At 42.1% G+C, this 135815-nt stretch overlaps 2 protein-coding genes across 4 annotated transcripts in view; both read right to left on the reverse strand.

Moving 5' to 3' along the window:
• RAB39B (RAB39B, member RAS oncogene family) overlaps positions 1-127 on the reverse strand; it is an 8100-nt gene extending 7973 nt beyond the window's left edge. Inside the window, exon 1 of the mRNA XM_075835796.1 lies at positions 1-127. This exon is cut by the window's left edge and continues 178 nt beyond it. Within this exon, the coding sequence (XP_075691911.1) occupies positions 1-37 (37 nt within the window). The 5' untranslated portion in view covers positions 38-127.
• A 28319-nt stretch (positions 128-28446) lies between these two features.
• Positions 28447-97348, reverse strand: LOC142659550 (synaptotagmin-like protein 2). 3 transcript variants are annotated; one of them, XM_075835799.1, is made up of 17 exons: positions 97291-97348; positions 72389-72806; positions 69862-70028; positions 55435-55522; positions 54972-55071; positions 54285-54372; positions 50547-51581; positions 47150-47248; positions 45706-45797; positions 45426-45527; positions 42072-42241; positions 39265-39367; positions 38233-38394; positions 36228-36306; positions 34950-35049; positions 29926-30131; positions 28447-29390 (listed from the first exon to the last, which is right to left on the reverse strand). In XM_075835799.1, the coding sequence occupies exons 2-17, from the start codon at positions 72508-72510 to the stop codon at positions 29245-29247; spliced, it is 2859 nt and encodes a 952-aa protein (XP_075691914.1). In that variant the 5' UTR covers positions 72511-72806; positions 97291-97348; the 3' UTR covers positions 28447-29244. The 3 variants fall into 3 exon arrangements, with proteins under 3 accessions (XP_075691914.1, XP_075691912.1, XP_075691913.1); XM_075835797.1 differs by lacking the exon at positions 97291-97348 and adding an exon at positions 72912-73005; XM_075835798.1 differs by lacking the exon at positions 97291-97348 and having other exon boundaries at positions 72389-72851.
• Between the last annotated feature and the right edge of the window lie 38467 nt (positions 97349-135815).

Consider the following 135815-nt stretch of genomic DNA (forward strand, 5'->3'; position numbering starts at 1 on the left):
CGATAAGACGGAATTGGTACAACCAGATTGCTTCCATTATTTCAGGTCAGTTTAAGCTTATCCTTAGGACGGTTTATCCTTAAAAGTTAACTATTTGCTTTCTTCAGCAGATATTTGCTTCTTAAAGAGTTAACGGAAAGATCCACAGATCGCACGAGGTACAGAGTCCCGGGCTTAATTACGTCTCCGCACGGTACAAACTTTATTCCAAGAGTCTTCTACGTCTCGGAGAAGTCCAGTTACCAGCGCTACACGAAGGTGGCCGGATATGCAGAACTTTTATGGGTATCCGAGTATCGTTACTACAAGAGGGAGCCTCTTAAACCAGATGACAAAGCCAATTATTTAGAACTGTTAATGCTGAGCTCAATCAGTGCATGTCCCAGCTTGTTGACTCAAATTCAGCTGAATGCAGTTGTAACCTGAACCTCCAGGGGGCGTTCTAGACAGGTGAGTGGAAGTCTAGGGCAGATCCAGGAATCAGTGGAGCGGCAGGAGGTGTGTGTTGGGCAGAGCCATGTTCTTCATTACAATAGGGGAGGTCTGCTTCCTGATCACCGGCAGGGGAGGGGTGCGATGCAAAGGTCACACAGCCTCCATTTTGCAGCAGAGGATGGTGATGGTTTGTTATGCACAGGCCTTGGGTAACTGAGATGAAATAAACGACATATAAGGGGTTAACGCAATAGATGTGGGCACGCACATTGCAGTGTAATATCTACAGGGACACAAGGCCGCAGTGGTCGGTGCCAGGCCTGCTCCGTGCACCGGACAATGCAGATTATGCCCGGTTGCTGTACAGGGATAGATCCTCCGTTGCACCGTCAAGACTGGGCACCTACCTCTCCGGGAAAGCGCTGCCTGTAGCGCCCCTTTCCTATATAGAGGAGGCGATGGCACAATGCAGGCAGCAGCGGTCATGCAGCATCAGATAGGAGTGATGGATGCCAGGGATCAGCGTCAGCCGCCGGGCACATGCATGGGTCCACTCAGCCTATCCTGGAGCGCAGCCACGTAATATCAGCTGATGTGCAACGCAGCAACAAAACGCCTAGGCTGGCGATGCCCGGACAGATGGCAGTGCCCAGGAGACAATGGATGTAGCGATAGGAGGAGGCCCCGGCTGCTGTAAGATGGAGAGCTGGGCTACATAGGAAGCTGCCCGCACAGATCTGATGAAATGGCAGCAACATCAGCACCAAACACTCTGACTCATCATTGGCATCAGCAGCTCCCGTAATCACCGCAGTATACAGGCTAGCCCGGCCTCTACCGTACAGCTCAGAATAGAGGCGCACATCTGAGGCGTTTACAATGTGAATGGAAATAGTTTATGAAGGAGGCAAATCTTCCAGCAAGTAATAAGATTGTCACCCTGAATATGAAAACAAAAGATCATCTATTTAATTTATAATTCTACATCACATGTAAAGGGTATTCCTATCTGAGGCTGGATATGTCATAAATGTCTGGAAGGTGGGCGTCCTACCTCTGGGATCCCCACCTGACTGAGGTGACCAATAGAATGAATGGGTGGGCACATATGTCAACGCAGTTTGCTCGGCTCTGTCGTTAAGGCCTCATTCAGATTGCTGTAATTTGGCCATAAGTCCTGGACCCGGCCCCCATAGTCCAAGTGAACCGAACATAGATCACCATAGAACGCTATGGTTTTGTAATTTGGTAACTGCGATGGGTCTTGGGGGCTGACTGAATGAGGCCCATCACCCACAGACTGTAGATATGCGAGAGTGTCAGATTGGGATACCCCTTTAAATTAAAGTTCCGTCCAGCTTTACTCTCGAGCAAATATTTTTAACTGCATAAATAACAATTCCACGATGATAACAAAAAAAAGTCACATTTTCTGTTGTTGACCTGCAGACTGGTTGTCACACAGCAGCAATATTACCACTTCCCGGCCATTGACATAATACTGGCTGCCATAAACAGTGGCACGCTGTCTGCTCACACACCTGTAGAGACGCCACATCGCATATTACTGGAACATTCCTGTGGGTAAAAGGGGGATCTTCAATACCAGCAGTAACGTGGAGAATTGTAGGGCTGGATTCCCACACAGCGTTTACTTGTGATTTTGGTGGCATTTTTAATTGTTGCAGCCAGATGTTACTTTAGCCTGAGTTCACACAGGACGAATAAGCTGCGTAAAAGCATGCAGCGTATCCTTCCTGTGTGCCGCAGGGAATTCTGGGCGAAAAAACTGGTGCAGTTTTTCGCCCAGAATGTCCGTTGCGGAAAACTGCAGCGAAAACTGCAGCACCAGCCAGCAGCAGGTCGGCCTCCTGGGATTACATTTCATCCCATGTGACTGCCGCTACAGCCTGTGATTGGCTGCGGCGGTCACATGGGATGAATCGTCATCCCAGGAGGCCGCGCTAGAGGGAGGAAACAGACTTCTGGGTAAGTATCTGGCTTTTTTTTTTCTGAGTTGCGTTTTTTGTGAGCGATCGTTGCAAACCCGATGCAAAAAACGCAACAACTGCTATTTGTTGCGCGATTTAGCTCTCTATTGAATTCAATGGGAAGTTCCCGCAACAAATAAGCCGCTTTTACCCAAATACAATTGACACGCTGCAGAATAAATTTCCGCAGCGCAGGTCAATGTCTGAGCGTTTTTTTCCGCTCAGTTTTTACGCAGCGTGTGGATTAGATCTATTCAATGTTGCAAACCGAATAATACCCCAAAATATACTATTGGTCCTAGTGACTAGATAACAAGCCCAGAAAAAGAAACAAGTCACGACCAAATAATTGAAAAAAATATATAAACAGTCTTTATTGAAGTTAATTTAGACACAGAGACAACATACAAACAATTAAATATATTAAAATACCAGGAACCCTCGAACAGGGATGGAATCAGAACAAAAAAGCAGAGCGACCCCCAGATAGTGAAATATGGTCACAATCAACTCCCAAGTGTAGCTAAAGTGCACATATATAAACTATTTAAGCAAGTGCTAGGCATAATACATTTGCACAGATGGACACGTATTCATAGTGTGAATAGTCAGCAATCTAGAATGCAGTCCTAAGTACATATAGCACACTGAGCAATGTACCTACACCTACATGATATGAGATGAGTGGGAGATCCGGACCAGGACAGGGGACCTCTGCTTGACCCAACGCGCGTTTCGCTCGTGCTTCGTCACCTTGCTGCTCCTGTATTCTGCTGCGTTTTTTCCGTTTGCAATTCTGGACAGAAAAAACTCAGCAATTGCGCAATGTGTGAACAAGCCCATAGAGTCTATAGTACAATATGAGAAAACCTACGTACACAGCATTTTGGTTTGTGGCTTTTTTTCATTTAAATACAGCATGCTCTAGGTATGGCGTTTATTCTATAGGCTTCTCTATAGGACTTCAAAAAGCCTGGAAAATATACGTCCACAAGTTAACATAAAATAAAACGCATATTAAAAATGCCTCTAACTCATTAAAGACTGATACTATTTGGCATTTAGGACCGTAGGAATTTTTGTGTCTTTGTATCAGTGCATTTCGAGACCCATAACGTTTTTATTGTCCCATAATGCAAGTGTATAAGGGCTTGTTTTTTTGCGAGTTGTAGTTTTCAATAGAACCATTTCAATGTATATATAACGTACTGATTCATTTTTTTTGGGGGGGGGGGGATTTCGTTGTTTTTTTTATTAGGGTATGTGCACACACACTAATTACGTCCGTAATTGACGGACGTATTTCGGCCTCAAGTACCGGACCGAACACAGTGCAGGGAGCCGGGCTCCTAGCATCATAGTTATGTACGATGCTAGGAGTCCCTGCCTCGCTGCCAGACAACTGTCCCGTACTGTAATCATGTTTTCAGTACGGGACAGTAGTTCCACGGAGAGGCAGGGACTCCTAGCATCGTACATAACTACGATGCTAGGAGCCCGGCTCCCTGCACTGTGTTCGGTCCGGTACTTGCGGCCGAAATACGTCCGTCCATTACGGACGTAATTAGTGTGTGTGCACATACCCTCATTATTATTTACATCATTCACCTTTCAGTATAAATAACATGTTTCAATAACACTATTCATTTTTCGACATAGCCGTGTGAGGGCTTGTTTTTGTGGGACAAGTTGTAGTTTTTCATGGCACCATTTATTGTACCGCATAATGTACTGGGAATCTGGGCAAAAAAATTTTGTGGGGTGAAATGGGCAAAAAGCAGCGATTACACCATTTTTGGGGGGGGGGGTTTGTTTTAACGCCATCCATCAGGCGATAAAAACGACATATTCACCTTATTCTACAGGTTGATACGATTATGGCGATACCAAATTTATATGTTTTGTTTTATGTTATACCGCTTTTAAAATAAAAATTATTTGCTAAAAAAGAAAAATGTTTTGAGTCGCCATATTCTGAGAGCCATAACTTTTTTATTTTTCCATCAATTTCGAGGTTAAATTTTGAGGGGCGAGCTCTAGTTTTTACTGATACCATTTTGAGGTACATGCGACTTTTCGATGACTTTTTATTCCTTTTTTTTTAGAGCGAAGGTGACCAAAAAACAGCAATTTGCATGTTTTATATATATTTATACATGTCATTCACCGAGCGGGTTAAAAACGCTATATGTCCGGACGTGGCGATACCAGTTATGTGAACGCTTATTTTTTTTAACATTGCCTTAGGGGGAAAAATGGGTAAAGGGTGAGTTTTTTGAACTTTTTTTTTTTTTTGGAACATTATAAAAAATCTTTGTTTATCAGTTTTTTTTACAGTTTCTTATTAGTCCCCCTAGGAGACTTGAAGCAGCGGTCGTTGGATCGCTTGCATGATATAGTGCAAGCAATACTAATGTAGGAGGCAGGGCTTCAAAGGAGTACAAAGATAGCAGACCTGGGGGTGCGATGTCTTGTTTGATGGGGCTCCCCCTGATTCTAACACTTTAAAGGAACAGTGTCATCACAAATTATTTTTTTATATGTTAAAGATGTTAGTGCTTTATTAAAAACGTTTATATTTATTTGTGTGTTTGTGTTTTACTTTTTCTTATTTTTACACTTTTTCTTCCCTATGGGGGCTGCCATTTTTTGTTCCATTTCTGTATGTGTCGATTAACGACACATACAGACATGGAATACGGCAGCCACAGTCCCATAGGGACTGCGAACGGCTCCCGTCCCATTCACTTGTGTGTACGGCGTCTGTGTGGGAACTGCGCATGCGCCGCTCCCACACAGTCCAATTTGAAATTGGCGCCGTCCGGCGCCATTTTCCTGTGGACCGGAAGTCGCGGCCGGACAGTAATATTACTACTTCCGGTCGCGGCTTCCGGACTTGTGCACTTGGACCAGCGGCAGCAGACGGAGCGGACGGGCCGGAGGGAGCCGCGGCGGCAGGAGCAGGTAAGAGATTTCAATGTATGTTCGTGTTTGTGTGTGTTTACTACTGTATGTAAACCTACTACACTGTGTGTTAGCTCAAAAAATGGCGACACACAGTGTAGGAGGTTACACCGTTCGAACCCCTCGTTTATCCCGGCACTAGCCAGGATAAAGGAGGGGTGGGATGCTGAGAGCTCACTAGAGCGAGGGCTTTTTACCCAATTTTGCAATGCTGCAATTTTGGGAATAGCTCCATCTAGTGACCAGAAATGGGTAATACTATAAATTTGAATTAATTTATAATATTTCCTGACTCGTGAAAAAAATAAAAAAAATTTGAACAATGTTTAATCACCCACACACTAAATGTTTAATTTAAAAAAAACAAACATGTTTTTCTGGCAACACATTCCCTTTAAATGCCGCGGTCGCAGAGCTGGAGATTCTGCTCCTAGAGGGAGTCCCAATGGCGCTATCTACGGGGGATGGGGGGGGGTAGCGCTATCAACAAGGGGGGCTGTGTGGCACTCCCTAAAAGGGGGGCGGTGTGGCACTCTACAAGGGGAGCTGTGTGTGGCACTATCTACAAGAGGGGGTGTTTGGCACGTTCTACAGGGGATTGAGTGTGTTGGACTATCTACAGGGGCTCCCCTTTGTACAGAGTGTACAAGGGGGGGCTGTGTGGCACTCTGTACAAGGGGGGCTGTTTGTGGCACTTTACAAGGGGGGGCTGTGTGTGACACTGTACAAGGGGGGGCTGTGTGGCACTATCTACAAGAGGGGGTGTTTTGCGCTTTCTACAGGGGGTTGTGTGTGTTGGGCAATCTACACAGGGGTCAACTGGGGCATTATTACTGTGTGGGGGCACTGTTACTGAGGGGGCACTTTTATTGTGTCGAGCACTGAGGGATGATTATTACCATCTGGGGCACTGTGGATTAATATAAATGTAACTACTCTTTAACAGTTATGCGAGTTGTTACATTTATAAAGTCTTACAATTACAATTGGCCCTTTGAAAGCAACCAGAAGGCTGATGTGGCCCTTGGTGAACATGAGTTTGACACCCCTGCAGTAGGGGATTTTACAATGCATTATTGCCTGTCAGTGGTAAACTGATAGGCAAGCTAACAGGCAAATAGTCATGGAAGGCCTGGGGGCCTTTGTTAGGTTCCCTGCTGATATGGCAACCCATTTGCTTCCCGCAATTGTGTTGCAGTGCAGTTATGCGGTAAAAGAGGGATCCTGCTCACTCTGTAGTCGCTAAGACGCCACGGTTGCCATTGACTGTGGCATCTGAGAAAGAGCGTGCGCTCAGTAACTGTGGACAGATATGGTGTGGGGGGGGGTCCATGGCTTCATGGTCTGGTTGTAACTGTGACCACTGCAACTCGTATAGCTACGCCACTGCCCTAGCCCAAACCGAATTGGAGTTATGTGAGAGTTTGACAGGCAACACAATTCTTGAATTATCAGTAGAGAAAAAATGTGTACCTAGTTAAGCTTCCCTGGACTCACCCAGGCGCGGAAGTTCTGTCTGTTGTCGCCTAGAATAGGTGATGATTTGGTGTCTGGTCTCACAGTAGTAGAAGGAGAGACGTAGATTTCTGCAATGAGCTCGTTCAGTTGTAGGTATCGTTGCCCCGATCTGCATGGGTTTCCCAGCAGATTATTGCACAGCCCGCCATCCCTACCAACCCCGACAAAAGTCTCATTGAAGCAGCTGGAGAGACGGCCCTGGGGCACACAGACGTAAGCACATTACATCAGGACTTCCCTTTCCAGAGGAACTGCATTGTTAGCAAAGGGGAAAATTGACCCGTGGGTCCTGGAAAAGGCATCAAGGAAAAAAACCAAACAGCAGGCCCTTCTTTTCTGAGTGGCAGAATCCAAAGCCATATTCGGGGGGCCCTTGTTGATCTGTGTTATGGTGCCCCCTCTCTTCTAAGTACGCCACAGATAACAAAGATTTATCTGTAATATGGAAATATTTACTAGAAGAGGAGGTTTTACCCTTGTTTAGATGGTCTAAGTTTTATTCCAAGTGCCATTAAAGTAGTAAGTATGATATTAATAATAACTTAGAGGTTCCCTAACGAAATTTAGTTCAAAATCAGAGTTACCTTGTAAAACAATAGACACTAAGGGTATGTTCACACGGTCTATTTTCAGATGTTTTTCGGGCCGTAAACGCCTGAAAAACGGCAGAAAAATCGTAAGCAGAACGCCTTCAAACATCTGCCCATTGATTGTAATGGGAAAAACGCGTTCTGTTCTGATGGGCCATTTTTGTACCTGGCCGTTTTGAAAAATAAGTGCAGGGCACTTCTTGGGCCGTTTTTCATTGACTCTATTGAAAACCGTTCCAAAAACGGCCGTAAAAAACGCTGCAAAAATCGCGAGTGGCTTAAAAACTTATTTTCAGACTTTTTTAGTCTAGCATGTGAATATACCCTAAGGCCTTATTCACACGAACGTGTTATATGTCCGTGCTACGCGCGTGATTTTCACGTGCATCGCACGGACCTATGTAAGTGAATGGGGCAGTTTAGACTGTCAGTGAATTTCACGCAGCGTATGTGCGCTGCGTAAAACTCACGGCATGTCCTATTCTTGCCCGTGTTTCGTGCAGCACGCACACATTGAAGTCAATGGGTGCGTGCAAATCGCGCTCGGCACACGGAAGCACAACAGTAGTAAAAAGAATGAATGAGAACAGAAAAGCACCTGGTGCTTTTCTGTTTGTAAATATAAAAACAGAGTGTCATAATGATACGGGCTGCACGAAAATCACGCAGCCACGCACCATATGCTGATCTCACACGTACCTTTTGCGCGCACAAAACATGTGCTCGTACCTGGGGGTGAATCAATTCCCCAACATCCAATAGAGAAAGGTATAGAACACAGTAACGGCACCAGGACTTCAGAGTAGATGAAAGCAAAAGTGGATTTATTCACCTCAATACAGTAACGTTTCGAGGTGCCATCTCTTGAGAAAGGTTCCTGTTGAACCGAAACGTTGCTGTATTGAGGTGAATAAATCCACTTTTGCTTTCATCTACTCTGAAGTCCTGGTGCCGTTACTGTGTTCTATACCTTTCTCTATATATATATATTTAGCCCAAAGCCCTTCAGAAAACGTATTTTTTTCTCTTCTATGAACATGGATAGTTGAAGACAGAAGACACCTATACCAGAATGCTTAAACAGGGGGTTCCTCTGTCCCTAAGCTGCGACCCATGAGGACATGGGGGGCTGTATACTGGGGATTTCCTCGGTCCCTCAGCCTGGCTTCTAAAATTCTAAGGGTATGTTCACACGGCAGCGTCCGTTACGGCTGAAATTACGGTGCTCTTTTCAGGAGAAAACAGCACCGTAATTTCAGCCATAATGGCAAGTGCAGGCGTCTTTCGCTGCGTCAATTACGGACGTAATTGGAGCTGTTTTTCCATGGAGTCAATTGAAAACGGCTCCATTTACGTCTGAAGAAGTGACAGGCACTTCTTTGACGCGGGCTAATTTTTTACGCGCCGCATTTTGACAGCGGCGCGTAAAAAAAATGACCATCGCCACAGAACATCATAAGACCCATTCAAATGAATGGGCAGATGTTTGCCGACGCTTTTGAGCCGCATTTTCTGACGTAATTCGGTGCTAAAACGCCCGAATTACATCCGTAAATAGTGTGTGTGAACCCATCCTTACCTGGAGGTAATGAGAAGCCACGCTTTCAGTCTGGAGCGGCATACAGGTCTTACCTGTCCCTCGGCTCCTAGACGTGGATCCCATACACCTTCGGACGGTGTACGCTGGATTCCGGTGCATGCGCGGTGCACTTTCCCGGACTTCGGTGCAGACCGCATGTACGAGAACGGAAGTCTCGCAGGATCCCGGCGGTTCAATAAAGGAACGCGAATCCGGGGCTACGGCGCTGGTGCAGCTGCTCGACCCAGGAGATTAAGGTATCCCAAGCTTTCATTGTGTTAATGTGAGAAGGGTTTGTTTGCTTCCTTAAGGCCTCTTACAGATAACAGTGTAATTGCATGCCCTTTTTCCCAGATGGCAAGTCCTGCATCTCAAGGGAAACGTAAACGGAAGTCTAAGCACAATATGTGTAAAGGTTGTCCGCAACCATTGCCAGGGGATTGGGACCAGAGTTCCTGCTCATCTTGCAGACCTCATGAACAATCCTTCCATACTGAAGCCGTGTGGTTTCTGTCCTGGTTTAAAGATCAGCTTGCAGATACCTTTCAGGAGATTAAGTCGGCTGCTATGCCGAAAAAATCTAAAGGTAAATAGCGGTCGCCCTCTCCGCAATCCCCTTCCGAATATGATCTATAGGAGGAGGAACTGGATACAGAGGACTCTGATGGGGAACCTTCAGATAATATTTATCTGTTCGATAAAGACAAGGTCCCGCACTGGCTGAAAGCCTGGACGTCATGTGTATTCAGAATCCTGACACTTCTGAATCTTTTCTGTGAGATTTACAGAACGGGAAACGAAATCTCGTTTACCTCCGTAATCTCGCGAGATTTCGTTTCCGTTGCTGGAATCTCACAGAAAAGATTCAGAAGTGTCAGGATTCGGATGTACACATGACGTCCAGGCTGGATGGTCATGTGTATTCATTATCAGGACACTGGATTAATGTTAATCAAGCAGAATCGCTGTGTATGTGGCTGCAGATCATGTTCTAGTAAGAACGCGATTCTGCTGTCTAAATGAATGGAGAGGAGTGCATGATGCCAATTGGTCAGCGTCATACACTCCTCTGTACAACGCCCACTTGGTCGAAAGTAAAAATACGCCCACTTGGGCATTAAGAAACTCATTAGCATAAACCAAAATCGCTCCTAACGTTGTGAAAATAGATAGTTTTTTTAAAATAAAAAGCATTACTGTCACCTACATTACAGCGCCCATCTCCTCATGTAGGAGATAGGGCACTTATAATGTGGTGACAGAGCCTCTTTAAGGGTCCCCGTTCTAGAGATAGGTGCAGGTCCCAGATGTGGGACCTGCATCTATCTGACATTTATGATATATAATGTGGAGATGTCATAAATGTCACTGCTGGGAAAACACTTTTAACCGTTTATCGGTTCATCAATGACTTCAAGAAGAGAGGTTCGATTGCTGTGAAGAAAGCATCAGGGTACCCAAGAAAGTCCAGCAAGTGCCAGGACCGTCTCCTAAAGAGGATTAAACTACAGGATCGGTTCTACAGCAATGCAGAGCTTGCTCAGGAATGACAGCAGGCAGATGTCAGTGCATCTGCACGCACAGTGAGGTGAAGGCTTATGGAGGCTGGCCTGGTGTTAAGGAGGGCAGCAAAAAAGCCACTTCTCTCTAAGAAAAACATTGAGGACAGTTCTCTGCAGGAAGTACCGGGATTGGACTGCAGAGGACTGGGGTAAAGTTATTTTATCTGATGAAGCCCCCTTCAGACTTTTTGGGACATCTGGAAGAATGATTGTCCAGAGAAGAAAGGGTGGGCGCTACCATGTGTTCTGCGTCATGCTAACAGTAAAGCATCCTAAAAACCATTCATGTGTGGGGTTGCTTTTCATCCAAGGGAGTGGGTTCAAAACATTGCCTAAGAACACTACCGTGAATAAAGAATGGTATCTAAACATCCTCCAAGAGCAACCATCCAGGAGCAACTTCTCCCAACCATCCAGGAGCAATTTGGTGATGAACAATGCTTTTTCCAGCATGATGGACCATGTCACAAGGCAAAAGTGGGAACTAAGGCCTCATTCACACGACAGGGTCCGAGTGTCGGCCGATAAAATCGGCCGTTTTGGGCTGTTTTTCCCGGCCGGCTTGCATCCGTTTTGCGTCCGTTCTGGGCCGTGTTGCCGTTTTTAACGCCCGATTTTGACCCATTTTGCATCCGTTTTTTTCACCTGTCCGTTTTAAAATCGGATGAATTTTATTTCAATTTGTTGCCACACAGCCCCCTGTAGGTAATGCCACCCAGCCCCCTGTTTGTGATGCCACCCAGCCCCCTGCATGTAATGCCACCCAGCCCCCTGCATGTAATGCCACCCAGCCCCCTGCATTAAATGCCACCCAGCCCCCTGCATTAAATGCCACCCAGCCCCCTGCAGGTAATGCCACCCAGCCCCCTGCAGGTAATGCCACCCAGCCCCCTGTAGGTGATGCCACCAAGTCCCCTGTAGGTAATGCCACACAGCCCCCTGTAGGTTGCACCCATCCCCCCTCCCCCTTCCAGGAGAAGTCACTGACTTCAATGTCCATATATGGACAGTTTAGTCACTGACTTCTCCTGGAGAGGAATCCCCGGCCACAGGGTCGGGGATTCCGCTTCTGAAGTGAGTGACGTCACTGTGTCCATATATGGACAGTGTAGTCACTCACTTCTCCTGTAGCGGAATTCCCTGCCACAGGGTCGGGGATTCCGCTTCTGAAGTGAGTGAATTGTGCTCGGAATTGTGCCTAAAATGATCATCTTGCCTCCTGTTGTTTGGCTTTCTTTCCATGTAAAAATAATAAAAATGTTCTTGCTTTATATTTGCTCTGTCATGATCGTCTTTAAAAAGAAAAAAAAATATCACGTCTTTGTCATTTGTGTCATTTATTTTCCTACTTGATTTATATTGAGGTTCCTACACCCCTTAAAGGACAAGTGTCACGAAAAAAAATGTTTTTATATCAATTTGCATTTAGTGTTTTATTATAAAATCTTTTATTTATGTGTGTGTTTGTGTTTTACTTTTTCATATTTTTTAACTTTTTCTTCTCTATGGGGGCTGCCATTTTTTTTGCCATGTCTGTATGTGTCGATTAACGACACATACAGTGATGGAATACGGCACACACATCCCCATAGTGAATGCGAACGGGAGCCGTTCTATCCACTATAGCGTACGCGGTCTGTGTGGGAGCGGCGCATGCGCCGCTCCCACACAGACCAAAAGTCAGGTCTTCGCTAGAGCGAAATCCGGCGCCATGTTCATGTCGACCGGAAGCCGCGGCCAGACTGTGAGATGACGACTTCCGGTCGCGGCTTCCGGACTTGTGTTCTGAAGCAAGCACGAGGGGCGGAGGGAGCAGACCGGAGAGGACGGACCAGAGGGAGCGGCGGCGGCAGGAGCAGGTAAGTTATTTCTGTGTATGTACGTGTTTTAGTGTGTGATTACTACTGTATGTAAACCTACTACACTGTGTGTTAGCTCAAAAAATGGCGACACACAGTGTAGGAGGTTTGACCGTTCAATCCCCTCCTTTCTCCTGGCACTAGCCAGGAGAAAGGAGGGGGGATTCTGTGAGCTCACTAGAGCGAGTGTGTTTACACCAAATTTGCAGCATAAAGCAATGTGGTTGCTTTACCACATGCAATGCTGCAATTTTGGGAATTGCTCCATCTAGTGACCAGCACTGGGAAATGTTATAAATTAGAATCGAATTTATAATATTTCCTGACTCGTGAAAAAATTTGGACAGTGTTTAAGCATTCATACACTAACTGTTTAACCCCAAAAAAAAATATTTTCTAGCGACACATTCCCTTTAAAGAAGCGTTCCTGTGGAGACATGATGTCTCCTTCTGTCATTCTTTAACAAGAAATATACATTTAAAAAAAGCCCGTCAGTCCTGTGAATATCTTTCTCAGCTGCCGGCGATAAAGCGTTTTACCAATAAGGTGCTAGTGGCATTTACTGTTGTGTCTGACCACATAAGCTGCAGGACGACGGCTCCACCAGATCACATTTTTCACCTCATAAAAAAAAGTGCGGTAATCTTACTTTCAACAGAAGTCACTTTTGACCACATCATCTCATGAGAGCGCTGTGACTTGGGGCTAAAGCGCTGAGTTCAGGAACACTACGGTGTTAGCCCATGTACCTGGGTTTGCTGCATGCAACTTGCGTGGTTGATGGCGGTCTCTTTACTTATACGAGTGAGCTGCTTGTGCTTAAAGGTGATAACGTTTTCCCGACAATTTTGGCAAGCGGCTGGTGCTCAACAGAGCATTGCATTTCTCTTTTAAATGAATGCCTCACTTTGTGAACCTGCACTGGTGAAGGGCTTTCTAGGAGGAGAACCTGCATGTTCCTAACTCATCTAATTCATCAGCAGAGAACTTTACTTCTGCTGTTGAGAGCCAGCCACAAACTCTTCCAAAGATGAAATGTTCTTATTCCTGCTGAAAGTAATGATTACATTTGGTCTTATGGGAACAATAAGAAGGTCTTGTGGTCAACCTGAGCTGGTGGTCTGGTGCTTAAGCTGCACCCTGAAGTGTAAGTGTCCTCTGTGCAGCCCCTGGTTCAAATCCTGATGTGTGTCCTTATCTAAAATGGCAATTTTGAGGTAGAAAAAAGAGGGATATAACCACGGCGCTGCTACTCAATAAGAATGCAGAAATTAATGATAGTATTTATTAGTAGGCTACGCGTTTCAATGCCGCACCGGCATCTTCCTCAGGCCATAATGGAAGATGCCGATGCGGCATTGAAACGTGTAGCCTACTAATAAATACTATCATTAATTTCTGCATTCTTATTGAGTAGCAGCGCCGTGGTTATATCCCTCTTTTTTTCTACCTCAAAATTGCCAATATTGTACGGTTACACTTGGTGTGACCGTTTGGGATTTCGGCAGCAGCACTCTTCACGATCTACATCCATTTCGAAGTGATTGACCTATCCATCTGTGGTAAGCATCCATTCGTCATTCCCTGACTGTCTGATTGGGCTTACTCACACTATGTGGCGCCGTGTTTGTTTCTTTGTTTTATCCTTATCTAAAAGGGATCTCTGCTGGGTGGTGTTGAGGCAGTGCAGTGAGATTGTTGCTGCATAAGAAAGTTATGTATATGAAGAAAGTTACTTATGCAGCTGTCTCTTTTGAGACAGCTGTATTTATATAGTAAATTATTGTAGATTTCAGCAATATACTCATCACTCAAACAGGTATCATAATCCATCACCCCATAGGTAGCACTTTGGGAAAGAGGGAGCAGCCAAAGGTCACCAGGAGGACAACATGGGGGTTAGAACCCATGTTGTATAGAAGTGATTCCTGCGCTCAACTCGGATCACGCTAGCTGCACGGCCACTTTACAGGGATGCCTTTTTCACATCTTTTAAAAATGGGTAATCGGACTTTCAACAGGAAAAACTTTAGCTCACATTGGGAAGGGGGGGGGGCAGGGTGACAGTGTGGTAGCTTGGGGATTTAAATGCCTACACCTGGTTTGCTATGGAGTTAGCCTCTGTCTCTAGGTTCAAATCATCCTGCTTGTGTGGTAGATGGCAGTCTCCTCACTTATAAAGCTGGGTTCGCACGAGCATGTTTGGTCCGTAATGGACGGAACGTATTTCGGCTGCAAGTCCTGGACCGAACACACTGCAGGGAGCTGGGCATCATAGTTATGTACGATGCTAGGAGTCCCTGCCTAGCGTAGTACATAACTATGATGCTAGGAGCCCGGCTCCCTGCCGTGTGTTTGGTCTGAGACCTGCGGCCGAAATACGCTCCATCCATTACGGACTGAACATGCTCGTGTGAATCCAGCATTAGGCTGGGTTCACACGACCTACTTTCAGATGTAAACGAGGGGTATTATTCCTCGATTTATGCCTGAAAATACGGCTATATTATACGTCGGCAAACATCTGCCCATTCATTTGAATGAGTTTGCCGACGTACTGTGCCGACGACCTGTCATTTACGCGTCGTCGTTTGACAGCTGTCAAACGACGACGCGTAAAATGACTGCCTCGTCAAAGAAGTGCCGGACACTTCTTTGAAACGTAATTTGAGCCGTTCTTCATTGAATTCAATGAAGAACAGCTCAAATGATCGGCCGTCAAAGACGCCTCGCATAATGCGAGGAGGAGCTTTTACGTCTGAAATGACGCAGCTGTTTTCTCCTGAAAACAGTCTGGCTTTTCAGACGTAAAAGCCAGTTCTCATGTGCACATACCCTAAGAGTTTGTTGCTTATGCTTGGTGGCGTTTTTCCAAAAATTTTGGCAAGCAGCTGACGCTCAACAGGGCAATGCATTTCTCCTTTAAAAGGATGCCTCGCCTTGCGAACCTGCACTGGTGAAAGACTTTCAAAACTGAGACACAAGGAGGAGATCCTGGGGATAGAACCAACACATTCCTGACACTTCTAGTTTATTAGCAGAGAACATTACCAGAGAACATTACCAGAGAACATTACCAGTGTGCTACTTCTGCTGCTGAGAGCTGGCCACAAACTCTTCCAAAGATGTCATGTTCCTATTCCTGCTGGAAGTAATTATTTAATTTGGTCTTATGGGGACAATAAGAAATCTAAGATGCCAATGTGAGCTGGTGGTGTTGTGTGTTGATTAAGTAGTGTCTATGCACTGAGTGTCTTCTGTGCAGTCCTTGGTTCAAATTCTGATGTGTGGATTGTCCAAAATGGAACTTTGCTTAGAGGTGTATATAGTGGTGTGGAGGCAGTGCAGTGAGATTGTTGCTGCATAAGAATGTTAATTATGTAAAGAAAGTTACTTATGCAGCTGTCTCCTTTGAGACAGCTGTATTTATATAGTAGATTATTACAGATTTCAGCAATATACTCATCACTCAAACAGGTACCATAATCCATCACTCCATAGGCAGCACTTTGGGAAAGGGGGAGCTGCCCAAGTCCACCAGGAGGACAACATGGGGGTTTGAACCCACATTGTACAGAAGTGATTCCTGCACTCAACTCAGATCACACTAGCTGCACTGCAGCCTTACAAGGATGTGTTTTTCACCTCTTTTAAAAACGGGTAGTCAGACCTTCAACAAGAAAAACTTTGGATGACATTGGCACACAACAGCACATCGGATTGGGGGTTAACTGCTTTTAAGGTTGGAGATCCTGGAGATAGAACTCACATGGTCCTCACACCTCAAATTTATTAGCAGAGATCTTTACCAGTGCACTACCTCTGCTTTCAACTGTTGGCGACAAATTCTTCCAAAGAGGACATATTCCCATTCCTGCTGGAAGTGACGTCTACATTTGGTCTTATGGGGACAATAAGAAAGTTCACAGATCAGCCTGAGCTGGTGGTCTGGTGCTTAAGCATTGTCTTCTGTGTGAACCCTGGTTCAAATCCTGAAGTGTGGCCTTGTCTGAGAGGATATCTTGCTGGATGGAGGTGGTGCAGTGAGGAGGTTGCTGCATAAGAAAGTTACTTATGCGACTGAACCAGTTCTCCTTTACGGAACATTATTGCAGATTTCAGCAATATACTTATCACTCAATCAAATATTACGTTCCGTCACCCCGTAGGTGTTGCTCTATGGGGAAGGCTGAATATTGAGCACATAAGCTGTGAGCTAGCTGTTCCACCGAAACGCATTTTCACCTCATAAAAAAGTGCGGTAAACTGACATTCAACAGAAATCACTTTGGACCGACGTACGCTGTGTGCTGTGACTGGGGGGCTTCGGGCCAGGGCTGGTTTTAGACAGTGTGTTAGCTGCTGGATCTTGTGTGCCAGGGCTGCTTTTTTGTCTCAGTCCGGCCCTGTTACCTGCAGTCCTATGTAACACCACTGATAACACAGTGATAACTCTCTGAGTACAGATAATGTAGTAGATGTTACATGCAGTCATATGTAACAACACAGATATCACACTGTTCACTATACACACACAGAAAAATGTACACATAGACACACACATACTGGAACATATACACACACAGAGACATATGTACAGAGACATATACATACACAGCTACTTACCATCTCCCCTTACTGGCAGGCTCACAGGCCGCTTCTTGCAGGATGGGCTGTTGCACACCCCTAAGGCTGGCCCTGCGCATAGTTTCAGCCAACAACCTACCTAACAAGTCCTAAAATGACTAATCACGTTTTTGTTAGACGAGCCATTTGGACGACTGACATCTAAGGCCTCATGCACACGAACGTAGTGGTGTGCACGGCCTGTGATTTGTGGCTGGAACGGCCGTGGAATGTCATCCGCGGGCCACCCGCAAATCGCGGGCCGTACACATGGCCATGTGCCTTTATTTCAATGAGCCTGGACTGCAAAATACGGCCGTAATAAGACATGTCCTACCTTTTTGCGGTCCAGGCTCCCAGGCAACCCACGGACAGTGGAATTCACGGTCGTGTGCGCGGGCCCATAGAAATGAATGGGACCGCAATTCACCTGCCGATTTGCGGGTAAATTGCGGTCGCAAAAACACGTTCGTGTGCATGGGGCCTTATGTGTATAGCCAGCTCAAAGAGGTATTCCAGCCATATGAAGTTGCTCTGCATTAACAGTGCTTTGTAATACAATATTTCTTTCTATATAAACTATTTAAACATTTTCAACAGTTTATGAGTTGTTGCCATTCAAGTCTTTGCTTATTCAGTGTTGCCAAAGGATTCATGCTGTAGTCCATTATATAAACCTGGCCGAGCATGTGCACTTGTTCAGCAATTATTCAAAATGACCACCGTGCTATATTCTTAGCAGACTCAAGATGTCTTTCGTCCTCCAATCGCGCACAGGGACCGCATGCCATACGGTCTGCTTTTCCAGCACTTTGTTTGGATTTAATGATTACTGTACCGCTGTGTCCTCGAATAATAGAGGAATGTCAATGTATTAGCTTCACTTAAGGGAACACAGACAGTAGTACAGCTAGCTGGAGCAGTAAGAGAAGATGGGAAAGTAGTCTGGGTGGCAGTACTGGTCATGTGGGCTGTATTAGACAGCCCACCCACTAGAAGTGCACCAATGAAGAACACGGGGGACCAACAAGGACCAGTAATAAGTTAAACTAAAAATGGCGCAGGCATGCATCTCCTGATTAACACTAATACGAAAATAAGCCGTGTGAACATACCCTAAGTTTACATGAAGCGGATTTGCTGGAGAAATTTTCAGTATATATACACAGGGAAATGTGCAGTGGCAAATCCCCACCAAGTTGTGTGGATTTTGGTGCGGATTTGCAAAACTAGCTCAACAAAATTCACAACACTAGGATTTGATTGCGAATTTTAACTTCCCCATTGAATTCAACAAATCCGAGCTCATTCTGCACCGCAGGTTAATTTTGTGCGGAAAATTTCTGCAGCGTGTGGATGATATTTATTAAAATAAACTTCTGTCCACAAATCCAGATGGAAAGTCCACAGCAAATCCTCAACGTGTGAACTTACCCATAGAGGGGTTTCGCGTTTCGGACTGTCTTTTGTTATTGTCATTATTGTGTTGCCAGAAGTGGATTTCTAGAAATAAAATATTTGTCACAGTACATTTTTTACTACATATGTGCTTCTCCTTCTGTAGCCTAACGTCTAATTTATTCATTTGGAGGTAAAGGGAATCAATTCACTCCCTGGCTCAGGTACCAACAGATAATACCCCTAGCTGCCAGAGGATCAAACACCAGAGGACTAGATCCGCCAACTGAAAAATAATGGAGGACAAAGACTTGTCATGCACTTACACAGAGGTTCCCCGACAGAAGACCCAATACATTCAAAATATGAGATATATTCCACATACAAAAGATAGAGAACTTGAAAAGTGAAAATAGGTCCATCCCCAATCCATGGCAGAGCATTGACAGGAATTTTTGCCAAGTTTTCTAATTCTAGTACCATCGTCATATAGAACTCACAGTGCATAATTTGTGCATTACAAGTAAGCCAAAGATGCCCCTCTTAAATGCATTGCTTTTTGTTTCCCCTTGTCCTCTGACCGCAGATGTCAGGGACAGCAAGCATGCTACATTTAGATGGTTGACAAATCTGTGTATGGCCAGTTTAAGCCAATGAATGGGTTAAGTCACAGACACCAGCATGTACAGTATGACTTCTCAGAAGTTTTGGCAAACACTACTGTTCCACATAAACAGGCGTTACTAGAATAACCCGTCTATCTGGGTGTGATCAAGAAGACAAATAACTGAAATGATTGTATGAATAGGGTGAAGACCTGAGAAACCTGCAATGCCGATTTGACAGCAGACATGTTTAAATTGTAGTATTTTATTCTTTATATTTCTAATTGTAGAATATTACATTTGGTAAAATTGGCTAAACTATTGCGGTCTAAATATTTCTACTGTATTGTGAGGGACCTAAAAATCATAAAAAGTAGAAAGATTCATTTAATTTTTGTTCTATACAATATAAGGCCTGATTTACATGAGCGTGTGCGTTTTGCGCGCGCAAAAAACGCTGCGTTTTGCGCGCGCAAAAGGCATTTGACAGCTCCGTGTGTCATCCGTGTATGATGCGCGGCTGCGTGATTTTCGCACAGCCGCCATCATAGAGATGAGGCTAGTCGACGCCCGTCACTGTCCAAGGTGCTGAAAGAGCTAACTGTTCGGCAGTAACTCTTTCAGCACCCGCGACAGTGAGTTCCGATCACAATATACACCAACCTGTGAATCAAAAAAAGACGTTCATACTTACCATGAACTTCCTGCTTCCTCCAGTCTGGTCTCCCGGCCGTTGCCTTGGTGACGCGTCCCTCTCTTGTCATCCGGCCCCACCTCCCAGGATGACGCGGCAGTCCATGAGACCGCTGCAGCCTGTGATTGGCTGCAGGCTGTGCTTGGCCTGTGATTGGCTGCAGCTGTCACTTGGACAGAATTGTCATCCCGGGAGGTCAGACTGGAGGAAGAAGCCGGGAGTTCTCGGTAAGTCAGAACTTCTTTTTTTTTTACATGTATATTGTGATCGGAAGTCACTGTCCATGGTGCTGAACCAGTTTAACTCTTTCAGCACCGTGGACAGTGACTGTCTCCTGCCGTCGCGTACCCGAACATTTTTTGCCGGGTTCGGTCAAAACGAGTTCGGCTGAACCCGGTGAAGTTCGGTGCGCTCATCTCTAATTTGACACTCCGTTTGGATGTTTGTAAACAGAAAAGCACGTGGTGCTTTTCTGTTTACATTCATCCTTTTGACAGCTCTTGCGCGAATCACGCAGTTCGCACGGAAGTGCTTCCGTGCGGCATGCGTGGTTTTCACGCACCCATTGACTTCAATGGGTGCGTGATGCGTGAAAAACGCACGATTATAGAACGTCGTGAGTTTTACGCAACGCACTCACGCTGCGCAAAATTCACGCATCGCCTAAACTGCCCCATAGAGTAATATAGGTGCGTACGACACGCGTGAAAAGCACGTGCGTCGCACGCGCGTATATTACGCTCGTGTAAATGAGGCCTCACAGTAATTTTATCAGTCATCTAGAAAAATTCATTAAAGGAAAAAGAAGCAACACTTAACTCTAAATCTATGTACAATAGCTTAAACTATGAAAACAGAATATTACAGAACACAAATAGTCCCTGGCTACATTCATGTACAGCGCACATTTCTATTGAAGTGTAACAGTGTTTTTTCCTCCATAAATCAATAGAACAAGCAGTGATAACAAACTCAAATAGAAATAAAGTCTGCAGCGGGGAAAACTGGTAATAAATACAGCTTATTCTGAAAAATCACCTGAAACGACAGTTAAACTTTAACTTTATGTACAAAAAAATAGAGATTCCTTTTAATTCCTCACTGGGAATATACTCTGCTATCTGTTCTGTGATATTCTTTGATTTTATAGATTGAAATACTGTTAGTATATCAGTTTAGTGCAACTTCTTTTTTCTGTAGCAGAACTACTATCACTATTCCCAAAGTTGAGAACAGAGGACTTGTTCAGTCTGCAGGTATAAAGGTCAACGAAAGACCTTGTTCGTAAAATATGTAGCAAGTGGACTATTTGCAGAGGTTCCAGTAAAATGTCACTGATATTTACATGGTGATGTTTTTTCAGAAAACCATTATTCATTGTGACTACAGGAGCAATTTTGCACCATGAGTCAAAGCTAAGTTTAGACAAATCACTGTCTCAGTCTGACATAATGTACACAGTTCCTAGTATAGAAGACAAGTTTGGAGCATAGAAGTCAATACTCTGCAATAACAGAAATGGAATTATGCAAAGACCAAAAATGTTAAACAAATGAAAACATGGATCTATTTTAGATTCTCTGAAGTAGTCACCCTTACCTTGGTAACAACTGCTTTGCACACTCTTGGTATTCTCTCAACCAATTTCATAAAGTTGCAACTTCAGATGATTTTCCAACAGTCCTAAAAGTTTTCCCAATGTATACTGAGCAACTGTTGGCTGCTTTAACTGGTTGCCGACACAGGACGAGTATGCTCGTCCTGAGCGGCGAGCACTTCGCGCATTAGGACGAGCATACTCGTCCTGTGTGACAGCCGTCTCTGCCGTCTCTGTGTGTGCGATCGAGAGCGGGGCAACGGCTGTAATACACAGCCACGGCCCCGCTCTGACAGCGGAGAGGAGAGAAACATCTTCTCTCCGCTGTTAACCCTTTGAACGCCGCGATGACAGCTGATCGCGGCGTTCAAAGAGAGGGGACTGCACATTGATCGCGTCACAGAATATAACTGTGACGCGATCAAAGCCCACAACTCGTATGGCCAGACAGCCCAGGGTCCAGTGAAGGACCCCAGGGCTGTCTGAACATATTTCCTGTTGTTAGGGCATACTGAGGTATGTCCTAACAACTGCCTGTGTACGATCAGTAACAGGCTAATGTACTGGCATATAGATCTATGCCAGTACATTGCAGTTACAAAATAAAAATCAAAATAATAAATCCCTTTATGGGATTAACAAAAAAAGTTAAATGATTGTAAAAAAAAAATAATGGTAAATAAATAAATAAAAAGTTAAAAAAATACACAGAAACACACATTTTTTATAATAAATAAACTTTTTAAAATATAAGTCCAAAAACATGAAATAATATAGACATATTTGGTATCGCCACGACCGTAACAACGTGTACAACAAATGTATACCATTATTTATGATGATCGGTGTATGGTGTAAAAAAATAAATATTAAAACTGCTGCGCAACTGCTTTTTTTCTGCATTTTAATCTAATTAAAAATTTATAGAAATTAAACGATAATGTATTTGTACCAAAAAATGGTACGTACATAAAGTACAACTCGTCCCGCAAAAAACAAAGTCTCATACAACTACGTCGTACAAAAAATAAAAGCGTTATGAGCGTCGGGATGCAAAGAGGGAAATGTAAAAAAAATTGCTCTGTCCTCAAGGCTAAAATTGGCCGTGTCCTTAAGGGGTTAAAGAGGCTCTGTCACCACATTATAAGTGCCCTATCTCCTATATAAGGAGATGGGCGCTATAATGTAGGTGACAGCAGTGCTTTTTATTTAGAAAAACGATCCATTTTAAACCACTTTATGAGCGATTTTTAGCTTTATGCTAATGAGTTTCTTAATGCCCAAGTGGGCGTGTTTTACTTTAGACCAAGTGGGCGTTGTATAGAGGAGTGTATGACGCTGACCAATCAGCGTCATACACTTCTCTCCATTTATTTACACTGCACTAGCGATATAGTTATATCTTTATGTGCAGCCACATACACAAACACTAACATTACTGTAGTGTCCTGATAATGAATATACATCACTACCAGCCAGGATGTGATGTTTATTCAGAATCCTGACACTTCTGAATCTTTTCTGTGAGATTCCAGCAAGATTCCACCTACGCCGATCTCCTTATGTAGGAGATAGGGCACTTATAATGTGGTGACAGAGCCTCTTTAACTCATCCCAAACCATCTCTATTGGGTTTAGGTCAGGTGACGGCGGAGGCCAGCTCATCTCCTGTTAAAATCAAAATGCCAGCAGAGTGCAAACCAGATGCTAAAGAATGCGGTTATCTCCATGCTGGTTAGGTGTGCCTTCAATTCTAAATAGATTGCCAGCAGACTCACCAGCAAATAGCTCAGCCATTTTTCTTTTTTCTCCTTATACACCAATTATTTTTTTTCTTTCTAGTTGACATGGCCCACAAAAAAACAAGCTCTCATATACAGGAGTTTTTAAGGGCACCATTTATTGCACCATAAAATGTACAGAAAAAAAAATTCTTTGTGGGGTGGAAAAAGAAAAAACAAATAGCGATTCCTCCATTGTTTTTTGGTTTCACCTTGCAGTAAAATCGGCATGTTAACTTTATTCTGCGGGTCAATAGGATTCCGGTGATATGAATATTTTTTATTTTTTTTAACGATTTACTACTTTTAAAAAAAAAAAAAAAAAAAAATAACGTTTTGTGTTATCATATTCTCAAAGCCGTAAAAAAAAATTCTACCGTCGATTGAGCGGTGTGAGGGCTTGTTTTTTGTGGGGCGAGCTGTACTTTTTATTGGTACCATTTGGGGTACATGTCTACTTGATCACTTTTTATTCAATTTTTTTGGGGGAGCTAAGGTGAACAGCAAATCTGGCATTTTTTATTTCTTTTTTCTCATGGAGTTCACGCTTTGGAATAAACAATGGCATATTCTTATCGTTTGGACTTTTACAGATGTGGCGGTATCAATTATCTTTTTTTACATTATTTTAGGCGAAAAATGGGGAAAGAGTTTTTAACTTTTTATATTTTTTTTATACATTACTAAAAGCTTTATTGAAAGGGATTATCCGTGTTGTTAAAAATTTTTACAAACGACTGCAAATTTCGTTAAATAAAAATAAATAAATTTGTACTCACCTATTCTTTTCCCCCGGTAATCCAGCACTGATACTCCGGTGTTTGTTTACATGCAGGCAAGATGTGACCGCTGAAGCCAATCAAAGGGCTCAGCAGTGACGTGTCTTATTTACTGGCATCATTCTGCCCGCATGTAAACAAACACCAGGAGGACCGCCAGCAATGGATCGCCAGGGTTAAGGATAGGTGAATACCAATTGTCTTTTTAAATTAGCACATTTGCAACCATTTGTAAAAAATTGTAACAACTCTGATAATCCATTTAACTTTATTATTTTTAAATTTAGTCCCCTTTGGGGTTGTAAACAAGCGATGTATTGCAATGTATTGTGATTTTTACCACCTTCGATTAAGTTGTGTGTAAAGATCAGAAAGCATTCAAAACAACAAATCTGGAATAAAAGGGAACATCACTATATTGTGGCATTCATGGGGTACTGAGGCTCTAAAGGGTAAAATATGGAGGCAGTACAATTGTGGCATGGTTAGAATATGGTGGTGGCACAAGGAATGTTTTGTTGTAGTTAGGAAATGGAGTATGTACAAAGGATGTGCTCTGGCATGGTTAAAATATTGAGACATGCAAGGGCTGTATGGTGGCATGGTAAGGGTATTGAGGCAGTACAAAGGATGTATTGTGACATGGTAAGGGAAATAAGGCAGGACAAGTGATTATAGTGTGGCATGGTGATGCTATTAAGGCAGTACAAGGGATGTAAGGGTACTGTGACAGTACTAGGAATGTATTGTGACATGGTAAGGGAACGAAGGCAGGACAAGTGATATAGTGTGGCATGGTGATGCTATTAAGGCAGTACAAGGGATGTAAGGGTACTGTGACAGTACTAGGAATGTATTGTGACATGGTAAGGGAACGAAGGCAGGACAAGTGATATAGCGTGGCATGGTGATGCTATTAAGGCAGTACAAGGGATGTAAGGGTACTGTGACAGTACTAGGAATGTATTGTGACATGGTAAGGGAACTAAGGCAGGACAAGTGATATAGCGTGGCATAGTGATGCTATTAAGGCAGCACAAGGGATGTAAGGGTACTGTGACAGTACTAGGAATGTATTGTGACGTGGTTTAGAAACGGAGCTATAGGAAACCACTGACATTGTGAAGTTATCCGCAGCCTTTAGTAAGTAACTGTAAATTGAAGATGATAAAAAAACAGAATTGTAACACTTGGGACAAACATGTTATTCTACACATGGGCTTGTGTTCAATTATTACATTTAATTATTTAAGATTGGTGATTGATGTTGAATCTTCAAGACAAAGACTTACTGTCTACATGACATTTCAGAGGGGATAATAAGGATCACACAACCAAAACTTTAAAGTTTAATTGCAAATGCACATTTACCCCGGCAACACACAATGAAACTTTTACAGTATTTATGGTTTTTAGGGTATGTTCACACGTAGCATAAACAGTGCGGATTTTCTGCAACGGATTTCTGCAGCATGTCAATTTATGCTTCTGAAATGCTGCTTTTCTGTTGCAGATTTTTCCCCATTGAATATAATGGGGAGGAAAAATCTGCAACAAATAGCAAATGTTGCAATTTTTTGCTGAAAAAAAGCTGCTATTCCGCCGCAAAAATCGCAACTCAGAAAAAAAAAAGCCTTTATTTACCCAGATCTTTATTACTTCTCCGTCCATGCCGGCATCCTGGGATGACGTTCCATTCCATGTTACTGCTGCAGCCAATGACAGGCTGCAATGGTCACATGGGAAGAAACGTCATCCCAGAAGGCAGGGCTGCACAGACAAAAGATGGACACCGTGACTACGGAGACTGGGGTAAGTATAGGCTTTTTTTTTGTTATGTTTTTTTTAAATCACTGTTTTCTATAGTGGTCATTCTGGCCGAAAAACTGCACCACAATTTGGTGCGTTTTTTTTTTTGGGCCGGAATACCCTTCTTGCTCCAAGGCAGTTACGCTGTGTGAACACGGCCTTACTGTTGAAAATTCCGTGTCAATACGGTAACGTTTGTGGACCAATTAAGCATGCGCGAACCCTAGCTGTGGGTTATTGGAAACATATCGCAATTATTTATAAAGGGCTTTTGCTGAGAAGTTGGTGAATATACCCTGCAATTCTCCATTGATAGGCTGGGTTCACGCTATGTGTTTTTGTTTTGTTTTTAGCAGGCAGTTTTTCATTTTGGTAAATAAACTCCCATGTATCTCATTGTAAATTCATCAACTGAAAAACAAAACACTGTGTGAACCCATAGCCTTGTGAGGAATGGGACATGCACTTTAATTTACAAACTGCTATAGCACTGCCTTTGCTTTTTATCAGCACTAATGCGAACAAGAACCACTAATAACCTGTCTAAATTGTATGATTTGTTGAAATCTAAATTACCAAAATTTTGATTTACAGAAGAGTACAAAAGGGGAACATTTCAATATATGTGGTGATTCTAAAAGGAGATGGAAACGTTTTTATTTTTTTATTACTTTCAAAGCTTCAAGTGTGGAAAATGGAGATTTTTGGCTTGTTATATTGTTTCTTTGCAGCTTGTTGCTTTGTTACACTGTTGCCTTGCAGCTTGTTGCTTTGTTACTTTGCCGTTCTAGGGCCCTAGGTTCAAATCCGACCAAGAGTTTGTGTGTTCTCTCCTGGTTTACGTTATCCACGGGTTGTCTGGTTTCCTCCAACACTCTAACAACATACTGATGAAATTGCCTTAGTTAATATCTAGAAAAATTATATTGCGAGTCCCATTAGGGACAGGGACTAATGTGAATGGTGACAACCTCTGTACAGTTATTCACTGTGCAATAGTAAATATACGTGGTTTTTCCCTTGAGTAATATATGTGTTTCACTGGATGAATGCCAATGGGAATTTTTTTTGGGTTAGAGCCTAACCTTTAATGTGAGATTTATTTCACTTTTTAGCAATTTAAGATAGTGATACAATTGTATCCATAAACCTCTGTACAGTGCTGCAAAATATGCTGGCGCTATATAGGCAACGTAATAAAAGAGAATTAAATAAAACCAAACTTAGAGTTCTGCCTCTCATGGAAATTACTGTTTTAGAATATGTACTCTTTTTGGTGTTGTGAAAAAAGTTATACTTGTTCTACTACTTTCTATCACACTACTTATGTCCCAAGGTCTTTATCAACAGTAATGCAGCATTGTTCTTATACTGTATGTAAAGGAAATAAATTTTTTACAATAAACCTTAACATAAAAGTATCAATACATTAAATATACACCATATTCAGTATCGTCGCGGCCGTAATAATCTGAACAACAAATTTATAGCTTCATTTATGATGTGTACGCTGTAAAAAAAAACAAAAAAACAGCTTTCTTTTACTGATCAATGTGAGGCACCAGGTATTCTGAATTTTGAAGCTCCATGTGACTCACATTAATAGTAATTAACCCCATCATATATCTCACATTAACCCAATGTTGTCCACTATGACTGAGTAACACGGATTACTATTAACGTGAGGCACATGGTTCAAAATTTATCACATCAGAAAATGGAAGAACTTTTTTTTTTTTATTATTAAGTATCGTTTTGGTATTGAGAATCGCAATCGCAAAGTATCTGTATCGAAGTCCAAATTCTGCTATCGTGACAACCCTACTGCATACATTGATCATGTGGGGAATTAAATCAAATGGAATAGGAGATGATGGAATGGAATAATGAAAGAGGAGATACAGTTCCTATGGACAATGACAAATGTAAACGTCTCTATAACGTACTGGAAAGTGTATTCAGGAGGTGGGAATAACAGTGTGTCCGGGCAGTCCAGAAGTCAGGAAGATACAAATGCGGTACCAGGGGGAAGAGTAGAACATAATCAAATAAATCAGGGTTTGGTAACAGTAGTCAAGCGGAACCAGGAATGTGGTACAGTAGTGGGTAGTTTTGGAGGGTAATGAAATGTGCCAAGGATAGGCAGTACAATAGGGAGTGTCGCGGAAGAGGAGTTAAACAAGTCGGGTCAATAACAGGAGTTTAAAATAACAGAAGTAACAGGATGCCAATAGACAAAACAGGAAGATGGAAACCTGTGTCACTGAGGCGCCTTCCACTCTGATTGCCCGGGTGGCCCTGTGCTCTACGTAGCCTGGCATCCCGGCAAGCCCTGTCACATCTCTCACTGTTACGGCAGCTGGCTGGACAAGGCAGCACTGGAGCGTGTCGGGGTAAGTGTGTTACCGCATGCTATCCTATTGTTAATGTTAATTTAGTTTTTGGAATTCATTATGGGAATCCACTGAAGTATTTGGCATTTAACTCTATACAGGGTATGACATGGCAATATGTTCTAGAGTTTGGATGAAATGTTGAGGGTGTCAAGGATTGCATTGATTAATAGCTTAATAATTCTAGTGTACGTAACCCCCCACAATTTTAGCACTTCATGAAAAAGTACTTACTTACAAATTATATACAAAAACAAGAGCTGCATAACATAAAAAACACAAGTACCATGACTTTATTTTCCACCCTATTTTACAATGTAAAGTGCAACACTGAAGCACTCTAGAACCATGGGTTTGATTTCCAGAAAACAGAACAAAGCAAATTTATTTTCAACCCACAACATCAAGTAATCTCTTCAGACATCAGTGGCAGTGATTGGGAAATCATGCTAATTATTTGCTTGCTCCATGTATAATTTTTTTTGTATATTTTATGGTTTGCTACATTTTTTTTGTTCCCTGTGAATCCTCTGCCAAAGTACCATGACTTCACTGACTGAATCCAAGTCCATCAGGAGATGATTCAAGACCCTAACCAAGGCCTTCATGTCTGTCAAGTTCTTGATTCTTTCCTCACACGGCTTGAATTGGAAAGTTCATAAAGTTCAGCCAGACACTACCTGTAACCAAACGGCATAAATGGCTGTATCCTCTGAGAAAGTATAAGTGTAAAAAAGTAAAGGTTCTTGCAAATATTTCCCTCTTAGAGAGATTCATGGTAGTCATTGAAGTTCATCCAAAATAAAGTGCTTTGGCATTAAGAAGTAACCGATGTGCAGGTCATTATATTTAATATTACATTCTCAGAAAAATAAAAATAAAAACTTTTCAGCAACTGAGAAAACAAACTTGTACCAGGAAAAAAATCCAACATTTTTAGTATTCTCTACATTGAATTAATGTAGATTTGACAAAATAAAAAATAAATCTTTTCACCCAAAAAAAAGGTACATGGTTCTATATTTTATGATAGAGTACCATGACTTTTCTGAAAACAGCTACTTTATTTGAACTTTCTTCTCCCAGCCAAGGATCTTAAGGGAAGAGATCCTTCAATCCATTCATTTGGAGTCATCATCATTTCTTGCCATAAGGCCACCTCTTCCTGTGTAGAGTCCATCCAGTCCACAGCAATCCCATAACTGTAACCTTAACGAAGAAGATAATAAAAGACTGGTTAAATAATAGATTATTACCAATACTCCATATCATAGCTCCTACATCAAACAGCAGTGGAAAAAAGTGGATTGAGTAAGCAATCTACAAATAATCTGGAAGTAAGGCAAGGCATTTTGGTGGCCAAAGCAAAATTGCAGAGAACTGTGGGAAACTTTTTTCAGCTTTGGTTATTTAGAAGAACAAGGGCGCATGTCTGCAATAAATAAAGCTCTGCATTACTGACCATGCTGGATTTATCTTAAGCATAATGGAAAGCCTAAATCTTTCCATCTCTACAGCAGGGGTCCTTCTAAGAGTACGTGAGGCTTCTCGGACCTGCAGTTCTACAGTAAGTAGAGCTCTGCATTAACGAGAGGGTTGGACTCACTATAATCATAATGCAGAGCACGGATCTCAGGTGTGTAACTATAGCACCCCTTATTCCAGCTACTTGCATTGCACCTTGGACAGGTGTCTACGTTGCCTAGCCTAGTGCTGTTTATCATTTATTTTATGGATGCTTTACCTGTGCCAAGTCCAAGCCTTATTCCACCAAGGAAGTGATTGCTGAGTTTTTCATGATCCCAGACGGTCAACTCAACACATGCATCTTTTAAGTCTTCAGTGTAGAAGCCATCATAGACAATGGTGTGATTGAATACTGGATTTGAATCCTTTTTAATGACACGTGTCTTTTGGTAGCTTTTCTTGCTGGTATCCGGTAGTACATAGCTTCAAAGCAAGTAAAAACATTTAGTTTTGAAATGTAGTAACTGAATGTAAATTGGTATTATTAATATTTACCCCCCCCGCCCCCCAAAAGAGCGTCATGCCAATTTCACCGATCCTGTCTACAGATCACTTTTTACTGAGCTCACAAGTATGATTTCTTGTGAATATAGGATATGTATTTAAAACTGACCATGTACTGTTCACACTTTATATATTGTAACATATTTTAGCAAAAATTGTTGTGAATACAAAGTTAAATGTTTGGACTTATGCATACAGTCGGTAGCACACGGATTGCCTACGAGTCCATTATACCATGATTAGGCCGTATTTACATAAAACCAGAATAACCCTTTTAGGCTGGTATTACACATGCAGTTTTTTGGTACAGTTTGCCATGTAGTTTTTTGAGCCAAAGCCAGAAGTGGAACCAACAGGAAGAAACATATAAGTGCTTCAGTTCCCAATGGAGCTCACAATCTAATTGCCCTGTCTTAGGCACGCACACACGCACATTATTTTAATAGGACAGCAATTAACCTATCCGTATGTTTTTGGAGTGTGGGTGGAAACAGGAGAGCCCACAGGGAACCCACACAAATACTTCCTCTGCCATTTGGCTCAACTTCGGGTTTTGGCTACAAAAAATGAATTGAAAACTGCAAGTGTCATTCCAGCCTTAGGATATGTTCACACGGCAGCGTCCGTAACGGCCGAAATTACGGGGCTGTTTTCAGGAGAAAACAGCCCCGTCATTTCAGCCGTAACGGCATGTGCAGGCGCTTGAACGCCGCGTCCATTACGGACGTAACTGGAGCTGGTTTTCCATGGAGTCCATGGAAAACGGCTCCATTTACGTCTGAAGAAGTGACATGACACTTCTTTGGCGCGGGCGTCTATTTACGCGCCGTCTTTTGACAGCGATGCGTAAATATACGCCTCGTGTGAACAGACAAACGTCAGCCCATTGCTTTCAATGGGCAGATGTTTGTCAACGCTTTCAAGCCGTAATTTCGGACGTAATTCCAGGCGTAAAACGCCCGAATTACGTCCGTAATTTGGCCGTGTGAACATACCCTTAGACTAAAGAGAAATTGGGAGGAATGCTGGGTATTGAGCCATGCTTAACAATTTGTTCTATCTGGCCAGAGAAACCTTTAAGTCAAACTTCTGTGACCTGTACCACTGTATATATAGTTTGTTATTATTATGTTAAATATAGACATCTCAAAACACACACCAAAAAAAAAGAGAACAGATCTCGTATGGAGCAAAAAAACAGTTGTTCATAGAAGCCAATCACATTACAGCATCTATTTTTGCAGTGCAGTTTATAAAATAAGGGGTGATCTATACCAGAGTTTTCAAATTTTGCAAGAGCGCAGGGTAGGGCATAAAATAACCTAACAGGTACTTACCCTTCGAAAGGCCCCCGCTCCATTACAGACACCCTGTTAGTCGACGCTCCAATCCAGGAAGCTCCAGCAGCAGTCATGTGCCATTCATCAGTCATGTGCTGCTGCAGCCAATCGCTGGCCTCAGTGGTCACGTGCCATTCATAGCAGCCTTACCACTGAGGCCAGCGATTGGCAGCAGTGACATGGGACCAGTGAGCAGCATGTGACCACAGTCGGAGCTCCTGGGTCCCGGAGCGGCGGAGAACTGGGTGTCAGCGTTGAAGAGGGGGGCTTTTCAAAGGATGAGTACCTGTCCGTTTATTATTTATACCCGCCTGCAAAATTTGAAAACTCCTGGATAACCCCCTTAAAGACTTCATTTGATTGGTTGCCAAAGGCAGCACCTCCAGTTTTTGTCTGTTCTAGTTTTTATAGACATACAATTAAAATAATATTTAAGATACAAAGTGAAAAATATGTATGTAACCTGGAATGACTGATAAACTACATTCTACTAAAACATTCTCTATATCTGTATGAAATGGCATATAATTTGTATAATCAGTGATCTGTATAATTTGCCCACAGGAAGACAAATATTTACTCAGTTAAAATCTGCATTTATTGATATTAAAACATAAAAAAGGATTTGACTAAATATAGGCCATGTTAGAGATTTTACCATAAATGAATTCACAAATATCTGCTATGGCCAGAGGCATGAAATATGGAAATATAACTCAGGCAGTAAATTCCTGCAGCTGCTGAGCAGAAATTAAGATAGAAATAATAGGAGAAAAAAAAAGGTACCGTATTTTCCGGACTATAAGGCGCACCGGATTATAAGGCGCACTTTCTATGAGCGCCTTGTAAGCAATCATGTTTCATATATAAGGCGCACTGGATTATAAGGCGCAGCACATTACCGTTAAATAAACCATTGCTCAGACTGCAAGTCAAAATTTATTACACTTTTTAACAATAACTTGCAACTGGTTCAGCTGTAATTGCAAATCAAAACGTTAAGGGTATGTGCACAAACACTAATTACGTCCGTAATTGACGGACGTATTTCGGCCGCAAGTCCCGGACCGAACAGTGCAAGGAGCCGGGCTCCTAGCATCATACTTATGTACGACGCTAGGAGTCCCTGCCTCGCTGCAGGACAACTGTCCCGTACTGTAAACATGATTATACTACGGGACAGTTGTCCTGCAGCAAGGCAGGGACTCCTAGCGTCGTACATAAGTATGATGCTAGGAGCCCGGCTCCTTGCACTGTGTTCGGTCCGGGACTTGCGGCCGAAATACGTCCGTCAATTACGGACGTAATTAGTGTGTGTGCACATACCCTTACCGTACTTTTTCAGTTCATTCCTCCACCAGAAATCCATCAAATCCGTCATCTTCAGTGTCGGAGTTGAACAGTTGGGCGATTTCGGCATCAAGCATGGGGTCCTCCTCTTCATTATCCGAGTCGGTTTCGTTGCTGCTGCTAGGCTCTTCAGTGGTGATTCCAGCCTTCCTGAAAGCTCGGATGACACTGGAGACTGATACATTCTTCCAGGCATCCACGATCCACTGGCACATAGTGGCATAACTCGCACGGCGTTGCCTCCCTGTTTTGGTGAATGTGTGGTCACCTTCTGTCATCCAATGCTCCCATGCAGCTCGCAATTTAACTTTAAATGACCTGTTGATGCTGATATCTAGCGGCTGGAGCTCTTTGGTTAATCCACCAGGGATGACAGCAAGCTCCGAATTAGTTTTCTTCACTTGGGCTTTGACAGTATCGGTCAAGTGGGCGCGCATCGAGTCACAGACCAATAGGGATGGGGATTTGTGAAAAAAGCCACCCGGTCTCTTGACGTAGACCTCCCTCAGCCACTCACTCATCTTCTCCTCATCCATCCAGCCCTTTGGGTTAGCCTTAATGATGACACCAGCAGGAAAATTTTCTTTAGGCAAAGTCTTCCTCTTGAAAATTACCATGGGTGGTAGTTTCTGGCCATTAGCCTGACAAGCGAGAACTACAGTGAAAGATGACTTCTCATTTCCTGTGGTACGTATAGATATCGTACTGGTCCCTGTTTTCTCAACAGTACGGTTTACGGGGATATCGAAAGTGAGGGGAACCTCATCCATGTTAATAATGTGTTCTGGCTGGATATTCTTTTCATTTATCTTGGTTATGCAGTAGGTGCGGAAAATGGCCAGCTTCTCTTCATAATCCTTTGGTAATTGCTGGCACACAGTAGTTCTGGTGCGAATGGAGAGATGACGCCTTTGCATGAAACGAAAGCACCATGAAGGACCTCCTCGAAAGTCCTTGATCTCCATGTCACGTGCTAAAGCAGTGGCTTTGAGTCTAATAGAGACAGTGGAGACGCTTCTACATGCGTTTCTCTGTTCCATAACCCACTGTTCTATTTTGTCCTCCAACTGTGGCCACCTTGCTTTGTTTCCTCGGAAACTCAGTTTGGTCTTCTTTACTTGGCGGAGGTCATCTTCTTGTTTTCTCCACTTACGCACCATGGATTCATTAATGTTGAATTCTCTTGCAGCTGCCCTATTTCCATGCTCTACTGCATAACTTATAGCTTTAAGCTTGAAACCTGCATCATAAGCATGTCTCTTAACAGGAGGCATTTTTTGGGGTAGTGGGTATAGTTAACGCTAAAGCAAAGATATATTGCAAGGATCCTACAGAGCTGTAAGTATCACTCAGTGTGGCTCCTGATTACGGTGGCCGTAATGCTCAATCCATTTATGGATACTGTAAAAACCCAAGTGAAGAATAAATTCATAGGCGCACGGGGGGGAGGAGCATGGTGTGTGCTGTGGTATGCCGCCGCCGACCCCTGCCGCCCACGATAGAGGTAAAGGATCCTGTATGAACCCCTCTCTTTACTGTCGGGTTCATATATAAGGCGCACCGGATTATAAGGCGCACTTTCTATTTCTGAGAAATTCTCAACATTTTATGTGCGCCTTATAGTCCGGAAAATACGGTAGGTTTTCTTTATCATAAGGCACATGCTGGAGCCGCCCCAGAGAATTGATGGTCACCACGTGCCAAGCTGTACTCATCCCAGTGTTCAGCTGTTATTGCTGGGGGAAGCTCTGAGTGGCACTGCAGGAAGACTGTAGTACTACAGATGCAGCCATCTTTATCTTGACTCTTAATGCATTCAATACACTAATAAGCAAGAAACTTTAACGTGACTTTTTCAATGAATTTGCAATGGCTTTTGTTGTGCAGCAAGTTATCAGTCAATATAAGCTTGGCTACATCTGTACACAGTGCCCATTCAAATGAATGGTCGACCATGTTATACATGGTCGCATTAAGTCCACTAGAGCAGGAACTCATCTGCCTCACAGAGGGGACTCTCTAGTCTTGACCCGAAGCCTATACTCACCACTTTACAAATGAGTCAACCCCAGAAGGTCTAAGCTGCGGTAAATCTTTAGTATCTTTCACCCAAATATGGACCTCTCCTGAGGTTGAATGCTTTAAACCTGCAAATTAAAGAAAAGTTCAGCATCTTATTAATGATACTAATGTCTGAACATCAGCCTTATGGTGATAATAACTAACATTACAAAAATTATATTAAAATCTGTACAAATATTTTATTTATATAGTTAAAATGACCTTCTGATTTATTATACGTAAAAAGATTTCATTGGTGAAGCCTGTAATCTCGGACCACCATGGATTTACAGAATGAATGAACTCTTTAAAGAGTTCAAACCCCTTTGGCACTGCTCAGAGATTCCGGTTACTGGAAATCCGAGGCAAATTTAGTTATTAAACACCTTACAAATCAACGACAGTTTGCTCAGAAATCTTGGTAAATAGAGACATGGAAGTAACAAATTAAGTGTGAAGACATGGAGTGAAGACATTGAGTTAAAGCATAATATATTTAATTTTATAACAATACACATGATCACAGCTTATTGTGGACTAAGAGAAGATAGTCATGGGCACATATATACGTTTTATTAAGTTTTAACACTAGGGGTGTTTTAATTTATTCAATACGCAACCAGGACCAGTATTGATCAAATATTCGCATATTCAATACAGTTAGGCTCTGTTCGCATCTGAATCATGACTTCCATTTATAATGGAAGCCAAGGCGCGGTGCCGAATCAGCCGTACAACGGATATCAGCAATGCCCAGTGGACTACATTGACATACAGTGGGGTCCATTGGGGCTCCATGGTAGTGTCTGTCATTTTCCCAGCATGAATAGCGCTGCATGCAAGTATTGTTCCTCCCATCAAATCTGATGGAATTGAAAATTTAACTACCGAATGGAGTGTGAACAAACCTTAAAGGCTGTGTACACTTTTGAAAACGTGTTTTTATTTTTTTTATTTTTTATAAAAATGTGTATCAGTGTGATTGGTGCAACTTTGTAATTACATTTTATTAATAATTATTTTTACTTTTTGAGATACAGCTGCTCTCTATCCTGTATACAGAGCAGCTGTATCTTGCGCTGAGAACTGAATTCGTCAGGTCAGCGGGACTGACGGGTTCAGTGACAGCAGGTCCTGCGTGTTATTGATCACATCTAATTTCAGAACTTTAAATAGGAATGTACTGGATGAAGACGTTCATGTATCAAGACTAAACCAAGACCCCTAATCCAAGTCAGTAAATACTACCCATATAGCGTCTTACCATGACTACCGGGAGGGATATACTTAATTGCCAAATTCATAACGCCAAGATGATCCACACCATTCATTGCAGAAAGACTCTGTGGGGAGATTAAAAACAAAACACTGTCAATGTCATAAATGTATTACACATTGGGCATCGCTGGTACAACGCACATTGCTTTGTGATGCCTCTTGAAATAGTGGCACTGACTTAATATTTTTAGCGTGATGAAATATTGTTGTAGCCTGAAAGAGGAATGCCTGTATAATAAGTCCAGCAGGCGCAATGTAAAAAGAGAAAACTGTCAGAAAGGTTGATAGTTGGGCACAATATGATGAGCTTTTTGCAATATTTTATGATTTACTTCATATTTATGCCATTGATAGATTGTTACACTATGTGATCTTATATATACTGAACGGATTGTTTTGGTCAGCCTCCACTAGAGGGCGCATCTATGACATCAAACCTCTTTGTTTCATGTTAGTTTTTTGTATTATTATTATTAAAAGGGTATCTCAGTCCTGTAAACAGACTAAAAACAAAACCCCATTCTCCGATGAGAGAATAATATGTTTTGAGCAGTTTTTTCTTTTCCAAAGCAGAGAGGCAAAAACATGCAGGGATCAAGCTGTCCAGCAGCAAAAGTATCTGTAAATGATTTTCAATTCCCATCTCAAGACAGGACTCCCACGTCCTGGTCAAGCGGCTTGGTCCTTGATCTGACAGGCATCCACTTGCTTGAGCGTCTCTGCCTGCCTAGGAGAGAGAAAAATGCTGAATACCTATTGTTCTCTCCCAGGAGATTGGGACCCCATAGGAACTAATCTATTTATATATTTTTTGCTTGTAGAAAGGGCATAATGTCCTACATACAAAGCAAATAAAATAAATCGAAAGGGCTGCTGATAGGTACCCATTAAAGCCATTACCGCATTAACATATTTTAGGTCTGTTTCTGCTAAATGCAAAGACCTAACCTTGAGCAGTTAGGCCGGATTCACACGAGCGTGTGCGTTTTGCGCATGCAAAAAACACGGCGTTTTGCGCACGCAAAAGGTCCATAAAAGCTCCGTGTGTCAGCAGCATATGATGCGTGGCTGCGTGATTTTCGTGCAGCGCCAGCATTATGACACTCTGTTTGTATGTTTGTAAACAGAAAAGCACGTGGTGCTTTTCTGTTTTCATTCATAGTTTTTACTGCTGTTGCGCCAATCACGTGCGTCACATGGAAGTGCTTCCGTGGGCTGCGCGTGATTTTCACGCACCCATTGGCTTCAATGGGTGCGTGATGTGCGAAAAACGGCCAAAGATAGGACATGTCGTGAGTTTTACGCAGCGGCCATACGCTGCGTGAAAATCACTGACTGTCTGCACGGCCCCATAGACTAACATAGGTCCGTGCGACGCGCGTCAAAATCACGCGCGTAGCACGGATGTATTACATGTTTGTCTGAATAAGCCCTAAGTTTGTGATGCACTTCATTGAAGGGGTTTCCTACAATTAACATTTATCACCTATCCACAGGCTAGGTAATAAAAATATGATCGCTGGGAGCCCCATCATTGGGGGTCCCAACCCATTTCTCCTCACGGCATAATCGCAGTGAGGAGGATTTTGAATGGAGCAGGTGTGCTCCATTCAATATTTGTGGAGCTAACGGAGAAAGCCGAGTGCAGTGCTCTAAAGCTCAGTGGGGGTCCCGGTGGTGGGACCCCCTCGATCACACATGTATCACCTATACTGTGGATAGGTGATAAATGTTAATTGTGGGAAAACCCCTTTAAGCTCGGACGTTTAATTCCTTCTATAGAGATCATCACACAACGCAGTACCTGTCACAAGGAGCATTCCAGCTGGATACTGAGAAATAAGCGGTTACGTAAGAGACATGTGAAGATTGCAGGACAAGGACCAGAGGGATGTGGTAATCTCTATTGAAGAGATAGCACTAATGATACATATTGTAGACGGATTGCTCCGGATTCAATCTGCCTGATATTTAGTAGAGTGCTTACATACCCGTGGTTTTAAGGCATACCAGTTAGGCTTTGTATTACTCCAATCCCAACTGGTGAGATCAATCTCCAACTCTCCAAGGAAACTGTTCCTGCCAAGTGGGTCGTTGTGCCACACAGAGAGATTAAGTTTCTGAATCAGCAACACCATTTTTTCAATTTTGTACTAGAATGGAAAAACAAACCATTCAATGTATTAGCCATCAAGGGTTACAGAATGAAGGTAAATCAGTGTCATAGCTAGACAGGGGGGGCTGGCATGACAAATGCCTCAGATGGTGGGTGCCTTGGGGGGCACTAGCAAGCCACTCTGCCTTGAACATGGTATTTAGATACAGGGCTAGGGCAACAAAACGTAATATTTTCCCTAGGTAAAGGAAAGCCTAGCTAGAGTAAATGACAGATAAATAATGTATTACATTATTTATTTGAAAAATAAAAGGGTAAATTACTAAAATAATATATAATATTTAGGGCTCTGTTCACATCTGTATTTTGGTTTCCATTTCTAACGGAATCCATAACACCCTACCAGATCCGTTCTATGACGGATACCACAGGCCTTGGATGAACCCTATATACTTATATTCGGGTCCATTAGGTTCAGTCATGGGGTTTGTCATCTTGACAGGAAGAATAGCCCTGCACACAGTTCTATTCTTCGTGTCAAATTTCACATTATCTGCAAAGGAGGCTCAGTACGTAGCCTCCGACGCAGATGTGAACAGAGCCTTAAGATCACTCCCCCATCTTAAAGTCTTTATAAAATTGAAATGCTGTTCATTGGTTAGTGGTTTGGATGTTTAAACAATGCAACATTAAGCTAACGGTTTAAAGTGATCCTGTAAGTAAAACCGGACAACGAAAATAATTGTACACTCCTGTTATATATCGCAGGGCACTGGGGTAGATCTCAACACAACTCCATTCAGAACATATGGGTCTTATGGAAAATTGGACGCAGTTGAGGAAAAAAAAACTTTCTGATTTCTGCATTGCCTGACTGCTACAATTTAACACATATGGTAGGATATACCTTTAAGACTTCATTGTAAATTGGATTGGTTGTCTTTCTTTTGACCGATGTTTTCCTCTTTCCCATCCTTGCCTTATCTGGTAGTAAATAAGTCTTAACATACCTAGAAAATATTTAATACATTACACTGAGAACTGTGTTTGGCAGTATTCCTGAGGATTGTAAATGTATTTTAAAATAACATGAGAACATATTTCTAATAGAAGAGAATTAAATGGAATACAATATTACCAAATTCCAGTAGTAATCACTGGCAGATATTCAACCTACTGCCGTTAGGCTCTGTTCCCATCACATTATTAGTTGAGGTTTGGAATATACCTTGAGCAAATCTCCAGACTTGTGCACCAAACATAAACCTCCAATGTATGCAACTGTAGGCCATAGAGTTGCATACGTCACTCATAGGCTCCCCCATTTATTTGCGGGATGCCTTTGTAGTTAAAACGAAAGTCGACTACTGTTAGATATGCGGTGTTAGAATATAAATGCTAGTCAATAGCAACTAAGGATACAATATACTGACATTGACAGATGAACAAACGTATCAGCTATTTTGGTAACCTAAGGGGTGAATGAGCAATAACATTTAGGTGGCTTTTGTGTCTATCTTTGGGAGACTTACAAATGTCGAGACATATCTGTATTTTTGGGTAGTCATGACAGCCAGAGATAGATATAGGGGTGGGTCACCCTAGGAGACACCCAAGACCTAGGCATACACTGATGCCGATGGAGGGACACACCTAGGGCCAAGAGAGAAGGATACGAGAATTTTCAATGACTATGTAAGATTATTTACCTTTATCCTGTAAATATATCACTTTGTTTGTATCTCTTTGCTACATTATTCACAAAGACTATTTATTACTGCATTTAAATAAATGTATGCGTTTTGAATTCCTCCTATTATATACTCATCAAGAATATTGAAAGAACCATAATCAATATTTAACATTGGAGTCATTTACCATTGGCGAGTCAGCCAGATTGACATTTATCAACTACGCTTATCAGCAGAAGGAAAGAGTTTAACACATACCCCCCGAAGTTATGCCACAATTACGTTATTTCGGCATACGTTGGGTCAGTGGGTGCCGATAGGTATGTTGGAAAGTGTGCCTTATCTGTATGTGAAGTAATCACTGCTCCTTTTTTTCTCATTTGCATGAGTGAATTGGGCATGTACTGGAATTCATCCAAGCATAAAATATTCTACAATCTTAATCCAATTAGACTACTGCTTTGTGGTTCATTCCTGTATTATACTGATTCTAATTGAAAAAATAAAAAACATAGACTATTTGGTTGTGATTGCAAAAAGTTGCTCCTTCTGCAATAGGGAATATAAATAAAATATTCACGTAATATAAGTGCAGACACAAATCTACAAATATAATATCTGCATTCCAATAGTGTTACATTCTGGAAATTTATATTCCGCCCAGAAACATTATATAACAAAAGGCGCATAGTTCCTCCCTGTTCCTTCCTTTAAAACCCGTAGTCTAGAAAGCAGAAGTAATAAAAGAATACAATGAGATAACTCAATACTAACAGGTATTACTGTAAAGGTAATGAGTTGACTCTTCTGTACTTGGAAACTCGGATACTTGGAAAGTCCCAGTTGAACTAAGATATCATTAGTACAAATCATGTTAATTTATGTGACATTTATATTGTAGATACATAATGGGCATATACGCTGAGAAATACTGGCGATGCTCCTCTCACGTCCCTTGTTAAATAAAGATGGCCAATCAAATGTACAGCAATTGGTTTAATATTTACTGTTTAGAGCCACTAGTGGATTTCTAGGGTCCATCAAGTATATTTATACGACACTTATGTCTGATGGGAAGAATTCCCTCAACACCGGGGAAAGTGTAACTCAGATAACAATACCATGTCTGATTGCTACAATGAACTTTTCCCAGCAATTATAGTTGTGTGTATAACGTCTCTGCGTTTCATCTTTTTTTTCTGTTGGCGCGGTCAATAATAATTCTTATTCTTGGCACAAGTATAAAAAAAATGCCAACACACAGGTACATCTTAGAGCAGACTGTGTACTAATGGAGACGTTAATTGCACTTGGATGAGACAACATTTGTCAAACAGGTTTCTCCTGTGCTGCAATATCCAATGTTTCATAATGTAAACATTCCCCCTTGTCACTACTGATCAGCACAGAGATTAAACCATAGTACAGTTCTAATTTAGGAATATGACCCATTCCAATGACTTGGAAAAGTCAATATATCTGACATTATAAATAACATAATTTTTGATTATCCTCAACATTATCTGCCTCTCATATAACAAGTTAATGGCTTGGTCTTGTGCTTGGGCACACCGAGGGATTTCCATGGGTTCTCCTGGATTTTACAGTGTTTAGCATTTATACATAAATGTGCTGGATTAGCACAAAAACGTGGCGATAAGCTTTTATCGAAAACTTTTGTACTAGGTACCCCGTGACTATAGAAACATCATGTCCAGTGGTCAAGTGATCTCATCATCCAAAGGATCCTGCCGCCATACTGATCACATGCGTCTGCAGGGTTTAGCAAGGGGGACAATTATTTTTTTATAAAGCATATTGGTTTTTACATGTACTAAATCCAGCATAAAACCCCTAAACGGGAAATTTTTGCATACAGAATAGATTCACCACCACACCTATTACTGCATGGCAACTTAATCCTGAGATCAGATATATTCGCTGGTGATAGAAAGTAGATAAAAGACAGAGTCGCCAAAATACACCCTAATCTTATAAAGAATAGTAAAATTATAATACTAACGGGTCTGATCGTCCTTTCTTCTCATCCACGACTGCCAGGTCCCTACACTGCGCCACGTATATCTGGAACTCCCGGTTCTTCTCATCATAATCCAGAGAAAACTGAACTGTTCCCTGTGCATCCACACTTCCAAAATCCCCACTGTACACGCTGAGGACACTGTTACTGATCTGCCATAAGAAAGTAGGAAAATGGATTATTTACGGATGGGAAAACGTAGTATTTATATTCAACTGGAAACCAAAGTCGAATTTTCTGGTTTTGAGTGGAATTATGCTTTAACCTCTTCCCACCACAGCCAGTTGGAATGGAATAAAATGTGCAATTCCTCTATTGTTTTTTGGGTTTAGTTCTTACAGTGTTTACCGTGCGGTAAAAATGACATGATAACATTATTCTCTGGGTTAATAGGCGTACAGCGATATAAAATTTATATAGTTTTTTAATGTTTTACTATGTTTACAAAATAAAAATTATTTGTTAAAAAAATAAAATAAATTGTAGTGGTTGGTATATTCTGAGACCCCTGACTTTTTATTTTTCTGTCGATGGAACTGTGAAAGGGTTTAATTTTTGTGAAGCGAGTTTTTACTGGTACCATTCTGTGGTACATACGACTTTTGATCCCTTTTAATTCCATTTTTTTGGGATGCGAAGTGACCAAAAGATACCGTAGTAATTCTTGTGTTTTTTTGTTTGTTTTTTACTCCATTCACCACGGGGGAAAATCAACATTATATTGTAATAGTTTGGATCGATAGGGATGTGGCGATACCGAATAGGTTTATATATTTCTATATTCTTATACTTTACTCAACTACTTTTTAAAAACAAAAAAATCTAGTCCCACTAGGGGAATATTAGATTACTTGCAAAATACAGTACACTGCAATACTTAGACCTGGTGGTCTTTGTTAGGCCCCTGACTGCCATGACAAACCATCGGCAACCCGTTTATAGGGCACCCCTTGCTGTCTAACAGCTTCGATGCCCCGGTTGCTAATGACTGCGACATCTAAGTGGTTAAACAGCCAGGATCGGAGTTCTCTGTTCCAGGCCATAAGATTGCGATGTCAGTTGTAATATACAGCAGACTCCCACTCTGTATGGTGCAGGCTTAGCTTGTGGGCCTGCTCTTTACTCGCCCCCCTCCCAACTATGCTGTACATGTACTTCAAATGTCAGGAAGGGGTTAAAAACTTGAAACCTTCAGATGCCGCCACAAATACAAACATTAAGACATAGGTATTTACTCTATGGACGATGCTGGAGAGAGCACCATTTAGTTATTCAGCTACTAGGTATATATTAGAGAGATGCTATAAATGCAATCCACTGCTATATATGTGACGATTCAACAAAGATGCATTTATTTCACCACGCTCAGAGCAGCTATTTGTTATGGCAGGGTAATCTGTGGCCAGCCACCACTTTACCAGGTAATAACAGCTGACTATAGAGGGTTTCAGGAACCGGGCCTACGGTGATCGACAAATGACCAAGACGATCTTCAGCAGAGAAGGGGTTGTCTTGTTGAGTTATCCCCATTAATGTACATATGGGTTTTTGTCAACCATGCTTACTTTGATGCATAGACTAAAGGAAAATGTATGTGCATGGGAATAAAATTAGTTAAATAACAGACTGTACTATTTTTTTTACTATTGACATTGTTTATAGAACAGAAAGTAAAGTGTGAGTTTTTCCTATTTACACAAAACATTGTAGAATACTTAAGACTAATTAAACCTGTTTAGCTTGGGAAAAAGACATATTCGAGGTGATATTTTACGTATAAATAGAGGAGTTCAATATCAAGAATTGGTATATGCTTTATTCAGTTATACAACAGGCCAAGAAAGGCAGTTTTAACATCGCTGTAGGAAAGTGTTCTTTACAGTAAGGGTATGTGCACACGCTAGCTTCCTTTTACATCTGAAAAGACAGCCTGTTTTCAGGAGAAAACAGCTGCGTCGTTTCAGACGTAAAAGCTCCTCCTCACATTTTGCGAGGCGTCTTTGACGGCCGATCATTTGAGCTGTTCTTCATTGAATTCAATGAAGAACGGCTCAAATTAAGTTTCAAAGACGTGTTCTGCACTTCTTTGACGAGGCAGTCATTTTACACGTCGTCGTTTGACAGCTGTCAAACGACGACGCGTAAATGACAGGTCGTCGGCAAACCCATTCAAATGAATGGGCAGATGTTTGCTGACGTATTGTAGCCGTATTTTCAGAAAATAGGTCGTGTGAACCCAGCCTTAGAGTAGAAACATTTGGAATTCCCCACCATAAAAGAACAATGACAAAAACAATTATAGAATTTAAAGGGATAGACATGTCTCTTATGATTAATGGTATGGAAAGTAATAATTAATAAGGAAAAGGGGGAGGTTAATGATGTTAAATTCATCCAGCGCAGTCTTCCAACCGCCTTTGTGGTCTTAGGAAGGAATTGTTTTTCCCTCTGTGTGGAACAGTTGGCTACAATTACCCAAGGGGATTAGTTTTACTTTCTTAAACAGCGGGATCAATACTATTGATGATATATTCCCATAAACTTTACAACTTTTTGAGTTTCAATCATGTAACCCAGACTCTTAGTATCTTACCCGACATCTCTCCATAATCCCTGCTCTCTAAACATGTTGTTTCAAACAACCCCTTTAATATGGGAGCTGCGGGTCTGTTTCCCAAGATCCCCGGAAAACAGCTGATCTTTCCAGGGGAAGCCACAGCCATGTCTGTAGTATAACATGGCGGTCATTCAGATGAATAGCCGTACATGTAATATATAGACAGCCAGAATCTGTCAGCGTGAGAGCCATTGCTTGTTAACGGTTCCCTGCTCTGGCTCATGGAGGGAGATCCCAAGTGGAGGATCCTCCTCTAATATATCCATATGCCTAATAAGTTTCCCCTTCAAGAAAACAAATGGAAGAGTGAGGTTTGAAGGGGGGCTAATATATCAAGTCATCACCTGCAATGATTGAGCAAGTTACCCCTACTTGTGCGTCCGCATTGCCTTTCATCTGATTGTCCAGTGAGTGGTCATTGCAGTCGCACTACATATATCTCTAACCGTCAATGAAAAGGACTCGAGTATGCTCCTCACATGGATTTGCTCTTTGATCATAAATATCGACCTCCGTTATGTTTCAATGGCGTAATCCCAGTTTATTTATATGTGAAATACATACACTGTAAGAGAGCACTGAAAGTAAATAGATAAGTTAACAAAAGGCCAATTCGTGGGCATAATATTATAAAGCTCTTTTATGGGGGAGATGGGTGGCAGGTATGAAACGCTTCGTCTGTGCAAGCCCCGATTGCATTGATTTCATCTCATACTTACAGAAGACACTGATGCCATATCAGAAGAGTTGCTGCCAGTGCTTAGGGTCTTTCTATGTCTCTGGAGGTTGAAGCTGATTTCAGAGGCAGTGTCAGATTCAGTCTACAACCAAAACAGAGCGGGAAAAACATTACTGAAATATTGAAACATTTACGTAGCAAGATCATTTGTATTACCGTATCTAAATGTAAAGATGTCTGCCGTGATAACAGAAGTTATAAAAGCACACGCATTGCATGTAGAATACATATCACTATAAAGGTCTGTGTCCTGTCCTTACTTCAGAATGCAGGGCAGGAGTGGATCTGCTCAGATCTTTAGCTCGTTCCGGCTCCAGAAGCTGGTGACTTAACGTGTTTGGCTTGTTATATGCTGAGAGAAACAAAAGAAGGAAATTAATAGTGATAGACATAACCTTGAGAAACAAAAAGGATACATCAAACTGGCAACAAACAATACTTATGCGGCCTTAGTGGTGTCCTCAATCCATTGTCATACCACATTTGATTTTTCTCTTTTCTCTACAAGATTATGACATGCGGCTTTCCTGAATTTTCTACTACAATAAAGCAGATTGAGTTTCGACACTTAATTAAGAACATGTGACTAATACATGTTACAGATACTAGATGCCATGTAACATGATTGCATCACTTTCCTGTAACATGCCCCCCCTCTAGTTGACATGGTGTACTCCTGTCTGAATCTGTCAATCAAATGATCTGTCAATCAAATGACATCACGTCCTACCTCGGAGTCTAGTCTCCTAACGGTCGTGGTCACATACAATAATATAAAAGCCTGACAGTGAACAGGTCAGATAGGCTTCACCCAGATGCAGTTATGGAAGATGGTTCCCAGTCCTGGTTTAAGTTGGGGGACATGTGCTCGCACAAGGGATGGGATGCAGATAAGTTGAAAAAAGGTGGTAATGTGCATTGAGTTTTAAGGGTAGTTTTTGTAAGGGACTTTGGAGTCTAATTTCTATAAGCTGTGTACTCTAGAACCGATCATGGCAAGACAGCTATTTACCTAGGACTGGTGCTAGGACCAGTGTTTAGGACAGCTTCTGGACTAATACCAATGTAACCTTCTGATATCTCAGAAATGGAAAGTCTTCTTGTGTATAAAGGGTATAAGATAAAATAATTCTGCCAAAGACTGCCCTGAAAACCTTCTATAGCAAAATTTACGGCTAGGTGCATATAGGCGCTTTTATTTTCTCTCTGCGGTCATGCATGTTTTTCTCGCTTCAATGTCTACAATAAACAGATTAGTTGTACAGATGCATGAGAATGTATTTCTTCACCTCTAATATGTTGCTTAGAATAAGTTAAAATAAGAATAGCACCCAGGAAATAATCAGAGCTCGAGTAAGTACTAGAACATGTGCTTATAGGTGCAAACAGCATGGAAAAACTGTTCTTCATCAGTGTCTTCCCCTGCAGAAGCTGTCAACAGTTCTTTATAGAAATACAAAGGCCTTGAGGAAATCTATTTTACACCTGACTCCACAACTTGCATCAGGAAAAGGATGTAGACGAACAAACAGTAGAGTCAACATAATAAATTGAACGCTTGGTTTCCTAGGTACACTGACAGATGGTGGCTTTTAAAGAGACATTACAAAAACAATATTTGGAGGTCAATTGTTCTCTTCACCAAAAACTGCAGAACAATTACTAAGACAGCCAATAAACTATTTCCATCCCTGTAAAACTCACTTTCTGTGGTTGTATAAATATTCACCATGCTTCTTGCGTTGCTAGCGTTAGTAGACTTTGATGCAGCCAAGTTCTCAGGGTAATCATCAGCTCCACTTTCTTGAGAAGAAACCAAATAGTTATGGGGTTCATCATGACATTTCATATTCTACTAGCTTAAAGAAAAATTCCAGTAAAAAAAATAAAAAAATGGACATTAAACAATGTTTATATTGGTTCTCTAACACCTGATTGTGCATGCGTTGTGTTTCCTGTATTTACAGTTACAGTATGGTTTCAATATTGTAGCAACAAGTGGTTGTGCCCCATTTTTTCTCATACCAGGAAATGCGTCAGCCATGTTTTCCAATTAAAAATATTTGCATACATGATGAGGAAGGACAGGGTGCAAACATTCCAGCCACAAATCGGCTAATCGCGGAGGTCTTGCTATATGGTCTCTGCTGCCACAGTGGCTGGTATTCTAGGAGCACTTAATGGCTTTGCAGTACATTGGTTGACCCTCTCTTGAAGGAGCACTATGTGAATAGACTATTAATAAGTTAGAATTGCCCCACTACTCTTCTGAGCCGTTAAAATTACAATTTATTGAATGGATAAAAAGACACATTCATTATATTTAGTTCTAAAAGATATAGCACACTCCATCTACAATGACTACGCTAATATATATATTTCACTTGCATTTCTTATACATTTCCCTCACTTTTGGTGAGGAAGGCTCTGTTCACATCAGTGAGTTAGGCTCTGTTCTGTTAAAAATGGAAACCACGACGCAGTGCTCGATCCATTGCACGACGGACACATATGGCAACCAATGAATCCCATTGACTTTTAATGAGGTCTGTCTGGTTTTATCGCGGTGTCCGCCGTTTTGACCGGAATAATAGATCTGCATGCTGCACTATTCTTCCCATCAAATATGATGGAAGCTGTGACGGTGCCTCCTGATAATGATGTGAACAGTGCCTTAACGTGCATAGTGTGAATACGTTAATAGTGTTTGTTTTTAAAACATTGGGGAACGGATTCGAATTGTTTCTCAAAAGAATTATCTTTAGAGCAGTTCTTCCTAATTCTTATTTGCCTATACAGGATATTAAGCGGTCATTAAATTTAGATTACTATTGCCATTTACTGCCGTAAAATGAGTGTTGGTATGTATCTCAGAAGCAGATAAAGAAATGTAGTTTTTGAAATTTTTGCGTTCACGTGACTCAAAGTAAAAGGTATCGCCTGGACAAGAACGCTTAAAAAATATTTTTATTAACTCTTTAAAATGGGCTACTCATGCCAATAATTTCTATAGATACCAGGCTAACCAGGTAGGTAAGACTAGATAAGGGTTCCAATATATTCGTCTTAATTGTAATGGTACTACTCCAAATATCTAGTAAAAACATATAAATTCTGTCCCTACCTGGACTAAATAGCAAAGTGTGCATTCACACCGAGTAAAAGATCTGATACCTAGCAGCAAAGTGTGTGTGAACACTCAGTAACAAAAACGCAGCACCTGCGACTGTGTGCATTCACACTGACATGAGTGACAGCCCCTAAATTCCCTGTGCATTAAGACCCATGACAAACAGTGCAGCACCTCAAGCCATATTGTGCATTCACACTAGCAACGGACTATATATTTAAACAAACGTGTGCGTTCACAATAGGTGAATATAATATACCAAGTGTGTATTCACACCAACTAAATAGTGTATATTAAGTGTTAAGTGTGCATTCACACTAGTCGGCAAGATCTACAACCCACAGTACTTTATCTCGGAGATGAGCATCACACATGCAGGTAGTGTGCATTCACACTCCTCAATTCAGCATAACACCTATATTGATAGTGTGCATTCAAACCAGATAAATATTGTCCACCTGATAAGTGTGCATTCACACTGAACAAAGATTGAACGCCTAACGCGTTTCCACCTCCTTGTTTAATATAGAAAGTTTCTTCAGAGGCATGTATATTGAGAGAGGGCAGATTAACAGAACGGTTCTGGTATCTGACCACAGGCAGGAGAAAAGCTCTAGCAGACACAGGGCGGAAAGACAATACTGCACCAAAAACGGATGTGCTAATCTGCCCTGTCTCAATATACATGCCTCTGAAGAAACGTTCTATATAAAACAAGGACGTGGAAACGCGTTAGGTGTTCAATCTTTGTTCAGTGTGAATGTACACTCTTATCAGGTGGACAATATTTATCTGGTGTGAATGCACACTATCAATATAGGTGTTACGCTGAATTGAGGAGTGTGAATGCACACTACCTGCATGTACTGATGCTCATCTCAGCGATAAAGTACTGTGGGTTGTAGATATTGCTGACTAGTGTGAATGCACTCTTAATATACACTATTTAGTTGGTGTGAATACACACTTGGTATATTATATTCATCTAGTGTGAACGCACACGTTTGTGTAAATATACAGTCCCTTGCTAGTGTGAATGCACAATATGGCTTGAGGTGCTGCACTGTTTGTCATGGGTGTTAATGCACAGGGAATTTAGGGGCTGTCACTCATGTCAGTGTGAATGCACACTGTCGCAGGTGCTGCGTTTTTGTTACTGAGTGTTCACACACACTTTGCTGCTAGGTATCAGATCTTTTACTCGGTGTGAATGCACACTTTGCTATTTAGTCCAGTAGGGACAGAATTTATATGTTTTTACTAGATATTTGGAGTCGTTTCATTACAATTTAAACGGATATATTGGCACGCTCATCTAGTCTTACCTACCTGGTTAACCTGGTATCTATAGAAATTATTGGCTTGAGTAGCCCATTTTAAAGAGTTAATAAAAATATTTTTTAAGCATTCTTGTCCAGGCGATACCTTTTACTTTGGTATGTATCTCCCCACTATATCAAAAAATTGACAGAACTAAAAACAAAGCCTTATTCTTTGACACTTAGACCCCAGGCACTAGAAACCACAATTAACATATCCACAGATGTCCTTGCCAAATTAAAATGATAGTATCAATAATTTGCTTAGACAATTAAACTTGGGCACTATTGATCAATATCATTATGGATGCACTGTAAATGTGATTTTATGGGGGACTGTAAAAAAAAAATTAGTAAAGATATATATTTGGATTTCCCTGTGGATTTTAATCTGTGCTCCAAAAAAATAACATGGATGTTGTCTACTTTCCTGAAATGTCTAGGAGACGGAATTAATGCATGTACTTTGGGGTAGCACTGCTTTATGGATACTATGTTTTTCCTAATGTGGGGAGCAGTTTACTATGTTCTGGCTAATTTCAGTATGTACTTCTAAGGTGAGACTCCGTGTAATCGTACATATTCAAAAAGACTCTTCATGGCAGCCTATTTGTAGACATAACATTGATGAACGTAATACAAATATTAATACCATTTTTAGTTTCCATTGGTGAATGTCCGGTCAGGTCTCCACTCTTGTATTTATTGTCTGTACCTCCCTGTTCTTCATCAGAGGACACTGCATCAATTAAAATCTGAACCTTGCTATAGAGTGACTCTGTTACTTCTGGTTTGATTTGTGGGACAATGATTTCCTCCACGCAGTCAGGTGTCTCTGGCACAGAAATGTTTGGTAGCTTATCTTTAGAAGAGGTAGGATCAACTTTATTCTCCTTTACAACGGAAGGAGCTCTAACTGGAAGCTTTGATTTCTTAGAAGAGCGATTAACTCCACTGTTGTCCTCGCTGTGTGAGGTTGTCCCATTACTTTCCGATACAGAGACACTTCTAGAATTGGACGAACCCTTGCTTTTGGCATAAGTTGATCTTGGTATTGAAGAGGATGGAGCTTTACGAGGTGGAGCCACATGGACCATTTCATCTTCACTGGAGGATATAACTTGAGGTCTTTGAGAGAAATGCTTTAAACGATGTGCATACTCCGGTAAGGATCTCTCCTCGCTATTAACTTTTGAGGTGGATTGTATAGCAACTGAGTGATTTGGCTTTGCAGGAGATTCATTTAAATTCTTTATAGCTGCTGCTTCTTGCTCTAAAGGGCTGTTACTCCCTGAATTCAATGCTCCTTTTTCCCAAAATTTTCTTAGAGATATGAACTGGTCTTTGTCTAGCACGGTCTCTTGGTCTCCTTGCATCTCTTTCATTGAATGAACTTCAAAGTTTGTATTTGTTTTGACATTTTTAGGCAACTCTATTTCTGGTGAGGATAATCCAGACTGCGCGAATGTTTCTGTCTTCGTGGAAATGAAGCTTGAATGATCTAATTGTTGTGAAATTTCAGTCTTTAATGTTTCCCTACTTGTTTTTCTTTTGACTGGTATCTTACTTGGACTTTCCTCTTGTAGAGTTTTCTCAGGAGAAGATATTTTTCTGGCAAGAGGAATAGGTTTTGATATTGAATTCTTATATCGTGCACTGTCCTCTAGCAAATTACTTCCAAGATCACCTGTGGAAATATAAAATAAATGACACATACAGATGTAGCAGAGATGTTCATGCACATCAGAGCGTTTTGCTATTGGGTAAACCTACTGCAAGTAAGTCTATTTACTCTACATTAAAAAGTTAGCTAAAAAGTTAGCTTTTTTAGTGGTCCTGGTTTACATCCAGTATTAGGGCCTGTTCCCATCAGTGCCTTTACGTTGAGGGGTTCCGTCTGAAGTTTCCGCCGGGTTAACCCCTCAACGGAAAGGCAAATGGAAACCTTAACTTCCGTTTGCATCACCATTGATCTCAATAGTGACAGAAACGTTGCTAAAGGTTTCCTTTTGTCACCGTTGTTTTGATGGAAACCATAGCGCAGTCGAGGAGATTGTAATCTTTCATATGACACCAGGATCGCAGTTCTAGCTGTGACACAATCGGTGATATCGGCATTTTAAAACAGTGTCGGGAATGGAAGCTGTGTATTATAAGGAGCAGGCGGTGTTGCTGAGAAGGGAAGGCGGAGAAGCTGTATGCTCATTGGACAGCAGAATACAGAAAACATTACACCGCCCAGAGTGAAAAGAAGAACCACCTCCTATTTGGCTATTAGAGCCACATTTACATATTTAGAAAAATGCTCATAACTTTGCAAATAATAAAAGTTTTTTTAAAACAAATCACACTAGTTATCAGCAGCAAAACGCCTATTAGACTAGTTAGGAGATAGGGAATTTATAAACTGGTGACAGATCCTCTTTAAATGTAAAATCTCATTTAGGGCCTGTTCACATTAGCGTTGGCTTTCCGTTCCGGGGTTCCGTCGGAGGTTTCCGTTGGGTGAACCCCGCAACGGAAAGTCAAACTGAAACCACAGCTTCCGTTTCCGTCACCATTGATATCAATGGTGACGGAACCATTGCTAATTGTTTCCGTTCGTCACCTTTCTGGCAGGTTTCCGTTTTAACGACGGAATCAATAGCGGAGTCGACTGCGCTATTGATTCCGTCGGAAAACCGGAAACCTGCCGGAATGGTGACGAACGGAAACCATTAGCAATGTTTCCATCACCATTGATATCAATGGTGACGGAAACGGAGGCTGTGGTTTCAGTTTCACTTTCCGTAGCGCGGTTCACCCGACAGAAACCTCCGATGGAAACCCGGAACGGAAAGCGAACGGTGATGTGAACAGGCCCTTATTTCACAATGACAAATGTAAAAATAAAAGATGGAGGTTAGAAGCAAAAACACGAAATAATACAGGATTCTAAATATATAAGTAGTTCACTGCCAGAGGATGTTTAAAATATACAGATCTGGTATTTAATACACATTTATATGTTACTCACTACAAGAGTGTGTATGGCTGGTATAATCTGATACATTTGAGGAACAGTTATCATTAACATTAATTCCCTACATAAAGTACTGTGGTAGACGAGAAATGTGGTAGACGCAAGTCATATTATGTTAACTCCCTGGAGTCACATTTTAAGTACCAGTGGGATGATTTTAGATGTTCAGCTATCTCTGTAGGTTTGTGTAGAAAACTGCAAATAAAAAATAATTTAGGGTCTAATATATAATATAAATCCCCTGGTGTCTCTTATTAGAGGTTGGATTTTTAACTGTTCGAGCCTATTGTTCCCCCAAAGATAAAGAGCCAGAAGTGTTTGGTAGACTAGCCTCCCGCTCTATTAACACTTAACATGCATCTTGGCCTAAACTGAATATATACATTGCATTGATGGGAACAATGTTTGACGAAAAGATACCCTTTGCTTGTGAGTGGCTTAAGGGGGTTTTAACAATTTTCTTAATTGCTTTAAATGGTGTAAGCAAATAGTAGTGGATTTAAATTTCAGGAGCATGTAGGCAGATTGTCTGGCTCCCTTAGGCCCTGTTCACACAGTTTTTTTTGCAGCAGATGTTGACCTGTCTGCAATTTCTTGCCGCGATTTTTGCCCGCGACCAAGGAGCACCGCGGGGAAAAAATGCCACGAAAAATGCTTTTTCTGCCTCCCATTGATTTCAATGGAAGATCAAAGGCGTAACTGCAGCAAGAAAGATCATGCTATTTTTTTTAGCGCGAACGGCTAAAAGTCGCCACAGATAAAAATGCCTCCAGCTCCCATTGAAATCAAGGTTTTGTTTTTTGGCGCCGAATCCGACGCGGTTTCCGTGATAAAATCAGCGTAAAAAGCTCTGCACTGGGCCTTAGTCTCCGCCTATCAAGTAGGCAGCACCTACAGCCATGTATGGCATCAAAATGCTTGTCTTACAAGACAAAGTAGAACATTGTAACATTGTACTGACCACCTCTGCAGCATCCCCCCCCCCCCCGTCCTCTTCTGTGAGTACCTAATTAACAACTAAACGCACCGAATATACATTACAATACACATTATTCTTCGTACATTTTCCTTTCACAAGCCTACCTTGCCTACAGGTAAATCTGGCTCTGCAAGCAAGTATAAGGGTCATGTATATGTTTATATAAAAGATGCTATGGCTATCATATATAATATAACCAAGTCATTCTGGAAGATAATATGCATTCAGGACTGTTACTTAATGTATGTCAACAGTGGTTAAGATATATTATGTGTTCCACTCATACTGCTCCTCATGGCACATGTACAAATATGTTACCCTAGTAAGCAGATAAACTAGATGTAAAGTAAAGTAGATTGGATTCGAGTCTGATCGTTCATACACATTACCTCGTTCGGGAAAGGTTCTCGTCTCAGAAGATGGTAATTGGCCTTCATGATTTACAGAGTCTGTTGTTTTATTGTTATTGAGGCTTCTCTGTAAAGAAATAATAAAAATCTATTGCCATGGGCAGTTGCACGGGTAGCAGATAGAAACAGGTGAAGGTAGTATATTCTGGCATTTCATTCAGAATTCGGATCACTTCTATTGTGATCCTTGGAGAGAAAAAAGTTTAAAGTGACACTGAACCTTAGAAATAACACTGGCATACTAGCCTAGACCTACACCTTTCCCCCAAAGTTATTGTATCACATGCACTAGCACCGATGGGAAGACACGGAGATGAAGACAAAATGGTTTAATGGGACACACATAGAAGACTTGTTTTTTATATTTTTCACTCTTTGAATTGTAATATTGAACATTACGGGATTGATAAAGATATCATGGCAAGTGTTTGTTTTTTTTAAATTTATTTTATTGACTTTAGTGTCTTTTTTTATTATGCAAAACTGGGTGATGAAGAGTTTCATGAACACAAACAAATAAAAAAGTAAATAATGACACCTTCAGAATGGTGCTGACTTTGGTAATTTTAGGTTATTGATATTTGCCTGCTATACTATATAAGTGTAGTTCTCAAGTAAATATAAAAATTACAAATAGTCAAGCATATTTGCCCATTGAGTACTTGCCTTTTCTGGTACACAATGTATGGATGATTCACCATCCGAAGAGGATTCTATCCTTAGCTGAGGCACACTGGCAGTCCTATCATAATTACCGTCAATGGCACTGCAAATAAAAAAAGTATGAAAAATATGCAACCTTATTACCAACTGCTTGTTTAGACAAGCAAAACCACAATTTGTGAAAAGATGAGAAATATATGAAATAGGTAAATGATACCACACAGCGTTGGTGGTCATAATGACCGCCTTGCCTTTCCAACTCTGCATTTAATTCAGTGAACCAACATCAGAAGTTATTACTGGATATGCTATACATTTCTGTGTACATGACACACAGTAATTGTGTAACTTTCCACTGCCCATTAGTTATGTTGGTGGCCATTAGTTATGTCATGGCCTTTGTTTATGTGCTGATGGTTTTCAAAGACTAGGCATTGTTCATTTTTGTATTTTTATGTGAAATTACCTTTGCCTCCCCTGAGATTCAAGCTCTGCACGTGTGGATAGATTCCATATTGCTTCTTTAGACTCATCACCTTTTCCATTCTTCGTACCTGTTCGTGAATTAAAATGTGGATAACATGTTAATAATTTGTTTGATTCCATTGCAATTAAACTAAATGATACTATTTTCTATAAAGATCAATAAACATTTAGTAGCCTTTCTTTAATGATTGTTTATATACAGTGATATAAACAATCACTAGTCCTCTCCTCAGTTTTGTGCCCCCGAAATTTACATTTCCCAGAGTAGATTTTAGGGGTGGCCAACTGGGCAATTGCCCATTGCCTAGGGGACCCCCATGGATTGAAATAGAAATATGTGCCAGTGCTATGTGGGCACTAAATAGTAATATTATATGGATACTGTATAGAGGTATTATATAGGCATTGTAATGGCGGTGTTATTTGTGCACTGAATGGCTGTATTGTGTGGGCATTGTATAGAAATTTTAATTGGTATTGTATGGCAGTATTCTTGTATAACATTCGGGTAAAATGTATGTATGTATGTATATATATATATATATATATATATATACATATACACATACAGGGTGGGCCATTTATATGGATACACCTAAATAAAATGGGAATGGTTGGTGATATTAACTTCCTGTTTCTGGCACATTAGTATATGGGACGGGGGAAACTTTTCAAGCTGGGTGTTGACCATGGCGGCCATTTTGTATCCAACTATAGTTTTTTCAATGGGAAGAGGGTCATGTGACACATCAAACTTATTGAGAATTTCACAAGAAAAACAATGGTGTGCTTGGTTTTAACGTTACTTTATTCTTTCATGAGTTATTTACAAGTTTCTGACCACTTATAAAATGTGTTCAAAAGTGCTGCCCATTGTGTTGGATTGTCAATGCAACCCTCTTCTCCCACTCTTCACACACTGATAGCAACACCGCAGAAGAAATGCCTCCCGATCTGACCCCCTTAGACTTTTATCTTTGGGGTCATCTGAAGGCAATTGTCTATGCTGTGAAGATACAAGATGTGCAGCAACTGAAACTACGGATACTGGAAGTCTGTGCTAGCATTTCTTCTGCCGTGTTGCTATCAGTGTGTGAAGAGTGGGAGAAGAGGGTTGCATTGATAATCTAACACAATGGGCAGCATTTTGAACACATTTTATAAGTGGTCAGAAACTTGTAAATAACTCATGAAAGAATAAAGTAATGTTAAAACCAAGCACACCATTGTTTTTCTTGTGAAATTCTCGATAAGTTTGATGTGTCACATGACCCTCTTCCCATTGAAAAAACTAAAGTTGGATACAAAATGGCCGACTTCAAAATGGCCGCCATGGTCAACACCCAGCTTGAAAAGTTTCCCCCCTCCCATATACTAATGTGCCACAAACAGGATGTTAATATCACCAACCATTCCCATTTTATTTAGGTGTATCCATATAAATGGCCCACCCTGTATATTGCAGATTATCAAACTACTTTTAATTTTATATAAAGATAACTTGTACATAAGTTCTACAGTAACTTGTACATTGCATGTGTGAACATACATGTTAAATCTCAAAGTAGACACAAAATGTGTTTTTTAAATGATTTAATTTCTTAAAGGGAAAATGCTGTCCAACCCTAACCTGGCCTTATATGAAAACGTCATTTCTCACTCTGCTACTAAATCAACCAGATAACCAAATTCAATTGACAATTGGGCTTAATTTCACTACTGCCAGACCTGTTGAATCACTTAAATAGAACCTGTCTGGAAATGTGAAGCAGGCTAGAAAATTGATACAATATACACATTAATAAACAGACCAATGCATTAAAGAGTAACTGAGACTTATCAAAAGTTTGGATCGGTGGGGGTTCTGAGACCCCCACCGCTGCTGAAACAAAGGTAATTACAATGTTGCACCAACAGACTGATACACATTTTATATATAACAACTACTACAACAATTTGGTCAATATATGCATATAGCAACCTACTCTGTACTGTGTGACAAAGAAACATGAGCACCTATACAAAAATCACACACGAACTAATGATCAAAATTAACAATTCTTTATTGTAGAAAAATACATGTAAAAACACATAAAAGGTACACGGTACCCACCAAGCATGGACCGGGTCTTAAAAACCTCATAGAGTAAAGTGCAATTAGTGCACTGTATGTGTGTGTATATATATTATATATATATATATATATATACATACACAACACGTTTCAAAGGAGTACATAGCCTCTAGGTCTGAGTCTCTGAGCTAGGCCTGCTATCATTATAGGAAAATTTGTCCCTGGGTATGCAACAAATTTTCTTCATTTTTACATTGATCTCTGCAAATTTAGGTAGTACTAGTTTAAAATTCAATGGTTTTTATTTGTATTAGTTCAAGTGTATAACTGAAATAGTTTTAAAAGTTAATACAAAACTAGATCTATGAACATATGGAAGTACTCGTTTTTGGACCAAGCTGCCCAGTCACTGAGGATCCTACATTCGGCTGTTTAGTGGGTCCCAGGGGGGCCAAACCTCCCCGATCGAAGCATAGGTGATAGGCTTTTTTAAATACATACAGTATATAACTTCATGCAGCCACAGTAAAAATGTGTGGTCTAAAATGCTCATGTTTACAAATCAGCAGTGGGGTGGCATTTAAATTCTATAAATGGAATGACTGGTTTCTACTTTGGTGTATAGATAAGTCTGCAGTTCTACATTATTATTTTACCTACCAGTGATGTCATCACCAGTTATTTGTGTCAGAAATCTTATTATGTATCAGCCTCACTTCAGCCAGTGATGTAAAACAAATCACAATGATCACACACTGGTATGATCATTATAGAAAGTCACACAAACAAAATAATGCTAGCAGCAGAGCTGGATGATTCATTTATGTTTGTTTTTCCAGTTTACAGTAAAATTCTTTAAAAGCGGATCGGTCACATTTATGCTGCCCTTTCTGAGGGCATTTCATCGTGCTGTCACTTATTGGTTAATGTTAAGTTGTTTAGGAGTATTTGGAACTTCTACTTGCGATGCGCGGCCAAGTCCAAATATATTCATGCTCTTCCTGCCCTCCAGTGAATAAAAGTTTTAATCAGCGGCTGGACAGCGGGGAAGTATGAATATACTTGGACTCATACTTGTGGCACTGGCCACGTACCCCAAGTTCTAAATACTCCTAAACTACTTAACATGAACTAATAAGTGACAGCAGGCTGAAATCAGGGTGTCTGTCGCTTCTTTATGCCGCCCTCAGACAGGGCAGCATAAATACCTAACCAATCCGCTTTAGCACAGCATCGCTGGTACATAACAGGTGCTGGATAACATGATATTCTTTATAAAACTTATTGATAAGTGTAGAAAAGTTTTAAAAATCTCAAAATAAAAATGTCTAATCACACTAGGCTATAATAACTTTTTTTTTTTTTACTCAGAGGAATGTCCTTATTGGTTCTCTCTGCTCAATGTTCTCCCTCCAGTCTCGTAAAAAGCTGCAGCTGCATCTCCCGCCACCCTGTCTAGTATGAACTGTATTGTTTGGTGACTAAGGGGTTATATATTCACATGTATACCAATAGGTACACTTTAAATATTTAAAATCCCTGTTTGTTCTATTAAGTTGAAATAAATCATATTCATATACACCGTGTTCCAAATTATTCTGCACATTGGATTTAAGTGTCAAACATTTAATTATGAGTTTTTCAATTAAACTCATGGATGGTATTGTGTCTTAGGGCTCTTTGGATCATTGTAATCAATCTCAGACACCTGTGATAATTAGTTTGCCAGGTGTGCCAAATCAAAGGAAAACTACTTAAGAAGGACATTCCACATTATTAAGCAGGCCACAGGTTTCAAGCAATATGGGAAAGAAAAAGTATCACTCTGCTGCCGAAAAGCGTGAAATAGTGCAATACCTTGGACAAGGCATGAAAACATTGGATATTTCAAGAAAACTTAGGCGTGATCAGGCATAAAACTCCTTTTGCAAAGCAGCAAACAGGTATTTGAAGCCGCTGGTGCCTCTGGAGTCCCGCAAACCTCAAGGTGTAGGATCCTCCAGAGGTTTGCAAGTGTGCATAAAGCTATTATTCGGCCACCCCTAAACAATGCTCACAAGCAGAAACGGTTTCAGTGGGCTCAGAAATACATGAAGACTAATTTTCAAACCGTGTTGTTTACTGATGAGTGCCGTGCAACCCTGGAAGGTCCAGATGGATGGAGTAGTGGATGGTTGGTGAATGGCCACCATGTCCCAACAAGGCTGCGACGTCAGCAAGGAGGTGGCGGAGTCATGTTTTGGGCTGGAATCATGGGGAGAGAGCTGGTAGGCCCCTTTAGAGTCCTTGACGGTGTAAAAATTACCTCTGCAAAGTACGTAGAGTTTATGACTGACCACTTTCTTCCGTGGTACAAAAAGAAGAACCGTGCCTTCCGTAGCAAAATTATCTTCATGCATGACAATGCACCATCTCATGCTGCAAAGAATACCTCTGTGTCATTGGCTGCTATGGGCATAAAAGGAGAGAAACTCATGGTGTGGCCCCCATGTTCCCCTGACCTCAACCCTATTGAGAACCTTTGGAGCATCCTCAAGCAAAATATCTATGAGGGTGGGAGGCAGTTCACATCAAAACAGAAGCTCTGGGAGGCTATTCTGACATTCTGCAAATATATTCAAGCAGAAACTGTCCAAATACTCACAAATTCAATGGATGCAATAATTGTGAAGGTGATATCAAAGAAGGGGTCCTATGTTAACATGTAACTTGGCCTGCTAAGTTTTTTTTGATTGAAAGAGCTTTTTATTTCTGTAAATATGACCTCCTGATGCTGCAAATTCAACAAATTACCATTTTAGTTCTCTTTACAACCTTTAAAATGTTTTGATCTCTGTTGTGCATAATAATTTGAAACAGTGCATTTTGAGTTAATTACTTAAAAAAAAATAATCTGTTATCATTAGGAGATTTGTTCAATAAAATTCGCATTGTACTCCAGGTTGATGGCTTGAAGATTATACTGACATTTGCATCGACTATTTAGGAAAATCAGCGAAAAATAACATTTGCATAATAATTTGGAACACGGTGTATTTCTTAGTTATATATGTTTCCATGGGAGGTATGTGATACTTAATATAGCGGCCAGTGGCGTAGCTATAGGGGTCGCAGCGGTCGCAATTGCGACCGGGCCCAGAAGCCAGGGGGGCCAGCAGCCCCCCGCACCACATCAATGAAAAGTTACTATAGTAACTGGGGCCTATGTAATAAACTACACGGGCCCCTGTTACTATAGTAACTGACAGTACTTACCCTCCTCTTCCTGGAGCGCATCAGAGGTTCTGACGTCACAGCGCTATGCGCAGCGCATAACGTCACGATGCTATGCGCTACGCACAGCATCCCGACACTTGATGGAGTGAGGACCTGCGGCCGAAGAGGAGGTAAGTTTAATTTTAGTGTCTTGCTGATGGGTTGGGGTCGGACACCCGGGACCCCCGCCAATCAGCTGTTTTGAAGGGGTTGAAGCCGCTCGTACGAGCGTTACTTCCCCTTCATTCCGGTCACTTTCTCACACTGAATCGCCAACACGGACGTGTCAGCGATTCACAGTGTGAGCAAGTGAGGGAAATGAAGGGGAAGCAGCACTCGTACGAGCTCTGCACCCCCTACAAGATAGCTGATTGGCGGGGCTCCCGGGAGTGGGACCCCGACCCATCAGCTATTGATGGCCTATATTGAAGATAGGCCATCAATGTTTAGGGACTGGACAACCTTTAAAGCCTACCGTGTATTAGGCTTAGATACAGGGCCCCAGCTTATACTGCATAAGAATACGGTCTGCTGGACCCTGTATCTAAACCTACATTAGGCTTAGATACAGGGTTCAACAAACAGAATCACACATGCACATGGACCCTGTATCTAGGGCCCTGTATCTAAGGCCCTGTTCACATCACCGCTGCCCTTCCATTGAGGGGTTCTGTCTGGTTAACCCCTCAACGTAAAGGCAAACGGAAACCTTAGCTTCCGTTTGCATCACCATTGATCTCAATGGTGATGGAAACTTTGCTAATGGTTTCCGTTCGTCACCGTTGTGAACGGGTTCCGTTGTTTTGGCGGAATCAATAGCGCAGTCGACAATGCAAAACAATGGAACACTGCCACAATGGTGACAAACGGAAATCTTTAGCAACGTTTCTGTCACCATTGAGATCAATGGTGAGGGAAACTGAAGCGGAGGTTTCAGTTTGCCTTTCTGTTGAAAGGTTAACCCAACGGACCCCTTCAACGGAAGGGCAGCGGTGATGTGAACAGGCCCTTACTAATTATTTTTTTTTGTGTTTTTTTTACAGGTTCGGTTGTTGGACTACGTCGGATTCGAGGACTACTTCGATGACGGCTTTTTTATTCTCAATAAAATGGTTAATGAGGGTTGTGTGGGTGTGTTTTGTTTCAATAAATCAATTTTTTCTATGTCTTTGTATTTTTTTTTTAATCTTTATCGCTGCTAACTTACTAATGGCCGCTGACAGATTGACAGCGTCTATTACTAAGGCGGGGCTTAGTGTTAGCCGGTGAAAAGGCTAACACTAACCCCCATTATTACCCTGGTACCCACCGACACCAGGGGTGCCAGGAAGAGCCGGGTACGATCCAGTACCCGACCATCTGTAGTGATGGTCGGGCACAGGGGTGACCGCAAGCTGGTATTATTAGGCTGGGAAAGGCCAAAAACAGTGGCCCTTCCCACCCTGGTAATGCTAGCCTGTTGCTGCTGTGTTGTATCTGGCTGGTTATGAAAAATGTGGGGGGGGGACTCCACATAATTTTTTTTAAATAAATAATTGCACAGCATGATGAGGGGTTCCCCCATTTTTATAACCAGCCAGATACAACATAGCAGCAGCCTAGCAATACCAGGGTGGGAAGGGTCACAGTTTTTGGCCTTTCCCAGCCTAATAATACCAGACTGCGGCCGCCCCAGTGCCCCTGTCACTACAGATGGTCGGGTACTAGATCATACCCGACACTTCCTGGTGGCGCTGGGTACCAGGGTAATAATTGGGATTAGTGTTAACCTCTTCATGCCTAACATTAAGTCCCCCCCCTTAGTAATGGGCGTTGTGAATCAGCCAGCAACAATTACTAGGGCGGTAGTTATAAAGTTTAAACAAATACAAAGACATAGATAAAATATTTTATTGAAATACTATAATAATTTTATAGTGATACTGTCTGCTGAGCCACTGTGTCTAATCCTCTCATCTGTGATCCTGTTTGTTGAGCCACTGTATCTAATCCTAAAATGTGTGCTACTGTCTGATAAGCCACTGTATCTAATCGTATCCATAGCTTTAGGGTCGTAGTGCTATAGATATGCTGTCTCATTTTATATATATATATATATATATATATATATATATATATATATGCACGCACATATTCATACACGCACACTTTTTTTTTTGGGGGGGGGGGCACATGTGTATTGGGGCTTTTCCCACAGATGTTTTAAGTCCCTAGTGATGCCCCTGGCTGCTAGTGCTGCATTGTTGGATCACTTAGGAGACCCAGCGATGCAGCTGATAGCTGCGGGCCATCGGCCCTAAGAAGTTTGGGGGGGGGCCCAAGAAGAACCTTTGCATCGGGGCCCGTGAACCTTTAGCTACGCCCCTGATAGCGGCTATTACATTGATAATTCAATGATAAATCAGCTTTCCTGGATTACAAAGCTGGTACATTATTGAAGCAGGCGGTAAATCACAGCATAGCTAGGCATGTAGGAGTCTGGGAAAGCTGGGTGACATCCCCCTGTGGAAGCTGTAATGGAAGCCATATTCAGTGGTGTACATAAAAGAAATAAAGATCAAACTGGGTCCCCCATTATGGTGCCAAGCTTTGCCACTAAGGACCAAAGGGTCTGGTGTTCGTTTACCCCTTCAAGCCCTTTCCATGACCCTTAAGGACCTTTTACATAGACCAATGATTGGGCAAACAAGCGTTCCTAGGAACGCTTGTTCCCAATCATTGCCCTCTGTAAACAGGGCAGCAATCAGCTGATGAACAAGCGAACGCTCGTTCATCGGCTGATTGGCTTGTTTATGCGGCCAATAAAATAGTCGCTAGTCGACTGCACATCTTTCTGTGTAAACAGGGAGATGTGCTGCAGACATGATGAAAATGTATGGGGACGGACGTAGTAACAATCGTTTGTTCCCATACATTACCGAACGAGCTGTCTCGACGATCGGCGCTCGTTTTTACAATGGACCGCATAAAAAGATTTTAGGCTAATTCCCCACTCACTTGTTTGCTAATAATACAGTAGGGGAGTCCTGCAAGGGTATTCACCACCCAATAGCAAAGGCGATGGGACCAACTGGAGCTCTCTTCAAAGGCCCTATAGTAAACACATGGGCTGACTTTATGGTAGGTACAATCCTTGGCCATATTGGCGGTCACAAATTTATTTTAAAGAAATATAACGAAGAAATTTCTTAATAAAAATATTAACAACTTGAGTACATATATACTGTGTCACGGTGTTCCTATATTATGTATAGAGGATTAGTCACCAGATTTTGACCGAATATATAAGGAATTATGAGTCCTATGAAAAAGTCAGATTTGTGCGTGTAAACAAAAACCCAGGGGCGGACATACCATTGATACAGCCTGTGCAATTGCACAGGGGCCCACTTATAGAAACCTTCTTTTGTCTGTTAGTTTGCATGTAAATGCTGAGATGATGCATTTTATGGCTAACAATTAGGCCCCATGCACACGACCGTGCCCGCAATCACGGCCCGCGATTGCGGGCACGGCCGGCCACTGACTGACAGCCGCATTTTCGGGCCGGCCGCATTGCGGTCCGCAAAAACGGAGGTTTTTTGCTGTCGTGTGCATGGGGCCTTACTGGTGGATTGTTAGAGTGACTTAAGGGGACTATCTGTGATGAGATATTGGAGAGCAAAGGGCCCTTATACGGTTCTTGCACAGGGGCCCTCAGCTGTCTGTGTCCGCCACTGCAAAAACCATGTGAAAAAAGCTGAGAAATGCAGAATACAAGTATTTACCGAGAGTGTACTGAACATATTTATAAATTGCAGAATAACAGAAATATTATTGCGCCCTATGGGTCAATAGGTCAGCACTTTTGTCAGCTTGTTATACGGATACCAACAGAGCCTGACATGTAACCACTGAAGCTAATCCACTCCAGGACTTTGGTTTAACAACTTCCTGTTCAGTGAGAAAGTTATCTGATATGGGCAAACATGGGAGGAGGCTCACAAATATAGTATAGCAGCAAGGTACTGTTTGCATTGGCGGAGGCCCAGTCTGAACTGGGAGCTATTACTGGAAAGGAATTGAAACTAAAACTGGTACTCTTTGTGGCACTTTTTCTGAGGGCATTTAGTTGTTGGGTATACGGCAATGAATAGATAGCATTAAACAAACACTGTAGAACTAGAGAAGGAATTATATCAAGGGTGCACATACTCCAGTTACAGCCCCTGCAGCTGTTATTGGATCTTCTGCTCAGATTTTGACGAAATCCCCCTTCCATAAGTGGTGTTTAGTTAAAAAAAACATCTTTATATACCCTATTAGTGAATTCTATTCTAAATGAGTGAGTAGAGGGGGTCCCCTGTTCAGGATTGTAATCTCTTGGCTGAGGTGAAGGAGGACCTGCCCTGTCTTGCATTACACAGACAACCCATTTATTTATATGGGTTCTGTGTAAATGTTTAATTTACCATGTGTTGGCGCTACAGGAAATTGAACACTTACTGCCAGATTTCCCCACAGATAACAGATGATTGCTGGGGGGGGGGGGCTCTCAGTAGGGGGACACCTTGTGATCAGCCTATTGTCCAAGGACATTTCTAGAAAGTAGGGATTGTTCAAAGCAGCGCTCCCTCTTTCCACAGGCATAGCAACATTATGAGGCTTGTAAGGAGCCCAGGAGATTGAGGGGGCCCAATAATCATATGAGAAGACCAGTACTATAAATTACACATCGTAGTTGGGGCTCTGTTACAAATTTGCATTGGGGCCCAGAAGCTTCAAGTTACGCCTCCAAACACTAGAAGAAGAGGGATGGTGGTTGTGGTAGTTAAGTGGTCCCATTTCTGCTATGCAGCAGCTTATCCTTGTTGTACAATCCTGCAGAGTACCCGAATAAGAAATACTACATCTTTATTTTCCAGAAGAGAATGGCGAGACACCTTGAAATTTGGCCACTAAAATTTTGCCCATGACAAGTTAAATGGACTCCTTTATGCCCGTTGCATTATCGGATTTGACAGCAGGAAGTTCAGATCTCTCCTACATTTATTTATAAACTGAAGACTTGTCTGGAAGTCCTGTACACGGTTTATTTTATTGAAGAGGAATGGCGACAGGTACATTTTTGCACAATTTTCTGCTGCAGAAAAAAAAAATTAGCCCTAATTTAATTATTATTATTTTTGGAAGCGTGGGGGTTTGATTGGGTCATTTATTTGCCTTTTATCCCCCTTAAAAGACATAATGGGGGAAAAAAATAAATCAGTGCACTCCTCATGATTACTTAATGAGATTTTCTATGAAAATAACAGCTGCTGTAATGTGTTCTGCTAAAAATAATTTTCTCATCTTAGCAATTTTTTTCTGCACCTCCCCTCTTCACCACTCATGAAAAATATAATGGCATCCTTGTTGGGCATTTTGATTGCTTGTCTTTCGTTATTGTATAATAACCTAATTTTACTCTTGATAACGTGCCTTTAGATAAAGTGTAAACCTAAAAAGAAACATATACACACAGCATTATTGTGCAGAATACACAATCCAAGTGCAGGCAACAAATATTAGAGGTAGTGTGCTAAATAGTTTTTTATCATTAATATTTGTATAATTAATATGACAGTTATGTTTATGTATATTTATACATTTTAACACAAATGTTTAAGTATTTCAATTTATGTGCTCTGATTGCTCCACTCATTTAGATGTTATGCATAACTTCTTGACCTAACATGACATCACACCTTAAGGGCATGACCACACATGGCGGAATTCCTCCGCAACTGTCCGCATCGATGCCGCACAGAATCTGCGTTGCAGATTCTGCAGCGGATCTGCACAAAATGTGCAGTACATTGATGCGGACTAGCTGCTGCAGACTGCGGGAAAAGTGCTTCCCTTCTCCCTATCAGTGCAGGATAGAGAGAAGGGACAGCACTTTCCCTAGTGAAAGTAAACGACTTTCATACTTACCGGCCGTTGTCTTGGTGACGCGTCCCTCTTTCGGCATCCAGCCCGACCTCCCTGGATGACGCGCCAGTCCATGTGACCGCTGCAGCCTGTGCTTGGCCTGTGATTGGCTGCAGCCGTCACTTACACTGAATCGTCATCCTGGGAGGCCGGACTGGAGACAGACCCAGGGAGTTCTCGGTAAGTATGAACTTATATATTTTTTTACAGATACATGTATATTGAGATCGGTAGTCACTGTCCCGGGTGCAGAAACAGTTACTGCCGATCGCTTAACTCTTTCAGCACCCTGGACAGTGACTATTTACTGACGTCTCCTAGCAACGCTCCCGTCATTACGGGAGCCCCATTGACTTCCTCAGTCTGGCTGTAGACCTAGAAATACATAGGTCCAGCCAGAATGAAGAAATGTCAAGTTAAAAAAGCAAGACGCATCCGCAGCACACATGACATGTGCATGACAGCTGCGGACTTCATTGCGGAACTTTGAATCTCCATTGAAGTCAATGGAGAAATTCCGCCATGAGTCCGCCACTGCTCCGCAACAGACAGAGCATGCTGCGGACACCAAATTCCGCTCCGCAGCCTATGCTCCGCAGCGGAATTGTACGCATCGTGTAAACGAACACTGCTAAATTAAAGTGAAAGTCAATGGAGAAACGGCTCCGCTGCGGATTAACGCTGCGGAGTGTCCGCAGCGGAATTTAAGTGAAATTCCGCCATGTGTGAACCCGCCCTAAGGGAGTCTGGCGGGTTTTTCTTTTAAACATTTATTCTGTGTCTTATTGTTCACCTATTAATGGCCTAATGACACTGGTCTGGCATCAAAACGCGTAGCCACAATAAAATGATTTACAGTAAAAAAAACAAAAAAAACAAAGTGTCCTTGTCTGATGTCAGCAGCGCTGTGATTGGTCTAATTTTCACCCTGCTATTTCTATTTGGATAAAGTGATCACTTATAAGACCAGTCTAATGGCTTATATATCCCCTAGTACCCAAAGTAAGCAGAAGGTAATCAACTATATACACTGATTAGGTTATCTGTTCTGTGGTTAGGGTTTTATATATACACACCGATCAGCCACAACAATAAAATCACCTGCCTAATATTGTGTAGGTTCCACTCATGTCACCATAACAGCTCTAAACTGTCGAGGCATGGACTCCACAAAACCTCAAGGTGTCCTGTGGTATTTGGCGACAAGAATTTAGCAGCAAATCCTTTAATGCCCAATTTCCTAGCTAATCTAATAGGCGCTGTCACACTCTGATAATGCTAGTGAAAATGGTGTTCCAAAAAGTTTATTATTTTAAAAGTTATAAGCTTTTTTCTAAATATGCCAATGAGGCTATACTAGACAAGTGGCTGTCAACAGCAGTGATTCTCCTGAGGTGGAGCCTCCTCACAGCCTCTGACACTGTCCTATCAGCATGAAGCTGCTTCACACCGTGTGAGAGACTGAGGCTGGAGGGAAGGGGAATCACTTCAAATAGCCATATCTCCGGCTGTGAACACCTAGAACAGCGGTTCTGGTGGCATATCAAAGATGCAATTCTAATTTTTCACCGCAGTTCTAGCTGTGAAACAACCGGTGGGATCATCAGTTGAAAAAACACAGTCGGGAATGGAAGCTGTATACTATATAATCACACCGTGTTGTTTGGCTGGGAAGAGGAGAACTGTAGGACGCTGATTGAACAGTGTCATACAGAAAACATTACACCGGCCGAGTGAAAAGAAAGAGTTACCTCCCATTTGGCAAGAATAGCCAAAATAGAATATTTAGAAAAATGCACACAACTTTGCAAATAATAAACGTTTTTGGAAAAAAAATAAACTGTAGCTATCAGCATCATAGAGCCTGTCACTGGTTCAACTGTAGTCCTTATAAGGGTCACTTTTGGAGGTACTAACCACAAGACGTGCCGTTTTGAAGATGCTCTAATCCAGTGATCTAGCCATCACAATTTGGTCCTTGTCAAAGTCACCCAGATCCTTACGCTAGCCTATTTTTCCTGCTTCCAACACATCAACTGCAAGAACGTACTGTTCACTTGCTGCCTAATATATCCCACCCCTTGTCATTGTAAAATATATGATCAGTGTTATTCACTTCACCTGTCAGTAGTTTTAATGTTATGGCGGAATGGTGTATATAGCATTTTCAAGGTGATCATTTACTGTTTGTAGTAAACATGGCTCATACATTCTGTTATACAGGTGTGTACATTGAATGACCCTCTTTTAGGTATCCAGATTTATCTTGTTACGGTTTGTCTCCTTTAAACATAATTTTTGTAGGTTAAAAAAAAAACATAAAACAAAGCCTCGTTAAAGGGCAGAATAAGGCTTTTTCACACTAGCATTTTTTCTGTTCTTTTGGATGTTCCATTGCTTTTTAACGGTTGGAAAAAAGCCTAGTCTATAGAGCTTTTCTAGCTGTCAAAAACACTGGAACCCCAACGTATACCCAATGGATTTCATTATAATTTAATGGGATTCATTGGGATTTGTTGTGATCCGTTTTAAAATGAATCATAGCTGTCATGTCTCCGTTTAAGGGGTTGTCTGAGATTAAAGAAAATGGTCAGCTTCTTTTCCCAGAAACAATACCACTCTTACCCATGGGCTATGTTTTGTACTGCAGCTTGTCCACATGAAAGTAAATAAGGCTGAGCTCCAATACCAGTACACAGCCTATGGGTAAGAGTGGCGTGGTTTCTGGAAAAGAAACAGACCTTTTTCTCTAATCCTACCCCTTTATTCACTATAGTTCCATTGCGAACATTCTTAGAGTAGTTTCTTAGGATTTACCTATTGGTTTTCCCACTGCTTTTCATGAATTTGTGATTTGAAAAGACTTACAAAAAAAACTTTCTATCAGTTACAAAATAAATCTGTCATTTACATTTATATTACACTACAAGAAAACACTCAAAATCACCAAGACCTCCAGGACTGAACATCAAATATATCCAATGCATAGATATGTCCAGAATAGGATAAAAAAAAATATTAAAAACAAGACTATCGAGCAAATGATCAATGTAAAAAAATAATTACATCTTATAAAGTAAAAACAATATCTAAACTTGACACTATATGATAATCTGTTACACTTGCCATCTTTAAAAGCACTTTGAGTAGGATTCCGCTTTTTCCGAATTGATGCCCTAAGCAAGTCAGAGCCTTGTAAGTCTTCCTGAAAACGACGAGACTTGACGTCCTGAAACCACTCTCCGGTCACAAATTTCTTCTTTTTTCCATCTTTCAACGATCCCTGAAGACGTCTAAATAATAATTTAAAAAAAATCTATTTAACAGTATCCAGAATAAACATGATGGTTGCTCTCATTTAATATCTGTGTGCATCCACTTTCCTCTATACTTATCTAAATAAACATGGTGTATAATATCAAAGTATAGAACAATGAGGAATTTGCCAGTTCCAATTTTATAAATTTGAAGTAGCTTACTATGACGGATATATAGTGAAGATATTGGCAGTGATCTGGACAAATATTACACACGTCAAAATGTTTTTTTTTAAGTAGCTTTCTTTTTTGGAATTTGGTCTTTACCATTGATCTATAAGAAACCGTCATTAAACAGAGATGTCAAATCTACCAACTCCCCTGAACCAAATTTCACAAAGGGAGGGCTAGATTATACATGGCCTAGAAGACATAGTACACACTACTATATTTTAGTAAGTAGGCTATCAAAATAAAATAAATCAGAGGTGGCATTTTATATCACTGCCGTCCGTGTATTTTATGATATCCAGTAACACATCCACCATCCCATTTTAAAGTCCAAATTTCAGGGGAGCTCTGATACGAAATATTATTCTGCCTGTATGCAGTCATTTGGAGTTAGCGAATAACTCAATCGGTTTGCAGTGAGCTCCCCCCCCTCCATTGGCATCTTCAGGTGGTGGTGCAGTGTCATAGCGAGCAGGGGTGGTAGGTTAGTGCTAAGCTCCCTCCCACTACTGCTTATAGCAGTTGCTTGCCTTGCTGCTTTGATAGGTATGCTACTGGGGCCCAGTAAAAAATGACTGACCCCCCCCCCCACACACACTAAAGTGGAAGTCGCATTTAGCAGTATCCCTCTACCACATAGTAAAACAGAGCTGTGTGTTTTTGCCTATCTGCGTAGAGTATAGATTGCAGTAGAGGAGTATAGGGGCCATAAATGTTTACTCACATTTGTTGAATAATTTGTATACGTATTCCAGATTGATAGATGTAAACATATACTGCTTCCTCATCGGCTCTCAAGCAGCCAGTATTTTAGGATCTAGTATTGTAGGATCTAGTGTACAATTTTTTTATCCACTATTTATAAAAAAAGGTTCTGTCCATATAAAAGTAAAGGTAATTTTTACTAACAATGAAAAGTTCCCATGACATGCATACCAGACAATATCTACATTAAAGGGGGCTCTCCACTACCAGACAGCTGATGACCTATTCATCCGAAATCTCTGAAAATGCAGTACCCACCATTCCGGAGATCCATGGTGATCTTCATGCGTATTAACTCCTTCACCATCTGTTCAGGTCTCGAGCAGTGGCTGCCATGAGCTGCCCGCAAACCTGTACACAAAATCACTAACTTGTTTGAAGACCCCATAGATATTAGGGGGTGACGCAAAAACCACGTCGGAAACCGCACCAAAAAAACGGCTGAAAACACCTCCCAAGTCTTTTTTTTCCCCGCGAGCGACATGCCCTATCTTTGGGCGTTTCAGTCTTTGACCTCCAATTGATATCAATGGGAGGCAGAGAATGAGTCTTTTTTTTTTCCGCATCGCGCAATGGCATCGAAAAACGCGGAAAACGGCATGCAGGCAGGTCAAAATCTGCCTCAAATCTCCAGACGAAATTTTGAGGCAGATTTTTCTGCCTGCAAAAAACGCAGTGTAAACAGGGCCTTAGAAATGAGGTGGGACTAGGCAAGTATAACTTTGGAAGTGTGCGTCTTCCATCATAAAAAAAAAAGCTGCGTTTTTAGTTTTTTCCCAAAGGATTACTTTAAACGATCTTTAAGTGTTTTGTTGTTGTTTTTTTTTTTGCTATTTAGTTCAAAGCAAAATATATATATTTTTATCTTGATGTAACTTGATTTGGTGTATAATTGTTTAAAGGATGCAAAATAATAAACCGAAACCCACTCTAATTTTATGGATATTGCTGAACTAGTTAATTGAAAATCATACACTTTCAGTAGACTGCAGAATGTGAAATACAATCTGCCTTGGCTGTAATGGGATAAATACTCTTTGCATACTAGGATTCCTACGTCTAGTGTTGTCTTCTGCTTCATAAGCAGTTTTACTTATATGTAATTGACAGTTCTGAAGGCTGGATATTTTACTTTTACGAACACATGAAAAGAACATACTGCAATAATTTAAAGTAACAGACACGTTAAAGAAATCCATGTTATTATACATTACTGTTTCAAAATGTACATATGAGGCACACATGAACCTTGCATGGGGCAAATGAAGGGTTAAATCCATTCATTTTAAACATCCGGTACAGGATACCTGTGTAACCTTCTGTCTGGTGATATAAGATCTCTTGTTGTGTCCTGCTTCATAGTGTAAAACATTGTGAGAACTATGTATGTAGGGTCCTACCTGATGCGGTCACTGTCTTTCTTCTGTAACTCATCATCTCTCTGCAGGACCTTCATGAGTTTTTCATACTCCTCCTCCGTCAAGAAGCTGAGGTCCAGCATGTTGCCCGAGCTATTCTTCATTGTAAACAGAACGGGAATTACGACTTAAAATCAAAACTGGTAAAGTTTAACCATGGAGGGATCATAAGCAGGAACAATTTCTCTTTGAAGAACAGGGCTTAGCAGGGGCTGGACATGTGGAAATTTGGCAGCTTCATCTTCTCAATTTAGTTGCTATCCAGAAGTAATGAAGGATAATTTCCATCCACTTTCTCCAATGCAGTCACTGTGTTTCCAAGTGACGTAAGCGGACTACAGTGGTCCTCATTGTCTCCAGTAATAGGGTTTAGGGTCCATTCCAGACATCAACGTTTTTCCTGTGAAGAAAACAAGAGTTGTAAACTAGACTGGTTACTGCACAGACAAAATAAAGATTCTTTCTAGATTTAGATCAACATGACATATGGCAAGTGAATGTGTACCATGGGGGCGGATATTTACTCGTCAGTACACGTTCCAAAGAAAGCTACAGAATCCTGCTTGTTCCAATGGTGCTGGCATATTCTGCTAAGGTAACTGCATGTGGTGATATCAGCTCTTTCAAAGTAAGGGCACGGGAAAAGCAAACACCGAAAGACCAGGACGTGGTGTTTTAGAGAAAAAACAAAAACTGTGTAAACATGGAGCATAAAGCTTGTGGTTGGAACAAAGCAGAGGTCATTTGTCTAATTCCAAGGTCATCTGGAATGTTTGTACGGAAAATTATCTCAGGTAGACCCAAGAATTCAGTAAAAGTCACATAGGGTGCTTTATAATAGACACAAGACTTTAACAGATCTCAGATTTTGAGACATCTGCGGTGCAGTAATAAACTTCAAATGGGAGCGTCTACCTGTCCTACCACTTTCACCAATAATTCCAGTAACCCTTTTACTCATCATAGCCTGTGGGCACAGCCAGAAAAATACATTGTGACAAAACCCTTTGTGGACACACTATAATGACAATCCGTGTGCTAATATAGATTTCACAAACCATGTGACTGTCCAGTTTCCTTATAGCTATAGTGAACAATTGCTGGAAAGGATCCAGCAGTGTCTGTTTTTGAAGTCTGGCATAGAAAAGGTTACAAAAACAGCACCATTACAGCTCAGCTTTTTGTCTATAATGTTTCACAACATACATATAATATCAATGCCCATTGTGATTCATTTACAGATTTGTATTATCCGGAGTCAGCTACATTGTTTCCCTCAATAAACCTAAAGTCTTATCTACACTTGATCCACACTATTGTTCCCTGTTGTCAGCCATTTCAGTCTGGGGAGAGACTGATTGCAATTTTCTTCAATGGCGTTACTGATATGTAACTGCTCCTGTGATCACTGCCTTATTTATCATACACCGATTAGCCACAACATTAAAACCACCTGCCTAATATTGTGTAAGTCCCCCTCATGCTGATAAAACAGCTCTGACTCCGAGGCATGGACTCCACAAGACCTCCAAAGGTGTCCTGTAGTATCTGCCATCAAGAAATTAGCAGCAGATCCTTTAAGTCCTGTAAGTTGCGAGGTAGGGCCTCTACGGTTCAGACTTGTTTTTCCACAATGTCTCACAGATGCTCGATCGGATGGAAATAAATCTGGGGAATTTGGAGGCCAAATCAACACCTTGAACTCTTTGTCATGTTCCTCAGACCATTCCTGAATAATTTCTGCAGTGTGGCTCCCTGCATTATCCTGCTGAAAGGGGCCACAGCAATTAGGGAATACTATGGTCATGAATACTATGGTCATACTAGGGGTATTTTTGGTCTACAATAATTTTTATAAAGGTAGGTGGTACGTGTCAATGTAGCATCCATGTGAAAGCCAGGATTCCAAGGATGATGTAAAAGAAAACATGATTCATTTGACAAGGCCACCTTCTTCCATTGCGAACGGTTCTTTCGGATGCTCATGTACCCACAGTAGGTGCTCTCAGCAGTGGACAGAGGTCAGCATGGGCACACTGACCAGTCTGCGGCTACCCAGCCCCAAATGCAGAAAGAAAAAACACAGTGCACTGCAGCGAACACCATTCTATCATAACCAGAATTTAAGGGGTTGTGCCTCAAAAATAATTTATCCCCTATCCAAAGGGTCCGAACGCTGGGACCCACAGCGATCACAAGAACGAAGTTCCCGTTTTCCCCTTTGGAATGGAGCAGTGGACACTCTATTCAAAACGGTAGGTAGCGCCACACAGCCCCCTTGTAGCTAGCGCCACTGTAGCTCCCTGAAGGAGCGGAATCCTTGGCCACAGGGGGACAGAGCGCAATGCTGTGGACAGAGATTCCACTTCAGGAGTTGCCCCTGATGTCACTGTCCATATATGGACAGAGACATCAAGCTCTCCGTCCAGGAGCGGAATCCCCGGCCACACGAGGATTCCACTCCTTCAGGGAGCTACAGTAGATAGCAGTAAATACCTCCCTGCTCTGCTATAGTGTGCAATAGTAGCTGCATCCTAAGGATGCAGCTACTATTGAATGTGACCGCAGTCCATGGGGGGCCCGCCCGGAGTTTATGAAACAAGCAGAGGAAGGGAGCCAGCGCAGCGTTTTTGCAGTGTTTCTTTTGGAGTGTCCATTGGAAATGTTTAAAGTCTGCCTTAAAAACACCTCAAGTAGTGACATGTCACTTCTTTTTTACAAAACAGTGGCGTAAAATGAAGCCTCGTATGCACTACACAGCTTTTTACCTTTGAATTTAATGGCAAGCTGTTTGCAAACATTTTCAAGGCGGATTTTGGAGTGTAATGCGGCTATTCTACGCTCTGAATTATGCCTGAAAAAACTCCTCAATGATGAGATGCAATAAGACTCTTGTAGTCTTAGTAATTTAAGTTTAGCTTCAGATAAACCAAATGCAAAAAGTGACCCTGCTACCAAGAACAATTTTCCTTCTCAGTGGTCTAGGACAACTGCCTGAATGGGAAGGTCCACATTCAAAACCATTCTTTTTGTTGGTTTTTCAATGCATCTAAAATGAAAAATGAAGCAAATGTGCACATTAATTAAAATATCCTACTTTTGTGTTGAGGACGCAGAAATCAATAGGAACAAAGAGCAAAATACACACATCTCCACTTCTATATCTTGACAGCTTTGGTCTTTTGTCAATTATTTGCCAATTTTTATTTCAAATATGTTAGTGAGGCTGGGTTTACACGAGCATGTGCGTTTTGCGCACGCAAAAAACGTGGCGTTTTGCGTGCGCAAAAGGCACTTAACAGCTCCGTGTGTCATCCCCGTATGATGCGCGGCTGCGTGATTTTCGCGCAGCCGCCATCATTATGACACTCCGTTTGGATGTTTGTAAACAGAAAAGCACGTGGTGCTTTTCTGTTTACATTCAAACTTTGACAGCTGTTGCGCGAATCACGCGCGTCACACGGAAGTGCTTCCGTGTGGCGCGCGTGATTTTCACGCACCTATTGACTTCAATGGGTGCGTGATGCGCGAACAACGCAAAAATATAGGACATGTCGTGAGTTTTTCGCAGCGGACTCACGCTGCGTAAAAATCGCGGACTGTCTGCACGGCCCCATATACTAACATAGGTCCGTACAACACGCGTGAAAATCCCGCGCGTTGCACGGACGTATTACACGTTGGTCTAAACAAGCCCTTACCGTGAGGCATTGTGTGGAGCTGTAATCAATGTGTGTATCCATTTTATTTGTGAAAACTATCCTTGAAACAGATACAAAAGTTTTCTTTCTTCCCCTTTCAGCTTGTAAATGTTGACACGTGAATGCATGCTGTAGTAGTTCAGACCCTAGGCCATGCTCCTTTGTTGGGCTCCTCTGTCATAGTGATAACTAAACCTTTTAAAAAAATGTGAGTCCAATGTGTATAACAAACTAAGTCTTGCGGCATAAAACAAAAAATGTTACTGTACAACGCAGACACATACTGTTCACACAATCCTTTAATACCCTGTGTGTTTAAATATTTGACAAGTTCCCATTGTTTGTTTCAAAGGTGTAGCCTATTGACACAACTAGCTTTACAAAATTCGGAACTTAAAGGGGTTTTTGCCAAACATAAAACTTTTTTTTATACACTCAGTAACTTTGCCTTCCAACTTCCGTTCCAGGATCTGCACCCTCGCGGCTCCATTACATTTTCAGCCTACCGTGGCCAGAATGGGTGGTCCAGCACTACGCACCACAAGACTGCCTGCAGAAGGTAGGGGGAGACAGCTGTGGGTGATGCACTGACTAATTCACAGTCTCCGGGGTATGGATCCTGACAAAGCCCCCCTCCATCACCACCCTGCCCTTTATACTGCTAATAAGAGGCTGAACGTTATATAATAGGGATTTGGATTCACTGCATACGGGAGTATGTGGCTTCATTGTATATGTGGGGAAAGTTGCTGCACTTTATATGGGGACATGTAGCTTCACTGTGAATGAAAGACAATGTATTTTTACAGTGGATGGGTGGGTTTGTAGCTGGAACTTATAGATGGCATGTGTATGGCATTGAAACTTGAAAAACTGAAAACTTACGGAACGGAGACGAACGGAAACCATTAGCAACGGAAACATTACCATTGAAATCAATGGTAATACAGACGGAAAGCTATGGCTTCCAGGCGGTTTCCGTTCATGGGTTCCCCCGACGCAGATGTGAACGAAGCCTAAGAGGTGCTTTCAATGAAAGCCCTTTGCACATAGTACATATTTACACAATAAAATAATCTTAAAACATATTAATCCAATATGCTTCATAAAACAGATGTTATTATTTTAGGACATCTACCAGGTAATAAGAAAAGGAAATTAATAATCTATGTTCCATGTAAAAATATTAAGATAACTTTAGATGATTAAATGTCTGTAGTGATGTATTAGAAACAAATGAATAAAAAGCCATTTCCATGTGTATGCTTATCCAGAGCAAACTTATATACTACTCAACTTTCATCCAGAGTTATATCGATTAAAAAAAATAAAAAAAAAATGATAGCCATTAAAAACAAACAGTCATGAGTATTTGGGTTGTTTTACTGTTTGAAATATTCAAAATCTTTGTTTTTTCTATGTAATAAAAAATTAATAATAGTTTTCAGATATTTACCGGTTAATCGTATGCCAAAAAGACACTCTTGGAAAACGTCTGACCCATACAAACCTATGGGTACGTCATAGGATATGTTTGGATACCTTTGGAAAGCTTCCGACGAATATATTAAACATTGGCTGTGACAAATGCCTGATAGTGGCATCCATCACTGATAGACTATTATGGCATCAGTTTTGTCGTATTTGTCATGAAAAGCACATTTAACGGATGCCTATGACGTGCGCCATACAGAAGCATACACCACCCACAAACACCTATGTAAAAGAAAAACATACACTGTGCGTTATACTTTATCCGTAGTATGAGTAAGCATACTCTACTACTCTATTGAATACCTATAAAAAAAACTTTACAAGTCTGACGGAGAACAAAAGAACGTTCTTTTGGCCCCCATCAGGTTAATGGAGACTTATGGACATGTTTAGCGTGTACATCAGGAGCTTTCCTGGCATACAGGCTAAACGTAGGGGAAAAACGTGACGTGAATGGGGCCTTAGGGCGTGTGATATTTACTTCCAGCGGAAATGTTCAAAATGGGCATTGACAGGAAGTTTTTTGATTATGTTATATTTTTAACCTATTTAACAATTTCCATTTTTATAAGTTTGCTCTTTATGCGGTGACATTTTATACGAGCACTGAGCAGATGGTATATATCCCAGCAACTCAGCTGCAGCATAGAGATAAATATTTTTTTTAGCTGCTGTAACAGGAAGAAGCTTTTTTTCCATTTACTTATACTGAGGAGGTTCAGACCCATCTGTCTAAGTATATTTCACAGAGTACAAAGTTTTTCTTCAAGATGTTGATTTGTTAGATAAGATATTCTGAATCTGGAAGAAGTAAAACTCGGCTTGTCTAACGGCATAGGTACAAACTGTTTTTTTTTATCAACATTCAGATCTGTACATTTTAATATGAGCACACACAGCATTAATTAAAGAAAATGTATTAGTGAAAGCCACACCAAATATTGCTACTTGATATACACTGCCCTAACACGTGGTTACGTACCAACAGTCCTTATTTACAGAAAAGAAATGGACCTAAATCTTTGGCAGGTAGAACATCCTGTCTCCAAACAGATTTTTTAAATGACCTCCACCTTCAGCGAGCCTACCAGAATATATTGAGGAATTGCTTAAATATCAATATCAATTATTAAAACACTCTTTTCAATCATTCCTTAGCACTGGAAGAATTTTGATAATACACATTCAGAGTTGCCTGTTGTCCGTTCATAGATTTGACATTCCCGGCCCCTGGTATATCATCAGAACACAAGTCTGATAGATAATAACACTAGATTGGAGAATTGCTCTCTAAGGAGTTCCCTAATATGATCACCAAAGGTGAAGCTAAACTTTCCATGTGAGACACACATTGTACTGGAAAAGGGGTTCTGCTAGTTTTACTGGAAGAGACACATTCTCCCAACAGCTAACATTTTTATTTTGAATGACTACAACTACCTGGCGCCCCGGCCTGTACTCTGAGAATAAATGGTAAAAGTTAGGGAAATAACGGGTAATAATTTTCCCTCACACACAGGATCAAGTCTGGTATTTTGGAGGGTATAAATGCAACTAATGTAGCACACCCACATAGTGCTGACTATAAGTTTTGAGTCCTCTAAAAGGCTTACATTGTTGGAACTTAATAAGACCTCATACACACAACCATAAGGGTTTTTACTGTGCGCAAATGCGGATCCTCAAATACGAATGCACATCTGTAGCCATCCGCTTCTATGGGCGAGTCTGTGATGCAATTGTGGTGTTAGGAAACCTCCGTCCCTTTAAGATTGCCATGACTACTAGTCTAGCTTCTGGGCGGCTCTGGTTTTAGTTGCATAGCCTATCTCACTTCTCTGTCTTTCTTCCTATCAGATTGAAGGTTGGAGTATTTAAATCTGGGTTAGTTCTGTCTTCTTTGCTTGTGATTCTCCTTGTTTGCATATGTTTGATCAAGCTCATGATTATACCCTGTACCTTTGACTATTTGGACTTTTGAAACTGAACCTTGGCTTGTCTTTGGATTTACGCTTTGCTTACGGATTTACACATTCTGCTCCCGGCTGGTTTTGACTTTAGCAATTCTGGATATCCTCTAGCTTTGTGATTTGGGCTGTTTTCCCTCTGGCTGCCTTGTTATCTGTTCTGGTTTTGCCTGCATTGCACCTCTTGTCCAATACCGAACTCTGTTAAACCAACCTGGGTTCTATGCAGCCAATTCCAACCTGCCTTGCGGTGGGCTTTAGCGAAAACCATAGAGGAGCCTTAGATTCTGCTGATCAGAGTTGTGACGGATTTGAGGTAGGAGATTTACTTGGATGCTTGTTCCAGACTGTCTCCAGCTACATTTTGGGGAATCACTCACATAGCAATTCCATCAACTTTCACTCTGGGAATTGCTCAACTAGTGATTCTATAACACGTGGACAAGAATAGGACATGTTCTATATTTTGCAGATCATTTCTACGGCCCGGCCACACATCCGTAAATATAAGGAAATGTGTTTGTGGCCTATAGAAATGAAAGGGTCCGCAATTTCATCCGTAAATACCTGATCCGTAATTACGGATGAAAACTACGGTCGTGTGCATGGGGCCTAAGCTAGAGGAAAATATGAGAGAGTATAAAGTCACTAAAAAACCAAAAGTGTTGAATTGTTTACCTGAGGCACTATGGCCTAGAGCACAACAAAGGTTAATAAAAAACACAAAGACAACAAAATGTGGGTCATTTTTATTTTATAATTTTGCTAATTTTCCAGTAAACAGTTTCGGTTATAGCTTATCAGTACGGTTTCTGGGCTATTTTAAGTTCCAATCAAAACTCAATTGTATAGCAGCATCCAGAAAGGTCTACTATTATAGATAATCAAAGTGTGGTCTGTACTTCATGCCATCTGGTAGTCTTCTGTAGTAAGAATACTAGGCCATGTTTATGTTGTGAACAGACTTTAGAAGAGTGTGGCCATTGGCACGCCACTCTTTTTAATGCTCTGTTCACATCTGCGTCGAAGGCTCTGATTGGACACTACATCACAGATTCTGTCATCTTTGCTGCAGCGCAATTTTGTCCACCAAAATAAAAATAATTGTGACGAAAACACTAAAGTCAATGAGTTCCGTCTGGTGCCGTTGGTCACCATCATGCAATGACTCCTGCTTTTCGGTTCCCTCATTATCCTGTTCTGTTGACACAACAGAATAATGGAAAACCTAATGGAAAGGCCGTTGATCTATTCACAGAGCTAAATTCATGGTTTATAAATACTTCGAAACCCCCTACTACAGAGCAAACAGACTAATTATTCCTCTTTAAACAATTGTATTTCAATATAAAGATGTTTTCTGTACTTCTGATATAAATATATGTTTAAAATCTTAATCTCATTAATAACACAAAACTATTAAGGCCGGGTTGACATCTTCTTTCGTGTTTCCGCTGCTCTCCTCAGTCATAGCAGCAGAACAACAAAAATACTGGAAGCTGGGGATGCGTTGCCTGACTAAAACCATTGCACCCGACGCAACCCATTCTCTCGAATGGGTTCTGTCGTGTCTCTGACATGGTTGCCATCATTTTGCCGGCGATAATAGTGCAGCATGCGGTGCTATTTCGTCCGGCAAAAACAACATAATCTATGATAGAGGCCCCTAACGGAGCCTCCAATGCAGATGTGAACAGCCTCTAACTATAAACAACTGTAAACAATTTCCAGATGTAAAGGGCCTGCGAGCATTACATGACACACACACACTTCCTATGCATACTGAAACTTGTATTTTATTGGAATCAGGGTCACATCAAGGTCTGTCGGGGACCCTATCTAAACATTTTTGGTTAGAAAAAGGAGAGCAATGCTGCTACTGCTTATAGAAAGAAAGTGACATACAGTTTATCCAGTTCCGGGTGAGCTGCCGTTACTGGTGAAAAGTGGATAGGCTTTTTAAAGTGTAATCCTTTTCCAAGGCTGGATTCACGCACAGCGTTTTGCTGCGTTTTAGACAGCATTTTTGCAGCGTTTGTTGGTTGCGTTTTTTTTTTTAAATGCAGCCAGATGTTACAATAAAGTCTATAATAAACTATAGAATGCACCACATTCTGCGTTTTGGTTTGTGACATTTTTTGGGAGAATTTTGTGGTCAGTGGTGTTATTTTCTTTTAAATGCAGCATGCTCTACTTATGGTGTTTTTCCCATATGATTCTCTATAGGGCTTCAAAAAGGGTAAAAAAAAAAAGCATGTGTAAATGACACCAAATGAAAAACGCCACTAAAAATACCTTAAAGAAACACATGTTACATTTTAACATTGCTAGCGTTTTTGATGCACTTTAAATTGGCAGGAAAAAAAATGTGTGTGCGAAGAAGGCCTTACTTAAACCAGGATCAAACACACAATTTTGATGCAATTTTTGGTGCTGTTTTTTGAGCCAATCACAGAAGTGGACACAAAAGAAAGGAGATGCTTTAGTCTTTTCATTATAACTTTTCTTTCTTTTGAATCTACTTCTGGTTTTGGCTAAAAAAATGGAGCAAAAAAACTGCATCAAGACTACATGTGTGATGTTGGCCTAAAGCAGATTGCTCTCCCCTTCCGAAAACTAGAGAACCGCAAGGCAGTGACAAAATCTTCACACTGCAGTGTTAAAGGCCAAAGTAAATGAATCCACCTTTACCAAACTGCTGCTGTTTGACAGTCTTTTTCCCAACGTCTAATGCACGACCTAACCAAAGAAAACACAAAGTCAGTCATGCGCTCCGTCCTCTAAGCTTTTTCCATTTGCTGTGTGTGTAGACAGGATACACACACACCTTTCCTCAAGAAGTAGGGACCTAGTGCTAGATAAAAAATAAAAAAAAATAACCCTTCTGACCTAGCATTGAAAAAAGGAATCCTTTTAACGTGAACATACAGATTAACAGCATTCATAGTTTAGTTGTAGACATTTCATATGGATTTTTTTTATTGTGTGCAACTTTTCCCAACATGTGGGACAAGTTAAACCAGTCATTTTGCATCACATATTGGTTTGCAAAAGACCTCGATTTTGCGGCTAGAAGTCCCTTTTCATCCCAGTGGACCAGGGCCTGACAAGTAAAATCCTTGTACTTACCCACCTGCAAAAAAGGAAGTAACAGCAGAAAGGAAAGATCATTGTCTGATCGCTCCCCATTATATGCCATGAGCATCCTACATCATTGAACAGCTCAGTGCATTCTCGTAAATGTGTAGTGTAGGATACCAACCCCAAAACACAGCACAGGTTACGCAATTCAAATTGACTGACTGACTAACTAGTCCTTAAAGAAGCACTCCAGTGAATTATTCCCGCTTCCCCCAATTTAACATGTAGTGAAATGAAGTGTAATTTTGTGTATTGACTTACCGGATTTTCTATTTTAACAGTATTCGCTCCACCCCAGGCCGCCTGTGGGTTACGTGATCTTCATTCCACGATGTGAGTATCATAGACTTGAATTGAGACACTGACTTCCGATTTCTAGGATTCAGAAAGTCAAAATGTTTACCACGTGACCCCAGATGTGCCGGAATAGAGCGGCTACGATTTATTACACAAAATTTCTTCACATGATAAAATGGGGGGTCATCAAAAAAGAATTAACTGGAGTGCTTCTTTAAAATGGGTTGTCCGGTTTCAGAAAATTAATGTTTTTTGTTTTTTTTTATAATGAAAAGTTATGCAATTTTCTAATATACTTTCTGTATTAGACCGGATTAACACAAGCGTGTTCTGTCCGTGATATACGGTCCATATATCAGCCGCATTTTCCGGACCAAACACACTGCAGGGAGCCGGGCTCCTAGCATCATCGTTATCTATGACGATAGGTGTCACTGCCTCTCCGCGGAACTACTGTCCGGGACAGTTTTCCCGCAGCGAGGCAGTGACACCTAGCGTCATAGATAACTATGATGCTAGGAGCCCGGCTCCCTGCAGTGTGTTCGGTCCGGGAAATGCGGCCAATGTACGGACCGTATATCACGGACCAAACACGCTCATGTGAATCCGGCCCTAGGCTTCGTTCACATCTGCGTTGTGGCATCAGTTTTAGCGGATCCGTTGAAATAAAAAAACAAAAACGGACAGACTGATGGATGCCAGACTGAATGCAACGGAAGGTAAAATATGTTGTTTTTTTTTGACTGATGAGTTTGCGGATCCATCAAAAAAAACTGACTTTCCGTTTGTGTCAGATTGTCAACAGTTAGACTCCATTTTTAATGCATCCATTTTCTTTCTTTGCATCTTTGGGCCGGTTCACATCAGCATTGGCTTTCCGTTTCGGGGTTCCGTCGGAGGTTTCCCTCGTGGAACCCCGCAACAGAACGTCAGACGGAAACCACAGCTTCCATTTGCATCACCATTGATATCAATGGTGACGGAAACATTGCTAATGGTTTCCGTTTGTCACCGTTCCAGCAGGTCTCCGTTTTTTCGACGGAATCAATAGCGCAGTCGACTGATGTACAGGGATAGCTGGAGCAGGTCTGCACAGGGGCATATTGTCTCAATTATGTTATAATTATGTAACTAGATTAACTGCTTAAAGCAAAGGTACTTCAAACCTCATAAGCCTGAAGGAATTTGTGTCACTTAACCCTTTAGTAAACAAGACAGGATAAACGTATCTTTCAACACAATAGATGACAAAGGCTAACAATGTATAGCAAGTTTCTTGCATAACAGGTTATTGGTGATGGGGGTTATTTTGCCATTAGATATAGATACAAAACATAAACCAACTCTCTAGGATGATCTCTAATATTTTGATTCTCTCTGCTGTGGACACAGTAAGCTAATCTATATAGTCTTTTAAAGCAGATGGGTCAGATATTTATGCTGCCCTGTCCGTGGGCAGCATAAAGAAGTGACAGACATGCAGACATCAGTCTGCTGTCACTTATTGTTAATGTTAAGTAGTTATTAAGTATATAGAACCTATACTTGTGGAGCGTGGCCAGCGCCATAAGTATATTTCCAGTATATTCATACTATCCCCCCCCATCCTCTAGCTGTTTTTCTCCCTATGCACAGTAATAGTGAGAAAAGTGTCAATTAGCGGCTTGAGAGTGCGCACACATTAATATAATTGGACTTATACATACAGTTCTAAATACTCAACTACTTAAAGGGGTTTTCCCATAATCAATATTTATCACCTACCGACAGGATAGGTGATACATTTCTGATTGGTGGGGGTCCGACTGCTGGGACCCCACTGATCCCAAGCTTACCTAGCCATCCCTGTGTGCCCCATATGAATGGGGTGATATAAATATACCTCCCAACCATCCCGGATTTAGCAGGACAGTCCCGGATTTCGAGCGGTGTCCCGCTGTCAACCATATCTGCGTCCTCGGGACGCAGATACAGTTGAACCAAATGCTGAAGCAGGGAACCATCAGCTCCCTGCTTCAGAATTAGTTCAGAGCAGAGGAGCAGAGGGAGCTCAACCTCGCCGAGGACTCCCCGGGCACAGCGCTACTTTAAATTCTGTGCTCAGGGAAGCCTTTGATGTCACGATCCATATATGGCTACTGATTGAGCGGAATCCCCTTTGCCGATGATGTGGCCGGGTTTTCCGCTCCTAGAAGAAACCCCTGAGGACACTGTCCATATATATATATGGACATTGACGTCAGGGGCTCCTCCTGGAGCGGAATCCACGGCCAGAGTCAGCAACAGGGATTCCGCTCAAGGTGTAGGCATTGACCTCACTGTCCATATATGGACAGTGACATCAGGGCTTCCCTCTAGGAGCGGAATCCCCAGACTATGCTCTGGCTGTGGATTCCGCTTCTAGAGAGAGTCACGATGGCGCCATCTACAGGGTAGAGGGTAGCGCTATCTACAGGGGGTGGTGCTATCTTCAAGGGGGGTGTGGCACTATCTACATGGACACTGTGGCACTATCTACAAGAGCACTTGCACTAGGGACAGCTTTGGGGCATTATACTGTATATGGGCAGCTAGGGGGGCATTAAGGCATCGTTCAGATCTGCGTCAGAGCTCCGTTCATGGGTTCAGTCAGAGCTTTCCATCAGGGGAACCCTGACTGAAATAAACGGAAACCATAGGTTTTGTCACCGTTGTTTAAGGGTCCCGTAGTTTTGACGGAATCAATACCGTAGTCGACTGCGCTATTCATTTTGTCAAAACGACTGAACCCTTACACAACAGTGACAAACGGAAACCATTTGCACCGGATCTGTCACCATTAAAACCAATGGTGATGCAAACGGAAACCTATGGTTTACGTTTGTTTCAGTCAGGGTTCCGTTCATGGATTCCCCCCACGGAAAGCTCAGACGAAACCCATGGACGGAGCCCTGACGCAGATATTGACGGAGCCCTGATGCAGATATGAACGAAGCCCAAGCTGTATGGGGGCAGCTATGGGGGCATTATGTTGTAATGCCCTCACATCTCTAAATTGATGGAAAAATAAAAAAGTTATATGGCTCTCAAAACTTTTTTTTTTAGCAAGTAGTTTTTGTTTTTTTAAAAGTGGTAAAACATAAAACAAAAACATAAATTTGGTATCGCCTGTAGAATAAGGTGAATATGTCGTTTTTACCGCATGATGGACGCCGTAAAAACAAAACCAACCAAAATATGACATAATTGCTGTATGTTTTTGCCCATTTTAACCCACAAATTATTTTTTTCAGCTTCCCTGTACATTATGCGGTACAATAAATGGTGCCATGAAAAACGACAACAACTTGTCCTGTAAAAAACAAGCTCTCATATGGCTATGTCGCAAAGAAATAAAAAAGTTATGGCTTTTGGGAGGCAGGGATGAAAAAACGAAAATGAAAAACTCAAATTGCTGTGTCATTAAGTGGTTAAATCATACTAATTTCATTAATAGATAATGAGACTATATTTAAAGAAACAACCAAGAGACCTGTTTTTATTAAGCCTACTTCACCCTACGGCCGCTCCCTCTAGATAACCAAAATTCCTGGCTTTTGGGAAACAACCACACTCAAGTCATACATACTGGGATTAGTACATAACCAAGTTTATAACATATAAGACCCAGTTCACATAGAGTTTTTTGGCGCTGATTTTGACACGAAACCGCGTTGAAATCAGCGCCGTAAACAACCAAAACCGCCTCCCATTGATTTCAATGGGAGGAGGAGGGTTTTTATTTTCCCCGAGCGGCTTCAATGAAAGGCAGAAAAAGCATTTTGCGCTGCGTTTTTTTTTGTCCACGGTCCTCAATGGCCACAAAAACCATGGCAAAAAAAGTTCAGGCAAGTCAAAATAAAGTACCTGCAAAATACTATGTTCACACAGAGTTTTTTGCAGAACTTTTGCCTCAAAATTCCGTTTGGAAGTTTGAGGCAGATTTTCCTCTCCCTGCCCGCCGATTTTCGCTGCATTTTTCGCTGCGTTTTTCGCCCGCGGCATAAAATTCCGCAAAATACGCTTTCTCTGTCTCCCATTGAAGTCAATGGGAGGTCAGAGGCGTAAACGCCCGAAGATAGGGCATGTCGCTTCTTTCTCCCGCGAGGCAGTTTTACCGCTCGCGGGAGAAAACCGCCCCCGCCTCCCATTGAAATCAATGGGAGGCATTTTAGGGCCGTTTTTGACGAGTTTTGCGGCGCGGTTTCCACGTCAAAAAACTCGTCAAAAAACTGAACATAAGTCTCCTACTATTTACAAAGTAAAGAAATGGCAATTATTTACAGCAGCAATTTCAATACTTGAGTCTACAAGTACAAATGTTGATAAATTCTATTTACAGCGATCAATAAATTCCTTAACACGGAGAATGTTTAATCATTATCTTGGGTGTTTTACGCTGCACTCCTCCGTCCCGAGCACATACAAACATACATATATTTTTTCCTGATATTCCAGTATGGGAAGCATTACACCGGTTATGCTCGGTAAACATGGTGTCACCTTCACCGTCATAATAGACCAAAACAAGTTCTCCACAGGATATCACTCTGGGCTATGCAATGTAACCACTGCTTTCTTATGACTAATGACTTGCATGACTCAGGAGATCAGTACCGTGGCTATTTATTAGCACTGAAAATTAGTTTGTTTTTATATTTTGTAGTCAATATACACAGAGAATGCAACCCTTCGCCAATCATCGGTGGTCCAACTACGATACTGCCATGCAAATTGAAACTTTTTTTTTCCTGATGCACATTTGTTAGCATAGGAACAGTAGTGACCATCCATCTGCTTCAGGGCCCCATACGCAGTAGGGTTAACTGAACTATTGTTTTAGGCATTATAATGTAGAATACCTCCGTGTGGCGGCCTTTAACACAACTGCTGTCACACGGACTCATGTATTTCAATGGGGCCGTCCACACGGCCGTTGTTTCAATGGACCGTGTGAAGGGTCCATTGAAGAATAGAATATGTCCTATTTTCTTACGTTTTCACAGAACCGTCCACAGATTCAAGTCTATGGAGATCCGTGAAAATGGTACCCACATGGGGGCAACTCGTACGTGAAAAACGGCTGTTTTTCACGTGCAAGTTTCGCCTCGTTTGTCTTAGGCACACGTCTGGTAGCCCCCTGGTTGATTTCCACGGCGAGCTGCTCCACTGTAACGTGTTGTTCGGCCCTCATACACCTTCGTAGCCAACGTTCACGTCTCACATCAATGGCACGTGGTGCTCCGCAGTTGCCACGTTGGTTATTCCCAATGTTGCCATTTGTCCACTCACGATACACTTTCACCACAGCAGCACACGAACAGTTCACAAACTGCGCTGTATGAGAAATACTGCCACCCTTGGCCCGAAAGTCAATAATCATCCCTTTTTGCAACTCTAATAAATCGCCCCTTTTACCCATGGCAACAATGAGTAACATGTATTCAGACAGCCTATCGCACACCTTATATACCCACCAAGCCAGCCCACGACGCATCACTTCCTTCATGGGCTACGCGCTGCTGACGTCTAAAGTAGGAGGTGGTCATAATAATGTGACTCGACTGTGTATATCTACAATAAAACTTCTCCAAAGACCCCCTCTTTCAGAGGACAACTTCTTTTCCTTGACAGATTTTCAATTACCATATATTCTATGTATAATGACTTTTGTTGAGAAAACCACCTCTTTGTAAGACCATTTTTAACTTAGATTTTGGATGGATTTCTCTATATATTTATACATGATACAGATGTCATATTTTTCAGGGGGAAAGGAGGAGAAGGAGACCACTAAGAAGTTGAAGTGGCCATGTACGTTACTACAGGCCATTTCTAAGGACAACCTAACAAATATTGTGGGCATCACAGACACTTGAGTCTAAAAAGTGCCGAAAAACAGTTAATATGTCCAATTTGCTACGAATTGAGTTTTATTTATAAATGTGACTTCACTATATTTGTGCCTCACCATTTTGTACTAAACTCATTTTAGTCTTATATGTTTGCATAGGTATTATCTATGTTAATAACAGCATAAGGAACGTTAAAGGGGTTTTCCCATCATAGATATGTATGGCATTTTCCACAGGATGAGCCATAAATGTCAGATAGGTGTGGGTCCTACCTCTGGGACCCGCACCTATCTTCAGAACACTAGTCCTTTGACATGATGGGGTCAACCGCCGCAACCAGACAGAGAATGAATGAAGAGATGGCCACAAATGTGCACATTTCTCTTACTTCTGTTGTATAGAAACAGTCGCGCGCACTTGCCGAACTGGCAGTCCCCACCCCCTTCTGCTAAACCCTACCCATTCTTAAAAGAAAAGTAGTGTGAACTATGGAAACTGCACAAAGTCACAATTATTACTGCAAATTGTGACTTTTGTGCAGTTTGCAACTGTTCTATGCTACAAAACTGGCATATAAAAGATAATATATTTCCTCCATAGGCTTTATTCACATGGGCATATTAAGGGTCCATGTTTTAATAATTTATTTAGCCCAAAACAATGAGATTTGATCTTTTCAGGAGAATGCAAAAAGGCTGGGGTAACAGAAGTTAAAAAAAACTTTTTTTTCTTTTTAGAGTAACATGAAGACAACTTTGAAATATTATGATTACTCCATAGTAAAAAAAAAGTCTCTAGCCCTAGCCCCCTCGCGGGTACAAGCGTGTACATTTATGGGAGAATTGTGTAGGGAGGGGGACGACGACATAGCTGCCCGAGAAACGAGCATTTAGTTAGGCTGGCAATACATCTTAAGCCTAACAGCCAAGGACTTAAGGGGGACCTATCACCTCTCCTGACACGTCTATTTTAGTAAATACCAGTATTCCACATGAAAACTCAATTCCCCAATTCTGAAGAATCTTTTCTTCGAACACCTCTGTTATTCCTCCTAGAAATGCTTTAATAAATTGACAACTATCAAAGGGGTGTGTCCCTACAGTCTCATTCTGCCAGCACTGATTGGTAAGTGTCACTGTGTAGGAACACACCCCCAACTGGTAAAACCAGTTGTCAATATCTTCATGCATTTCTAGAAGGAATAACAGAGGAATTGGGTATTAAATTACTTACAATACAGACATGTCAGGAGAACAGACAGGTCATTTTTAAGTGGCCATACAATTTTGATAGCTTTTCCTAACGAACTCCCAATACACGTTCGGCCAAACGTGAATGTCTGTAACGGGGAGAGGGAAGAAACACTTCTGGTGGTGGAGAAAAAATGGATCAGGCATTGAATTCAACATACCCAATCCTTCTTTCCTGCAACATCATCTGTCGGGGGAGAGTTGAGAGGCCCTCATACACATGGTCAGCGGCCGAAATTAATCTAATGTGTATGCGGCATAAAGAATCTATATAATAAAACTTTTCTAGCAGTGAATTTTGCAACCAATAATTTTTCTGGAGAATCTGGTTGTGTAGGAGCTCGAATCAATGCAGTTCCAGAACTCAAACATTAGAGGGTGAGAGCACAATCTACATATGAGCACACATACTAGTCCTTCTCAATGAATTAGAATATCATCAAATAGTTAATTTATTTCAGTAATTCAATTCAAAAAGTGAAACTCATATTATATAGATTCATTACACACAGAGTGAAAAATCAGAAAATTAGAATATTATATAAGCCAGACCCAACAATGCAGACGAGCTGAAGGCCGCTATCAAAGCAACCTGGGCTTCCATAACACCTCAGCAGTGCCACAGGCTGATCGCCTCCATGCCAAGCCGCATTGATAACACCTCAGCAGTGCCACAGGCTGATCGCCTCCATGCCAAGCCGCATTGATAACACCTCAGCAGTGCCACAGGCTGATCGCCTCCATGCCACGCTGCATTAATGCAGTAATTCATGCAAAAGGAGCCCCGACCAAGTATTGAGGGCATATACGGGACATACTTTTCAGTAGGCCAACATTTCGGTATTAAAAATCATTTTTGAAATTGGGTTTATAAAATATTCTAATTTTCTGAGACACTAAATTTGGGGGCTTCATTAACGGTTAGCCAAAATCATCAAGATTAACTGGTTCCCGACCGCTGGCTGTATTTTTACGGCCAGCGGTCAGGGTCCTTAAAACCCGAGCCATAGACTTTTTACGGCTCGGGTTTTAACTTGCTGCCTGCGCGATCGGGCAGCTGAATGTCGGGTCTCCGGCTGTCAGTGACTGCCGGGGACCCTGAGGAGAAGATAGAAGCAGATTTTGTTGCTTCTGTCTTCTCTGATGTCTTTTACACAGTGCTCAATGAACGCTGTGTATATGAATAGAGACAGCAGCAGCGGCGCTGTCTCTATTCCTCCCGGTGATCATGTGACTGGTCACATGATCACCGGGTGCCGTTACTGACAGACTGCTGCTGGGTCTTACTAGACCCAGCACAGCCCTATTAGTGACAATCGTCACTATGAGAGGGCTGATTTCCCCTGTAACTGGGGCTGCTGTGCAGCCCCAGTTACAGTGGAAAAACATGGTGTAAAAGAAAGAAAAAAAATATATAAAGTTCCCCAAAGGTCTTTTAACAATAAAATAGTAAAGTAAAGTGCAAAAAAAAATGAAATAATAAATACACATAAAATACCCACCCCCAAAAAAAACGTTCCCCCTGCCAATCATTGTTGTAACGCTAGCGCTGACCCAATTACCATAATATAGACATGTAATATATTAAAATTTACGGTAGACAATGACGATTACAAATAAAAGGTCTATTTTAGGGTAAAACTTTGTTATTACCAAAAAAAAATAGCTGAAACGTAAAAAAGCTTATTTTTTTACTATTATTTTCAAACTTTATGAATAAAAATTTTAAAATAGCAAAAAAGGTGTGTATAAAAATGATAAAAAAAGAAACCTGCAGTGTATACGGAAAAACGTCGCAAAAATCACATCGTTAGCCCAACAAATAAAAAAGTTATAGCCATTTAACTAACACGTGCTAAAAATGGCTAAACGGTGCCTGGTCCTGAAGGCTCAAAATAGCCCGGTCCTGAACTGGTTAAAAGAAAAAAAAAAATGATAGAAATAGATCTCTCTGTGTGTAATGAATCTATATGATACATGAGTTTCACTTTTTGAATTGAATTACAGAAATAAATTAACTATTTGATGATATTCTAATTCATTGAGAAGGACTGGTATGTGTGCCCATATGTAGATTGTGCTCTCGCCCTCTAATGTTTGAGAAGGACTAGCATATGAGTATAGCGCACGATCACTGATGTTAATAAGCACATCCTGCATAGGTGGAACTTTTATTTACCTTTAGATCTACATTTCCTATGAGAATTAAAGGTCATTATTTGAATGGATAACAATATGTTAATGTGATCACACATATCCCCAGAAATAAAAGCTTTTATACAGTGTGGACATTCTATTCCGCATCACTGACACATCAGCTTTTGAATCACAAATCAGCAGTAAAAGCTTTGGGTGAGGCTAAATCTTTATGGTATGAAAGATAAAGGCATTAAAGGAAAACCTCCTTAAAGTAAAAGTGTTTCTATATGCCAAACTTTTCATATATAGTATAACAATACACAAAATAAAAATTTCATTAAGATTCTATAAACTAAAAAGTACGGATCAATCTCCTTTTATATATGCAAATCTACATGAGAACAAATACAAAAACAGTACATATGTACATCAAATCCACACATTCCCCCCGAATTTATAGCACTGTACAGGGGGGCTCATCCGTCCCAGTATAGTGTTACAAGACTGGAGGAAATTCACCATATCTGTGGAGAAGAATAAAGAACAGGGCTAGGCTAGGGCATTCTGACCTGTCACATGTAAGATTTATAGAGGGGTAGCAAGAGAGACAATGTGGTGTCCGGAACCTGCAGCTCTTTGTCCTGACCTAATTCAGTCTCAACAAGGTGAATCAGTGTTTACATCAGGCAGTGGCCAGCATTGTCTAAAGTAATACAAAATCCCATACCATCCTAATGCTGATCACTCAGTTAAAGGGGTACTCTGAGACACTATAATTAAAGTGAACTGAACAGTGCACTGGGTATGATATATGTTCTGCAACAATTTGGTCCCCAATCTCAGGCATTATTTATAGGGACTGCTCTGTTTTTTTTAGGACTTATGCACAAATTACGGTCCGCAAATTACGGACCCATTCACTTCAATTGACCACGGACACCTTCCTGTTTATTTGCGGGAAGGTGTCCGAGCCGTAGAAGTGTACTGCAAATTATGAAATACGTCCGTTGTTTTGCTTTTTACAGGCAGTGTTCCAGTATTCCCATACCTTGTATGGGAGCACGGGCCGAAAATGCGAGTGGCTGTCCGTGGCCGCCAGCCGTGCCCGTAATCGTGGGCCGTGATTACGGGCACGGCTGTGTTAATGGGGCCTTACACTTGGTGCATCTATGGCCAAACAGAACACAAAGGCTATGTTCACACATGGCAATTTGTGGCAGATTTTGATGCAAATTTTTGAGCCAAAGCCAGAAGTGGATCCAGGAGAAAGGAGAAGTATAAGCTCTGCCTTATATTTCCCATTCATTTTGAAACCACTTTGGCTAAAAAATCTGCATCGAAATCTGCAATAAATCACTTTGTGTGAGTTTAGCCATAGAGAGATGTAGGCTGGGCCTAGACCTAGACTTTTTTTTTGTCGTGAGCGATTCAGTCTCTGTCCATAGGATTGCATTAGAATAGGGTTATTTATTTCACTACAACAAATCACTGTGATATCGCTGTGACAAATCAATGTCCATAAGAATGCGTGGAGTAGCCCTGAAATCTCTTCAAAATCGCTCCAGTCAAGCGATTTGCTAGCGATTTATTTTTAATCGCTCCATGCTGGGATTTCAGAGCTACACACTTGTCAGGAGCGATTTTGAAGAGATTTTCAAGCTACTCAATGCATTCTTATGGACATCGATTTATCATAGCGATATCACAGCAATTTTTTGGTAGTGAGATAAATAGCTGTAGTCTAAAGCATTCCTATGGACAGCGATTAAATTGCTCACTACAAAACAAAAGTCTATGTCTAGTCCCAGCCTTGCCAAAACAGGTGCAAAATAAAAGGGGAGAAGTTGCCCATGGCAACCAGATAGCTTCTTTCATTTTCAAAAGAACCGCAGAAAAAGGAAAGCTTGAACCTGATTGATTGCGATCGGCAACTACTCCACTTTTCCTTTGCACCAGTTTTGATAATTCTCCTCCTATGTGCTCTGTTTGGCCATGGATGCACCAAGTGTAAACCAATCAAACCGGTTCAAGCTTTCATTTTTCATAGGCCATTTTTAAAATGAAAGACGCTTTCTGATTAGTTGCTACGAGCAATCACTCCACTTTTCCTTTGCACCAGTTTTTATAACTCTCCCCCATTGAACCTAAAAGTACATGCGTCGTCCGTGGATACTCTGTAAATGAACACGTGTCAGATTTTCAAGTGAAGAATGTGAGATCCCCTAACATGTTGTATACCCGACACGGTATACAGTATACAAAACAGAAAAGTGGAGGAAAACTTTGACAAATCTATTGCACAAATAGAACATCTCTCTCTTTACTGATATAAACAATACTGTTTGTGTCTGCATGCTTTGCTACATATAGGTCTTCAGAAATAAATCTTTCTAATGCATTGTGATGTAATATTTGCATTAACCCCTTAATGACCTGGTCTGAAAAGGCCTTAAAAGGCTATGTACGCTTTTAAATGTTTTTATTATTTTTTTAATATAAAAAATGGTCAGTATATGATTAGTGGGGGGGGGGGGGTGACACCCGGAGGTACCGGAAGCAGAAGGTACAAGTGAATAGGAGCAGAGCTGCAGTAACCCAGCACAGCCGCTATACAGTGCTCAGAGCCTTCTGCTTCCAGCACCGACCCCTGCATAGCGTCCGACATCCGGAGGCAGCTGGCACAGATAATTGGTGTCGGACCCCACTGATCACCTATCTGGTGGATTGGTCATCAGTATAAGGCTGGATTCACACGAGCACATTACGTCCGCAAGTCCCGGACCGAACACAGTGCAGGGAGCCGGGTTCCTAGCATCATAGTTATGTACGATGCTAGGAGTCCCTGCCTCTCTGCAGGACAACTGTCCCGTACTGTAATCATGTTTTCAGTACGGGACAGTAGTTCCACGGAGAGGCAGGGACTCCTAGCGTCGTACATCACTATGATGCTAGGAGCCCGGCTCCCTGCAGTGTGTTCGGTCCGGGTCTTCCGGCCGAAATACGTTCCGTACATTACGGACGTAATGTGCTCGTGTGAATCCAGCCTAACAAACAGCCTCCAACCTGGAAAACCCCTTTAATAGCTACATATTTTTGTTTTTGTCTTTCCGCGTTTTAGTAGCAACAATTTTTTTTATTTTTCATTGATGTGACTATATGAGGCCTTGTATTTATGCGGGGAGAAATTGCATTTTTTTTCGGCATAGTTTGGGGGTACAAATAAATTACTGTGTAATTTATGCAATTTATTTTTGCGCTGTGAATTTAGAAAAAAGTGATTAACAGGTTTGTCTTTTATACCGTTCACATTTTAACCTAAATAACCCGTTAAACTAATTCTTCAGGTTATTACGGTCATGTAGATACCTAAGGCTATGTTCACACGCTTAACAAAAAACGGCTGGAAAATATGGAGCTGTTTTCAAGGGAAAACAGCCTCTGATTTTCAGCCATTTTTTAAGCATCAAGCGTTTTTTGATGCTTTCTTTACGGCCGTTTTTGGAGCTGTTTTTCTATTGACCCAATGAAAAACGGCTCAAGAAGTGACATGCACTTCTTTTTTACGGGGCGTTTTTTACGTGCCGTTTTTAAAAACGGCCGTGTAAAAAATACGCCCCTTGGGAAAGGAACGCTATTTTTCCCATTGAATTCAATGGGCAGATGTTTGGAGGCGTTCATCCCCCGTATTTTCTGCCGTTTTCCGGGGCGTTTACAGACAGAAAAACAACTGAAAATAGGCTGTGTGAACATACCCTTATAGAACAGTCTGCCTTTTCCGGTGACGCAATTGAAGAGGGAAGTCCCCTTTAAACATGCTGCAGTCACTGACCACGGCGATCAAAGGGCTAAACTGCTGGGGTCGTAGTTTCCTCCGATCCCAGCTGTATTCAGAAGGCTGCGCTAAATTCAGGAGCGGTTAGTAACAGCTCCAGCTTAGAGAATGAGCGTTAACTGGAGCCCTCAGAAGCCTTTTCTACAGCGACGCCATAAGACGTCGCTGTAGACTCTCGACCTGCACTGCCTGCCGTCAAAAGACAGTGGCGATTGGGATGGGGTTAATAAATCTGCCCCAGAGCGAGGCACTAGGCAGGACACATAACATATGTGACAGGTGCACACTACGGGACAATGTGACTGTTCACTTCCTGATTCTATAGAGTAATCTCTTATAGTAGAGACACCTCGCCCTCAAGCCATTCCAAAGTAACTGCAGTTTACATGTCACTCGCCTTCTCCCTGGTGATGTGACACAAGATGGTAACACTGTGGTGTTTGCGAAAAAAAAAAAGTGGTGGGAAATGTCACAATTCAGTCCTATAATATGGCGCATATACTTGTACCATAAAAGCCGGTATAAAAGCTCCTACAAAGGAAAACCGGAGCAGTTGTTCATAGCAAACAATCAGATCGCGAATCTAAACTGGAAATATTGAGAGCTGGGATGTCAATGGTCGCTACGGGTGACTGCTCCTCTTTTGCTTTGCAGTGGTTGTTACGCACGCCTCAAAGTTTTTTAAAGACGTGTCATTTTACAACAAATGCATAAAACGTGTGGTTACAATTTCGATTACACCCAAATGGTGAAAATATAATAAAACAAATACCTGGTTACATATGCCACATCCCTATATATTATCAGAACATTTTGTGCATAAATCCCATTAATAGGCAAAAATGTATGTGATTTTCATACAGGACTTCCCCATTCTAGCCCTCTTTGAAGAACTCTTTATAGGAATACATTATACCCGACTCTTTATAGAATACATTATACCTGACTCTTTATAGGAATACATTATACCGGACTCTTTATAAGAATACATTATACCGGACTCTTTATAGGAATACATTATACCTGACACGCAAGGAAGGTATGGTCATATGTGCACCTATGTATATAAGTAGTACAGTCCCATAAAAGTGCATCTTAGGTACAGCAGAGCACAAACCATTCACAATTCAGGGGTGTTACAGCAGAAGCTCAACATTATTTCACTGTCGTACAGTATGTGTACGTCTTACCTGTGTCCTCGGCAGCAGGTGCGGGACTAGTGAGGGAGCAGCACACACTCAGCACTCACTGTGACTGCGCTCACTCCCGCCCTGGATTACACGGACCTGGGGCCTCGGCTGAGGAAGACCCGGAGACCGGATCACTGAACATGCAGCAGAGCCGGACTGACAGGTTACCTCAGAGCAGGTCTGAACGGCAGCTGCTGCGAAAGACGTTATATTGTGATAGTGTGTGTGTGTGTGTGTGTGTGTGTGTGTGTGTGTGTCACTATAATTAATGGCACAAAAAAAAAAAACTTTTTTCCCTTGCACTGCACCAGCAGCAGAATGAACCCCGTTTGACCAGTGTTTTAAATACATTTAAACACATTTCCTCCAAGTATTAAAAACAAAACAAAACAAAACATAAAAGCCAAATCTGTCATTAAAAAAAATAGTAAAATCACTTGGATAGCCCAACCAATACTCAGATAACAGACAAAAATCCTACCCCAAGAAATATCACATTGCGTTTCAGCCCTTCGTTTAGCGAGTACGTCGGAAACACTCCTGACTCACGCGCTAAACGTGCCCATAAGGCTTTATTAGCTCGACAGACGTCAAAAGAGTGCCCTTTTTTTTGAGTATGGGGCTGTGTTTGGAGGGAATTGTACCGTTAGTTTAACCCCTTCCTGCCCCAGCCATTTTTCGGATTTTCAGTATAGTTTTTTCTTCCCCACCTTCCATAACTTTTATATTTTTCCGTCGATATAGCCGTATGAGGGCTTCTTTTTTGTGGGACGAGTTGTAGATTTTCACGACACCAGTGGGAAACTGTGAACAATTTCTTTGTGGGGGGAAATGGGAATTCCTCAATTTTTTGGGGTTTCGTTTTTACGCGTTCACCATGCTGTAAAAACGACATGTTAACTTTAGTTTGCAGGTCAATACGATTACAGCGATACGAAATTTATAGTTTTTTTATGTTTTGCTACTTTTACAAGGAGAAAACTGATTGTTAAAAATAAAATTTGTGCTTTTTCGCCACATTCTGAGAGCCATAACTTTTTTTCTGTAGATTGAGCGGTATGAGGCCTTTTTTGCGGGGCGAGTAGTCGTTTCTATTGGCACAAAAACTCCTCAACATTGAAATTGCAACACCAAGAAGGAAAAGTTTTGGAATTGTGGAAATCACAGGATCGATAGACATGTTAATGATATGCAAATGATAAAAAATTGGAAACTAGATATTCCAAACAACATGATTTATTCAGTATCGAGTATGAGTGCCACGCGCATAAATACACGCACTTACACGCCTTGGCATGCCATCAATGATGTTATTAATGGTTGTCTGAGAAATGTTTTGCCACGTTGAATGCACTTGGGCCCACAAATCAACAAGATTGGCTGCTTGCAGCTCTCTTTGCAATTGCCGACCAATGACATCCCAGATGTGCTCGATTGGAGACAAGTCTGAAGACACTGCAGGCCATGGTAGCACATTTAGGCCACGAAGGCTGTTCACATTAGCGTGAGCAACATGTGGCCTGACGTTGTCCTGTTGAAAAATGGCTTCTGGGACACTTTGGAGAAATGGCCGTACCACTGGCTACACGACCAAATCAATGTAACACCGAGCTCTAAGTGTACCTGAAATGAAAATTAGAGGGGTCTGGCTACCGTACAATATGACACTACACACCATTATTCTGGGAGTAGGACCGGTGTGACGTTCCCTCGTGAAGGCGTAGCGTTGAGAAACATGGTGTCCAGACCAATCTCTGCCTGTCATTGAATCCGAGACAAAAGCGAGACCACGCTGAAGAGGATAGACCTCCATTCCAGACTCCTTTGCTGTCTTGCTGAGCACCATGATAGCCTTTACGAGCGGTGGCGTGTGGTCAATGAAACACCTGTAGCTGGACATAGCCCAACGCCTTCTGATGGTTTGTGCCGACACTAGTTCCCGTTCTGGGCTTGGTATGTGATGTCCAATTTCACTTGTAGTACAGAATGGATCACTACGTGCCATTCTTCCAATCAGACGATCCGTCCATTCAGAGGTTCGCCTCCGAGCACCTCTTTCTGTCAAACCCGTTCGTTGTTGTTTTCCAAACCTCCGGGACACGCAACGTTGAACAGTGCTGACATCTCGCCCTAGGTGCAGAGCGATCTACCGAAGTGATAAACCAGGGTCTCTCAGTTCATGGATTCTGTCCCTCTCAGTTTGCGACAAGTAGCGATAACTGGCACGTCGACGAACAGAAGGCATCGCACAATCATCCCACACCACTTGATGCGATTTTTGAGGTTTCATATGGCTAAAAAAACTTTGCTTTCAATCTGGCTTTTATGCCCTTTCCACATGCCACAAATTGGAGATACGTACTTGAAAATTTGATCATTTTCAGATCTTAGTGACACCTGCTACTTCCTCGATTTGCATAACCTTATAGCTTGCCCTTCTTGGTGTTACAATTTTAATGTTGAGGAATGTATTCTATGGTACATGAGACTTTTTGATCACTTTTTATTCAATTTTTTTGTGGGAGATGAAGTGACCAAAACAGTGATTCTGACGTTCTATTTTTTTTACAGCGTTCACCGAGTGGGTTAAACAATGTTATATTGTAATAGTTCGGACTATTACAGACGCGGTGATACCAGTTATGTTATTTAAATTTTTTTTACATTGTGCTTGGAGGTAAATGGGAAAAGGTTTTTTTTTTACTTTTAATATTTTTTTATATATATAAAAAAAAACGTTATTTACGATAACTTTATTTAACTTTTTTACTAGTCCCCTCATGGATCGTTTTCATGATATATTTCAATACTAATGTATTGCTGTATAGCGTTATACCGACAGTCTCCTATGAAGCTCTGCTGGAAACAGAGCTTCATAGAAGTACAAAGATGGCAGACCTGGGGTACTTCATCAGGCCCCAAGGCTGCCATGCCAACCATTGGCACCCCACGATCGCATCGTGAGGGGGCGATGCAACATTACAGGTGGCTTCCCCCTGTTTCTAACCACTTAGATGCTGTGATCGCTTTTGACTGCGGCATCTAAGGGGTTAAATTAACAGGATCCTGCTCATTACAATGAAGTGTCCGCTGTTACACACAACCGACACGTTCGTTCTATGGGGCGGGCTCGGCCCGTGAGCCCGCTCCATACTTCCCCACCTGACCTACGCCCTATATATACAGCAGATGTGGGGAAGGGGTTAGGTCTATTTAATCTATTAGGTCAATAATTCTTTACATGGGTCAGAGCTCTATTTTTCTGATACAGAGCTACAGATTCCCTGCTTCCTTCCTCACAGTCAAAGAGTTCAGTGGCCCTCAACTTGTTGCTCTCTGACAGTTGCGCAACTATATCTCCCAGCCGGAGGCTGTCAGAGCATGCTGGGAGTTGTAGTTTTACAAGAGCTTGGGTATGTTTAAACGGGGCGGGATTACGTTTCATCTCATGTGACCGCTGCATGCTGTGATTGGCCGCAGTGGTCACATGAGATCAGCGCCGGCGTCAGCACCTGGCGAACCTGGGCAAATGTCGGGGCTCACTACCCTTTGGCGGACCCACTCGGCCGGCGGGTGCTGACGCTGCATGGGTCCTCCAGGAGTGGAATCCCCGGCCAGAGTGTTGCCGACGGGATTCTGCTACTGGAGGGAGCGATCCTTCGCTATGGCAGAACAGTGAGTCAGCTCCCTACTCTGCCATTTACTCGGCTACAGACTCCCAGGCAGAGTGCAAGAAGTGGCTCTGCTCCAGGTCTCAGCCTCTGCGAAAGCCCCTGACCACTGTCCATATATGGACAGTGATGTCAGGACCTTCCCCAGAGTTCTGGAGCAGAGCCTATACTAGTGCTCTGCTCTGGGATTCCGGCTCTGGGGTTTTCCCATATATGGGCAGTGATGTCTGGAGCAGAGCTGGAGTCCCAGGCGGAGCGCTAATAGCCCAGGACTTTGACTCTGGGGTTGCCCCCGACATCACTGTCCATATATGGACAGTAACGTCAGGGGCTCCTCCTGAAGCGGAATCCCTAGGCAAAGAGTCGGCAATGTTCTGGTTGGGGATTCCACTCCTAGAGGGAGCCCCAAAGGCGCTACCTACAGGGAGAGGGGCTGTGTGGCACTACCAGGTAGGTGGGCTGTGTGGCACTACAAGAGAGGTGGGCTGTGTGACACTACCAGGGAGGGTGGCTGTGCGGCACTACCAGGGAGGGTGGCTGTGTCGCAATACTTGGGAGGGGGGCTGAGTGGCACTACCAGGGAGGAGCGTTGTGTGGCACTACTTTGGAGGGGGGCAGTGTGGTACTACCTGGGAGTGGGGCTGTGTAGCACTACCAGGGAGGAAGGCTGTGTGGCACTACTTTGGAGGGGGGCTGTGTGGCACTATCTGGGAGGGGGCTGTGTGGCACTACCAGGGAGGGGGACTGTGTGGCACTACCTGGGAGGAGGGGCTGTGTGGCACTCCCTGTGAGGGGGCTGTGTGGCCCTACCTGGGAAGGAGGCTGTGTGACACTATCTACAGTGGGCACTAAACAGTGTCTAACTTCTATATGGGGGCACAAAGTGACGTTTTCTGCCGATTTACTGGCGCCGTAATTTCCCTGTAAAGGGGCCCACTAAGTCTGTGTCACCCAAGGGCCCACATAAACCTGGAGCCGGCCCTGCATAGGGGGCCAGCGTGGATGAAGAAGCATAGAATTCTGGGTAAGTATAAGACTTATTTCTTTTTGTCTGAGTTACAATATTTGCGGCAGAATCGCAGCTTTTCCGCCGCAAAAATTGCAACATCTGGTATTTGTTGTGTGTTTTATCTCCCCATTGAATTCAGTGGGGAAAACCCACAACAAAAAAGCAGATTAAAAGATCAAACCGCAGGTCAATTTCTGAGCGGCTTTTCCGTTCATCCTTTACGCAGCTTGTTGATTCGATTTGTTCAAATCTCATCCAGTTTGCTGCTACTGTATTATGCTGCGGATTTTCCGCAATTAAATCCGTTGTGGAAAATCTGCAGCCTTTACGCTATGTGTGAACTTACCCCTAGAGAGCCACGGTATTGAGCTCACTGAGTAACATGATAAACTTCTGTTTGCTGGCAGCGACCACTAGGGGCTTACTGCTTAGGGAAGTGCTATATACAGCTCCCTTTGAACTCTGTATTCAATGCATATACAGTGACCTCCCTCTAGTGGTAGCTGAAATAATTTTTTCGTTTAAAAGGGTCCGAAAGTTTATGAAATGAATCTAGCTGCAGAAAATGTTTCAAAATAAAACAACAAAAAATACCATGTTAAATCCCCCGCCGCTCCGCTGGTATCAAATTACAGAGAATGGGATATATAATTACTTTTAAAAAATCACAGAAAAAAGGCCATACCTAGGCCACAGGCACACGACCAGAGTTTTCATCCGTAATTATGGATCTGTAATTACGACTTAAATTGCAGACTCATTCATTTCTATAGGCCACGGACACCTTTCTGTATATATTTAAAGTATGTGTGTCTGGGCCGTAGAAATGATCTGCAAACTATAGAACATGTCCTATTCTTGTCCGCAATTGCGGCACGGACTCCCCATAGAAGTCTATCGGCACGTGTAAAATTGCTGATGACTACAGATGTGCTATGCAACGCCGGGGGATCAGTAGCGTAGCTAGCGGGGGGGGGGCAGGTCTACTGAGATGGTGGGGCCCGCCGCAACCACTACCGCCCCCGCCACACAGGGTTGCACCGTCCATGAGGCGAGATGAGCTTCTCGCCTCAGGCGACCCCCTGCCACTCCCTCCTGAAGTAATTGTACCTGCGTCTATAGAACGCATATACAATTACATGCATGAGGGCTGAATGGCCGGGCATTCAGTGCCTTACAATGATGCTGATTGGCAGAGCAGAATGACTTGCCCCGCCAATTAGCGCCTTTCAACGACTCTAGCGCTTGCATCGTTCAGCCCCAGCAGACCTGCTCAGAAGAGAGCAGGCCTGCATTAACACAGGACGGCGCGGGGACAGAATCAAGGTATGTAAAGTTTGTTTTTTTTCACTTAAAAGTATGAGTGGCATTATCTACAGGGGGAGCTATATGTGGGGCACAATCTACTTGGGAGGCTATATGTGGGACACTATCTACAGGCGGGCTATATGTAGAGTGATATCTATAGGGGGCTATATGTGGGGCACTATCTACAGGGTGGCTCTGGTGGGGGCAATATCTACAGGGGGCACTATCTACAGGGAGCACTGTGTGTGTGGGACACAGTGTATGGTGCTATTATGATCAGGGACACAGTGTATGGTGCTATTATAAACAGGGACACAGTGTATGGGGCTATTAAAATCAGGGACACATTGTATTATGCTATTATAATTAGAGGTGCAGTGTATGGCGCTTTTATATTTAGGGGTGTAGTGTGTGGCACCATGAGAATTTAATCTTCGTTTATAGGTGCAGAAATGTTTGAAAAGTAAGAAGCTGAAGACATCTGAGCGGCAAACTGCAGAAATGGGCTGTGGCCGGGAGAAGTCATCAATGACTTAATGTAAATGTTTATTCTGCCTCTAATCAGTACTCTAGTCATTGTATGATCTGCAGCGAGATGATGAGTGGTATGATTTTTTTTTTTTGTGAAACAGCAACTGCCAGCATATCCTTACCATTGTTCGGTTCATGCTGGGAGCTGTAGTTTTATGCCGTACAAACCTATATGGCAGGGGTTGCACTAAATTGAGCTGTATTTGTGCTGGTGTTGTATTTATGTACTGAGCTTTGTTCTGGTGCTGTATTTATGTACTGAGCTTGGTTCTGGTGCTGTATTTATGTACAGAGTTTTGTTCTGGGTCTGTACATATGTATGAGCTTTGTTTTAGTGCTGTATTTATGTATTGAGCTTTGTTCTGGTTCTGTATTTATGTATTAAGTTTGGTTTTGGTGTTGTATGGACTTGGTCCTAGCACTGTATTTATGTACTGAGCTTTGTTCTGGTGCTGTATTTATGCACTGAGCTTGGTTCTGGTGTGGTATATATGTCCTCTACTTGGTTCTGGTGTTGTATATATGTATGAGCTTTGTTCCGGTGCTGTATATATGTACTGAGCTTTGTTCTGGTGCTGTATATGTCAGAACTTGGTTCTGATGCTGTAATTATGTAGGATACATTTATATTAACAAAATTGCAGGGCAGATGGAATTGTTTTCAATTCATTGTATATTTAATGGAAACCTGTCAGGTAGTTTTAAACCCTTGAACCGCCACTATGCAGTAATACATGACCTATCAATATTTCCAAGCATTCCCCTGTATGTTTTTTTCAAATGCAGCAAAATCTATAAAATCAACTTTTAAAGCGGCGCATGCTATATGCTAATTACTCATTAAAGGGTCATGGGGCAGTGCCACTATCCTGAAGAGTCACATAATCCTGCCTCCAAACCCACCTTTCCATGCTTGATTGACCTTCCCCTGGCTGTTATAGATCACTACCCGTCTCCTCCAACTTTCTTGGATGTGCCATTGCCTTGTACTACTTGGGCACGCCAGGGGGATGTCAATCAAAATCTGGGGGGCGCCATTTAAATTTTCACCTAAGGCAGTAGAAAAGCTAGAATCGGCCCTGACGCCGCAATACTCTTCAATCTAGCGGACATGCCGTACGCTAGGCACGTCTGCTAGAGCAGAGCACACATCTAACGCTGCCCGCCAGAAAGGAGCAGAAGCCTGCCTGTTAGAAGAGAGGATGAGCAAGCACCCCTCCTCAATAATGAATGGCTACAGGGATGATGGGGTTTGTATACAGGGAAAAAGCTTGATATATACAGGGATGATGGGGTTAATGCAGGGAGGATGGTTGGACTACCCATCATCCCTGCATATAACCCCCATCATCCCCGTGTATATAACCACCATCATCCCTGTATATACAAGCCATCATTCCTTTATATAAACCCTATCATCCCTGTATATACCAGCCAGGCTGGTATTTATAGGGATGATGGTGGTTATATACCGGAATAATGTCCGGTATATACAGGAATGATGGCTGGTATATACAGGGATGATGGGGATTACATACAGGGATGATGACTGGTATATATAGAGATGATGATGTTGTATACAGGGATGATGGGGGTTATATACATGGATAATGGCTGGTCAAGACATGATCACTGTATATAACCCACATCATCCCTGTTTATACCAGCCATCATCCCTGTATATAACACCCATCATCCCTGTATGTACAAGCCATCATCCTTGTTTATAACCCCCATCATCCCTGTAAATACCAGCCTGGCTGGTATATACAGGGATGATGGGGTTTATATACAGGAATGATGGTTGGTATATACAGGGATGATGGTTGTTACAGTTAATTCCAGAATTATTTGGACAGTGACACAATCTTCCTGATTTGGGCTCTGCATGCCACCACATTGGATTTGCAATGAAACAACTGAGATGCAATTGAAGTGTAGGCTTTCAGGTTTAATTCAAGGGGTTGAACAAAAATATCCTGTGAAACGTTTAAGAATTGCAACCGTTTTTCTACACAACCTCCTCATTTCAGGGGCTCAAAAGTAATTGGACAAATTAACATTACCATAAATAAAATGTGTTTTTGTTTTTTTAATACTTTGTAGAGAATCCTTTGCAGGCAATGACTGTCTGAAGTCTGGGACCCATGGACATCACCAAACGCTGGGTTTCCTCCTTTGTGATGCTTTGCCCGGCCTTTACTGCAGCGGTCTTCAGTTGTTGCTTGTTTGTGGGTCTTTCTGCCTTAAGTTATGATTTATAGAGGCTCTGTCACCAGATTATAAGTGCCCTATCTCCTACATAATGTGATCGGCGCTGTAATGTAGATAACAACAGTGGTTTTTATTTTGAAAATCGATTATTTTTTAGCAAGTTATGAACAATTTTAGATTTATGCTAATTAGTTTCTTAATGCCCAACTGGGCGTTTTTTTAACTTTTGACCAAGTGGGCGTTGTAAAGTTAAAGAGGCTCTGTCACCAGATTCTCAAATCCCTATCTCCTATTGCATGGGATCGGCGCTGCAATGTAGATAACAGTAACGTTTTTGTTTTTTTTAAAACGTTCATTTTTGGCCAAGTTATGAGCTATTTTATATATATGCAAATGAGGTTTGAAATGGACAACTGGGCGTTTTTTTTTCGTTATGTCCAACTGGGCGTGTATTGTGTTTTTAACTGGGTGTGTTTACGTGTATGACGCTGACCAATCAGTGACCAGTCAGCATCATACACTCCTCTACATTTATTTACACAGCAGCGATGTGCAGCCACATAAACAGAGATTAACGTTAATCAAGTGTCCTGATAATGAATACACATGATCATCCAGCCTGGACGTCATGTGTATTCAGAATCCTGACACTTCTGAATCTTTTCTGTGAGATTTCCAGCAAGTGAAACAAAATCTTGTTTACCTCCGTAATCTCGCGAGATTTCGTTTCCCTTGCTAGAAATCTCAAAGAAAAGAGTCAGAAGTGTAGGATTCTGAATACACATGACGTCCAGGCTGGATGGTCATGTGTATTCATTATCAGGACACTCGATTAACGTTAATCTCTGTTTATGTGGCTGCACATCGCTGCTGTATAAATGAATGGAGAGGAGTGTATGATGCTGACTGGTCACTGATTGGTCAGCGTCATACACGTAAACACGCCCAGTTAAAAACACAATACCCGCCCAGTTGGACATAACGGAAAAAAAACGCCCAGTTGTCCATTTCAAACCTCATTTGCATATATATAAAATAGATCATAACATGGCCAAAAATGAACATTTAAAAAAAAACAAAAAAACTTTACTGTTATCTACATTGCAGTGCCGATCACATGCAATAGGAGATAGGGATTTGAGAATCTGGTGACAGAGCCTCTTTAAGTGTATCTAAAATTGCTCATAACTTGCTCAAAAATAATCGTTTTTCAAAACCTTATAATCTGGTGACAGAACCTCTTTATGCAAGTGAAATGCACGCTCGATCGGGTTGAGATCTGGCGATTGACTTGGCCATTGCAGAATATTCCACTTTTTTGCCTTAAAAAATTCCTGGGTTGCTTTCGCATAATGTTTTGTGTCATTGTCCATCTGTACTGTGAAGTGACTTCCAATCAACCTTGCTGCATTTGGTTGAATCGGAGCAGAAAGTAAATCCCTGATCACTTCAGAATCCATCCGGCTGCTTCTGTCTTCAGTCACATCATCAATAAACATTAGTGACCCAGTGCCTTTGGCAGCCATTCACGCCCATGCCATCACACTGCCTCCACCATGTTTTACAGAGGATCTGGTGTGCTTTGGATCATGAGCCGTTCCAAGCCCTCTCCATAGTTTCTTCCTCCCATCATTCTGGTACATGTTGATCTTAGTTTCATGCTGTTCCAGAACTGGGCGGCTTCTTTAGATGTTGTTTGACAAAGTCTAATCTGGCCTTTCTATTTTTGAGGCTGATTAATGGTTTGCACCTTGTGGTGAACCCTCTGTATTTGCTCTCATGAAGTCTTTTCTTTATGGTAGACTTAGATACTGATACACCTTCTTCCAGGAGAGTGTCCTTCACTTGGGTAGATGTTGTGAAGGGGTTTTTCTTCACCTTGGAAAGGATTCTGTGATCATCCACCACTGTTGTCTTCCGTGGACGTCAAGGCCTGTTTTTTTTTTCCAAGAATGTACAAAACTGTTGATTTGGCCACTCCTAACATTTGTGCTATCTCTCTGATGAATTTCTTCATTTTTTCAGCCTAACGATGGTCTGTTTCCCTTGCATTGAGATCTCCTTTGACCCCATTTTGTGGGCTCAAAAAATGGAAAAAAATTGAATAAAAAGTGATCAAAATATCGCATGTACCCCAAAATGGTATCATTAAAAACCACAGCTTATCCCGCAAAAAAATAAGCCCTCATACCATTTAATTGACGGAAAAATAAAAAAGTTATGGCTCTCAGAATTTGGCGACACAAAATAAAATTTAATTTTTTACACTTAGTTTTTTACTTGTAAAAGTAGTAAAATATATAAACACTATATATAGTTGGTATCGCCGTAATCGTATTGACATTAACCCCTCATTATCTAAGTGCAGTGGTCTGCCCTTTGTTGGCACTGACCACTACTCACAGTGCTTTCTTACCAGCCGAGAAAAATACATACAGACTGTACAAAGACACTATACTGGCCAATCAAAGCTTTTGGTACAAATGACTTTTGGCCTTTTAACTTAATAAATGTTATTCTGACGCTTTTTTCTTTAAAAGAAGGTACACATCACCCACCGGAATGTGTCTGTTTAATAAAGTTCTACATCTTTCTTTTATTTCTTGTCCACATTTGATTTACTTTTTCTAATTGGCCGACCTACTAATACAGAAAGAAGCTCCAATATCATGTAGCGAGGCCCAAAATCCAGGGGCCCTGGTGCAAAAATTCATCTTGGGCCCCCCCCCCGCAACTTCACTTTATGGCCGATGTCTGTGGCCCACCTATAACTTACAGCTGCATCGCTGGGTTTCTTAACCGCTTCCCGACCGCCCACTGTATATTCACGTCGGCACTTGCTGGGCTCTGTGCAGTGCCGACGTGAATTCACGGTGGGTGTTAAAAGCACGATCCGGGTGTCTCAGAGTAGCGCTGACACCCGGATCGCGCTGTTATCACCTGCCTCTGGTCCCGGAGATATGATCGGGACCTGATCAGTTCAGGTCCCGGTCATGTGATTGCAGGGAAAGTGTGATGTAGCAACGAACTGGAAAGTTTGTTGCTATAACAAACTGGAAAGTTTGTTGCTACAACAAACTTTCCCTGGGACCGATTGCGGGTGCTGCAGTCGGTTATAAGGCAGAACCAGAGGCCATACAACGGCCCCCGGGTCTGCCATGCACAGCAGCCTATGAGAACCAGCCGGAGGCAGGTCCTCATAAGCTTCCTGTCAGTGTGACTCTCAGCATCACACTGACCGTTTATAATACGTTACACTACCTAGGTAGTGTAATGTATTATAGCAGCGATCAGTGCTGCAGGTCTTCAAGTAAAACAAGTAAAAAGTAAAAAATAAAGTAATAAAAATGTTTTATAAAAGTGTAAAAACAAGTTATAAAAGTTACAAAAACCAAAAATGCTTTTTTTCCTATAAGTCTTTTATTATAGGAAAAAAATGAAAATGTTAAAAAAAGTACACATATTTGGTATCACCGCGTTCGTAACGACCCAAACTATAAAACTATAATATTATTTTTCCAGCACGGTGAACACCGCAAAAAAAATAATTAAAAAACAATGTCAGAATCACTATTTTTTGGTCATCAACCCTCCCAAAATATAGAATAAAAAGTGATCAAAAAGTCGCATGTACCCCAAAATAATACCAATAAAAACTACAACCCGTCCCGCAAAAAACAAGCCCTTACACCGCTTTTTTGACGGAAAAATGAAAAATTATGGCTCTCAGAATATGGGGACACAAAAAATAAATAATTTTATAGAAAAGTGATTTTATTGCGCAATCGCCACAAAACATAAAAAACCTATATACATATGGTATCGCCGTAATCGTACCGACCCGCAGAATAAAGTAAAATGTCATTTATACCGCACGGTGAACACTGTAAAAAATAAAATAAAAAAAACATTGTCAGAATTTATGTTTCTTTGTCACTTTGCTTGCCAAAAAAAAGCTAATAAAAAGTGATAAAAAAAATCACATGTACCACAAAATGGTACCAATGAAAACTACAGATTGTCCCGCAACAAATAAGCCCTCACACGGCTCCGTTGGAGAAAAAATAAAAAAGTTCTGGCTCTCAGAATATGGCGATGCTAAATGTGCAGAGTGTCCAAAAGCAGATGAGATCGGGCGACCATTTACCGGCCCCATATCTGCGGATTATTATTTATGTACCCCATTATTATACCCTCTTATTATGTCCTGATGTTCTCCGCACAGATTACATATGCCCCCACATCATAACTGAAATACCAGCAAAACCCCAAAGAGAACAGTTACCAAGCAAAATCTGCGCTCCAAAAGCCAAATGGCGTTCCCTCCCTTCTGAGCCCCACAGCGTGCCCAAACACCAGCTTACGTCCACATATATGATATTTTATATCCGGGAGAACCCGCTCAACATTGTATGAGGTATTTGTCTTCAGTGGCACAAACTGGGCACAATGTATTGTGCATTAAAATGGCATATCAGTGGAAAATTTTAATTTTCAATTTGCACCATCCGCTGCGCATTAACGCCTTCGCGCACCACGACCTAATAGCATGTCATGGTGCGAGGGGTTATATATAGAGCGGGCTCACGCGCTGCGCCCGCTCCATATTCTGCAGGTGTCAGCTGTGTATTACAGCTGACACCCGGGACTAACGGACAGGAGCAGCGATCGCGCTGTTACAGGAGCCTGTAAAATGACATTATGTATTGTACCAGCGACCTAATGATCGCTCGTTCCAATCCCCTGACGGGACTTTTGGGAGGTTTCCACTGTTTTGGTACCTCAGGGGCTTTGCATATGCGACATGATACCCGAAAACCATTCCAGCTAAATTTGAGCTCCAAAAGCCAAATATTGTTCCTTCCCTTCTGAGTCTTTCCGTGTGTCCAAACAGCAGTTTATTACCACATATGGTGTATTGCTGAAATCAGGACAAATTGCTTTACAAATTTTGGGGTGATTTTTCTACTTTATTCATTGTAAAAATTAAACATTTCTATGTTTTTTCAGAAAAAAGATTTTAATTTTCACGGCCTAATTCCACTAAATTCAGCAAAAAACCTGTGGGGTCAAAATGCTAACTATACCCCTAGAAAATTCCTTGAGGGGTGTAGTCTTCAAAATGGGGTCAGTTTTGGGGGGATTCCACTGTTTTGCTCCCTCCAGGGCGTTGCAAACGCGACATGGCACTGAAAACCAATCCAGCAAAATCTGCACTTCAAAATCCAAATGGCGGTCCTTCCCTTCTGAGCTCTGCTGTGGGTCCAAACAGCAGTTTAGTACCACATATGGGGTATTGGCGTAATCGGGAGAAGTAGCTTTTTAATCTTTATTCCTTGCAAATATTATTTTTTTTTATATTTTTTCAGAAAAAAAGTAGATTTTCACTTTCACAGACATACTCCAATAAATATAGCAAAAGACCTGTGGGGTCAAGATGCTAACTATACCCCTAGATAAATTCCTTGAGGTGTGTAGTTTCCAAAACCGTCTCACTTTTGGGGAATTTCCACTGTTTTGGCACCACAAGACCTCTTCAAACCTGACATGGTGCCTAAAATATATTCTAAAAATCCACTAGGTGCTCCTTTGCTTCTGAGGCCTGTGCTTCAGTCCATTAGCGCACTAGGGCCACATGTGGGATATTTCTAAAAACTGCAGAATCTGGGCAATAAATATTGAGTTACATTTCTCTGGTAAAACCTTCTGTGTTACAGAAAAAAATGTATTACAAATGAATTTCAGCAAAAAAAAGAAAATTTGTACATTTCACCTGTACTTTGCTATAATTCCTGTGAAGCGCCTAAAGGGTTAAGAAACTTTCTGAATGCTGTTTTGAATACATTGAGGGGTGCAGTTTTTAATATGGGGTGATTTATGGGGTCTAACTAGTACATAAGGCCCTCAAAGCCACATCAGAACTGAACTGGCCCCTGTAAAAATAGCCTTTTGAAATTTTCTTGAAAATGTGAGAAATTGCTGCTAAAGTTCTAAGCCTTGTAACGTCTTAGAAAAATAAAATAATGTTCAAAAAACAATGCAAATATAAAGTAGACATATGGAATATGTGAAATAGTAACTATTTTGTGTGGTATTACTATCTGTTTTACAAGCAGATACATTTAAAATGAGAAAAATCATAATTTTTGCAAATTTTCTCTAAATTTTGGTGTTTTTCACAAATAAGCAATGAATTTATTGATCAAATTTTTCCACTAACATAAACTACAATATGTCACGAGAAAACAATCTCAGAATCGCTTGGATAGGCAAAAGCATTCCAGAGTTATTAACACATAAATTGACACGTCAGATTTGAGAAAATGGGGCTGGTCATGAAGGTCAAAATGAGCTCGGTCTTGAAAGGGTTAAGTAAACCATTGATGCAGCATTAGCAGCCAGAGGGGTTGCAACGGTCAGAAAAGATCATGGGCAAAGACATAGACATAGGCTTTGTACCGCCCACCCCCCATACCCCTAAATAATGCAGCTCCCAATAAGTGTCAAATACCAGTTCTACACAGTGAATAGTGAGCATAGTACAGTTACATCCAATGACTTACATGTGACTTCTCTTCTCGACTTCTTCCAAGTTCCAGTCATGACTCGTTTTTGCGCACACACTTCCTATTCTGTAGCTACCCGCAGTACTTCTACAGAGTTAGGCTATGTTCACACAGGGCGGAAACGCTGTGGCGCAGGGAATTCTGGACGAAAAACCGCACCAAGTTGTGGTGCAGTTTTTCGGCCGGAAAGTCCGCTGCGGAAAATTAAACATAAAAATGTGATACTTTAAGGCTGGGTTCACACGACCACATTAACGTCCGTAATGGACGGACGTATTTCGGCCGGAAGTCCCGGACCGAACTCAGTGCAGGGAGCCGGGCTCCTAGCATCATAGTGATGTACGATGCTAGGAGTCCCTGCCTCTCTGCAGGACAATTGTCCCGTACTGTAATCATGTTTTCAGTACGGGACAGTAGTTCCACGGAGAGGCAGGGACTCCTAGCATCGTACATAACTATGATGCTAGGAGCCCGGCTCCCTGCAGTGTGTTCGGTCTGGGACTTCCGGCCGAAATACGTCCGTCCATTACGGACGTTAATGCGGTCGTGTGAACCCAGCCTTACATAGCCATGGCGACGCATCCCTCTGCTGTCCTGCATGCTGGTCGCCTGGGATGACGTTTTATCCAAGATGACCGGTGCAGCCTCTGATTGGCTGTAACGGTCACATTGAATATCCCAGGAGGCCGGCCTGGATGAAGAAACACAGAAGTATACGTTTTGGGTTTTTTTCAGAGTTGAATCTCTGCTTTTCCACCACAAAAAAACACCTGCTATTTGTTGCGGGTTTTACATTCCCATTAATTTCAATAGAGAAAACCCGTAAAAAAAAAAAAATTCAATTGACATGTTGCGGATTAAAAATCGTACCGCAGGTAAATTTCTGAGCAGATTTTCCGCTCGTCATTTACACAGCGTGTGGAGGAGATGTGATTATCTCATCCACTCTGCTACTACTGTATTATCCTGCGGATTTTTCAGTACGAAAGCGGCGATACCAAATAAGTATAGTTTCTTAATTTTCCCTACGTTTGCACAATAATAATATCTTTTTAAAAAATATATATATATTTTGTTTTTGCATCGCCACATTCCAAGAGCCCTAACCTTTTTTATTTTTCCTCCTATATAGCCATATGTGTTCTTTTTTTTGCACGACAAAGTGTAGTTTGCATTGGTACTATTTTGCGGCACGTGGAACTTATTGATCAACTTTTATTTTATTCTATTGGGGGGGAAATAAAAAGAAAAAGCATTTTTGCTGTTGTTTTTTTTAAGTGTTTTTGTCTGCCATTCACCTGGCGGTTTAATTAATGTGTTAACTTTATTGTTCGAGTTATGATCATGGCGATACCTTATGTGTTTGTTTTTTTTCACACTTTAAGGGGTTAAACTGACAGAATTGTTCTCTACAATTTCGGCAGGAGCCAGGCTGTGTCTAGTCTTGTAGGTACACTGGCAATACCCACGAGATCTGAGAGACTAATATATCAGTCACGATGCGGGAACTAGCACCTGCTTGTGACGGATATTGTTCATCGTTAAGGGGTTAAAGGGGTATTCTTATCTTGGGCATTTATGGAATATGCATAGGATATATGCCATAAATGCCTAAAAAGTGCTGATCTCACCTATGTGATCCTGGAGGTGGTTGTGCTTGCGTGCAGCCATATCTCCACTGAAGTATATGGAGATTACGGCGGGCAGGAATTGGCGGACAGGGTCTGCTGATGGGTGAGGATCCCATAGGTGGTACTTATGGCATATACTGTAAATAGGAATACCTCTGTAAGAAAGTAATAAAATACTTGTTGAATACAATTGGTGAGGAGAACTACAACTCACAGCAGGTCCTGAAAGCCTACAGGTATCATGGCATGCTTGGAGTTATAGTTCCCCATGTAGGGGAAGGGCATAACAGACAGTAGTTTCTTTGCAAAGTACTGGGGACACACTTTTTTCTCATAAGCTGCTGCAGTGCTCCCTGGCTCTTACCTTTGAGTCTGACTATTTCTCTGCTCAGCTCTGTGAGCCGTGATGCAATATGATGGGACCGGGGAGGGGGGGTTGAAAAGTTAAGTCCACCACGACTCATGAGGCACCTCCTGCTGCTGCTAGGACCACGACAATTCCCCCCTATATAGTGCACAGTCTACATGCTGGCTGCTTGTAGTACACAGCCTAGTGCAGCCCAGCCAATCAGTATGACTAATTGGCTGGACTGCAGCAGGCTGCGTAGTATAGCGTCCAGCAAGTGGGCTGTGCACTACTCAGGGAGGGAAAATGTGCCACACTACAGAGCAGGGACCGCCGCTGGGGATAAAGAGGTGGGCGGGTAGCAGCAGCAGCCCACTACATACACCGGCATCTGGCATTTGCCAGATAGGCAGCCCGGCCCTGCAGTCAGCGTTAGGCTTTATTCAGACGAACGTGAAAAAGGTCCGTGCAACGCGCGTGATTTGCACGCGCGTTGCACGGACCTATATGTGTCTATGGGGCCGTGCAGACATGTCCGTGATTTTTGCTCAGCGTGAGTCCGCTGAAAAAAAAGGCACGACATGTCCGTTCTTTGGGCGTTTTGCACGCATCACGCACCCATTGAAGTCAATGGGTGCGTGAAAACCACGCATGCCGCACGGCAGCACTTCCGTGCGAACTGCGTGATTCGCGCAAGAGCTGTCAAAAGGATGAATGTAAACAGAAAAGCACCACATGCTTTTCTGTTTACAAACATCCAAACGGAGTGTCTTTGAGAAGAGCGAACCCGGACAACCGAACCGAACTTCACCGGGTTCGGCCGAACTCGTTTTGGCCGAACCCGGCAAAAAAATATCCGGTACGCGACGTCAGGAGATAGTCACTGTCCAGGGTGCTGAAAGAGTTAAACTGTTTCAGCACCCTGGACAGTGACTTCCGATCACAATATACATGAATGTGTTAAAAAAAAAAAAGTTCTAACTTACCGATAACTCCCGGCTTCTTCCTCCAGTCTGACCTCCCGGGATGACAATTCAGTCCAAGTGATAGCTGCAGCCAATCACAGGCCAAGCACAGGCTGCAGCGGTCACATGGACTGCCGCGTTATCCAGGGAGGTGGGGCCAGATGTCAAGAGAGGCGCGTCACCAAGGGCGCGTCACCAAGGACGCGTCACCAAGGCAACGGCCGGGAAGTTCTCGGTAAGTACGAACCTCTTTTTTTTTTTAACAGGTTGCTAGATATGGTGATCGGAATTCACTGTCAAGGGTGCTGAAAGAGTTACTGCCGATCAGTTAACTCTTTCAGCACCCTGGACAGTGACTGACGTCGGCTAGAATCATCTCTATGATGGCGGCTGCGCGAAAATCATGCAGCCGCGCATCATACACGGATGACACACGGAGCTGGCAAGTGATTTTTGCGCGCGCAAAACGCCGCGTTTTTGCGTCCGCAAAAACGCCACGTTCGTGTGAATCCAGCCTTAGTGTGGCGATGGGGCCCTGTGGGCCCCCCTGTCTTACGGGCCCGGTCGCATCTGCGACCGCTGCGACCCCTATAGCTACGCCACTGCCAAAATCTATAGAGTGCTATGATCCCTAGTAAAAATATTTTGTGATATATGAACTTATAATAGTTTTAATCCCATAACAGCTTTACATTTATCTTGTTGACCTTGCACCTCAAATTCTCTGATGAGACAATTCTTTTTTTTTTTTACGATCATCTACTGTAATTGAAAATGATTCCCTCCTAAGCTACTATCTGTTTCATGAGATAAGTTGTAGAGCAAGGACACAAAGACCTTTAATATTAACAAGTTAGTGCTGTCTAGTGTGTCTGATTGGTGATCGACCAAGCTTAACTTTCTTTATCAAATTCCAGAGGTGCCTTGACCTGAAGGAATGACCTACAGTTTTCAAAATGGCATGAATGTGTGTTATAGATAGAAAAATCCTTCTCTACATGGAATAGACTAGGGAATGGCCAAACCAATTTAGCTTGCTCTTATTTGTGACCCGGGAACATGCATTACTAATACAGTATTATATAAGAGGGGCATTTGGGAGGTAAGCACGGGCCCCATAGCATGTCATATGCACTGCCCATATTGTAGGTATCTCACTGAGAGAAGAAAAAAAAAACACCCAAAAAAATAAAACACATTGAAAAATTGTGGCCACAGAAGCCTCTTTATTTAATATAAATAAATATAAATAACATTACTAATAGCAACTCCTTATTATAAAACAATGACACCACTAAACATTACTCAGACCATAAAGGATGAAGTCTTTATTCAAGCAGTACCCAATGTATAAGCTGCAGTTGCACAATGCCAACTAGGACAAATCTGTCAAGATTACGCACCCTCATTTCTCTTTATCGCCCGTTTCCCATGACAGTCCCCACCGGGAAAAACATTTAACCATTAATAATCCAAAATGCTCTTAATAAATGGTTTACAAAACCTCCTACTCATTAGCTTGCTGTGGCAAAGAACTCATTGAGAAGCCCTCATCCACCAGCCAACGTTCTGAATCAAGGGCAGGGTGGTGGGTTACTTGCTGCCACCATAACCCTGGTGAGAGAGCAGACACCACCTCCCTTTTCCTACTAGGCACCTACACAACTTCTCCTGCACCTTTCTCTTGTCCAATACCCTATCAACTTTTTACCCATTTCCTGCCACCATTTACCCCCTCCAAACATTGTCATGTTTGCTCCCCCACTACAATGTGCCCAATCCTTTTCTCTCTTTATACTGGGGAACTGCTCATTTTGCAGTTACCCAAAGAGGCTGAAAACTAGAGATTCCCCCTATAACCATAAGGTCAATGAAAACAACATGACTGTGTCTTTTTTGCATTTGTATGACACTACTACCTACCTTGTTGCTAGATAAACTAGTTTTCATATGTTTTTTTGCGAGCTTGTCAGGGAAAGTGAATCAGTGATTTACATTGTCTTTTGTTACCTGGTTACTGGTTTATATTGGTCTTTTCAAGATCATCCATACAGAAAATGAGAGTAAAGTCACTATTACACCGGCCAATTTTAGCCAGTTCAGCGAGCGCCGATTAACGAGACAGCTTGCTGATCGGCGCTCGTTTGCTCCTGTCACAAGGGGATATGTATGGGGACAAGCGCTCGTTACTCCGATCGCTCATCCCCATACATTATTATCATGTTGGCAGCGAGTCTCCCTGTTTAGACAGTGAGATGTGCTGCCGACAACGATAATATTTAACTTTTTTAAAACGATACGATCAGCAGATGAACGATCAGCCTGTTCATCCTCTGATCGCTACCCTGTTTAGGGCAATTATCGGCAATAGCATTCTGTGAACGATCGTTTGCCTGATAATTGCTCAGTGTAAGGCCCCATGCACACGACCGTAAAAACGCCCGTAATTACGGGCCCATAGACTTCTATTGGCCACGAGTACCTCACGTATGCTTACGGGAAGGTGCCCGTGCCGTTGAAAAATATAGAACATGTCCTATTTCAGGCCGTAATTACGGCATGGGCAGGCCCATAGAAGTCCATGGGGCTCCCGTAATTACGGGTGAATACGTGTGTGCACCCGTAATTACGGGAGCGTTGCTAGGTGACGTCAGTGTATAGTCACTGTCCAGGGTGCTGAAAGAGTTAAACGATCGGCAGTAACTCTTTCAGCACCAGGGACAGTGACTGCCGATCACAATATAGATAAAGCTGTAAAAAAAAAAAAGACGTTCATACTTACCCAGAACTCCCTGCTTCTTCCTCCAGTTCGGCCTTCCAGAGGCAGGGCTTAGTAGGAGCACAAAGATGGCGGATGAAGGCCCCCAGGTAGCCATAGCAACCATCATCACCCCGCGAATGCATTGCAGGGGCGCGATGAGCTGCTAGAGGGGGTCACCCCCTCTTTCCAATGATTTAAATGCCGCGGTCACTATTAACCGCGGCATTTAACGGGTTAAACTAGCGGGATCGCACTCGAGCGCGATCCCGCTCGTTACTGTGACGTGTCAGCTGTAACATACAGCCGACACCCGTATCGTATGGAGCGGGTTCACTCCGTGAGCCCGTTCCATACTTCCCCTACCCAGCTATGACGTATGGATACATCAAATGTCGCGAAGGGGTTAATAAATGATCAGTTTGCATGTATTTTGTATGTTGTGATATATCAGCAGTATTGCCAACCTTTTTCCTTTTTTCTAGATAATACTAATATGAACACATCCGTATCATTTACAATGAACTGTAAAATCAGAATTATAATAACATCACAAGCACCCCAGCTTAAAAAGGCCAGACAAAAGCCCCCTATTTTTACAGACCGTCCATTAATTTGCAAATGGTTGGGAACCCTGAATCTTAGTATTTAACTATTCCATTGGTCTTTACTATAGCACTTAAACATTGCGTACAGCTACTTTATAGTATATATCATTATATATGTATATCTATCATAATATGTGATAGCTTAAAGCGAATCTGTTATTAAAGTGATTTTCTGAAGAGAGAAACTGTATCGCTTATCCTTATGATAGGCCATCTGTAATGATGGGGGTAGGGAAACAGACAAGTGAGCCCTAATCTACCCGCCACTCAGTCCCTGCCTACTTGCAACGACCCGCCCTAGGCGACGGGATACAACTGGGCGACGGTCCCTACGCTCAATAAGTGCACGACAGACAAACAGACAAGGGTACACAGAAGCAAGGGAAAAGGGGCAGTTGCCCACGGAAACACCGTGAGCAACAAGACTGGTGAACGAGCCGAGTCAAACCAGGAGTGTACGAGGTACCAAACGCAGAGCAGGAGAGTAGTGAACAAGCCGAGTCAAATCAGGAGTGTACGAGGTACCAAACGCAGAGCAGAAGAGTAGTCAGTAAGCCAGGGTCAATATGAAGCAGGGTCAAATAGTTCAAGAAGCTGCAGCAGGGCCAGGAAACCAAACGAGAAGAATCACAAGCAAGAAGGAACAGGAAAGGCAGGTATAAATAGACAGAGGGCGGGAGCTAGCTCCGTCTGGCCAGGCTGTGATAGGCTCTCCCACTCCTAAGCCTGCCATCCTGAGTGGTGGAAGATGGAGTCAGTCTCACAGACATAGAAGCAGGTGCAGACTGATTACCTATGGGCGTAGACACAGAAGCTGAGCCTGGCAGATCCTTAACACCATCAATATCTGATCGGTGGGGGTCCGACTCTCAGCACCCCTTCCGATCAGCTGTTTTGCATGGGCTGTGGCACTCGTGCAAGCGTAGCTACACCTTTATTCACTTTAATGCTCAATATTGTCAAATGCTGACACACTTAGGGTATGTTCACACGCAGTGGTTTCAGACGTAATTCGGCCCGTTTACGCGTCGCTGTCAAAATACGGCGCGTAAAAAGACGCCCGCGGTGTGAATTTTATCGCTGCATGCCAATTTATGCTGTGGAATGGTTGCATATCTATTGCGGACTTTCCCCATTGGGTTCAAAGGGGAAGTGAAATTCTGCAGAAAAGCTGCAAATTTGCAGCAAAAATGGCAAGTAAGACGGTTCCACTTACTGGCATTCCCATAACGACGTTTCACTCCTCCATCTGGTGTCAGTGCTGCCGGCCTTTTGGGATGACGCTTCATCCCATGTGACCGCTGCAGTCACATGGGAGAAACTGCCATGCTAGGAGGCCAGCAGCACTGACAACAGCCCTGGGAGGAGTGACGTGTCGTAATGGAGAACAGCGGGAGGTAACACTGGTGTCCACAATGGCGATTCCGCAGGTTATTGCAGTAGCATCTGACTGGAAGAGAATTGTACAAATCTTATCCAGAAAAAAAGTGCAGAAATTGAACTGCGGTGCGGATTCTCATTTTGCAGTATGTCAATTTCCATACAGGAAATTTGGTCGGAAATTCTGCAGAGTTCATGCTAACATGATAACACCCTCATACCGATCCTGGAGTAATCCTGATAAACAAAGGATTTTGGATAACATCTGCGAATTAGTCTATTGGACATCTATGCCAATACTCTATGGGAGTTTATCTTACTAGTAACCTGACTCTTAAAGAGGTATTCCCATCCTATAATATGGCATATCTTTAGGACATGCCTTAACATTATTATGGGTAGGTGTTCGACCTCTGGGACCTCCACCAATCCCATAAGCCAGGTCCCCTCTACTTTTTTTTTCTGCACAGCAGATGGAACGGGAGTGCCACAGCGTTCCAGTTCCCAGCACACTTTCACAAATTACAACGGAGTCCGTAGGGTTCTGATTTTGTTGTCTTAAAGTATTCTTCATTATTTATTTATATTTTTTTACTGAATAAAACTGATGCAAAATTATGTTCATTTGTCATCAATATTCAAATCAGTTTAGATTATTTGGATAACAAAACAACATATAGTACAAAAGAAAATAGTTTCAACCAAGGCCCATTTCACGTCATTTTTTATCTTTATTTTAATCTCGAACAACCGCCTTTAATGGACTAGGCAATATTCTGCTCTTGGTGCACAGTTTTAACAACAGGATTCTAGATCCATAATCTCCCCTCATTGGGGTTGGTAAATGTGGTTGGATGGTGGCAGTCATTAAATAGTAGGTGTTATGCAGTTCGTGAGCTCAGAGTGCTACTGATCTCATCCAGTTCATAAAATAGTCACAATGAATGTAATTTTTGCATCTAATCAATACATATTTTTTAGAGTATTCAATCGTTTGAGGTACTTCAATTTGTTAACAGCTTTCAAAGCAATATGTACTATAGAGAAATCCGCTGTAAGAAAAAAGTGTCGCTATGGCAACGGAGATTGAAGTAAGTAAGCTTTTTATGATTTTTTAACCTAAAAAATTTTTTTTGTTTTTTCTTCTTTGCGGCGAACTCGCAGCCCTTTCCGCCGAGAAAATCGCAACATTTGTTATAAGTTGTGGGTTTCACCTCCCCATTAAATTCAATGGGGAAAACCCGCAACAGAAGAGAAGCGTTTCCAAAACATGAATTGACATGCTGCAGATTAAAAAAAGCGCACCGCAGGTCAATTTATGAACGCTTTATCTGCAGCGTGTGGATGAGATTTGTTCAAATATTATCCACTCTGCTGCTACTGTAATACGCTGCAGATTTTCCATAATGAAATCAGTTGCGGAAAATCTGCGGTGCTTAAAGTTGCATGTGAACATACCCTGAAAGATATGGACACACAACATCAGCAAACAAGCTCTCTAGCCATCTTTCCTATAATAGAAGGGAAGGTTTGGTGAACAAGCACCAGGCTTTAATGTTCTGGGAAGGGGGTCAATGGGATGACGCAGTCTTAGACACCAGGAGGTACCCAAGACTTCTGCTACGGGCCCTGTGAGTCTGTTTCTTAACATTCTTCACATGCCCCCTTTTTTATAGTGTTGTCGGAAGACTCTAAGAAACTCAATACTGCCCAATGTTGTACAGTTTCACAATAATTTTCACTCTTTCAACAAATGTATCCGCAGATTTTACTACAGTCACTTTTTATTTTATTTCGTTTATAGTGTGCTTTTACTATGCAAAATATACATACTATGCTCAATAACAACATATATTTCCAAACCAGAATTATTTAACGTTATCAAAGGTGTACTGTATGAATGTGCCATTCATACAGTACACCTTTGATAACGTTAAATAATTCTGGTTTGGAAATAATTAACAACATTTTTTTCCTGAGAACAAGGATGTTGCTATTTAACACCGCCGGGAAGAATGTGAGAGGCTGATATGTTTTCTTAAATAGTTAGATAGCGTTTCATGTTTCCTAAAATATCACCTAAATTTACAGGCTCTCTCACCTTGGTGAGCTAAAGATTAACCTGATCACTCATGCTGCAAACATTCCTTGTGAAACATTTCCTAAAGCAGACATTACTCATTCCCTGACAACAGATAATACGTTGTGTACCAGGTTGCCAGGATTAGATTTTGCAGTATGTTATTCAATGTGACCCTCCAAAAGACAAAGAAAACTTTAAATGCAGTAATGTATATCAAATAACATACTGTACATTACATATTTATATGTCATACATGAGATATAGTGATAAGAAAAATAAACATTTTCTGGTTATAAGAATAAGAGAACAGCAGAATTTTAATGGGATAGTGTAGTCGTGTTTCATGAGAATTGCATAACAATGTAAGCTATTTACTATCAAATGAATATTATACTTTTGTAATGTACAGGGTGGGCCATTTATATGGATACACCTAAATAAAATGGGAATGGTTGGTGATATTAACTTCCTGTTTGTGGCACATTAATATAATCGGAGGGGGGAAACTTTTCAAGCTGGGTGTTGACCATTTTGAAGTCGGCCATTTTGTATCCAACTTTAGTTTTTTCAATGGGAAGAGGGTCATGTGACACATCAAACTTATCGAGAATTTCACAAGAAAAACAATGGTGTGCTTGGTTTTAACGTTACTTTGTTCTTTCATGAGTTATTTACACATTTCTGACCACTTATAAAATGTGTTCAAAGTGCTGCCCATTGTGTTGGATTGTCAATGCAACCCTCTTCTCCCACTCTTCACACACTGATAGCAACACCGCAGAAGAAATGCTAGCACAGGCTTCCAGTATCCGTAGTTTCAGTTGCTGCACATCTCGTATCTTCACAGCATAGACAATTGCCTTCAGATGACCCCAAAGATAAAAGTCTAAGGGGGTCAGATTGGGAGACCTAGGGGGCCATTCAACTGGCCCACGATGACCAATCCACTTTCCAGGAAACTGTTCATCTAGGAATGCTCGGACCTGACACCCATAATGTGGTGGTGCACCATCTTGCTGGAAAAACTCAGGGAACGTGCCAGCTTCAGTGCATAAAGAGGGAAACACATCATCATGTAGCAATTTCAGATATCCCGTGGCCTTGAGGTTTCCATTGATGAAGAATGGCCCCACTATCTTTGTACCCCATATACCACAACATACCATCAATTTTTGTGTTCCAACAGTCTTGGAGGGATCTATCCAATGTGGGTTAGTGTCAGACCAATAGAGGTGGCTTTGTTTGTTAACTTCACCATTCACATAAAAGTTTGCCTCATCACTGAACAAAATGTTCTGTGTAAACTGAGGGTCCTGTTCCAATTTTTGTTTTGCCTATTCTGCAAATTCAGTGCGCCGATCTGGGTCATCCTCGTTGAGATGCTGCAGCAGCTGGAGTTTGTAAGGGTGCCATTTGTGAGTAGCTAATATCTGCAGAAGGGATGTTCGACTAATGCCACTCTCCAGTGACATGCGACGAGTGCTACGCTGTGGGTTCTTGCTGAATGAAGCTAGGACAGCCACTGATGTTTCTTCATTAGTGACAGTTTTCATGCGTCCACATTTGGGCAAATCCAACACTGAACCAGTTTCACAAAACTTGGCAAGCAGTTTGCAAACTGTAGCATGGGAGATGGGTGGTCTCGTAGGGTGTCTTGCATTGAAATCTGCTGCAATGACCCGGGTACTGCGTTCACCAGACATCAACACAATTTCTATCCGCTCCTCACGTGTTAACCTCTGCGACATGTCAATGGCTGTAAACAAAGAGAAGCTTGTAAATAACTCATGAAAGAATAAAGTAACGTTAAAACCAAGCACACCATTGTTTTTCTTGTGAAATTCTCGATAAGTTTGATGTGTCACATGACCCTCTTCCCATTGAAAAAACTAAAGTTGGATACAAAATGGCCGACTTCAAAATGGCCGCCATGGTCATCACCCTGCTTGAAAAGTTCCCCCCCCCTCCCATATACTAATGTGCCACAAACCGGAAGTTAATATCACCAACCATTCCCATTTTATTTAGGTGTATCCATATAAAAGGCCCACCCTGTATATAGATCCTACATGCAGGGGCAATTATTGTACGTAGATCTTACGCACGGCGATTCAAACAGTTCTGCGTCCTGAGTTGGCATGTATAATTACGCATGTAATTTGCACTGACCTATTTCATATTAGAGGTTTGGAATGCTATATTTAAGAATCTGTAGGTGCAAATTAAAATGTAAGATTATTTTAAGATTTTCACCTGGAAAGGGTAATCAATGCTCATTTAGGAAAATATGACTCATTCACATTTCTTGGTAAATCTCATGAATATTTTATTGATAAATTTCACTATGAACATATTAAATCATTCTGTTAGTAAATTGTGATTAACTCAGATATACATAGTTACTTAGTATGGTTGAAAAAAAAAAGACATATCCCTCAAGTTCAATCAATAGATGAGGGGAAGGGATATGAGTAAACTTTAAAACTTTGTTTTACCCCTATTGATCCAAAGGAGGGTAAAACAATAATAATTTGTAATTGTAAAAAAAAGTTGTAATATTACGTCCCTGTACCGCGAGTCCAAGCCTCTTTTAATACACGACAATATCCTGCGGGCCTTAGAAGCAGCTGATTGACATTGCATGCTGTTATTTAGTCTATGATCTACAGGTACACCCAGATCCTTCTCAACAAGTGTTTTTCTCTGTTTAACTCCCCGTAGGACATGTGTCAGGGTATGTTCACACGACAGCGTCCGTAACGGCTGAAATTACGGGGATGTTTCCTCCTGAAAACATCCCCGTAATTTCAGCCGTAACGGCATGTGCAGGCGCTTGAACGCCGCGTCCATTACGGACGTAATTGGCGCTGCTATTCATTGAAGTCAATGAATAACGGCTCCAATTACGCCCAAAGTAGTGACAGTGACTTCTTTGACGCGGGCGTCTATTTACGCGCCGTCTTTTGACAGCGGCGTGTAAATATACGCCTCGTGTGAACAGACAAACGTCAGCCCATTGCTTTCAATGGGCAGATGTTTGTCAACGCTATCGAGGCACATTTTTCGGACGTAATTCGGGGCAAAAACGCCCGAATTACGTCCGTAATTAGTGTGTGTGCACATACCCTCATGCCTATGACCGCGGGCCGTCAGGCTCACTCACCTTATGACGGACGCAGCCATGAGTCTGTGAGCGCTGGCCTTCATCTCCTCCTCAGGAGATGCCAGCCCTCACTTCCGCTTCTCTCGGCCGGGTCCGGTAGGGTGCGAGCACACGCTCGTGCCCGCTCCTAAAGGGCCAGCGCGGGCACCTGAGTTAAAGTGACAAATTAGCCCATGAGCACCCTGGACTATAAGAGGGACCCAGCCACTTCCTGCCTTGCCTGAGCTTTGTTGTCGTTACCCTAGGGTGTGTATGCAAACGGTCTCCTAAGTGTTTTCCAGTTCCCAGTATTTCCCGTTCCTGCTACCTGTAACCTTGGTGGCTACATTCTGGCAGGGACTGTCTTCTGAGATTAAGGACGAGCTTGCCGCCCGAGATCTACCGTCTACCCTGGATGACCTCATAATGCTGGCCACCCGGATTGATATAAGGATCCGAGAACAGTTCCAAGAGGCTAGTCGGGAGGGAAGACTCCCTAGCCCAGTTCCTACTTTGCAGCAACCCCTGCTGTCCTCAGTTGCTGATCCTCCAAAGGAGTCTGTGAGGATGGACCAGTTTAAGCTGTCTATTTAGGAGAGACTACGCAGACGCACCCTGGGGACTCTGTCTATATTGCGGCCTCGGAGGCCATCTTGTGCGTCTGTGCCCCCAAAAGACCCAGAGCCTAGGGTTGGTGGGAGAGACAACCATGGATGAAGAAGGACTTTTGTCTAAATTTTCCATTCCCGTGACCATAGTGTCCGGCGAAAAAACGCACTGGGTCTCTGCTTATCTGGACTCTGGATCCGCTGCTAATTTCATTCGAAGAGACCTGGTGGATCTTCTCCAATTGCCCACAACCCCTCTGGAGAGGCCTTTGATGGTTGGATCTGTGAATGGACTACCTCTACCAGAGACGGTTGTAGCTGTGACCAAGCCACTGAGGCTCCAAGTGGGAGCCCTCCATTCCAAGCTCAACTCGTTCTTTGTCCTGGCTAAAGCAGTCAACCCTGTGCTGCGGGGCCTGCCCTGGCTCTGACTACATGCCCCAGTCCTGGACTGGAATTCTGGAGAGGTTCTCCAGTGAGTTTCCGAGTGTCTCAACCACTGCCTGGTAAAGATTTAGTCGGCTCAGCCTCCTCTGCCTCAGTCCTTGGCAGGATCGCCTTGTCATTATACCAATTTCTCTGATGTCTTCAGCAAAAAGGAGGCGGAGACGCTGCCCTCACACCGAGCATATGACTGTCCTATCGAGCGGATTCCTGGTGCATCCATTCCACGTGGTAGGGTATATTCTCTCTCCTTGCCAGAGACTCAGTCCATGTCCACCTATGTTAAGGAGAACTTAGAGAGGGGCTTCATACGGAAGTCTTCTTCCCCGGTAGGAGCCGGGTTCTTCTTTGTCAAGAAAAAGTATGGTTCTCTGCGTCCTTGCATCGACTACCGAGGTCTCAACCAGATCACGGTAAAAAAACCGATATCTGTTGCCATTGATTTCTGAACTGTTTGATCGCATACGAGGAGCCAAGATTTTTTCTAAGCTAGACCTGCGTGGGGCTTACATCCTAATCCGGATACGCTGGGGTGACGAATGGAAGATGGCATTTAACGCCCGTGACGGACCCTATGAATATCTAGTAATTCCCTTCGGCCTTTATAATGCTCGCGCGGTCTTCCAGGAGTTTGTTAATGAAATCTTCCGTGACCTCCTCTATGTTTGTGTTGTGGTCTATCTTGATGACATCTTAATTTTTTCTCCAGATTCTATGACTCATCAGAGACACGTCCGTCAAGTTTTGCTGCGGTTAAGGGAGAATCGCCAGTACGCCAAGTTGGAGAAGTGCGTGTTTGAGAAAAATGCTCTACCCTTCCTGGGCTACATCATCTCAGATCGGGGCCTCAAGATGGATCCTGAGAAGGTAAAGGCTGTCCTGGAATAGCCACACGTTCAAGGCTTGAGGTTCATACAGCGCTTCCTGGGATTCGCTAATTTCTACAGACAGTTCATTCCAACCTTCTCCGCACTGACATCTCCTATCTCTACCCTCACCAAGAAGGGCATGAATGCCAAGGTGTGGACTCCTGAGGCGGAATCCGCATTTAATAGACTGAAGAGTGACTTCACGTCAGCCTCTATCCTCCATCATCCAGATGTGTCTCCTGTTCCAGAGACGTTCCAAGGGCAAGACTATGGTATGTGGCTATTACTCTAGACCCTTCTCTTTACGCAGAATGCAACTACTCGATTGGGGATCGGGAGTCACTGGCCATCGAATTGGCTCTGGAGGAGTGGAGACATCTACTAGAGGGTGCAGTTCATCCTATCTTGATATTCACAGACCACAAGAACCTCACCTATCTCCAAACAGCCCAACGACTGAATCCCCGTCAAGCCTGGTGGTTGCTGTTCTTTGCCCGGTTCCAGTTTGAGCTCCACTACCATCCGGCCGACAAGAATGTGAGGGCCGATGCTTTGTCCAGGTCGTTCGAGACAGAGGACACTATGGAGTCTCCACAGAATATCATTGATCCATCCTGCATCATCCCTGTCTTCTGCAAGTTAGAGACATTCCTTTGCGGAGGACTTTTGTGCGTCTGGCAGACAGAAGAAGAATCCTCCGCTGGGGGCATAGTTCCAAACTGGCAGGTCATGTTGGTGCCCGTAAGACCCGAGACCTGATTGCTCGTCAGTTCTGGTGGCCCACGCTGCCCAAAGACATCACGGACTTTGTCTCCTCCTGCACGGTGTGCGCAGCAAATAAAGTTGCCCACTCCAAACCGGCTGGCCTGCTCCAGCCGCTGCCTGTGCCCGATGCCCCCTGGCAACATATTGCTATGGACTTTGTCGCGGACCTGGTGACAGCCGCTATCAGCACCACTATTGCTCGTCTATTTCGTTTTCCAGCACGGCTAAGTGCCTGATGAAGGTCGCTTAGACCGAAACGGACACTTAGCCGTGCTGGAAAACAAAAACAAAATAAAAATACTTTTGTTTAAAAATTGGTGTGCCAGATACTCTTTTATATACTGTGGATATTTCATAAATGTCTCTGATGGGCAAACCCCTTTAAGGTTTACCATATGTCTTTATATAGGCATTATTTTTTAATTATATTTTATATTTTTTAGGACTTGATAAGGCTTACTGTAACGCTCCCCGCCACCATGCTTTTACCTGTCCGCGGTGCCCTGGTCCCCGCTGCTCTCCTGCTACCTCCTCTGCCTCTGGTGGCCATGCTTTCCGTAGACACTCCACGCTGGTTCCTAGTGACCTCAGCCTGTACCTTAGATCATCTGTGCCTGCCGCCTGCCCTGATTATTTGCTACAATACACATGATGAACCTCTGCCGCCTGTCCTGACCACTTTCTGCATTACCCATTACGAACCTCTGCCGTCTGCCTTGACCTCTTGCCATACCAGACCACACAACACTTGCTGACGGCTGGCGTGACAATGGATACTACTTTGCGGGGTTACGACTTGGGGTTCCCCTGCAGCGAAGTCCAAATCCTTTTTTCGGGGCTAGTGTCGCACTGATAAATGTTTTCCTTCTTATCCCCCTTTTGGAGCCCACTCTGCACCTTTTTGGGGTCTTTCCCAGTTTGGGGAACTTCACTGGGAAAGTGTTGTCCAGGCACAATTCCGGCAGCCACGCTTCCAGTGGAGATGATGTTTTTGGGCAAATGTGCTTTCACCTCTTAAAATTGAAGGAATGTTCCCATCTGGCCTGCACATTGGGACAGCGCGTAAGCGTTATGCAATGCCATCTTCAATGGCCAGCATTTTGTACCATGGGACATGGCAATGCGGTAAATCAGAGTACTGAACAAAATATACGCGCCCTAGTATTGCCTAATCTTTGGCCTCTTCACTAGCCTCATATGCAGCACAAGACCCCAGGATGTCACCATCTCCGCTGCATCTACAGGATCTACCTGTGGGGTCTAGCAATTGATGAAGTTAGGTTTAATTAAAAAATCTTCTGGGTGTATAAAGTTATCTTTGCCATCATTTTGCATCATTGCGTTTCAAAAGTCATAACTTTTTTATTTTTTCCATGATGGAGCTGTGTGAGGGCTTGTTTTTTTGGGGACAAGTAGTTTTCATTGGTACAATTATAGGGTACATGCCAGTTTAGGATTTTTTGGGGGGGAGGCAAGGAGACCCAAATACAGCAACTCTGGCACTGTTTTTTATTTTATGGCATTTACCGTACAGTATAAACAATGTTTACTTCCTTCTGCAGGTCAATACGGTTACGGCGATATCAAATCTGTATCGTTTTTATGTTTTATTCTAAGAGCCATAACTTTATTTTTCCGTCAGCAGAGCTGTGTGGGCATGTTTTTTTTGCGGTACGAGCTGTAGTTTTTATTGGTAACAATTTGGGGTACATGCAACTTTTTTATCACTTTTTATTCCATTTTTTTTGGTGAGCAAAAATAAGCATCTCTGCCATTGTTTTTTTTTTTTTGCAGCATTAACCGAGCAGGATAAATAACATGATATTTTTGTTTCGGTCGTTATGAACACAGCCATACAAAGATTTTTTTTATTTTTTTCCCAATTATAGAGGACTTTTTTTTTGCATTACTTAAAACTATTATTAATTTATTTTCTTTTGTACTAATGAAAGGTTGAATGAAAGTAAATCTGTCACCTAATAAAGCATGTTGTTGATGCAGGTCCGCAGTGGCGTAGACTTTTCTGCAGCTGATTGACAGCAGTCTCTATAAGAGACATAACTTGAAGTTCCTGGGCCCAATGCAAAATCTGTAACAGGCCCCCAATAACCATGTACTATGTTGTGTAATAATTGGCTTGAAAATCCCTTCATTAAGAGAGTGAAACGTTGCTGTGAAAACCTTTGGTCAATAAATCCACCTTTTCTTTTTGAGTGCTTCTTCTTGCCTATGTGTTACTTTATTGTACATGGGGAGAGGTCACTGCTCTGAAGCTTTCACCAGCCATGAGGCCTTACTTTACAGTGCTGCTCCACCCTTTTTTTGTTTTCTACTATGTATAATATGTGTGTCTTCCTATGTGGCAGAGCAGCCCAGTTGTGACTGCTACCTCTACAACCCTACAGTTCAGAGACGTAGCTAGGTTCTCCAGCACCCGAGAGAAAGATTCAGTTTTCACTATCTACAGGGGAGGGGGGGGGGGTGACTATCTATAGAGGGCACTGTGGCACTATCTACAAGGGGGCGTGTGTGGCACTATCTACAAGGGGTGTGTGTGGCGCTCTCTACAAGGGGTGTGTGTGGCACTATCTACAAGAGGAGGTGTGTGGCGCTCTCTACAAGGGGTGTGTGTGGCACTATCTACAATAGGAGGTGTGTGGCACTATCTACAAGAGGAGGTGTGTGGCACTATCTACAGGGGGGTTGTATGGCACTATCTACAAGGGGATATGTGTGGCACTATCTACAGGGGGGCTGTGTGGCACTATCTACAAGAGGAGGCTGTTCATTATGTCACCATATACTCTCATTAGCCTCAGTTATACAATCTGTTTTTGTCAGGCACTGACCTCTTTATTTATTTTCTTTTAATTTATTGTTATGTTAACTCCCTTATATAACTATATTGCTTGTAAAATGTACAAATGGTTTTATGTTCGAGTTACATAAAAAAAAAAAGATTAATTAGATTAGGAGCAGAGGTGCAGTAACCCAGCACAGCCGCTATACAGTGGTCGGAGCCTTCTGCTTCCAGCACCGACCCCTGCATAGCTTCTGGCACCCGGAGGCAGCCGGTACAGATGATTGGTGAGGGGTCCAGGTGTCGGACCCCCACCGATCATATACTGATGACCTATCCTGAGGATAGGTCATCAGTATAAAAAACAGCCCCCAACCTGGACAACCCCTTTAAGTGTTTCAAATTCAAATTTGCTTTACTAATACATGAGCTAGGACTCTTTTGGGACCTAATGCTGAGCTTTCAACATGTGCCCATCAGTGGTTTATATTGCCCAATTGTTTACTAATTTGCCCCTAGAGCCCAGTGGTTTAATTGTCTGTATCTGCTGTCTGTTGGTTTAGTATCCATTGTTACGAGGTGGTTTAATTACTCACATTATTTTGGCTCTTATGGCCAAAAAACCTTATTGGAGGTTTATTACCAAGTCTTGTATATTCCAGGATGCCACTGACTTAATGTCCAGACCCGTTCCAATGAATTTAGTGCCAAGTGCCTGTTGACCATTGCTATAGCGCTCAGTCATATGCTCAGACAAGCTCTGCTTAGTACTTCTCTAAATGCAAGGGTTCCTTGTAGATAAATTCCTCTCCAAGTCTTCTTCCATATGTTTTTCTGAACAACGAATGCTAATTCACACAGAGGTTTTACTGATCCATGTTGTCCTTAATATGGCACCCATATGGATCGATATGTGCATACTGTATGTTCGTGCCGATTTAATATTGAGACATACAAGGGTTGTTTCTGAGGGATTCATACGGAATCTGTGAAAAAAATGTGGCATGTTCCATAACATGCTGCATCACAGAGGTATTTTCTTCCATATAAGCTTTACTTCTAGAGAAGAATATGGTGCTGTACGGCGGCACCACGGGACAGCACACAGAGGGCCTATGGGTCTGTGTGCATGAGGCCTAACTTATTTAGTACAACCCGTTTGTGCACGCCTATTTCACCTGACAGAAAAACATTACAGACATGCATATTGATCTAGTGGTATATTACAGACATACATGTTCACCTAGTGATATATTCTTTTCCCTGTCTTGGCTGAACCAGGGAAATATTGTCAAGAGCCTGGTAACAAGGTAACTTAGTCTGTCGTCATTTTGTATAGTTTCTCGTTATGATGATCCTATGCTTGAGTTAATAGAAACACACAAAATATTCAAAATAAATGTCAAAGATACAGAAGTTGCAAGTCATCTCCACTAGATGTCACTGCAATACATTCATCTGATTAGGTTCCCCAGTAGCACAAACACACAATAACTAGGACAAATGTCTAATAAGAACGTCAGAACCAGCGGTTATAGAAAATGTGTAAACATTCTTTTTTAAGCTATTACATTGTGTGGATCTAAATGTTCACATCATAATTTCTGCTGTACAAATCAAGGTGTGTTTGAAGGTCAAATAACATAAACTGGCCATTGAAATCAGCCCACCTGCTCCACCAGGAGACTCTGGGGCCCACCCTAAAACTATATGTGAATTACCTGCTTATATTTAGGCCTCATGCACCCGCACATTATGCCAAACAGAACTGTATTGGGCACTGCACTTGGGGTGCCATATAATCAGTGAGTTTGGCAAGAGTTTTTTCTGGACTTTAATTTTGATGGCCTATCCTCAGGGTAGGCCTTCAGTGTTTGATTGGTGGAGGTCCATTACGTCCCCTTCATTGTTTACAGAGGCACAGTGGCTCCTCAGTCTCATTGAAGTGAATTTGTTTAGGGGGAAAGCATGGATGTCCAGCAGCTTTCAATCTGATTGCCGGGTGGAGGGCATGTATTCCCAGCAACATTTAATTTTATTGGGGAGAGGGCTTCCCCCAAGTCAATGCTATCTGGCATCCATTCCATGCTATCTGAGCATCCATGCTTCTCCTCCTAATCAAATACAAAGCTGCTGTGCTGGCACAATAAAATCGATTAGCAGTTTAAAAAAGTCCTCCAACTACCAAACGTACTGGGTGAGAACATGCTGCCTACAAGTTCCGAGGCACGGCAGGGAGGTAGAGAGGGGGATGAGCATTGTTCTTCCTTCTCCCCTTCAGCTGAAGTAAGTGCTGATTGGTAGAGCAGCAGTCAGCAGGGGCTTCTATCTGCTCCACTTTTCACAAGGACCATTAAAAATCAGGGGCACAAGCCCATAAGGCATGTTCCCCCCCCCCCCCCCTAAAAAAACCGTTATGAAGAAAGTATACGTAACTATAAAACAATTTTTTCACAACATGACTGGCTCAGATACAGCGGTTGTCCCTACATAACTTTATAATGAAAATCAGCCGTGTCATAAACACTAATGTATATATGATATATATAATAGTATAACTAGGAATAAGTCAATTACCAAATAATACTTCACCACCATGACATATAACTACCATAAAGACCAATATTACCACCATACACTATCCATTTAGTGGTGGATACCAGTTCTATACAGGCGCAGTCCTGTAACTCACAGGTGACGTCTTCTCTAAATTCTGATCGTTCACTTTCCCTTTTCTTCGCCATTCAGCCTCTGCAGAGTTTGCTGACCAGATGTCTTTGGTTTTTCGCTTTACCAGCACATCGTTTGCTTCATCGCATCCTTCCTGCTGCTCCCTTTAACATTGCCCTGCTACTGCAGAAATAGTGCCACACAGATAATGCTGCCAAAATAATTATTGCAAACAGATAGTACTCCAGATGGTAATAGTGCCCCACTTAGTACTCTTTCTAAGTGTCCAAAAATGCTCTACTCAGTAATAGTGCCTCCATACAATAATAGTACCTCTCTTTGTGCCACACACAGTAATAGTGCCTTTTAGTGTCCTCCACACAGTAATATAGCCCATAGTGCCCCTGCAATGTAATAATGCCCCCAATATAATAGTGCTCCCCATAATGTAATAGTGCCCCTAATCAGAAATAGTGCCCCCTACTGTAAAAGTGCTCCCCTTTAGACCCATACAGTAATAGGTCCCTCTTAGTGCCCCTAAACAGTAAGTGCCCTCTTTGAGTCCCTACAAAGCAATACTGCCCCTCAGTGACCATCCACAGTAATTATGTCCTTTATTGTCGTCGCCCCCCCCCCCACATTATGCCCCCCTTGTGCCTCTCCACAGTACTGGTGTCTTCCTTAGTGCTATCTCACAGGATTGGTGCCCACCTAAGTGCACTCCATAGTATTGGTTCTCCCACACAGTAATGGCGTCCCCTTAGAGCCCCCCACAGAAATACTGCCTCCTTAGTGTCCCCCCGCACAGTAATGATGTCCCTTATTGTCGTCGGCCCCACAGTATTGGTGTCCCATTAGTGCCTCTCCACAGTATTGGTTCTCACAGAGTAATGGTGTCCACTTAGACCGCCGCCCACACACAGTAATGATGTATTTTTAGTGCCCCCCACAGTACTGGTGCTTCCTTAGTGCCCCTTAAAATAATAAAATGTATACTCACTTAGCCCTGCTAACCTAGCAGAGCAGGCTTCATGCCTCTTCCAGCCTGTGCAGTCGGTGGCTCAGCGCAGGTAGGCGCGATGACATTAGTTTATTGCGCCAGCCAATGGCAGAGTGAATGCTTGAGCAGGAAGCTGACACACAACCAAACCTTGAACTGAATCAAGAAACACAACCCCCTCTAGCCACAGTCCCCTAGATCAGTGCTCAAGTACCAACATGTTAAGCAAACAGTATTACAAGGTTACCATGTTACATCATTTCAGTCATGCAGGAGAAAGCAAGTCCACATTTACAATTATAATTGAGGTTAAGGTTCTATGGACGAAAGTGTCTATCTATAGATGGAAGAAATTTACCACCACCAAGTCCTCTTATTGAGGATTGTTGTTTAGTTAAAGGGTATATTCACAATGTGCGGTTGAGGTGTAGTCTGAAAACGTGTTTCGGCCACGCCCAAAAACGTTTTACTAAACCACATCTTATTTTGCTAAAAGTACATTCGGTTTTGCAGTGCATTTTTTTTATTGCAGTTATTAAGTGCAGTTGTTTTGCGATTGTTATTCAGTTTTGAATGTGGTTATATAAACTTTGAGACTTTTCTGATGTACTTCCTTTCAACATGCAGGGGGCTAGGGGTCTGACCCATGGTTTTTCAAAGAGGATCCGATCAGAAATTCCAACATGTGATTTAGCCAGCTTAGCCCTTAAGAATACTAGGAGGAAAACCATGTTTACCAATGCAAGTTGATTGTATTGCGTTCTCCACCTTAATTGGCGGTTTTGTACTACTACATTCGAATGAAAAATAATAAATGTCCAGTTTATCAATCGCAGTTCACAGTTTTAAAACTGAAAAAAAAAATGCACCTCAATTGCACTGTATAAATATACCCAGAGGCTCTCAAAAAAAGGATTGTTCTTGTTTAATTTGATTAGGTTGTATTCACACAACAGTGAAAGAAAACGGCCGTTAAAAACGGATCAACTGTAAGTTTTTCATGGACGTTTTGCATAAGTGTGTCTCTAAAATGTTATCCATTTCCCAGCTGTATGACCGGTTTTAACGGCCGTATGTTATCGGTCTTTCACAGCTGTAAAGAAACAAAAATGGGTGAATTTCAATCGTCAGGGTTTTTTTGGTCCCAACCCCCTGAA

The sequence above is a fragment of the Rhinoderma darwinii genome, chromosome 8 (genome assembly GCF_050947455.1).
Source record: "Rhinoderma darwinii isolate aRhiDar2 chromosome 8, aRhiDar2.hap1, whole genome shotgun sequence".
Classification (NCBI taxonomy): domain Eukaryota; kingdom Metazoa; phylum Chordata; class Amphibia; order Anura; family Rhinodermatidae; genus Rhinoderma; species Rhinoderma darwinii.

Coding starts and splice junctions, on each gene's coding strand:
- LOC142659550 (XM_075835799.1), bottom strand. CDS start 72,510: ATGAAGAATAGCTCGGGCAACATGCTGGACCTCAGCTTCTTGACGGAG. Junction 36,307..38,232: donor GGTATGCCTTAAAACCACGG/GTATGTAAGCAC, acceptor ATCTCCCCACAG/AGTCTTTCTGCAATGAATGG. Junction 35,050..36,227: donor TATCCCTCCCGGTAGTCATG/GTAAGACGCTAT, acceptor TTTAATTTGCAG/GTTTAAAGCATTCAACCTCA.